This window comes from Pseudochaenichthys georgianus, chromosome 14 (assembly GCF_902827115.2).
Source record: "Pseudochaenichthys georgianus chromosome 14, fPseGeo1.2, whole genome shotgun sequence".
NCBI lineage: Eukaryota > Metazoa > Chordata > Actinopteri > Perciformes > Channichthyidae > Pseudochaenichthys > Pseudochaenichthys georgianus.
The window spans coordinates 27580058-27701953 of record NC_047516.1 but is presented as its reverse complement, the minus strand read 5'-3'; the positions used below and the strand labels follow the sequence as shown (position 1 = coordinate 27701953).

At 39.6% G+C, this 121896-nt stretch overlaps 8 protein-coding genes across 14 annotated transcripts; 3 read left to right on the top strand and 5 right to left on the bottom strand.

Annotated features, from left to right (window-relative positions):
* Positions 1–273: 273 nt before the first annotated feature.
* Positions 274–19756, bottom strand: LOC117459029 (flotillin-2a). 2 transcript variants are annotated; one of them, XM_034099860.2, is made up of 11 exons: positions 19548–19756; positions 15081–15162; positions 12328–12418; positions 7879–8002; positions 6805–6923; positions 6599–6712; positions 6353–6472; positions 6053–6267; positions 4061–4244; positions 2907–3056; positions 274–2059 (listed from the first exon to the last, which is right to left on the bottom strand). In XM_034099860.2, the coding sequence occupies exons 1-11, from the start codon at positions 19594–19596 to the stop codon at positions 2009–2011; spliced, it is 1299 nt and encodes a 432-aa protein (XP_033955751.1). In that variant the 5' UTR covers positions 19597–19756; the 3' UTR covers positions 274–2008. The 2 variants fall into 2 exon arrangements, with proteins under 2 accessions (XP_033955751.1, XP_033955750.1); XM_034099859.2 differs by lacking the exon at positions 12328–12418 and adding an exon at positions 11735–11825 and having other exon boundaries at positions 19548–19755.
* A 3333-nt stretch (positions 19757–23089) lies between these two features.
* LOC117458384 (sodium- and chloride-dependent GABA transporter ine) lies at positions 23090–48921 on the top strand. Of its 4 annotated transcripts, none has more exons than XM_034098821.2 (13): positions 23090–23412; positions 39700–39834; positions 39912–40116; positions 42188–42320; positions 42398–42532; positions 43249–43352; positions 43960–44084; positions 44956–45068; positions 45162–45302; positions 45386–45485; positions 46017–46117; positions 46222–46389; positions 48228–48921. In XM_034098821.2, exons 1-13 carry the CDS (start codon positions 23286–23288, stop codon positions 48378–48380), a joined length of 1740 nt encoding a protein of 579 aa, XP_033954712.1. In that variant the 5' UTR covers positions 23090–23285; the 3' UTR covers positions 48381–48921. The 4 variants fall into 4 exon arrangements, with proteins under 4 accessions (XP_033954712.1, XP_071061448.1, XP_071061447.1 ...); XM_071205347.1 differs by lacking the exon at positions 23090–23412 and adding an exon at positions 31088–31170; XM_071205346.1 differs by lacking the exon at positions 23090–23412 and adding an exon at positions 31088–31174.
* A 44-nt stretch (positions 48922–48965) lies between these two features.
* dhrs11a (dehydrogenase/reductase 11a) lies at positions 48966–66203 on the bottom strand. The gene is made up of 7 exons (XM_034098822.2): positions 65878–66203; positions 53164–53373; positions 51591–51685; positions 51146–51275; positions 50673–50765; positions 50522–50587; positions 48966–50427 (listed from the first exon to the last, which is right to left on the bottom strand). The coding sequence occupies exons 1-7, from the start codon at positions 66007–66009 to the stop codon at positions 50386–50388; spliced, it is 768 nt and encodes a 255-aa protein (XP_033954713.1). The 5' UTR covers positions 66010–66203; the 3' UTR covers positions 48966–50385.
* A 1044-nt stretch (positions 66204–67247) lies between these two features.
* ggnbp2 (gametogenetin binding protein 2) lies at positions 67248–77051 on the bottom strand. The gene is given in 15 exon segments (XM_034099494.2): positions 67248–67981; positions 68782–68903; positions 68906–68990; positions 69075–69223; positions 69337–69462; positions 69701–69833; positions 69947–70135; positions 70223–70397; positions 70945–71154; positions 71267–71380; positions 74616–74714; positions 75176–75429; positions 75523–75603; positions 76058–76182; positions 76953–77051. Coding segments are annotated over 14 exon segments (2034 nt in total). The 5' UTR covers positions 76151–76182; positions 76953–77051; the 3' UTR covers positions 67248–67777.
* Positions 77052–77349: 298 nt separating this feature from the next.
* pigw (phosphatidylinositol glycan anchor biosynthesis, class W) lies at positions 77350–80315 on the bottom strand. Of its 2 annotated transcripts, XM_034098591.2 has the most exons (3): positions 80223–80315; positions 79730–79863; positions 77350–79337 (listed from the first exon to the last, which is right to left on the bottom strand). In XM_034098591.2, the coding sequence occupies exon 3, from the start codon at positions 79332–79334 to the stop codon at positions 77859–77861; it is 1476 nt and encodes a 491-aa protein (XP_033954482.1). In that variant the 5' UTR covers positions 79335–79337; positions 79730–79863; positions 80223–80315; the 3' UTR covers positions 77350–77858. The 2 variants fall into 2 exon arrangements, with proteins under 2 accessions (XP_033954482.1, XP_033954483.1); XM_034098592.2 differs by lacking the exon at positions 80223–80315 and having other exon boundaries at positions 79791–79896.
* A 149-nt stretch (positions 80316–80464) lies between these two features.
* On the top strand, positions 80465–99475 carry LOC117458237 (unconventional myosin-XIX). Of its 2 annotated transcripts, none has more exons than XM_034098589.2 (24): positions 80465–80554; positions 81740–81880; positions 82510–82658; positions 83387–83500; positions 85346–85478; positions 87869–87938; positions 88029–88131; positions 88230–88326; positions 88411–88487; positions 88827–88914; positions 89383–89548; positions 89786–89859; positions 89974–90095; positions 90294–90407; positions 90911–91087; positions 93838–93975; positions 94083–94190; positions 94268–94338; positions 94982–95061; positions 96263–96420; positions 96591–96720; positions 96931–97016; positions 97676–97999; positions 98091–99475. In XM_034098589.2, exons 1-24 carry the CDS (start codon positions 80488–80490, stop codon positions 98202–98204), a joined length of 2901 nt encoding a protein of 966 aa, XP_033954480.1. In that variant the 5' UTR covers positions 80465–80487; the 3' UTR covers positions 98205–99475. The 2 variants fall into 2 exon arrangements, with proteins under 2 accessions (XP_033954480.1, XP_033954481.1); XM_034098590.2 differs by having other exon boundaries at positions 80476–80554; positions 81751–81880.
* A 155-nt stretch (positions 99476–99630) lies between these two features.
* On the bottom strand, positions 99631–102860 carry znhit3 (zinc finger, HIT-type containing 3). Its single transcript, XM_034098594.1, has 5 exons — positions 101746–102860; positions 100851–100882; positions 100673–100729; positions 100015–100089; positions 99631–99879 (listed from the first exon to the last, which is right to left on the bottom strand). The coding sequence occupies exons 1-5, from the start codon at positions 101811–101813 to the stop codon at positions 99701–99703; spliced, it is 411 nt and encodes a 136-aa protein (XP_033954485.1). The 5' UTR covers positions 101814–102860; the 3' UTR covers positions 99631–99700.
* Positions 102861–104249: 1389 nt separating this feature from the next.
* vkorc1l1 (vitamin K epoxide reductase complex, subunit 1-like 1) lies at positions 104250–111038 on the top strand. The gene is made up of 3 exons (XM_034098593.2): positions 104250–104634; positions 108125–108234; positions 110730–111038. The coding sequence occupies exons 1-3, from the start codon at positions 104444–104446 to the stop codon at positions 110954–110956; spliced, it is 528 nt and encodes a 175-aa protein (XP_033954484.1). The 5' UTR covers positions 104250–104443; the 3' UTR covers positions 110957–111038.
* The last annotated feature ends 10858 nt before the right edge of the window (positions 111039–121896 follow it).

The window sequence follows — 121896 nt, the reverse complement described above, 5'->3', positions numbered from 1 at the left end:
TTGAAGCAGGTTGTAAAATGATATTTTGCTGTAAACGTTTGGAAATGGGACAGTATGATCATGTGATCTTGGTCAGGTTTATGGATATTATTAGATGCTGCTTATCACTTGCTAAAAGCTAAATGACGGTACAGAGTTTACACACCGACAGGTTAATACTATAATATCTACGGTAAGCCAGGCAGCGTTTTACCAACATTTACAGCAGGGATAATAGTTGCAGAAACACATGAGAACCAGGCAGAGTAAATATACAATTCAAAAACAGACATGTTCTCAGACCAAACAAGCCACAAGCCTCATGTTTATTCACAGAAAATGAAGAAAATGGCGTGACTATAATAACTTTTAAACAGTCAGTGGCAAAACAAAACATAACAAATTGTCACAGATTCTGTAAAGTGGTTCATCATCATTCACGATGCGATTAATCCGAAGCAAAACACGTACAAAAAATAAAAAGGTTAGCCTTATTTACTTGCAAGCTGATTGAAAGATGTCAAAGAAAATGCAGAGTGTGATATAAAAAAAAGGAGGTTAAAACGTACAGGCAGCAACAACTGGCTCACTAATCCTGAGACTCTCCTGCCATCTAGAGGTGGAAACTGGGTGCACACTGTGCTTCGAGTGATGATGCAACACTGAAACAATTTAGGCATTTCACAACTTAGCATTACAATTATTGTAACAGACTATATGGAGGAATTAGATTAACCTTATTAGAAAGGGAAAAAAGTTTCATTTACAAAAAAAAGGGCCATTACCCTGTCTGCTCGACATTACATTTACCAAACTGAACACCGCCCCATTAGCGTGTTTACTGATCACATGCTCATCTTCCAAATTCATGACACTTTTATCTCCTGCTTTATCATCACATTGTGGGTGTCGGTCAGATAAGCGACACAGTGGCAACAAAGAGGCGAGGAGTCACTGTTTAGAGTTACAAAACGTGACATTCGGGGAAACTACAAAATAAAATGATTTAAAGCTCAGACTCCAGGGTCATGTCTTAAGGCTAGTCTTCTAAGTATGGCTTTGTGTTAAATCTGTATACAAATATGCGAAAGTAGACACAGTAGTTAGTACAAGCAGAAGTTATGAGAACAGGGAGCAATACTAAAACATCATCCATCTATATAACACAGTGATATACTCTGATATAAACCCAACTAAAGCCAAACCACCGTCCTAAGGTTTGGGCACTTGAGTGGTGAACAGGCACTGTACATCGGAAAGAGGAGACGGGCAACATGACGCGAGGTAAGAATTATCATACAAGTGATCCAAATATGACTGCAAAAATATTACAATCACAGTGGGTGGAGATCTAGCGACCATTAAATGTAACAGAGGTTTGGTAATCCATCAATTCTCTCAGAGTAAGAGTTAATTATCTAGAAGAAATACGAGTTTTAAAAGCAAAAGAGGGAATTAAAGCGGCCTATTCCACAGCGGGCTCAGTCTACTACTAGCTAATTCACTGATTGAGGATGAAAACACCCGACTGGGAAGTGGCGCACTCCAAGAAGACAATATTCAGATTTGGTCTTAAAGTTTTGGACTCTTTCCTTCAACTACAACTGAAACTGTGGATTTTCTCCTTCTTAAAATAATGTTTAAATCCACCACATTGAAAGTGGGCCAACTCACATCCATGTCTCCTTTAAAAGCATCCGTTTCGGAGGACTTGTAGGACTGAACAGGATTGCAGCATATAATCCTAGCTATCTAGTGCAGTGTGATAATAATAATCAACATGTCTAAAAACTAAAATCAAAAACAAAAGAAGATACATAGTCTGGTCCTATAGAAGTTAAGGCCCCAGCTTTTTGTTGTATTCTTTAGAAAATGAATAACCTCTTAAAAATATTTTTAAAAAACTCTTGCTTGGCGTCAAGTGTTTCTGGTCAAAAGGCAGTTGCATAAGGGCTCAGAGGCTGACAAAACTCTTTTCATGCTTGAGGCAGATAAATGTCAGAAGGTTGGGAGTCTCTGGCCTGATTCCTCAGATGGCAGTTTGGCTCTGCGGGTTCATCAACTTCTGCAGCATCGGGATCTGTGGGAACAGAGGATGGGGGGGAAAGAGGAGTAAATAAAAGGCCTTATAATGCCTACCAAGACAAAGTGGAACCAGAAACATCCTCCCTGTTGTACTCAACAACCAGCCCGTAGAAGAGCCGGAGCATTTAAAGTGTCTGGGCACGATAATGATCAGACACTGACTTTTACTGAAAACTCAATTTGAAAATGTGAGTGCAAAGAGCAAGAACAAGGTCTAAGGATTGTTAAAGGGGCCATATTACACTCATTTTCAGGTTCATATTTGTATTTGTTATGTCTCTACTGTGACATGTCTCCATGCTTTAATGTCCAAAGGTCTTTATTCAAAGCTCCTCTTTTCACCCTCTGTCTGAAACCAGAGCACAGTCTGCTCTGATTGGTTAGCTGGCTGGCTCGTTTGTGATTGGTACACCGATTAAGAGATGTCCCTCTCCTTAGCCTATCACGTACAATGTGTGGAAGCACTAACCAATTGAAGTGCCTGTTTTACATAGTAATTTAATTGTGTTACGTAAATAAAATAAGGAGTCCAATGGAGGCGTTTCAAGAGGGGGGGGGGAGAAAACTCGCACTGGATGCAACACAGGGATTTTATTACAAAAGCCTTTACAATCACACTACAGGAGAGGAAAAACGCTCATTCCCTCTCAGCTGTTGTAATTATGTTTTATTCTACAATATATTCTCTTAAATATTTAGACTGACAACATTTTCATGGCTGCTTTTTATTCCTTTTTGTTGTTGAAGAAGAATAACCGCTGACATTTTCCAGCATAATCATAAGACAGTCGTAGAGCTGCCACGGGAGATAAAAGGTCTGATGATATGGAGCAGTGCCTCACCTTAGTCAGATCCACCCCGGTGAGGGCGTTGACGGAGACGGGGAGTTCAGCTAACAGCCGGTTCAGCTCTCCGGTCACACGGCTGCCCTCTCCACTCAGGATGACAATCTCGCCGGTCTTAGCAAGCGGCGCAGCCACCGCACTGGCAATCTGGTAAAACACAAGAGCATCCGTTACTTCACTGACAAAACACTCTTCATATTACCATACATGACAGGAATTGACATGAACATATCTATTCTTTATTCACAAAAAAACGTGGGAGTTTTGTCCAGTTTTCTCCTCAATATGTGACACCAAGTCATCAGGCCTTACCAGTGAAATGCTTTTAAAAAACACCATGTTGAGAAAGTGTGGGAGAGTAGCATTACCCTAAATGTGAAAAATAAATACTAGCATCTGTAAGGTGGAAGGGTTACTTGGTTTTTAACAAGCCAGGCATGTTAGGGCAACATGAGAAAATGTAGGTTTTGGAAGTATTAACTATTGGAAGTTTTTCTCTTCACGTGGACTTCAATAATTCTGACTCCTATACCATGTCAATAATACATTTGTAGCCAAAACACAGACAGTCAGACACTTAAGGACAGAAATGTCACCATTAAATACACCATTTTGATCTACCGCCGGGATCATTACATCAGGTGTTTTATTATATAAGGCTTTCGATGTGGATCCCTGGCTTTGGATTTCCCTATGCCTATAGGGCAATTACAAGCTATAACTGTGAAAAGATAACTATAAAAAAAATGGCATTATTTCAACGAATGCGCAATTAAAGGGATAATATTCGGAACATTTCGGAAATAATGATGTGTTTGTCCTTTTGATCACAGTATGGCTGAAGATAGACAGAAAGGGGGAGAACATGCAGTGAAGGAATAAGGATTCAGTCTTAGTGCATAGGGCACTCTAAAAGCTAATGACATCAAGGCAAATGACTATAAAGGGATGCACAATGGTCAATCAACCAACTATGATTATGTCTGAAAGAATGTGTTTCATTGTTATTGTCAGGGAAAAAAGCTTTTTTAAGAACACACTGACGACTTTGGTGCCAAACCTCTGGTGGTGAAGACGTTGGGTAAACAGACCAATAAACCAGACTTCACAGATGTTTTTACACCAGTGGAGTTAAACTGAATATCACCCACCAAGGGCAGAGCCTCCAGCACTAGGGCCGTCTTGGCAGCCTCTCCGTACTGCTGGTAGGCTTCAGCCTTCAGCTTCATCCTCAAAGCCTCCGCCTTTCCAATGACTTCAATGGAGGAGGCCTCTGCTTCACCGATGAGGCGGATCTTTTCGGCCTCTGCCTGCGCCGTCAGCACCGCCTTTATCCTGGGGTTAGGGATGGAGAAGGACTGTTAGTGTTTACTGTCAGCAGTCAGTCGAGTACAGGTCAGGGTTCATACACTTTTTCACCAATGATTTTCAATGACTTTTCCATGACTTCTCAATGACCGTTACCTCATTTTCCATGACCAAAACAAAATTCCCACTGAAAATGGTTTATTTGAACATGGAACAGGAAAGTAATGTCTGCATATGAAACACGTTGTGCCTATCTAAAACAAATCAAATAGTAGGCTTACTAGCTTCTACACGCTAAAGCAACTGTAGTCAGGGAGGCTGGTATGAAAAAGGTGGTAAGGACCCGACCCCTGACCCCCTGAAAGCAGCAGTGTCAATAATAACAGAAACGCCAAAGAGTCACATCTAATAGAAATATATAAAAGCATTTATTTTAATTGTGCAGCAGTCAGTTTATCATTCTGGCAGCACTGTTGAGCATTTTGAAAATGTATTGTCATGCCTCTGTGCAAGGCTTAGTCTTTCTATCTTTATAGCCAGTGGTGTAAAGTAACTAAGTTCATAAACTCAACAAGTACTATACGGGGGTACAATTTTGAGATACTTGTACTTTATTTAAGTATTTCAATGTTTTGCTACTTTGTACTTCTACTCCTCTACAGTTCAGAGGTACATGGTGTACTTCTACTCCTCTACAGTTCAGAGGTACATGGTGTACTTCTACTCCACTACAGTTCAGAGGTACATGGTGTACTTCTACTCCTCTACAGTTCAGAGGTACATGGTGTACTTCTACTCCACTACAGTTCAGAGGTACATGGTGTACTTCTACTCCACTACAGTTCAGAGGTACATGGTGTACTTCTACTCCACTACAGTTCAGAGGTACATGGTGTACTTTTCCTCCACTACATGTATTTAATACCTTTAGTTACTCTACAGATGTGGATGAATGATGGTAAATCTAATCAAGTGTTAAATCAGACTTTAGTTCCACCTGGAGTAAATCCACCAGCTACCCTGCAGTCTACAAAGTACTTCAGACAAGCTGCATTTTGAATTTCCATGACTTTTCCAGGTTTTCAATGACCGTACGAACCCTGACAGGTACAATTACATTTAAAATAGAGTTTGGTCCAGTCATACTGCTTTGCTTATTGTGCTGAAACAGCATCACAAAACCTGAGTAACCTAAACATGTAGTTATTGTGTAGCATTGTTAGAAAGCATTTTTGAATCTTCTGTTCAAAATGTTGGTAGAGGGGCTGTAGCTTTAATGGCCAATATCATTTCCTTTCTATTTGTAACCGTTTTAAACTAATTTGATTGGTTTTCAGGATAAGGGAGATTAAGAAAGCAAAAGAATTTCATGATTCAGTTGCATGATTGTGTGCCATTAAATCCAAATAGGGTCCTCAAATCCAGTAGATCCAGCATGTGTTGTAGCTACATTGTTTCTCTTGTTTTGAGCAACTGTGGTAAAATAAATGCCAACAACTTAACTGCAAAAGTAGTCTGGTGGCTTTGAGAGTATAGATAAGTACTCCAGTTAATAGTGCTTCAGTTCCTACTCAGATATGTCTCTGACTAAAATACATTAAATATAGTGTACTCTTAAGTTTTTTTAAAAGGGGCTAAAATCAATTTTTGCTGCTGCCCCCGTTTACAGCAGTATAGTCACACTGAAGTGTGTGCCATCAGCCATCTACTGTTGCTAATACAATGACTATGGATAACTACCTGATATAACCCAACTTCAATACATTCCAACTATCCCTTTAAAAGGATAAGGAGTGTATGCACTGTGGAAGAGGACCTGTGTGGGAGCCACTCACTTGTGTCCCTCAGCCAGCTGCTGCATCTTGTAAGCCTCGGCCTCTGCGGGTCTCTTCACCGTGGCGGTGAGCTCCTTTTCCGTGCGGGTGATCTCCTTATCCTCGATGACGATCTGCTTCTTCCTCTGCACCACCTCGATTTCAATCTCCTCCAGACGGATCTTCTGCTGCTCCTTGGCCGCCTGCAGCTCGTACGCCAGCTGAGCCTCTGCTTTCTAAAGGGACCGGAGGTTTTACATCAATACTTACATATAACTCACAACATTTGGCAAAACAAATCTAAACCATATAACTCTTTACCTTCGTGTTCACTTCCTGATTGAAGGACGCTTTCTGCATTTCTAGCTCTCGTTTGGAGTCGGCCATCTTTGTGTCGGCTAAGAACTTGACATCCATCATTTCTCTCTTGCACTCGGCTTCCTGTAAGAGACACATAATGAGATGGAGGTGGATTAGGAGGAGTTTGTTGGTTTGATAGCTATTAAGAGAATGGAAGTTTGTTGTAATGGCTTTGTGGCTTTCATTTAATCTGAAAGCTCCTCTTACCCTGATGCCAGCGTCTCTCTCTGCCTCTGCCACTCCGATGTCTGCATCCCTCTGTACTGCGGCTGTCTGCGTTTTGCCCAGTGAACTCAGGTAGTCCACTTTATCATACACATCCTGTGAGGAACATTTATGGAAGTGGTTAAATACTTCTCAAATTACAAGCAGAGACTGAATAGATGAAAGCAAAGTGAATTGATGTGTTTCACCTTGATGGTGAAGCTGAGGATCTCGATTCCCATGCGGCCGACATCCGGTGACGCCACCTCTCGCACCAGAGAAGCAAACTTATCTCTGTCCTGGTAAATCTGCTCAACAGTGAGGGTACCTGAGGGATGGGAACGCCAGTTAGTGCCTTCTCTTTCATAGCTTCACAGCAGAGATGGACGTATATTTACACAAGATCTGTACTTATCTACAATTGTGTGTTACTTTACCTGGGTCTTTTCTTTTGATGCCACTTCTACTTTATTTCTATTCCACTACATTTTAGGGGGGAAATCTTTTTTTTACAACATTTCTCTGCCAGCTTTAGATACTTTACAGATCAAGAATTGTGTACAGAAAGTGTACAGTGTTTTACTATAACAGAAACATTTTGGCCAAATGTCCTTTTTCATTTAGTTTGAAGTCAAGATCAAAATCCAACGACCAAAAATCACTTTTAAATGTGCTTTATAAATAAACTTTGATTTGATTATCCGCTTCCAACAGCGATTTATTTAAATAAACTAAAGCAACAGCCTGCCATTGAGATGATTGTGATGTTTGTCTTCAGTGCTATTCTGTCTCCTTGGGTTCAAGCTGATCAAATTGACCTCACTGCTCAATAATGCCACACCTGCCAACACTCATTGTGAGTTCAAGTCAAGCACATTTAGCATTAGTTAAATAAGCCCAGGGCTAACAGCCAAACCAGGAACTAACGCTATTTAGTGCATTTCCCCCCACAACCAACTTTCTGGTGAAACTGCGTCACACCGTGACCTCAGCCATTTACAATCTTTGCCTTTCGAAATGTGTTAATTATGTCTTTCATTGGTGGTTTACATGTGTTGGCACTCTTGTAGGAGAAATCCTTAAAATGTGGGATTTTAGCCTTCAGTCAATTTACATGCACAAAAGCCTATGTGCCAGTGCCACACTACAGCAACATGAAAACCCCCAAAAAGCATAATAGGGCCTCTTTAAGATGAGACTAAGAAAATCAATATATATTGTCCGCATTTGTTGGAAAAACTAAATATTAAACAGTGAGCAATCACTACGGAGAGACTACCCACCAAGGATGGCACGCAGGTGACCCTCGAGGGTCTGCAGGATCACACTCTTGATTTCCACCACTGACTTCCCCAGGAACTGTTCGCAGGCGTAACCCAGCAGCTCGTTCTCGGTCATCACTTTCACCTGGTGTCAATGAGGACAAAGAGTCAGCTGAACACACATCCACAAACACCAGCACACATACAGACAACGTCATGTGGGTGTGGCACTCGTGAGAACATGACATGTACTAGCTTTGTGGTGTCATCTTATAATCTCTATCTGGCGAATCAATAAACACATATCATTCTTTATAACTCTTATACTGTCAGTAATGTGAGGAAAACAAGTACAAAAATAAAGCATGACGTGACAACAATCTTACACAGCCTGTAATGCATTAGAGCAATGGATGGATGCATAAAGGCCTTTGTGTAAAAGTGCATCAAATTGGGTCATGCATCCCTGCTATTGACTTGGCTGTGTATTGATGAAGCGATGTAATTCTGATATACACACTGACACAGGAAATAGCACTAAATAAACAGCCCTGGGATGGAGGCCTGCATACACTAAGGGGTGATCACATTATTTCTGTTACAACTCCAGTGCAAAGTTTTTTTCAAATTAGGGTTGTAACGGTTTTACAGCAACATCATAAGAGTTGTATTGTAGGCTCAATGTGTGTGTGTGTGTGTGTGTGTGTGTGTGTGTGTGTGTGTGTGTGTGTGTGTGTGTGTGTGTGTGTGTGTGTGTGTGTGTGTGACTTCACTTTAACAGTAGACACATATGGTCTAATGCTCTTGATAAATGATAGATGTATGTGTAACCAATAGCAGAAGATGCAGACAATTTGCCCCTCAATGCCGTTATGACGAGGCTCATGATAACAGGCAAAGGCATGTACTTATAAAATAAATCACTTCTCTAAAAATGGCACGATGCAAGTGGATATATTTCCTGCCACTTTCTGTGACCGGATAATTACCCTGAAACCAACATCTAAATGCCAATCGAGATAATTACTGCATTTCTCTATTACATCTTAATAACAGGATCATTTACAGGAAATGCCATCAGTGGGATCATTTACAACAAATTAAACAAAAGAAAAATCAATTGCATGAACCTGAGGTTTACAATATAAAAACAAGGACATTCAGTGCTGATAACAGAAGTCACGTATACAGGCAGGAAAGGAACAAAATGGTGTAAGACGGGAGGTTTTGGGTCATATTGTACTCCACTGGAACTGGAAGAAAAGAGAGTGAGCTGGGTCCTTAGGCGAGAGGTCTGCACATGGTTTTTGCAACATGCACTCATAACAGGAATGAGGGCAACACAAAGTCAGTGAAGATGGACGTCATTCCAAGGAAACACATGTCTGAAAACAGAAAAGGGCTGCAGGCCAGCCAGCCGCACACAAACTAACACACACACACGCGAGCTCAGACACACAGCAGGGGGAGCCGTGCCGCGGCCGAGACTGGTGTGCAACGGGAATTCCTTCCATTTAACCCCTGACCCTTTCCCCCCTTCCCATTCCCCTCGTGACACCACCCTTCCTCCTGCCTTCTAACGCACAGCTCATTCAAGATACAAAAACTTAGAATAAAAGACAGGAAATGTATACAAATAATGGCGTCTACACTCCTGACAACTACTCCCTCAACGTTTTTTTCCTTTTCCTTTTTGTGTTTAAAAAAAAGTTAATTCTCTTTTTGGGTCATCTACAATCGACAGGATTTTAGAAAGACAGAAATACTAACAAAATTGTGAAGCAAAACAAGATTATAGTGCAAGAGTGTAATTGATATGCACCTAACATAGTTCAAACTAAATTCTTAATTAACTTTCAAGTTTATTCTACTTTGTGTCTCTTAATCAAATACAGCACGTGTCTTTTTAACTTTACAACCACACACACTGCTCCTGTTGCCATGGGAGACACACACCCCCATGTCTTTGGTCTAGGTTGGACCAATCAAACGACGGGCCTCTCTGTGAAGTAAACTGTGTGAGAGTGAAGGGCCGTTCAGCTCCCCACAGTGGGCTCATTGTCAGCAGGCATGCAGGACAACACAGAGGAGAGGAACACTGGCATGAGTGTGGTACAAATACAGAACTGATAACGAGACACCAACAAAAGGAAATACTAGCATGCCAGACAAAAAGAAAGGAAATGAATATGAGCGTAAGATCATTCGCAAACAGAAATGCAGAAAATAGTGTGTACATTATGTTTTTCAGTGGAAAATTCACCATCAAAATCTTTCACTTTTTATGTATGTTAGTAGCTCAAACACTTTAATTGATTTAGGAAATGACTCAAGGGACAACAGTCCCTCTGTAGAAATATTTAAAGTAAAGGTTTTGTCCTTGAACTACTTAAGCATTTAATAATTACTTTCTATATCTTTTTCAAACTGCTTTCTGTTGATATGATGGAAGATTACATAGGGTCAAGATGTGAAGGACAATTCATTAGAGTGCTAATGTTAATATAAGAAATATAATAATTACTGTGATAAATGCAATGATGTACTATTTAATTACATTTCCTCAGTAATAGAAATGGCGATTCTTTAAAATGTTGGTGCCGCAAAGGATTGTGAGATATCTTAATTTCCTTTTCTTCGGTAAAGAACGGTCCTGTGCCAATGGAGGTAGGAATTTCAATTTGGATATCTTTGTAATAATATATGCTTTAAACACAGTATATCATTTGTCACGTATCTAGTGTCCATTACTTTATGCTGCTCACTTTTATTGTGTACTATGTGTGGAGTATATAAAATCAAGTTTTATTTTCCTTTAAGGTGGAATTTTCTCACACATCTCAGGTTGAAAAACAACAAAAAAGGTTTTGGCACTGTACAGGATCAAAGAAACACAGCAGACAATGAAAACAAAAGTTTCAGGTTGATATTAAAATGCACATCAGGCTCTACACAGACCCCTTTCTCCTGCCACACTAGGACCAGGTTCAGACTGAATATATCCCGCTAGGGGGCTGACCAAATGCTAAACCAAAAAGCCTGGTTTGAAGGCTTTTTACTCTGTGCGACGGTCACTCTGAAGGCAGGCTTAGTCAGGTGAGTTAATGCTAGGTGTATTATGCCCATATGAGGGTCAATCATCCAGACAACCATTTCACTCAAACTGTATTTTGCTTAGTGCCATTAGGCCTGTGTCCAAATAGCACTTTTTATTTGTTTTGTTTCTATGAACATGCTATCTCAACAACTCATCACCTCTGCTATATGACAGACTGGCATTGCCCATTTGGATTTTCTCTGTTTTGCAACTAAATATTTGTTTGACGTTGTTTTTTTACTTTGAGGAGCAACAAGAAGATGCTTGTTTTTACGAATGAGTTTCAACGTTCAATCTGACAGCCATAGAGCGAGGAAGTTAACCTGCGTACGGCGATAACAGTACAACACTCATGCGGCAGCAACAGTTGGTGTCTACCTGGCCAATCCGCTCAAAGAAATTATATTTTCAGTCTTTGTTATAGTAGGTTCTGTATGAAACATACTGTCCAACAGTATGTTTCATACTTTAGTTTAAGAGTCCTCCGTTTTCTACAGTGACGACACTGGCACTTTTCTGAAATATTTATAACTTGAAATGCTTGAGGAAAATGGCGTTGCCAAAAAAGAGGGAAAAAACCCTGGGTGCACACTGGCACTCCACATGGACACAGGGCTTTAGTCAAACATAGAAGTGTGCCTCTAAACTTGAGCCCTCTGTATTTATAAAACACCCGTGTTGTGATTATGGGGTGATGCCAGAGAAAGGGAGGTATGGGGTGGGGGATGTGTGGGTTAGTGGAGTCTGAACTGGTATTCCCAGAAAAGTGTAGTGATTTACCTGAGCCACCCCAGTGACAGTAAGAGCTACACCCTCCGCTGTCTCTACATCATCACACTTGGGCTGCAGGGTCATAATCTCAAGCGTTATCCTGTTGAAGAATGTGGAAAAATAAAAAAAATAAAAATTGACATGTTCGGAGGGAAAGCAAAATGAAGGGAAGGGCCAGAACACAAGGAAAAAAACAGGACAAAGTGAAACCATTCACCCAAGGACTCCAGACCACCGACAACGGAGATAAATGAGATGCCATTGTCAATTCAAAATGTGAAGGATTTAGATTATTTAGTCATATTTTTCAGCTTTATTCCAAATTTGGATTTAAGATTGGATTGATCAAATTCTCTTTTTTTTGGCCATTTTTATAGCATTCCTTTATTGACCCCGTTGCCAAATGTGACTCAGAGTTCAGCTTTATTGGCACAGCCCAAATAAGTGACAGCTGACTGTGTCCCCTCCCCTGCAGAAGAAAAAAGCAATGAAGATGAGAGAAGCAAACACATAGTTAGCTTGTTAGTTGAACCTTTTTCCTGAGTCTTCATTTGGCCGCGAGCACCAGCAGCCACTGCTTTTTTTATGTTGAAATGCATTACCTGAGCCACCCCTGTCACATCCAAGGGAACACCCTCCGAGGTTTCGATATTCTCACAGCGACAGAGGATGGTCATAACCTCCAGAGACATTCTATGCAGGCAGGCAGGCGGGCGGGCGGGAATAGCAGAGGCAAAACAGTAAGTTGGACAACAGCTGTTAGGAATGTAAGTAACCAAGGTCAAGAGAAGGGGAGGAGGGAGAGGGTGAAGGACGACCTCCTGTTTTAGCCCTGAAAGTTTTTTTCATGTGTGCCGCTGACACCTCATAGAAAATCTTCAAAGCTACAACATAGCTTCTCTTGTTTCTCTCCGTTAGTAACTGTTCCTATCAACTGGGGCAAAGAGCGAGATCAACTTATAAGAACTTGTGTTTAAAGAATTATTTATTCAAGAGATATTTGTACGAAGATTACACAATCCTTATCGTTTCTTTTATAATTCAGCCCCTAGTTTTGCTGCTATAGGCTTAGACTGTCGGGGGACACCTTACTTCTTCCTTCTCTCTGTCTGTACCTGAGTACTCATGTTCCGAATAACCCAACTTCCCCAAATTTGTTTTTGGTGTCTGTCTACGCTGGAATCCTGAGTCGTGGCTGATCCGGAGTCCTGATCTGAGTCCTGGATTTCGAGTCGTGGCTGAACCGGTCACTGTGGTCCTGCCTGACTCTCATCATACTACTTCCCTGATGGCTCCCACAGGATTGTTGACATCCTCGTGGATTCATCTTCCTATTATTATACACACATGCATTTCCAAACATCTGGACTACCTATGTTGTAAATGTATTATCTTTTCAATTTACACACGGCATCTATTGCACGTCTGTCCGTCCTGGGAGAGGGATCCCTCCTCTGTTGCTCTCCCTGAGGTTTCTCCCATGTTCCCTTTAAACTGGGTTTTCTTCGGAAGTTTTTCCTTGTACGATGTGAGGGTCTAAGGACAGAGGGTGTCGTATTGTCATACTGATATTCTGTACACACTGTGAAGACCACTGAGACAAATGTAACATTTGTGATATTGGGCTATATAAATAAAGATTGATTGATCTTTCACTTCAGTACTTGTGAGTTTAATTGTGTAAGTGATATTATGTTTCACAGCTGTTTAAAAAAATAATAAAAATACTGACTCATTGTCAGAGAAAGACGTTGGAGCTAAGAAGAGGAGAGTCTCTGGTTAACAGCTCCGCATGCGCCTCCCACTTCTTTCCAGGAGAATTGGATCAATGAGTCACAGGCCTGGACATTAAATTGATTACTGCATCATGAGCGGGAAGACACACAGCCTTCCCCCCGGTGTTTTTATGAAGCTTTCCTTGTGCACACACACACACAGGGCTTTTAGCTGAAGTGGCCAGCCCTCTCTGTTTCTAAAATGTGCAATGTTGACTAAATTGCAGAATCGAATAATGCGAGAGAGACAGCCGGTCTCTAAATGGGGATTTTTAAATCCAGCCATGCATCAACTCTATTTGATCGTCTACCATTAAGTTTCCTAGCAACGGAACACAAAGTGAGACACTTAAATGGGAAATGGTTAACCTGAAGGAGACACGCTTGGGTTTAGACGGGGTGAGATCGACACCAGGCAAAGCAAAGCAGGTTAGCAAGAAGAAACAAAGAGACAAGCAGACCCCCAAATAATACATCGATTACAAACAGGAGGTCCAGAGACGAGCAATATTATCAAATTCATCAGGAAAACTGTAGGCTATCTTTTCACAGATGGCACAACTATATCAGGGGCTGTTACGCCACATGAAAGCGCATTATCTGTTGTTTCATTGCAATAAAGCAACTTCACTGGCATTCAATCAGAAACTGTAAACAGTGCCACAGGAATACATGGGGACATTTATAAGTGGTTTTAAACTTTGTCTTAAATATCACAAAAAACTGTCTGCAAGTCTATCTCTTTCTTTGAACTTTTGGTCTCCGTTTGAGTGTGGGAATTAGTTAGTTAGTTCTGTAAACATTATGTTTTTAACTTTCCCTGAACTGGCCATTATGTACCATCTGTTTATCTTTCCAGTGTTTTTCTCACAAGCTGGATTGTTGGAGCTGCTTTTCAAATCAACATACAGCGTTGAGCCCTTTAGTTTGTTTGCACATTTAGTAAACAATGTTTTAATTCTGAGGCCTCAGTTTACCATAAATAATGTGTTTCATCTCCACTGAACTGTGTAAGATCAGGAAAGTCTTAATGAAAAATATATTTTTTCAGGGTATCTGCAGAGACAAACTTAAAATACTGACATTTTAGGATCTATTTTCAAGATTGAAAACACAAAGTAGTAAAAATGTGTTGTTTTCTAAGGATTTTATTGTCAACAAACTGCATACAAATAAATATTTTACACTAATTGTGTTGAACTATGATAATCGCTATGATGAACATGTCATCAAGTGCATCCATGTTAAATGTTATTGCTAGTTGTACTTAATTGATGGACAGAAACCCTTAGAACACTCAAAAGCAGGGTAAGAATATGAAGAAAATATTAATTGGTAAGGGACATACATTGTTATTGTTTTTGATCAAGCATATTAAAAGCAATATTTATGCATGGCAGGAGTTTTAAAATCTGAATAAGAAAGAATATTCTTTCAGACGTGTGAACCTGTTGTGAGGACCTGCAGATACCCTGTTCTAAAGAGCTTTCTGGCTGATCTTGTGAGCACTGCGCCACTTAAGACTGAATTGCTCTCAAAGGACATTTAAGCATTTTGGAGCCAGAGCGGAGAGGCCTTACCTCTGGATGTCAGAGATGAGCCACCAGGCCCAGGCCCAGCCTCCCACCACATATGTCTTCTGGTCTGAGCCACAGCAGCCACCTAGGAACAACAGAGAGAACATGGACATCACATTGTTATAAAATCAACACGGGAAAAGAAGAAAACAGGAGTAGCTTCAATTCATAAATGTCAGAATAAAAGGAAAGATGGAGTGGGCCAGAGTTGATTGATGTTGCTTACTTCAGACTTTAAAGCAACTATTAAGGGATTTATTTGCACTTGTTATGAAAATAACTGTGTGCACACAGCTTGGATAATAGCTGGGTTACAGCAGGCAAAATAGTAGATAACAGACTAGTTGTAACAAATGGATGGCTGGCAGATGTAACAAAGTCACAACACAAACTTATTTCCAAGGCCAAAACAAAGAGTCAAACAAGGTGCCTGGCTATCGGCTAAAACCTTTTTATACAGGTATAATATCATCGGTTAACAGTCAAAATAAAACAACTAGATTGACATTTTTGGACATTCATAATATTCTTTGGGCACTCATGTTAATTTAAATGAAACTAGAAATGATGTCTGCATGTACAAAAAACATTTGTATTCATACAGTTTATTGGAAGGAATAGATGTATATGCAACTGTAGCAGAGCTATTGAGAAATGCGTATCAGACAGTGACCTAGTTAACACATGTTGCAAGTGCTTCTTAGGAAGTTGATCATGTGCAGTTCAGTCATAAAAACAAACCACCCTCACTCTTCCAACCACAGTGATCGTTTCTCCTGCTACACTGAGAGCAGGCCCCTCCTCTCCGATTTCCGGTGCTGTCACTCTTTTGATTCGACACTACTCTCCCACTCAATCACTGGTGTGTTTCTGTTATCTACTGTGTAACGATACCTTTCTCTCCAGCCTGGCAAGAGAGATGTACAACACGTGTGCTGGGGTTGTCCATATCATGGGCCTACAAAAGGGTGTGATCTGAGTTACTGCAGGGAGAACGCCAAGATCATGTTTGATCACAGTAAAATGAAGTCAACATTTTATTATCAATACTAAAATTGCAGCATTTTGTTAAAAAAATTACAACATTTACACAGCACTTGTTATAGTCTAACAAACCCTTTTTTCCATACATTACACCTGTTTTATTAACTACATGCACACCAGTGCAGAAACATCCCTATTCATGCGCTAATACTAGGGTAACAAAGGGTCCGAAAATTGTCCAAGCGAAGTACATTATTGAACAATTTCAATATAATAAAGTGTACTTGTTAATAGTAAACTTATGTGGTAGATAATACACAGAAAAAAGCAGTACTGGGTCTTACTGCATGATTTGGTAAGTATGTGAAATGAATGGATAATGTCCTCTTATGATATGGTAAAATGTTTGTTTTTACCTGCATGTGACATAGTAAATACATGTTATTTGTTTTATTAAATAACCCCTATATTTTTATTTTATTCCAGTTATTTCCAGTCAAATCCAAGATAGTTTGTTACTCTCCAAAGACAGGACTGTAGGAATAAGAGTAACAATATATTGTTGTGACAGTTGGACCATTTACCAGATGGAGATGTAAAGAAAGAGTCTCAGTCAGACTCCGGCCACAGTCTGATAAGTTAATCTGGAGACTTTAGTGTGACATTCCCAGCTGTCACATGTTAACAGACCCATGAGGGGAGGAGCTGGACTATCTTTACTGACACATACGCCCCCGGCAACCAAACATTACAGCAAGACATGTTGACCCACGTCACATTACATTACATTTAGCTGACGCTTTTATCCAAAGTGACTTACAATAAGTGCGTTCGACCAACAAAATACAAACTTGAAGAAAACAGAATCATATAAGTACATCAGGTTTCATAGAGCAAAAACATTTAAAGTGCTACTCAACTGGCTTTAGGTAAGCCAGTCCTTTATTAGTATATAAGTGCTTTGTTAATAGTTCTATCGCTCGAAGTGGAGTCGAAAGAGATGAGTTTTCAGTCTGCGCCGGAAGGTGTGTAAGCTTTCTGCTGTCCTGATGTCAATGGGGAGCTCATTCCACCATTTTGGAGCCAGGATAGCAAACCCACATGTTTTTGCTGATGGGAACTTGGGTCCCCCTCGCAGCGAGGGTGCAGCGAGCCGTTTGGCTGATGCAGAGCGGAGTGCACGTGCTGGGGTGTACGGTTTAACCATGTCCTGGATGTAGGAAGGGCCAGATCCATTCGCAGCATGGTACGCAAGTACCATTGTCTTGAAGTGGATTCTAGCAGTTATCGGAAGCCACACAGTGGCCTCTATCACAGAAAGATATTCTCCTGGTGTGTGACTGAACAATATCGTACAGGAAACGGGAGCATTCCAATCCAACTTTATTTATATAGCACTTTAAAACCTCCAGACCAAAGTGCTGTACAGAGAGATACATAAAATATAAAATCACACAGCTCAGCTCACAAAACATTAAATAAATAGTAATACATTTAAAATAAAAGATACAAACACAAAACAAACCAGAATAAACGTAACAATTACAAAATAAAATGTGCAGAACAGGAAAAGGGACACAGACTACTTGGAATACTAAGCGATATTCTTACGCCTAAGCTCATAATGATGACCTATTGAGCTAGTCTGTCTTTATGTTGCAACATGTCCCTTGGTCTTGCCTGAAACTATTTAATATCAGAGAACAAGAGGTGCTTGAATACATAAGTACTGACTTTTAAAACGAATATGTCATACTTTATTTGTATTTGTACCAGAGCCTCACCACGAGTAGAAAGTCTAGCATGAACATCTATGTTTGGACATGCTCTTTGACAACTTAATCTAACTCGTACAATTTACAAATATTGTTTTAATTAAACCCACCTGACTCCTGCCAAATGCCATGGCCAACTAAAATAGTCACAAGCTGAGGTACTATAGAAAATGCTTGGAGCAACACACCATAATAACCCCTGTATACCAGCGGCATATCTGAGATTCCTGAGTGCATTGGTTGAGGGGGGAAGGCTCTGAATGAATGAGATGTAACCCACCGCTAAAACAAATCCAGTCATCTGGACTCTAGTTTCCATGATGCAGAGTTCTGATGAAGTAATACAAACATTATTCACAACATGCAAATGAGCAGGGTTATTTCTCATCTTTACAGTTGTGCTTTGGCATCTATCCACGTGATTTCCTTTCACATTTGTGGAATTACTGGAATGAGGATGTACAACTCACGCCCACTCGCCTCTGCTCCCAATCTGAGTTCCTCTAGAACTGACATGCTCTTAAAAAGTGTGTTCACAATGGAAAATCCCAATGCTGTTTTTTATTTGTTTGTTAATCACAATTTTAAGACATGAACACTGCCTTAACAGATCAGTTGTGTTATGCAACAGATCAGTTGTGTTATGCAAGACACTGCCAATACTACATTTTGATCCAAGGAAAGATTTTCTAAAAGAGGCAAAGCTCAGTATTTCCTAAAAGTCTTAGGTCCACCAGGGATCTACATCAGATCAATGGAGAATGCAGCAACATGACAAATAGCTTTCATTTCTACGACTTGGGAGCTTAACAATGAATGACACACTTAGTCAAATCAGCGGATAAGAACAATTTGATTATCTGATTATAGTTCCTTCCAACATTGTAGATCATTTTGAATAAAAGAAAATCCAATGACAATCTGGGGTACCAAAACTTGGACACAAAGGGGGGCCCTTGCCTCTGTTTTTCAAAAAAGGGGGGCGGGGGCATGACATTAAGAATGTTCTTATGTAACCTGTTTCAGGTCTGAGAAACATCAGCTGATGGTGTGTTTCCATTTTAATTTAATTATTTTAGCTGTATTCCTTTCTGCGTCACAGAGCAAAAAGTGCCTACCTCACCACTGAAGAAAATCAAGACATTTAAATAACCTCATCTGCATAGCCTTTCCCTTGCCAGCCTTATGATGACAAAATCACAAAAAAAATATCGAAATTAAAGCCGTTTCATGAGCAAATAGTGGGCAAGAAACAAACAAAAAAAAACACTAGGCACTAATTTGCAGAGACAACACTTGAACACGCATTACAGCAAAGGCAGGATAAACAAGATAAATAAAGCATTGTAAACTGGTAGTATTACTATGAGAAAAACGGAATAAAACGGAGAAGAAACTCATAAACGTGTGTACGATATAGCGGATAACACGAAGCCCAAATACGATACATTTGTCCATTTGTTACACAGGGTAAACACTGGGGGAGAAACTAGCATTTCTTATTACGGTGCAGACCTTTAACTGCTAAAGTACGTTATGTGGTCTTTTTTTTCACACGCAATGTTAGCTTCTTACATGCTGTTAAATAAAGGTTGTAAGAAGGTTTTTAAAATTATTTCCAAGGATCTTCATTCGAATAAAGCATTTCATCACGCCTGGCAGGAAGAGCCCATGCTAGGAGCTACACATCGTTAAAAAAATGTAATGTTACCTGAAACCACAAGGGCCTCGTTTGGTCCAACGGTGTGGCAGTTTCCCATTTTATCGACAGAAAAAGACGTGTATCCGAACCTCCTCGAAGCTTACTATACTAATTACACTTATAAACACTGTTTCCCCCGTTTTTTTACACGAACTCCCAATTATCGATGATTTTTTTTTTTCAACTGGCGAGTCGTGCAATGATTGCACCAAGTCGACCGCGATAAGACTTAACGTTTCCGGTTTGGACTTCAAAATAAAAGTACGCTTACTGGACACGTTGTTTACATCTTTTATTTTGAAAGTCACACTGACATACTTTTGTTCTTGTTTAACTGCGTCTTGACACCGCTGATCACACACCCCTCCCCTCTATTCTGCCCCTCCTCCACCGTGAGGGCATACGATACCATAATAATAAAATAGGCGTGGTTGTTTATATATCTTCTCACGAAAGTAACCTATACAAGAGTCATTATTTGGCTCAAATAGACTTGTGCGTTTGGAAATGTAATGACAAAAGGCAAATAGGAGATGAGGGTTATAGGGTGTGCAAAGAAACATATAGGCTACAGTGTCTTGAAATATCAAACTTTAACACTTCCTTCTTTTTCTAAATAATAACAAAAAAATCTGAGAAAAATAATGGATATTCAAAGCAATGGGTATTGATTTTCTCCTTATCAAATGAGAGCATTCACAGTAGTACATCTGTACAATCACAACCTTTGACCTTTGTTACCAAAATGTTTGACAGGCTACACACAAGGCGTGGCACACCCTCCCACCTGAGGGATTCGCTTTTTGTCAACCCTATTATCAGAAAAGACCTGCATGACTACCTTCCAGGGAATTTAAAACTTGAGAGAATGCCACTAATTGCATGTTGTGATGATGACACGCTTTCCATGTGGGTGACTGATGTGTGTGTGAGAGCCTCTGCTGAATTACAAAAGGATAACACGTGCTCCTGTACAGGAAAAGATTGGAACAAGGCCCATGCCATGCTGGACCAACCAGCATGGAAGAATCCCAAAACTGCAGCACAGTTGTCATCAAGGCCGGATTAGTACCTCCAGGGGCCCCTGGGCACTGAGCTGATGGGCCCCCTAACACCGCCCAAAGAAAAAAATGTGTGCGCAAGTAACACCACGTAATAAGTCTGCACTATTGAATAATTGTGTGTGAATCTTACAGTAAGTGCTGCACACAGCTGCTTTATAGTATAAAAAGCTCACTGATCACTTCATTAATTCCCTCCCGCTGAACCGGGGGCGTTGCTTTGATGTAGCAACACCGGGGGCATGGCCCAGCTCGACAATTGTACTTTCGAAATATATATACTGTATATTAGGGATGTAACGATATACCGAATAAATGTTCCAATACTGTCGTGAGACTGACAAAATCTAACTTAACCAGGTGGTTAGGCGCTTTCACACCTGAGTACTTTTCCCCGTACTTTTCCCTTTTAGTTCCGATATTTCCTGGTATTTTGCGTTCATGTGGTGTTATGCATGCCCACCGAGATATGCATGCACCTCGCCGGAGCACGCACAGTGTAAAGCAAAAACTCCCAGACATTTCAATGATCTGTACGGCAAAGTACGGTTTGGAAACTATATCATTTCCCTTTGGAGGGCATGCATAACACGGCAAATACCAGAGCCTCGCTGCTTGGAAACTTTGGCGCTGTTCCGAGTTTGTTCTAATCTGTCAAAATGACAGACTGCTTTCAGATTTTTCCGTCATTGTTAAAAAAAATATTCGGTTAACGCGACCACTGCTGTCCGAGCAACATCAGTACCAAGCGAGAGAGTTTTTTCCACAGCAGGGGATATTGTAAATGCCCAAACATCCCAGCTTCTACCTGGAAATGTGGACATTCTCATATTCCTAAAACCTGTCTGATGATGCTGAGTGAGTGACTAGTGCGTTTGAGTTGAGTTACTTGAAAAACTAAAGTGAAACTTGATTTATTTTATTGCGGGGTCTGATTATTCAATTTCCTTGTTTATTTGTGAGATGCAGTGGCACAAAGAAAATGCCTACTTTGTTTGGTAGTACTTTGGTAGTCGGCTACTAGTATCAACAAATCATTTCTTTATGTTGGACCGAGAATGAAACCAATCAGATTTTTTTTAACTCTATGGGTTGTATTTATTTAATCACAAGGTACATTTACTGGTTTAAAAACTCTCTTTAAGATGTTTGCAAATGATTTAAAGGGCCAGGCCTGCAGCTGTGAATGAATGGCATCTTACTTTAAAGGACTTCATAGAGATGCACAAGCTAATGCATCTCTACTGCTGCTAAAAATATCAGTTTTGAGTTTGTTTGTTCAGTGTGGATATGAGCTTGTTATGTACAGGACGTGGATCAACCATCCCACAGCCCAATGGCTTTACTTTTCATCCAACTCCTCCCCTACAGTTTTCTTGTTGCCTTTGCTTTCTCCTCATGAGAAATCACGAGAGGCTTTATATGATGAAGTGAATGTTGTCGCCCCATTTTAACCACAACATATAATTGTATACAGTATGTCAATGTATTTATTCAATGTACATTGATATTGTAGTCAGAAGAAGGCAAGGCCAATTTATTTGTATTGCACATTTCATACACAGAGGCAGCTCAAGCTTGCTGTATATAAAGACGTTTTAGAAAGACACAAGTAGAAGTAAAAGTGCAAAAAAATGTTTTACATTAAGGATTTCAAAATGAAATAGGTAGGAATAGTAAGAAAGTATAAAAAAACAGCAACAGTTATTAAAAAATTGCACTGTACACGCAGAACACGGTAAATGTCGTATGGATGGATAGATTGTGATATCATTATTTCACCTAATCATTTTTATTTCCCCCAAATGCAAAAAGAGATGTTTAGTTTTCTCTCAAATGTCCACATGCACAATGAATAATTTATCCCTCATTATTAGTGATATGGGATATAGGAAACCAATAAATAGCCAACTGTAATGTGGGCCTCATTGCAGAGCCAATAGGCTGATTTTATGAAAGCTAATTTGAAAGCTGCTGCTTTTTGTGTTTCCTCAGTGGTTACTTATTTAAAGAGCATTCAGCCATATCTCAGCTTATCTTAAAAGTAATAGCTAAAGGAATGTGATTTATTTGACATTGATGACCCCTGCTGAGGTTTGGGTTACAGCACACTTGTTGCGTATACAGTGTGTGTTATATGTAACATAGCTTCTAGTCATACATGTCTTCTTTTGTCTTTATTGGGGAGCTTCAGATTTCCCATTGATGTAAATGCATTGGTGTTCCAGAGGCAGAGCTTGTGGAATCAATACAATGTAATAATATACAGTACATTACAAAATGAAAGGATATATTTTTATGTGATTCAGTAGTTCAGTTTTGTCTAAAAAAGGTTGCCTTTTCCTATCCAGCTTGGAGAGTTCACTCTATTAAAAAATATGTATTTGTTCTTCGAAAGAGTAAATAGTATACAGACATGTCTTGCTACCAAATAGGTGTAAAGAATGTAAACAATCAACTTTCAAAATATAAGTGTCAATAATTATTCCCACACACATCTGATGAGTTTATGACACCTCTTAAGTAAGACCTACACCCTCTCTGAGCTGCTGTATGATTTCTGCCAAGCTAATCATTATGGATAATAAAAAGGAAGGTTATATCACTCTGAGTCACTTAAATCACAGACAACATTTTCATGGAGCTTGGGCCCAGATGATCGACAGAGGTGACACAGGCAGCAGACATGGAGCAGCAGCCCATCAGACCGACATGGAGCAGGCAGATAGAGTTCACCCTGGCCGGCATCGGCTGTGCTGTGGGTCTGGGCAACGTGTGGAGGTTCCCATATCTCTGCTACAGGAGTGGAGGAGGTAAGACACAAGCAGTGGCGTTTTTATATGTACAAAAGTGGTGGGGCACAAAAAACTTAGATGTCTATATATAAGCTTCTGCAGTGAGGTTCATGGCTGGTGAGGCACTGGCACTGACTCTTCAGGTTTACAAATATTATATTTTGACCTAAATCAAAATATAATATTATTTTCAAAAGCTTTTTTTGTCTGATGCTTCAATTAATTTTAAACAGACAGTTCAACAAAAGGATACCCACAAAATGTAATTGTATCATTTAAATATTGAATTGTTCTCTCTTAGTAAGATCCCATTTTCAATAAAATTGCAGTCTTACCTTGACATGAAGATGAAGTCCATTTGCCTATCCTTCTGGACAAAAATCTCTATTACTTTTTTGTAAAAGTCCTCCTTATCTTCTTGTAGTTTCAAAAGTCTATCATAAATCTAATCTAATCAATAGATTTATGATTCGAAAATTATAAAAGTAGGGTAGACATGTGGATATTATCCGGCTGAAAAAACGTACCTTTATCTAACAGGTTTGTTTCCCACAGATCTTATTTCGAGCTATTTTCTAAAATCCTATGGAGAAATATCATTGCTTTTTTGTCGAGGGAAGCCATGCGCAGTTTACTTCCGGGTTTTAGGACGCGTCTGTCACTACCCGGGCTGCAGTCGGATAGTTTAAAAATCAGCTCCTAAATTCTAACCCTATCCTGATCCTATCCTATTCCTTGACCTCTGAGTGAAACGTCACGGGGTTAAGGGATAGTGGATAGGAGAATAGAGAACCGCAGTGACGCGTCCTAAAACCCGGAAGTAAGTTAGCATTTTTAGCACTTCCGGTTCCTTCGTCAAAAAAGCAATGTATTTTCTCCATAGGGTTTTGGAAAATAGCTCGAAATAAGGTCTGTGGTTGACACAAATTTAAGAGATAAATCACGTTTTGTTCTACGACAGTAGATACATCAGCCGTGACCCCACTGGTGATTTTTGAAGAGTTTACGTGTCTGAAAAACGATGGTTGTTACCGAGTGGCTGAATAGGACTACAGAAATGGTCGAGGCCGTTGTACGTCATTACGCCTACACACGTAAACACTCCCGCTAAGTTTGTTTTCCCCTGTGTTCTGCTTGAAAGCAAGTACCTGCCTATCTGTAGTCTCTTTAGTATCTGTATATCTATATCTGACCATTAGAATCTCTATTTTTGAAATGGTCATTTTTAACACCGTAGTTTTATAAATTATAGAACAATTAATTACCAGTGTTTTCCAATTTTACTCGGCAGTTCGTTTCGTTGGCTAACGTTAGCTAAAGCTAGCGCTACTAGTTAGCTACACAATGGTTTGTTGCTTTGCTCCGGGTTGCAGCCACAGGTCTTCGCATGAAACGTGCTCGTTCTATCGTTTCCCGGCCAATGTTTTCCAAAGGAGAGTCTGGATTCGTGCCATGAGGTAAGCTGACGTTACATTGTTGTCCATGTCACGGTGAAATGTAAATGATGGGTAGTGTATCGCCGTTTTAGAGATGGCACTGCTGAAAAGACCGCAACATAAGTAAAGATAATGAATACATCCTATTAAAACCTGTGTGGCTTATATGATAAGTCTAATTAGTACAAGCAGCATAACGTTTCACCGTGTAACTAAAGATTGTAGTCAGGGAAATCAGTTTGACATATTGAACTAATAACAACTCACCTCTGGCTGGCAGAGAACTCTGCTCCATAGCTTCTCTCGGACGTAACATCACATGTACATTTTACATTTATATTCAATTTAATATTCCATCCCTCACATACTTTTGTATATATAATAACTTATATTTTGTTTTTCTTGTTATGCTGCTGCAACACAAACATTTCCCAAATTGGGATCAATACAGTAATATCTTAATTAATTAAGAAATATAACTATTATAATTAGTGTAGCAGCTGACACCTATTTTCAATATGGATTAATCTACCTTTATTTCTTTAGTTCAATTTTGATCTATAAAAATGTCAAAATAGTGAAAATGTTCACGAGACAAAGTGCAAGGTTATATCTTTAGATGTTTTGTTTTAGCCTATGTACTGTATGTCTTAATGCTCTTATTTGTGACGATGTGACTTCCATGAAACTAATATTTTATATCTTCCCAACAGACGAGCTGACAGGAAGCCTAACCCCCTAAACGCACCAGGAGTGTCTGCGCCGCGTTACGGCCGCGCCGCGGCGGTCCTAAGGATCGCGGCCACTCTAGTCAATGAGTGCTGTTCCACCACACGTGCCGCGTTACGGCTCAGACGCGTCCCACAAGCGGCTCGGCGCAGCGCTTCTCTAAAATTAGGATGAATCCTATTTTTGCCGTGGCGCAGCCGTAAGGTAAGGTCGGACAGGCAGCCCCCCCCTCGCAGGAAGTGGAAAGGTGAGCATCCGGGCCAGGCCCATCCCCCACATATAGGCCTACTAATTTAGCAGACCCCCTCCTTCATCACAACACCTCCACTACGATACGCACAATGGACGACGAGGTGTTCATAATGGAAGTGGAGAAACACACCATTGTATACGATGTAACCGATGCTTTTTACAAGGACAACATCAGAAAGGACAAGGCCTGGTTTTTAGTCGCTGCAGTTTGTGGAGTGGAAGGTATCAACTACATATTAATGTTTTAAAGTTAATTAAGAACTGCGAGGCTGCACACACGACGCTCCGCTTCCGCAACGTTTTGAAACGCGCCTGGTGTGTTAGGTCGCAGGAGGAGGTCGCAGCGTGGCGCAGCCGCAACGTAACGCGGCGCAGACGCTCCGGGTGCGTTTAGGGGGTAACACTCTAACAACCACAACATTGCAAAGGCGAGTAAATGTAAATTAAAAACGATTCACAATTTCTTAATTTCTTCTTCTTTCTTGCAGTGAGGTGAAGCTGACCTTGCACTTGGTGCCAGTAAGGATGCTCCTCACGCAGGCTGAATGTTACTCCCTCCTTACTGACACAGAAGCCCTTGATTTGCAATGCTTCACTAATTGTCATTTCCCTGGCTCCGTAGGGACACTGTACCTCCAGCACAGCGGGAGACCCTTCCAGACCATCTGGAGATGCCCCCAACACTCCTGATTGGGAGAGCCACAAACCTGACTCATGGACCTGCATAGGGATGCAGTGGTGAATGCCCTGACGCCCTCACATTCATTCATAGTCCCCCACTGTACAGACAAAACACCATCCAGGGCCTGTTGTTGCCCTAGCACCCTGGCACTAAGGGAAGCAGCCACACGCTTTGACCTCCAAAGTCGCTGGCAGTCAACCTTCCTTTCCTGAACAAATGCCAGTTTGGGTTGGTTCGCTGACCAGTGGTAGCCACCTGAATTGCCCTCTGTTGCTCCTCAGACAATGCCATGCTTGCCACAATTGCCTCAGGTCCCTGATGCCCAACAGATTTGAGAATTTCAGGAACAGTAAGTGTTTCCAAGCTGTAGTGTTCCTCTTCTGGCTCGGGGGAGAGAAGCCAAGACATTCCTGAGAACCTGCCCCCGAGTCTGTCCCTCAGCCAGTCACGATCTTCGGAGGTGGGCTCTCTTGTCAGCGGGTTGAATGACTTATTGGTTGGAGGAAATAGCTCCTCCACTGAATGCGTACGTTTAGTTGCCTTTGGCTTCTTCCACCGACGGGGTGTCAGTGCAGCTGAAAGTGTGGATGGCAAAGATGGCTAATGCAGCCGCATGACTGCATTTCCATTCTCCACGTGGGCATTCACATTCTGTGGAGAGAATTCCCTCTTCTCCTGTAGATACCTGTGGTGGTGGGATTGTTTTATTATTTAAAATATATTTACATTTGTAATGCCTTCCCAATTATCCCTTTAATTGTTTATAGCCTACTGTATGTTTATTTCATGGATATTTATGTGTTTTCTGGTGTGTAAAATTTGTAATCTTGGGGCCTCTTCTCTTTAACGTCTACTGGCTCAGATAATGAAGAACAACAAAATAAGTTACCATAGCTATGCAGATGACACACACATTTACGTAACAATTTCACCAGGAGACTATGCTCCAATTCAAACACTGAGTAAGTGCAGTGAACAAATCAATGACTGGATGTGTCAGAACTTTCTCCAATTAAACAAAGATAAAACTGAGGTAATGGTTTTTGGAGCCAAGGCAGAACGTATAAAAGTTAGCGCTGAGCTTCAGTGTGCAATGTTCAAACCAACAGATAAAGCCATAAATCTAGGTGTAGTCATGGACTCTGACCTGAGCTTCAACAGTCACATTAAAACAGTTACTAATTCAGCCTACTATCACCTAAAGAATATATCTAGGATTAAAAGACTAATGTCACAGCAGGATTTGGAAAAACTTGTCCATGCCTTTATCTTCAGTAGACTCGACTACTGCAATGGTGTCTTCACAGGTCTCACTAAAACATCTATTAGGAAGCTGCAGCTGATTCAGAACGCGCTGCTCGAGTCCTCACTAACACTAAGAAAGTGGATCACTCCTGTTCTGAAGTCTTTACACTGGCTTCCTGTGTGTCAAAGAATAGATTTCAAAATACTGCTGCTGGTTTATAAAGCACTGAATGGTTTAGGTCCAAAATACATTTCTGACCTCCTGCTAAACTATGAACCATTCAGGTCTTCAGGGACTGGTCAGCTTTCTGTCCCCAGAGTCAGAACTAAACATGGAGAAGCAGCGTTCAGTTATTATGCTCCAAGCATCTGGAACAGACTCCCAGAAACCTGCAGGTCCGCTGCAACTCTTACTACTTTTAAATCCAGGCTGAAGACTTTTCTTTTTGTCGCTGCTTTTAATTGAACTATTCATATCTTAAACTGCATTGTAACTTTTATCCATGTACTTTTTATTTTAATGTTTATTTTATTATCTTTTCTTTTTAATGACTGGTTTTAAATGCCATTTCTTAATGTCTTTCATTTTTTGTAAAGCACTTTGAATTGCCTTGTGTTGAAAAGTGCTATATAAATAAACTTGCCTTGCCTAATAAAGATTTCACGTGACACATAAAATGGATTTGTTGATGGGAATTAATGTGAATAAATTAACTCTAGGTTAACGGTACTCTTGCTATAACTACTCACCGACACTCTATAAACCTTGTCCCTCATGCTAGCCCTGACAACACCGGTAAGCACACCTTCATCTAGGCTGCCCGTGTCCTGACTTGTAGTGGTTCTCTCCTCTATCTCCAATCTTCTTGTCATCTTTGTAAAACGATATCAGACTGGTAATTGACACAGCCATGACTTCTAGTTAAATTCAGTGTGGCTCAAATGAAAAGCTTTGTTAAAATATGCAAGCACGCGGAAGTCAAAGTCAGCTTTATTGTAAACAAATTCTACATGCGTTATACATCCAGAAATATCGTTTCCCACAGTGTGACATGTAGCCTATACATAAAACAAAAAGGGCCTAGATAAACGGGGTATACAGTTTAAAATGTTAATATATTTAAAGTGTTCAAAGTGCAGTTTCAGTGCAAGTCAGTTGAAACGATCTTAAGTTGGCGTGACGTTGAAGTCGTGCGACCCTGCTGCTGTACTGGCTTGTAGTTCGTTTATAGCATAACGTTAGCATTTCGCTTTTGGCGACTAGATTTATGATTCAAAAATTATAAAAGTAGGAGAGACATGTGGAGATTATCCGGCTGAACAAAACGTGATCCTTCTCTTAAATGTGTTTCAACCACAGACCTTATTTCGAGCTATTTTCCAAAATCCTATGGAGAAATTGCATTGCGTTTTTGACGAAGGAACCGGAAGAAGTTTACATCCGGGTTTTAGGACGCGTCACTGCGGTTCTCTATTCAAAAGGACTTAGGAGAAGAGACTGCGGTACTTTAGAGTAGTGCTTCTCAAAGTGTGGTCCGCGGACCACTGGTGGTCCGTGAGCGCCCCCTAGTGGTCCTTGAGTATATTGGTAACATTTCACATTTGAAATGTATTTATTTATTTAAGTTTTCCGCATTCTCGCGGGAATATCTCCGCAATGGAGCGAGCTTAAGTTTCACTTTCGATTGCATGATATAGCCCAGATAAATACCTTCATCACACATGTTGCCACTTGTTTGTACCATTTTCAGGCGATTTGTAAAATACGATGTGTTTTTGGATATTTGTGGAGTTAGGTGGTCCGCGAGTGTTTTTTTATTGGTCAAGTGGTCTTTGGTATGAACAAGTTTGAGAAACACTGCTTTAGAGAATCCGAATGCACTTTCACTATCCAACGTGTTTATGATGCGCCAGCGGACGTCATTGTGTGCGTCTGTGGGGAAACTGTGGAAACCACAGTTTTCTATACAGCGGACTACAACATGGATGTTTAATAAGAACGAGGGACTACTGTGAACTCATCTAGAGACTCTGCACCGTGCTCTGATGCTGCTGCTTTATGCTTTATGAACGTGGACAACAGAGAAACATATTCTTCATGACCAAAGTTGGAATTGAAATAAAAAAGGAAAGTGAAACTTATGCTCGTCACCCTCTCCCTCCGGTCCACATTAATACAAATGATCCCAATACGTATGATTGTATGAACTAAAAGATCTTAAAATCAATACAGATGTATTTATTATAAACGTTAGTCCTTAACATCTATCACTGTGTATATCACCATTCAAACATCTTTTAAAAGTTGAACAAGCCCCACACAGTTCAGTAAAGACTGAAATGTTGACTTTATTTGATAATTTCAGTGAAAACTAACGTTCATATTTCTCTTTTTGATTATAATACTGATGAACGTTCAAAACAAAGCACTTTGGCAACTTACCACCTATGTTTTAAAAAGCTTAATAAGCACCGTAACTTTCATGATATCATTTCTCGGTCATAATCGGTTGTTTCCGTGAACGGCCGACTGTTGAGTGACGGCAAATGCTGCGGCTGCAAGGCATTGTGGGGCAGCATTTTCGCTTCTCCTGTCGGTTAGGGAGGTCCAGTGGTTCCTAAGCTAAAGGAGGTTATAAAGGAAGTTTGAAACCTCCTTTCCTATCATTCTCATCATTCTAGAGAATTCGAACGGCACTTATCATGGCTGCCACTGAGGGACTTCCGGGTCATTTCACTCCTTTAGGAAGGTTCCTAAGCTAAATGGACTATTCGACTGCAGCCCCGATCTGTCCCCCTGCCCGATCGGTACTGCGCATGTGCGAGATGGTCCGGAAGTCCGGACGGCAACCCAAGATGGACACTTGACACAGTGGCTTTTAGCAAAGCTCAAAAAGAAAAACCGAGAGAGATGAGTTATTGTTATTACAATGTGACTTCACTATTATTTAACAACTCTTTTTATGGGGTTCTTTTATTTAGGGTTAAGTACATTGTCAGAATAAGTGAGGAATGGATTTAACTTCTGTTGGACAGCCATATGTCATACATTTTTGCATACATTCACAGTAAATATGTATTCAGTATGATAGCTGTCTAACAGAAGTTAAATTCATTTCTCACTTATTCTGACAATGTACTGAACCCCAAATAAAAGAACCCCATAAAAAAGAGTTGTTAAATAATAGTGAAGTCACGTTGTATTAACAATAACTCATCTCTCTCAAGTTTTCTTTTTGAGCTTTGCTAAAAGCCACTGTGTCAAGTGTCCATCTTGGGTTGCCGTCCGGAGTTGTCCAATATGGCGGACCATCTCGCACATGCGCAGTACCGACGGGCAGGGGGACGGATCGGGTAGTGACAGCGTCACTGCAGCTCTCTTGTCTCCTCTTCACACACCACACTTTTCGCGGCACACGTACTTACAGTACAGTAGGTATGCTGAAGTTTTCAGTTTGAGTGTTTATTTTTATTTTTTTAGGATTGGACATGTCTCAGGTTATATTCAAAATGTTGTGAGCTATTGCACTAAATATGTTTGTTAAGGGCTACGTTACTCACTCCTGCGCATCGATATAGCATTCCTTTGCGCATTTTCTTAAGGTTTCTATCTTTGCTCTTTCAATGTTATCGTTCATATCCTTAAATGCTAGGGGGCTAAAAAACAATGTGAAACGTAAGGCAATTTTTCTTTTTTGTAAGGAACAAAAGGCAAATTGTGTTTTTCTGCAAGAAACTCATTCTGCAGAGGCAGATACAAAGTTCTGGAAAGTACAATGGGGAGACAAATTTTTTTTCAGCCATGGAACATCACATTCGGCTGGAGTGATGATTTTATTTAACAGGTTACCTGGAAATATAATTGACCACAGGAGTGATACAAACGGTCATTGGCTAATGGTTGTGACTGATGTTAATGGGACTAATTACATACTGGTGTGTGTTTATGGATATAACAGAAAGATTAAAAACAATAATTTTCTTTCAATCTTGTGCCAAAAATTAGAGGAATGGAAATTACTTTATATGACTGATAAGATTATAATCGGAGGGGATTTCAATGTAGTTCCTGATGAGTGGTTAGATCGTCTTCCTTTAAGGGGACATTGTCATAATTTTAATGATTCTATTATTCACTTGGCCTCTAAACTTAATTTAACTGATGTTTGGAGAATAAATAATCCCTCAAAGTCACAATATACCTGGTTTAACTCTTCTAACAATGGTCAGTGTTCTCGGCTCGATTATTGGTTAATCTCTACTAGTTTAACTAATAATGTCTCAAAGTGTGACATTTCAGCATCACCTCTGACTGATCACTGTGTCATCTCTTTGTCCTTTTTACAATGCAACTTCAGTCCCAATCTTAAACCTATATGGAAATTCAATAATAGTCTTTTGGAGAATGCAGATTTTTGTAAAAAGATCAAACAACTGATAAAAGAAACTCTGGCTTTGGATATGTCATCTCTCAGTAAATGGGAATGGTTTAAATTTAGTGTGAGACAGATTGCGATAAATTCCAGTAAATACTCCTCTAGATTAAAGAAACAACAAGAGATGACAAGTGAAATTAATAATTTATGCCTTAAAGCTGAGTTATCATTGGATGAGCAAATTAAACTGAACAATTTACAAACTCAATTAGACAATATGTATTTGGAAAAAGCTAAGGGCGCTTTTATTCGTTCGAGAGCCCGATGGATTGAGCAAGGAGAGAAAAACACTTCTTATTTCTTCAATCTTGAAAAGCAAAGACAAGTGAAAAAGAAAATCACAACACTGAGTGTTAATGATGTCACTATTGAAAATCAAGACCAGATAAACGAAGAAATTAGACTTTTTTATAGAAATTTATATAACAGAAAACTGTGATAACTTTTTTAGTAAAATTACAGAATTTAAAAAGACAATAGATGATCCTTTTAAACAGTATATGGACGATCGACTAAAAATTGAAGAATTAGATAGTGCATTACTGCAAATGTCTGGTGGCAAATCACCAGGGCTGGACGGTATAACCATAGAGTTCTACAAATATTTTTGGTCAGATGTGCGAAAAATGCTTTATAAGGCTTTCACAGATTGCATTTCAGCAGGAAACCTTTCGCCAACCATGAAACATGGCCTTATTACCTTAATTCCAAAACCAAATAAAAATAATCTTTTGTTGGATAATTGGAGACCTATTACCCTACTATGTAATGATTACAAACTGTTAGCACATGTTTATGCTAACAGGTTAAACTCAGGTCTGAATCAACTAGTAGATGAATGTCAATCAGCCTTTATTAAGGGCAGAAGTATTCATAACCATACCAGACTGATACTGGATATGCTCGATTACCAGGAGTTTATTGATACTGAAGGTCTCGTATTATTTCTGGATTTTTATAAGGCTTTTGATACTGTTGAACATTCCTTTTTAATGGAAACTCTAACATTTCTGGGTTTTGGTGAACATTTCTGCAACATAATTAGGATGCTCTATTCGGACATAGATAGTTCTGTATCTTTGAACCCTGGAATGAGCCCTAGGTTTAAGGTTTTACGTGGTATTCGACAGGGTTGCCCTATTTCCCCAAAATTATTTATTCTGACCACCCAAGTTTTAACGACGCTTATTATAAAGAATCACAAAATATTAGGCATTACCCTCTTTGACAAAGAATTTAAAATTAGTCAATTCGCGGATGACACATCCATTTTCCTAAAGAATAAATCCATGGTAAAGGAAACTCTTAACACAATTTAAAAAAATTCAAAAGCATCAGGGTTATCTCTTAATCTTTCAAAATGTGAATTACTCCCTATCCATTCATGTGATGATTCCGTTATTGACTCTATTAGAGTGGTACCTGAAGTGAAATATTTAGGAATAACATTATCTAAAAATTATATCAGGAGAGAAGATCTTAATATTTGTAACCGTATCACAGATATGAAGAAATCTCTCAGTCGTTGGTTAACTAGAGATCTTACTATTTTTGGCAGAGTTCTTCTTACTAAAGCAGAAGGTATATCTAGACTGATTTATCCATGCCACTCATGTTTTGTCTCTTCGGCCAATATTAAAAAAACCAACTCAATTATTTTCCAATTCTTGTGGAGAAATAAAACTCACTACATTAAAAAGTCACAGCTTGTTAAAGAATATGATAAAGGCGGAATTAAAGCTTTAGACTTTGAATCAATGATTGGAACAATTAAAATAAAATGGTTGAAAGCTTTTTTGTCCCAGCCAGAATCCATGTGGTTCCATATTCCAAAGGCCATATTTAAACGTCTAGAAGGGTTTAATTTTCTTTTAAAATGTGATTTTGAGGTTAATAAGATTCCGACCAAATTGTCAAATTTTCATAAGCAGATACTTCATTATTGGAAAATGATATTTACCCACAATTTTTCTCCTCATGGATCCACTTTATGGAACAATAGAGTGATTATTATAAACAGAAAATCCTTGTTTAGGAGTGATTGGTATGAGAGGGGTATTTTGTTTGTTAGTGATTTACTAGATTGCAATGGTAAACTGCTAGATGTTTTGGCTTTTTCAACGAAATACAATATAACGTGTACTGCTAAAGATTATAACAAAATCTGTAAAGCAATTCCTCTACCACTTATTGAAATGATTCATAATACTTTACTGTACTCAAATGTTGTATCAGTTTTACCTCATTTGGAATTTATTGGCGATACTCTTAAGAATAACAAATCTATGAATGCTTCTTTGAAATCCCACTTTTTTCACAATTTGAACAGAGGCTTATTTCCACAAGGGACCGATTTAGACACTTTATCTGTAATGGAAAAAGCTCTCACTTATTTTATAAAATGGCCTATTTCTCCTAAAGCAAAAGAAACTCATTTTAAAATTGTTCATAAAATCTACCCGGTTTCTACTTTTTTAAATTCAAGATTTAAATTTGAAGTGGAACCATGTTCCTTTTGTAATCTATCTGATGAATCGTTGGAACATTTATTTTTCTCATGCTCTTTTTCCAAATTGTTTTGGTCGAATGTGAGAGATTGGTTGTTACTTAAATTAACAAACATTCCGGCCTTCAAAATATATCACATTTTATATTATATGGATAATTTGGATTCTCCCATATCTGATTTGGTAAATATAATTATTATTTTGGGTAAATATCATTTACATTGTAGTAAATGGAGAGGAGGCAAGCCCTCCTTTCACTGTTTCATAAATGAGTTCAAGTACTTTTTTCTGTCCCTTAGGAAAATACAATCTTGTAACATGTCTATAAAGATTTGCAATGACATTTCCAAATGGTTATTATTTTAAGTAAACTTAATGCCTCTCAAATGTTTTTGTGCCTTTATGCTTTTTTCTCTCCCCCTGGCTCTTATTGGATGTATTTTTTTTGTCTTATTGTGAATGGATGTCTTGCACTTATGTTGATAAGTTGATGATATCCTCACCGAGCTTTTGTATGTTTTAAAAATGTTCAATAAAATAAAACAAAAAAAAACACGTACTTACAGCCAGAGCCATATAATAGAAGAGTTACGACAACGGAAGTCCAAAAACGGTTATCGTCACGTGGCTCATGTAGACGAGGATCGTTCCCCGGAAGTTCATGGCGGGCAATGTGAATGCATTGATAACAGGAGATAGAACTACGATTTTTGGTAATTATTAGTAAATAAAGGTTTTGATTTGCAATATTTATACAACAAATCGATATGTGTATGTATTTACATCAGTATGTTTTAAAAACTAAAATCGAATTTGCTAATATTAAGTGATAATATTAGGATTAATGTGAACAACTAGTTTACATGTTAGGCTAACAGTGCCTTGGTTAAAGAGCCTGTTGCTGTTTATTTATAGCTTTGAATTCTTTCAAACCAATATTATCTTCTTAAACTTGTATGGTAGTCAGGAGCATCACTTTCTAATGTTTATTGATACATTTAGAGGGAGGTGATCTAAAGTAATGCTTTAAAATTCAGATTAGATTCATTTCTACCATTTTCTTAAATTCATGGTAGTTTCAGTAATCCCCTGGTAATTGAGGACACAAGCTATCTAAATGACTAATGTCATCTTTATGGCTTTCAGAAAGGACAGGAGACCGACAGGTGACTATCAAAGGACTAGCAGCAGCAGCAGCAGCAGCAGCAGCAGCAGCAGCATATGATGATGTTAAATGTGTTGCTTTAGGAACATCCATTGCAAATACATGGAATTCAATAAATATTGAATAGCATATCATGCAGTTTGTCGGTGCCTTTTCCTCCGTGTTGTCCTGGTTTGCTGTGCCGCCTCCTAGTCGCCACCATGGTTTGCTGTGCTGTCTGGGGATGCTCAAATCGCTCCGAGAAAGGAGTAAGAATGTACGGCTTCCCCACTGACACAGAGCGGAGGAAAAAATGGCTGGCTCAAGTCAGCAGGAGCAATTTCACGACCAACAGCAACAACATATGTGATGTAATTATACAAACACTGCATTTGCACTTTTTCACAAAACGAAAACCACACCATTGGGAGAGCTTAATGTTTTGTTTAATACAAAAAAATAGGGAAAGGCTTGAAAAACACTGAGAGTTGAGACTCAGGGTGCAGGGTGAGGGTCTCAGTGCAGGTATTCAGGCTCCATTGAATCCCCCTCTGGTTCTTGTGCTGAAAGAGGGAGTCACAGACAGGAGAAAGGGTTATACACACAGCACACCTATTGGATGGGAAATGCCTTGGGGAGATAAGGTGTGTACTTATATAAAACAGTAGTATTAAACGTACCTTGTGTTTTCACTCTCACTTAAGTCCCTCTCCCTTTGCCATCAATCCAGAATCAGCTGAGCTGCAACATTATACAGAAAGGTAATAATCAACATAATCACAAGGACACAATATGGCTCTGCTAAAAACACTCACTCTTACACGCACCAAAGTTATATTTATCTAATATTTAACTCCCTCCACCCCCGCATACAATCCCGTTTAGAAGCCCCTCTTCTCTAATTCAACATGTTGGACGAAATGACATTAAGAGAACGGAATTTACAATTAAAAGGCTGTTCAACGTGTGTTGCTAACTTGCTTCGGTATGCTAGCTTAATCTGTTATCTGTAAACGTTCCCTAAATCTACTAATTTAGGGATAATCCACTGACATCCTTTAATACACATGTTAATTTGAATCAGATGTACTGATAATATCCGCAATATAAATCTTTAAACCTCTTCTTACCTTTAAAAGTCTGTCACGAACGGTCTATTATGCTGCAACTCTACAGCTCTGCCAGCCTTGGCGCTAACTTCCGGGGAACGATTGAGAGGCTCCACGATCTGCCATTTCTGTAAAAAAGTGGTCCATTGGAGTGAAAGGAGATGTCGTAACTCTTCTATTATATGGCTCTGCTTACAGCCAATCAGCTCTGAATTATGTGAGATGACGTATGGTGGGGATGGCAGCACTTTGCCCCTATGGTCATTTTTTTGCCACACACATTAAATAGGACAATACTCTGAGCATGCGCAGTGTAGTTTTTACAGTCACCGTTCACTTAGACAGTAAGAGGGAGGGGCAGGATCGGGTTTTGTCCCACATGGCTCTAAACAGCTCAATAGGCACACAGTGTAGACACTAATTAGAAGAACACAGACTAAAACAGCAATGTACAGACGAATCAGATGATTAAACATGATCTTAAAATATATTTTATATATATATTTTTTTAAATTTAGCATTTTTTTGTAATCATTATTTTTAATACTTTCTGCTGACACTAGGTGGGGCTGTGCCGTTTTTTCCTGTTCACACCGCAGAGGCGCCGCCTCTTAGCTCCGGAATCCGGTTCACTTCCAGCTCCAAAAAATTGTCGGTCTAGACTGAGCAAGAGCTTCGGAGCTAAGAGGTGTCGTCGCTTAGGCGTGCAGGAAACTAAACCCACCTCCCCTGAACATGGGTCGACTGTCATGCCTGCCTACAAGCAGTAGTGCTTATAAACACACTTTATAAAGTCAGTCAACACTAACCAGGCTTCGTGTGATTCTGTTTATTTGTACCTTACTTTGACCATCCGTTCACTGTTATCGATCATTGTGGAGAGAGGCAGACGTTTTGTTTTGTATTATAGCAGCTATCGGATGGAATCAATACATGGGCTGCACAGGTTGTCGTGTCCGACTATCACAAGTAGAATCATAATAAAAATACGCCGGTAAAATGTGCCTGTAGAAAACGGTGTATGCCACAATAGGATAGCAATAGCAAGTAGTCAGTTTAGCTTCGGTTGCTATGCTAACATCACCCATTTTATACCAGAGAAACTTTCATAACAGCGTTGTGATGCCAAACAGCATCAATTCAGACTGACACTGCTTGTGTGAGTCGGACAGTGAATACTTTAGAGCGGCCGATGCCGTATGAGCTAACCGGGAGCTAACGGGAGAATAAACTCCCGTGGAAGAGCAGCCAGCACTGCAGCGGTCGGTAAATGCCGCAGAAACACATTAATAAACAATGAACCACGGCACTCTGGAGAAAAGCATAAGGTTGGAGAAGTCGTTATTTAATTTAATCTGGTTTCGTGGGATTAAAAGCAACACGATCATCGACCCGACGCAGTTCCCCGTTGTTGTTGTTGTTGTTGTTGTGAGCGCCGTAACGCCGTTGGGGAGCAAATCAACTATGTAAACGGTGACGTCATGACACAGCAGCGGCAGCACCAGTCGGGCTCTGGGCGGTGTGAACAGAGCGGGAGCAGAAAAGGGAAACCGGAGCTGAACCAGAAAAGCTCTAGCTCGGAGCTAGAAAGGGAAAAGCGCTGCTGTGAAAGACGCAATAGTTAACAAACTGTTTAGTTAGAGCGTTTTTAATCATTTGTCTTGATGCTGATTTTGTTGAATATTGTTAAAATTGTTCTGAACTTATCTCAGTGTGTGTATTTCATGTAGGAATATGGGCTACAAGCCCATACAACAGTCATTATCATATATATTCCTAAGGCAAATTACCACTAATATGCTGATGACACCTTGATATATCTGCATGTTTACAAATCAGGCTCTTTGTGAGCTACACATAGCTTTACTCGTGTGCAATTCACCATATGTGATTTAAGATTAGTTTGAATCGCAGAGGAGATGATTTATAATTAATTATTCTCTTTAATTTAAGCCTTACATTCATAAAATGGTGAAACTGAAGTTGAAACTGGGTTTCTACTTTAGAAACAATTATTGTGTTTTTCTTCATTCAAAAAGGAGACTTCCACCCTTGTACACTGAGATTTACTCTGAGATGTAATACAAATCTCATAGGTCTTCCAATGCTCCGTTTATGATCGGATATGTTCAATTATCTGTGAACCACCCATGGATTGTTGTTGTCCATGGGCTTCACTCTTAATTATGGAACTACATCGTATTAAAGTAAATAGTAAAAAGTATGGGTATGTTCTCTCTGCTCCCAGGACTGATTCCTAGTAACCATCCCAGAAGTCTGTCCTGAACTGGGAAAAAGGTGTTCAAATATGCTGCTCCCTCCACATGGAATCAGTTGCTGTATCTTTTCTCATTGTACTAATTTAAAAGGATTCTGAATTATTTGTAAACCAAGCACACATGACCTATGTTTTGACTGTTGAAACAGGTCTTTTTAAATCTTATAAATCTTTGATTTGTTCTTTGTTTTTTTATTGTGTTATGTTCGTTTTTATGTATTCAACCTTATTGTGCTACTTGACCAATGGCCAACTACAGTATGTACAAATACATCATCTAATCTAGTTGAATACAAAACACCCCACTGTAATCTGAAATTATCCACGTGCAGTCAGTTGGAAGGGACATTGATTTAAAAAAATACTTGACAAGACGAAAGGATTAAAAAACTGCAGTGAATGATGACTTTCATAAAAGTTAAATATTAGTTGCTACCATAAAACTGGGACTGTGCGTGCAAGTGAACTTAACATATCTTCCTGGCAGGTGCCTTTCTGGTGCCATACCTGCTCATGCTGGTGGTTTTGGGGGTCCCTCTGCTCTACATGGAGCTGATTGTGGGTCAGTACACGAGGAGAGGGCCTGTCCATGCTCTGGCTAATGTCTGCCCACTGTTAAAAGGTACTCTGCACCATTAAAGCATGTTTCAAGCCAAATAAAATAAAATAAAATCTGACATTATTTTGTTCTGTCCTTAGGAGTGGGCATAGCATCAGTGGCCATCTCCTTCATCATGTGTACCTACTACAACCTGGTCATCACCTGGGCCCTGTATTATCTCTTCAGCTCCTTCCAATCACCACTGCCCTGGCAGAACTGCAACAACACCTGGAACACACATAACTGCACCAGTCATGTCACCAACAGCAGCTACTCCTCCACAGCCAGTCAGGAGTTCTTCAAGTATGCTTCACTGTGTGGGAAAAACCAGCGCTGGTGCTCAGAATCATTATATCACAGAGATATCACAAGATTACAAAATCCCTGTAGCTTGACACAAGGCTGGGTGATCACACAACACTAACTTTGTTGATTATATCTATCTATATGAAATGCATTTGAGTAATACGAGGAATAACAGTTGAAGTGTGATAAGAGTTTGCCAAAAAGATTACCTTATGTGTGTAATTCTTAACCTTGAACCTCATTAGGCAACCTAAATGTTGATGTTTATGATAGATTATCTTCGTTTAAGATACAATTTTATCCTATATCCTGTTTTTATGTTTTATTTTGACATGCTGTGGATGTATTTGGGATTAGTTTTCCAATATCATTTTATACTTAAGATAAAAAAAAATACACATCCCACACATCACAACACAGCCACCTTTTTCATTTAGGATACGTGGCAGTTTAGACAGTGGGGCTAAACCTCACATATTGGTTAACTTTTGGCAACGGCATGCCAGTTTTGGTTTAAATATTATGAACAACATGTGAGCCAAGAAATGTCACAACTGCACAGTGGTTGCCTGGCAAATTATTATTCCGTCAAAGTTAAGAGAGGTTGGGGCAGCTCTAACCCTTAGATGCGAGTGACTGGACCTGCACTCTTCCAAAAAGGACCCGTATTAGAATAATATTGTTTGTGTTTTTATGCAATTTTTGTCATTTTGGTTAAGAAAAATCACTTGTATAATATGTAGTATTATATTTTGGTTCACACTAGAAATATTTTATATATAATTTTTCACTATTTATAATTTTAGAAAACATTTTTACATTTTGAAAAAAAAACGAAATTCCATAGAAAATGCATGCGGGTCAATTTTGACCCACTTATGGAAGCTTGGGGTAGTAATAATACAAAAACTACAATATCTTAAAATGAATAAAATGTAAATTTAAAATTTGAATGGCATGATATCCAAAACATGTTTTTTGAGGAATAGCTGGAATATGAAATGATAAAACTCTAAGAAAACCACCTCACCGGGTCAAAAAATACCCACTTATGCATCTAAGGGTAAAAGCACATCAGTTACTATTGATCGAAAAACTGAAGTGACATGCCAAATGTCCCAACTGAGAGACCATACCAAATGCTAGCGGCTCCATTTGGCTGTAATGTTCTTTCTAAAGAAAACAAAACTTTGTTGGATATACTGTATAAAGTTTCCAAAATCAGTTTTGGCAACCTTTGATTTAAAAGTTTACCACATTGTGAGTATGAACATGGGATGAGCTATGCATTACATAATTTCTTTGTGAGTTTAAGCATAAAGGTCAACAGATTGAGATGTTATGAGATTTTATAGCCTTCAAATCTGAAATGTTACCTCATAACCATATTTATGGTACCACGTTTTAATCTATGCAAATAACAATTTGACCGACTGATCGACACGTCCGACCCTTAAATAACAAATCATAAACAATCTAATCAAAAAACCATTTGCATCCACCTGCTCTAGAGAAGTTACTGGGCACCAAATATAAGGTTGGATGTTATGGTAGATTCTATGGTAGAATGGGGGCAAAGTATTTGGCTGATAAAATGACCAATGATCAGGTGATTATGAAACAGAAACCAGTCTGGATCAGAAACATGAAAATCCCCAGAATGGAACCCTGTGGGACACCATATCTTCCAACCGAGCTTTGTAAAGCTCGGTCGGATGCTACTCAATCGGAAGCTGTTGGTACCTGCTCATGTGGATAGTTATTGTAAATTGTAATCCCTGTAATGATGCTGTATGATGTCCTTTTTGTTGTTCTGTTTATGTTTTTATGTTTCATGTGGAACCTACTTGAGCAGGTCTCCCTTGAAAAAGAGATCAATGATCTCAATGGGATACACCTGGGTAAATAAAGGTTTGAAATTAAATGAAACCATACGCTAAGGCTTCCCTGCCCATTGTCCATTTGATTGAAATTGCTCCAAAAATGACTTGGTAATGTGAGGAATAACGTAGAATATAATATACAATACTCATTTCTACTTATTTTCTTTTATTTGACTTCTCTGAAGATACAAGATGCTGCAGCAGACTGGTGGAGTAGATGAAGCAGGACTGATTCGGTGGGAGCTTTTCCTCATTCTCCTTCTGGCTTGGATCATCATATACTTCTGCATCTTTAAGGGGGTCAAATCAACAGGCAAAGTGAGATAAAAGAAAGATGGATTTAAGAAGAAACAAACAGACGGTGCAGAACAACCATTGTTTGTCTCTGTTTGCAGGTGGTGTACTTTACGGCTCTGTTCCCGTATATTATCCTGATTGCACTGCTGATAAATAATGTGCAGCTTCCTGGAGCATTGGCTGGAATAACCTTCTTCATTGTGCCGGACTGGAACATGCTCCTGTCAGTAGAGGTAAGAAAGAAGAAACAGAGGAGAAGAGGACATTCAAATAATCACCTATTCTGTCTGAAACACAATCAAGCAAAAGGCCCAATAGGAGCAAGACACAAAGACATTACAATGTTTTACACTATTGTGTTTTTGTGTCTCTGCAATTGTAGTTGACATTTTGTGTTTCAAGGTAATCTACCTTTGTAGTTCTGATGTGTAATTTTCAACTCATTTTGTGAGTGTTTGTAGTTGTTTTGTGTCTCTATGTAATAGTTGTTTTCCTCTTTGTGGTCATGTTGCGATGCTTTGTGGTCGTGATGCCTCTTTTTCTAGTCATTGTGTGTCTCTTTGTGGTCTCTTTGCGCCACTTAGCAGTCTTTTAAATCTCTTAATATTGTTTTGTTCTCTGTAGTCTTTTTGTGTCTCTGTAAAGTCAACTTGTATTTATTTGTGGTGAGTTTGTGTCTCTTTGTGGTTCTTTTTGTGCCTCTTTGTTGACATGTTGTACTGCCCAATTTTATTCAAATTTCAATGTCTTTGTCATTGGTTTATTTCTTTGTTTTTAGTCTCTTACTAGTCGGTAGCTATGTGTCTCTTAGAGTGACATCCTGTAAGTTAATACCAGGAGGGGCCCTGAAAATTCAGGCCTCTGAAATGTCACATAATCCAACTGTGGGTGTGGATCATTTGTACTGGCAGTTATCCGTGGGTTGGATGCTCATCTCTCTGTGTTGCAGGTGTGGGTGAACGCTGCAGCACAGATCTTCAACTCCATCGGGATTGGTTTCGGCTCCCTCTTGGCCATGTCCAGCTACAACTCCTTCAACAACAACGTTCTAAAGTAATAAGCCAACATACAAATTGACCCCTTCCTTCAGCACGGACAATAATGATTGTTAGGGAATAATTCTCCTAGATATCCACCGTTTGCCCTTTGAAGTTTATGACCAACCCTGACGTCTGTTATCTCCCTTAAGGAAGGCTTCAGCCATATGTTGTTGTTACCAGTTTATGACCGGGCAACTCTCAGTCACAAATGGTTTATTGTTTTGGGTACACTGGAACACTTCCTTCTTGGCGTTTGTGGACTCCAAGGTGTGAAATCTTCGAGGCCATAAGCACATTCAGTGTTCCCAGCTGTTTAGTCTATCTCCTCAAATATGTTGATTACCCTCTCAGAACTAGTTAAAAGGTCTATCGAGAGAGAGGCTCTTCAGAATTGACGTGGCAACTCTCCCGTGAAGTCAGAACCTCTGACTCTTTGACTTGTTTTGTGAATTCTCCGGCCGAAGCTCCAAATAAACCATCAGTGTTTGCCATCAAAGCTCCAGCTCTCCTCGTGTCTCCTTTTGAGTCGGTGACTCCTCCTGCATTGCTACACAGACGTTTCCCCACAATGATCACTTGGCAGTCTGAATGTGATATTAAAACATCTTCTCTCCCCACAGGGACACCCTGACTATAGCCATCATCAACTCCCTCACCAGCCTCCTGGCAGGTTTTGTCATTTTCTCTGCTTTTGGATACATGTCTCATCTTCAGGGCATCCCTATCAGCGATCTGGCTGTGGATGGTAAGAAAACCAAAATGTTTAAATAGATGTAACTAATTTTCTTCAGCTCTATGGAGATTGATTTGATTTTCATTTTGGTTCAGAGTGTCATTCTCTTCTTCTATAGTAATATGAGTTTGACAATTAATCGCATACATGATTTTAATCAAAGGAAAGAAAGATAGAAGAAGGTAAATACAAATGTGCATTTGTGAGTGTTTGAAGGGTTATTAATCAGTGTCCTTGCAAAGCAATGCTGGTGTATTGTTTCGTGTCATTTTTTATTAGAAAGTTAATAAGCAGAAATACAATTGGATGACATATGATTCATATAGCCAATCAAAGGCTTGATGAATGGACAAAGAACAACTGAAATAATGATCAGCTTGTCATGCTTTATTGCTGTTTCACAAACAATAAACAAACTGTTAATCACAAAACAAGAAAAGGAAAAGTGATATATAAGGAGAATTTACAGTTTATGCATTGTGGAATAATTGTTCATTTTAAAAAGACAAATAGTGTGTTACATTATAAGCTCGTTTGACTGTATTTTAAAGTGCATGTATTGATGTTGCATAACATTAATGCACAAACTTTAAGTGAATAAGCTGTACTGTAAATTGATGAAAGTATTTATGTTAGCCCGAATAACCTGTCAAGTTTAAGGGTCACAAGTTCAGGCTTTTTTTTTTTTTAGAGATTTAGAGATTAGAGATGAGATGATTAAAATTCCAAATATATGCTTGATTTTAAACCTTTGTATTTGTGGTCAAGTGACACTGAGTTGTGCAAGAATTAATCAGATCATCATAAATGATTCATATGTTGCACTTTTATTGTACATTTCTTTATGATTTAGTGTAATTTCCCCCTGTGTTTGTGTATCCAGGTCCAGGACTGGTTTTTGTTGTTTACCCACAAGCCTTTTCCAACATGCCAGTATCTCAGCTCTGGGCTGTGATGTTCTTCTTCATGCTGCTCTGCCTTGGACTGGACAGTGAGGTAGACGATGGGGAAAACATTACAGTGGGAGATAAACATTGAATTATTTGCAGCAATTCAGAGATATATTGTGATTGATATTTCTCTTGCCAGTTTGCGATGGTTGAAGTGATGGTGACCAGCCTCATGGATGAATTTTATCACAAACTGATAAGGTTTTTCAAGAGGAAGGAGTTGTTTGTTCTTGCTGTCTGTGGCACAGCGGCTATTCTGGGGATTCCTTGTGTCATGCAGGTAAAGGTGAACTTTAACCAAAGTAGTTTTAAGTCACGATTTCAACTTACCTGCAGTTTTAAAGAGTGTGTCTCTCATTTCAGGTGGGCATCTATGTGTTCCAGCTCATGGATCATTACACTGCCATTGTGTCCATCATGTTTCTTGCATTCTTTGAGGTCATAGCCATCTGTTGGTGTTATGGTGAGCTCATATGTTCAGTTGTGTTCAAAGAACAGATAATCTACATCACCTGAGAGTACTATTATAAATATATATTTATGTGACCTATATCAGTAGTGAACGAAGAGGGTACTTTACTTTACTTACCAACTGCATTCAAAGTGTATTAAGATAACACATGTAAGTACTGTCTGCTGAATGTAGTTAAAGTAGTCTGTGTGTTCCATGTTTTAGATTAATAATACTGCTGCATTAACGTTCATTTAGCATTTTGGTTGCTGTAGATGTGCAGGGTGGTGCTAATGTTAACTCTTGTTGGTAGTTCTATGAGATAAGATTCTATAATAATGGAAAAAAGTATCTAAAGCTATCAGACCAATGTAGTAAAGAAAAAAGCACAATCCTGTAAGGTAAAATTATCTTACATACCATACTTGATTTAGTGTACTTCGTTTCTAACACTGCTTATATTTACCTCTATTTCTCATTGCCAAATGCTGTCAAGTCTGTCAACATGCATTGCTGTTTACTGAGTTAGCCTTCCATGCACAGGGGTGACTCGACTTTCAGACAACCTGGAGGAGATGACTGGAAAAAGAGCAAACCTGTTCTTCAGAGTGTGTTGGCTGATAGTTGCTCCCGTGCTAGTTGGTGTAAGTCAACACCATTTTTTGAATTTGTTTTGAATGAATATTACCTTAAAGCAATAATGAGTTCTATGTACAAAGTCTTATAACTAAGCGTTCTTTTCCTGCAGGTTATCCTGGTTTTCTCCATCATCCAGTTCAAACCAGCACGCTATGAGCACTACGTGTTCCCCCCCTGGGCTCAGGGGGTCGGCTGGCTCATCGCCATGGGCTCCATCATCTGGATTCCTCTGGGTGCTGTGCACACACTGTGGGTGCTGCCTGGCTCCTTTATCCAGGTGACATACATTTTAATTTTTTTATACCACAAAACACATCGCAGATATATATGTAGAAGTGGAATATAAATAAGTGCGTTTACGAACCGACCATTTTGAGATACTAGCACTCGTGTATTCCCATATGCAACTTTATAATTCAGGGTTCATACACTTTTTCACCAATGTTTCTCAATGACTTTTCCATGACTTCTCAATGACCTTTACCTCATTTTCCATGACCAAACAAAAATTACCACTGAAAATGGTTTATTTGAACATGGAACAGGAAAGTAATGTCTGCATATGAAACATGTTGTGCCTATCTAAAACAAATCCAATAGTAGGCTTACTAGCTTCTACACGCTGAAGCAACTGTAGTCAGGGAGGCAAACTCATCAGGTATGAAAAGGTGACAAGGACCACGGAATATCGGCTTTAAAATAAGGAATAACAGATGATGTTAGCCGTCAGAACAACTAAAGCAGCAGGTAATAACAGCAACGCCAAAGAGTCACATCTAATAGAAATATATAAAAGCATTTATTTTAATTGTGTAGCCGTCAGTTTATAATTCTGGCAGCACTGTTGAGCATTTTGAAAATGTATTTTCATGCCTCTGTGCAAGGCTTAGTCTTTCTATCTGTATAGCCACAGGTGTAACTAAATTCATAAACTCAACAAGTACTATACGGGGGTACAGTTTTGAGATACTTGTACTTTATTAAGTATTTCAATGTTTTGCTACTTTGTACTTCGACTCCACTACAGTTCAGAGATACATGGTGTACTTCTACTCACTACAGTTCAGAGGTACATGGTGTACTTCGACTCCACTACAGTTCAGAGGTACATGGTGTACTTCTACTCACTACAGTTCAGAGGTACATGGTGTACTTCTACTCACTACAGTTCAGAGATACATGGTGTACTTCGACTCCACTACAGTTCAGAGGTACATGGTGTACTTCTACTCACTACAGTTCAGAGGTACATGGTGTACTTCTACTCCACTACAGTTCAGAGGTACATGGTGTACTTCTACTCACTACAGTTCAGAGGTACATGGTGTACTTCTACTCACTACAGTTCAGAGATACATGGTGTACTTTGACTCCACTACAGTTCAGAGGTACATGGTGTACTTCGACTCCACTACAGTTCAGAGGTACATGGTGTACTGCTACTCACTACAGTTCAGAGGTACATGGTGTACTTCGACTCCACTACAGTTCAGCGGTACATGGTGTACTTCTACGCACTACAGTTCAGAGGTACATGGTGTACTTCTACTCCACTACAGTTCAGAGGTACATGGTGTACTTCGACTCCACTACAGTTCAGAGGTACATGGTGTACTTCTACTCACTACAGTTCAGAGGTACATGGTGTACTTCTACTCCTCTACAGTTCAGAGGTACATGGTGTACTTTTCCTCCACTACATGTATTAATCCCTTTAGTTACTTTACAGATGTGGATGAATGATGTGAAATATAATCAAGTGTTAAATCAGACTTTAGTTCCACCTGGAGTAAATCCACCAGCTACCCTGCAGTCTACAAAGTCATTCAGACTAGCTGCACCTTCACCAGCTTTGAGAAAACTTTCATGATCAATCATTATAAAACATATCATATATGTTATTCTGAAATGGACCAATCTGCACAACGACTACTATATTGATGAGAATACTTTTCTACTTTTACTTGAGGAACATTTTGAATGCAGGACTTTTACTGAAACAGAGTATTCCTACACTCTGGTACTTCTACTTGTAATCAAGTACAAGATCCTCCACTGTTATGTTTATATTAAACCAAGCCATTTGTTAACATTATTTGTCCATATCTTCTACAGAAACTGAAACTGTCTATCACACCAGGCACGCTGGATGGAAAGTCAAAAATGGCTTACTACGAGAGGGGAGGAAGAGATGCAAACACAGGCTTAGCTGTCATCAGCTCCGACATCCATCTAACTGAAAAACCTCCACTGCAGACACACCTGTGATACCTCGCTGCTTTGCACAACGCTCTAAGGAGCTCAAATTAATCACAAATATTTTGTATTAGTGTTAAATCTTCATCAAACTGCTGGTAAATCACAATCACATGATTATGAAATGTTGTTGCTGCACATGCAGATATATTAAAATGAGTATTTTTGGAAACCTGTTGATCAAATGTTTGTTTCAAATTTGGTTGAACAGCGATTAGAATCCGTTTTTGTTGTGTACATGTTTATATCCGGCCAACACCTCAGAGTGGTGATGAGGACATTTCCTTGCCCTCTCTTTACTTTACTAAGGGTGCTATCTTTTGGCCATGTAGGTTCATTCAAGAATGAGTGTTGATATTATGAAATGGTGCACTTTTTATTACATTTTAGCCAAAAGAATGTCAAAGTAATGCCACTTTTTGACCTTCACAGTCCGTACAGCTGAACCTTAACCACTGTGTACCAATTAATTGTGGCTGACTCATTTATCAGGTCAAATGCTACAGGGAACTGCTGATGTCATGTACACGGTGTCATAAAAACTCAAAGTCCACAGCTTGTGTCTTATTTCTAACGAACATATCTCAGACCATCATCTACTTCTGGGCAAATGTTTTTATTCATTCAATTAAGGAGACATTTCCACTGAAAGGTACATTTCTAGGATATACATGTACACAGAGTTAGTTTCTTCCCCTATATAAGTTCCCAGTGTTTCCTTCTTGTAATTCCTGGTAAATGAATCCAAAGTGCAGAACGACTAATTATGCAAAAAGGTGGATAGTAGAAACCCATGTGCTTAAAGGGATAGTTCAGAGTGTTTAAAGTGGCGTTGTGTAAGGTACTATTTTATATTAAGTGTATTAACTACAGTTGATGGAAGTTGGCACGCCCCCCAGTTTGGAAAAGCAGACGGGAGTACCAGCACAGAAGCTAAGCAATGTACTGCTGTGATTGGAGGAATCAGCAACGCGTAATTAGCCACCTATAAAGTCTGCATCAGTTTAAGTGGAACTGAAGTGTGCTTTTTTTAAAAAGCCACCAGACACCATTGACAAAATTGATAATAATAAATGTTAAGTCTTAGAACATAAAAGGTTCCTGTTTCAAGTTTATTTGTTTAATTGTGTGACTTTTCCAAAAATGTTTCCGAACCACCCAAGTTCCTTTTCCAAGAAAATGTACTAATGTAAAGTGATAAATTGTTCTAAATGTAATGCACACTTAAACTCAGATGTTTTATAAGTGTCTCAACAATTCACCTACTATGGATAAGTACATTATACAGCCCAACTTAAAGAAAAATAGAACTTTAACAGACAAGGGCACTTATACTTCCCCCAATACCTTAAAAGTAGTTGAACCCTGGATAGCTCTAAACTGAATGAGGTTGTGAGATCATACTGTCGGTGAAGGTGTCGAGATGGACCTTTTGAGGTTAGTAATAGTGAGTCAGACATAGCATCGTCTACGGTTAGTGAGTATGAGACCACATCTACCTAAGATCAAAAGTTAAAATATTTATAAAAAAAATATTAAACAAAAGAAAATGTCATTCTTATAAACAGCAATTACTCTTTCCATTTTATTTCAAAAAAGATATGTCATATGACCTACAAAATAAACCCAAAAAACATGTGCAATCAATGGCATACTCTTCCCTCTGAAGTGACGGCCGTGCAGATGAGCACAGCAGCAGCGACTCACTCCTTTTTTAATATATTTTGTTCCTATTGTAGTTTGGAGTCGGCTCAGCTCAGGACCGGGCTCAACGATTCACAAATACCAGGTTGCTGCATTCAGTAGTAATTTTGTAGTGGTTTTAACAAAGTCCACGCCCCTTCATTACCTTGCTCAGCCTCCTTAAGGCTCCGGCCCTCACCCACCACATCCCTGCAGATCCAACACAGCTGGAGTAGATTTGTTAATCCCTCCCCCCCCCATCCTACCCACCCTTTCCCAGCAGAGGTCGCTAAGGAGTCACCATGGCTGCCGTCTGTCTGCTCCTGTATCAATGCTATAACACCTGATCCAATGGCCTCATCTGCACATCTCCAATCTGGGGGCACAAATGAAAAGGAGATCAATACAGGAACTAAAAAGCATTCAACGCTGATGCATTTAATGAAAAAAGCTAGAGAAGGAGAGATTACCTGGACGTGAGGAGGGGCACCAAGGACAAATGTGACTGCACTGGCTATGTCTTCTGCTTTCAAACACTGAAAAGTGGAGAAAAAGAAAGGATTATTGAGGAAAATTAACTTTGTTTTTCTCGCTTTGTGAAATGCATCTTGTGACTCTTACTTTCATACTCTCATACACTGCAGCTGCTTTCTCTGGATCGCTGTTGTGATGCCGGAAGGCAAACTCAGTCTCCACTATTCCAGGAGATATACACTGCAGGGGAGGCAAATGCAAGAGGAATTTAGTGCTACACCAGGCGATGAAAGCGTTACAGTAGAGCAGGGTTGATTACAATTCATGTCTTGCTTTTTTAAAACATGGGATGATGTACTCCACCCTGTGGCCACAATTAGTATTTAAAAAAAATAACTGAACAAAGGATGTCCCTGCCAAACCTTTTTTATTTTCCCACAATTCCACGGATAAAACAAAAAGCTGACTGGCAAACTATTTTCCCCTGGCAAAAAAAAACGTTTTCGCTCTCTTGCCTCTCAGGGCTTCCATAGCTCACTGCATGTACACTTATTTATGTGATCGCTTATAGGAGCATTATGCTACAGAAGGAACCTGCACTCTGATAACATGTAACTCACTGTGGCCCTGATGTGGGTGTTTGCTTCTCGGAGCTCTTGCCGTATGCCCTCGGTCAAAGCAGTCACAGCGTATTTAGTGGCACAGTAGAAATGCTCATCGGCACTCGCCACCACCCGATGCCCACCCATACTGTAACAGGGAGGAGAAGGTAGGTTAGTATCATATAAAGTACAGAGTATCAAAGGGCTTTGCAGGCCCATCACAGTTCCTAAATATAGAAAGTTAAATCAATGAATAGATCTAAAGAATTCCACAACAGCATTATAATGAATGATTTGCAAAATTGATTGATTGAATAATGAGTCCAACAGTCCTTCACATTGTTCCACGTCCAGGCTATCAATGGGCTTTACCTGATACCAGCCGTTCACACATTTACTGAGGTTTTTTCAGATTACCTTTAACATTTGTTCTTAGATTTAAAGGTGATTATTTATAGCTTACCTGTTAATATTGATGATGTGGCCATCGTCCACATTCCTCTCCTTCATTGATTTGTAAGCCTCACGGGTGCAGATAGACAGAGCCAAGACATTCACCTGAAGGGGAGGGGAAGACAAAAACATTTCATTAATTTAATGCATGTTCCTTTCACTGCCAAAGACATGCTGTGTAAAAGAGAAAACATTAGTAAGTTGATATCATTTACAGATCTTAAAAGGACACTTCCAAAATCTAAAATGTATATTATAATTACCTATAGAGCTATCAATATAGATTGTTGGTTTTTGTGTAAGCTGTCGGCCCCTAGAGGTTTGGCTTTTCTCTGACATTATAGAAGTAGACACTCTGCTTAAAGCTAAAAAAAATACATCCAAAAAACTTAGCAGCAATGTCTCGTTCCAGAAATGATGACCTGGTTACTCAAGATAATCCACAGATTGCTTTGAGATGCATTCAGGAACTATTTTCTTTCTACCAAACTACTGCCACACCGTATCATGGCACACGAGGAGGAAGCAATCGTCCTCTTGTGGACAAGAGGCTCTCCTGAACTCACCTAAGCTAGCTAGCATTAGCGCTCAGCTGAGGAGGACACCATTACCGTTTACTTCTTAAGTTGTCGCAATCCTATCATACATTAGTTTATACACTCAAGAATTTAAATAGTTTCTGCAAAAAACTGCTCACAACAAAGTCTGTGTATATTGAGTAACATGATCTATGGAAGGACTCCCGATACAAAAGCAAAGTAGCATAGTTGCATTTTAGCAAATCCATTGTCTGGACAGAAAACGTCTCCATGGGGCGATATCATATAACATCTCACACGTTACCAACCAATGCCGATAACAAGCTTTACAGGCAAGTTGTTTATTTTAGGGCGAACTGTCCCCTTAAATGTGATTTTTCAATATAAAAAGTGTTATGTGATGATGACAGTGCATGAGTTGAGCTGGTGCTCTCTGGGTCACTGTGTGAGACTGAAGCTGCTCTTCCTGTCCAGCTTGTGTCCTCTAAGCTGCTCCTGTACTGACGCTGATAGACGGGCAGGTTAAAGCCAACGTGGTGGCAAGATAGGGGGGAAGTGACCAAACAAGGTCAGCGTACAGATTAAACACAGGCTAAAAATACACTGCTGTACACATCCATTCAGGCTGCCATGACAACAGATGGACGAGCGTTACAAATGTGGGACTCTGAAGGCGGGGACTTTGGAGCAGGGGGTCCGCAGTGGTCAAGAGCTCAATGAATCAGAATGTAAAGGTCCAAACAAGAGAAATAGTGCTGGCTTTCATTAGTGGGCCTCTCTACAGAGCCGATGAAGCAGCCTCTGTGAGGGGGGGGGGGGGGTTTGTATTCTTTATACAAGCTATACAAACACTTCCACTCAGACTGAGCAACCATTTCAGCTCTTGCTTCTGCTTTACTGTTTGAGTAGTGCAACCATAAAATCAATACTACAGCAGGGGAAGAGGGTAACTCTAACCATCCCCACTTTAAATGAATATGTTTCTCTCTAGCTTTTTTATTTTCAGCCTACAGCATTCATATTTGTGTTTGTGTCTCAACCCACGTCGATCATGTTCCTCCAGCCCTCCGTCTTCCCGCTGAGAAGCGGCTCGTTGTGGGCCAGTCCGGCATTATTGATGCACACGTCCACGCCCTTGTGTAGCGTCTTGATTGCTGAAAACATGGACAGGATCTCCTCCTCGTTGGACAGGTCACACTTGTAAGGGATCAGCGTGCCACTGTAGCCTGCGCTCTGACATTCTGCTGCCAGCTTCTATAAAAACACAAATCAGACACAATGGAATTTGTTAGAGGATAATAAACAATTGATTATCTGGACTGAACAACTGTTAGGTAAGTTAAATGATTAACCTGCCATTATGAACACCCTACCCACTCTGCATGGAGGACAGGCACTCATCAAACCAACGCCACATCAGTGGAGCGCAAGAAGTAACCTGACGGCATTAGTGTGTTGATTTACCTTCAAGCTATTTAAAAAAGCACTTTAGCTAGCAATATTAAAATATGACCCTGGAGAAGAAGCATGATGGGATGCCTTTTCTTGCTTCGGGATACAGCTGTCCTGTTCCTGCTGCAGCTGAGCAGGCAGCACTCCAACCAAGTCAGCTGGCCGAGCACCACAGTCGGTTTGATACAAACTGACACACACCCCCCTGCCAGGCACAGCTGCACCAGTCACCTGATGTCTCCTTTCGGGTGCCAGTCAGACAGGAGGTGAACAGGGCGGGGCTGCTGGTAGACAGAGAGGATGCACAAGAACTGAAACACTGTGAGCGTCAAACATGGGGCCATACTGAACAATTCCCCCCCCTCTTCATTTTTAACAACCTGCCCAAAGCTTCCGTTCCAGAAAAATATTTTTGAAAGAATCCTGGGGGCCACTGGGGGCCAAATGAAATCATTGGACAGCCTTATTACAGCAACAGATGCCAGAGAGCATTTGACTGATCTTTGGTCTGGATATAAAGACAATTCTAAAATAATTTGCCTTCCCTAGCTTGAAGTTACTGTTGTTATAGTCTTTTGTCCAATCAATAACATTTGAAATGAGCATAAGTACTTATATTGCTCGTGACAGAAGCTGGACATTACAACTTAACTGATAAGCTAACATTTAATCTGTTTATTCTTTACTTTTAGTTTACCATTTCAACTGTTTATCTCTTACTACATTCTTTTAGTTGAGTTGGTGGGTTAAGCTAATTTAATAAAATGTATTATCTTCCCCCTGGTACCACTATAGTTGGGAATTGTTGACAATATCAACAATAATTCACGCAATGATACAAGGGCTTGTCTACAGATTCAACCATCAAAGCACTGGGAAATGATGACGGATCATCAAAGCAGCCATAGGAAATATTGAGCGTGTGACCATGGATATAAACAACGAAATTCCCGAGCTAGCTAAATATAAATGTCATGTTGATAAAGTTCACCCCTAGTATGCTTTGTCAGTAAGGTTGGACATTTCCATCACAAATGTATATTACTTGGCATACATGCATAATCATAATTTTTTTACATGACAATTGAGGATATCCATCTTGACGAGATTATATAAGGCCCAAAACACATCAAACAATGTTTGTGGTGCAACTAATCCAAGAGAAGGCATCTGAAACGTAGGGACATCTAGCTGCCAAATGTTGGAAGCATCATCATCAGCTTTATTTAAAGAGACTCTTGGTCCATCAAAAAGTAGCATGTGACACTACAGGTGATGAAAGGTAATCATGTGGGATTATCTGTTAGATGTCTGGCACATGGACACAATGCATCCTATCTCACATTTAGCAGCGTGCAGATTTCCCAGCTCTCTCTTTAAGCTGTTTAACTGGGATTATCCAGAGAGAAGGCATTACCCGAATAAAGCTGTCAAAATGCTGAAACACTCGTTTCATCTGTAATGAGTACACATCTCCAGCCCGTGTGGTAGAAAGGTGAACCATGCCCTTTAGTCTATTATCTGAAATGTGAAGCTGTGCTCACTCTGGTCTGCTCAGCTGCAGAGATGCCTTTAGAGTTCAGTATGTGAGCTGCCTTTAGACCAAATGTCTGTATTTCACACTCCCCTGAATCCCTGAAGGGAAAGGCTCTGCGGCAGGAAGACAGACAGACTGGTGGAGAGGCTCTTCTTTAATCAGAAAGGAGGTTAACATGAAACGGAAGCCATGCCAGTCGCTAGTTAGGGGGGGGATAGTGTTGTGTTACTGAGGTTTAAGTGGGAGCAGCAGAGCCACCAGGCTGTGATCGTAGTCCAACAACAGGAAGTCTCAGGCTGTGTGTGTGTGTGTGTGTGTGTGTGTGTGTGTGTGTGTGTGTGTGTGTGTGTGTGTGTGTGTGTGTGTGTGTGTGTGTGTGTGTGTGTGTTCTGGCACCAGCTGTACTGCTATGGCCAGTATGAGGGCGGGTCCTGCCCACGCCCACAGTATGCTAGCCCACAGATAAGCAACCAGGCCAGAACATGCCACAGCAACATAGTTGGCACAGACGTTGTACACACCATTCATTCAGCATCATGAAAGTGGATATTTGCAGGTTAGAATAAATACTAAATGAGCATTGACTCGCCCTTTCTTACCTTGAAATTCTGTGTGAATGTGGGATGCCGATAACATCAGCAAAACTATATCAAAACACTCTTTCTCCAATTGTTATTTCTCCAGTTGTATTCTTAATACTTCCTAAACAAATGCATCACTAAAACACTCAGACTTGCACAGGGGCACTACTTGTTCTTGCATGTACTGTACAACCTAAAGCATCATTATGTAACTATTTAACCTTAAAATGTAATGTTGATACCACACTAGCTTGCTATAGGAAGAATGGAGCCTCTGTCAGTCACTTTCTGTTCGCTATTTCACTTTGGTGGGCAGGTTTGACAATATCCTTGGAGAAGAGCGTGAGGAATAACAGCACTAAGTTGATTTCAGGCAACTGGATCATATTTATTAGATTTATTTTCCGTTTCCCCTCTGATGTCTTCCAGCTTCTCTAACCTGGGGGCAGGACACAGACCTAATATCGGGAAGTGCTACAATGCTTACTTATTTACAGGTTTCGGACACATTCCTGCACCACCCTATTAACCACAGCGGTGTATAAGAGGAATGCACTTTGAAACTACAGTTGCGCAAAGTCACAAAAACACTGAATCATTCCTAATGTTGCTTCAAGCGTGTTCAGTGTCATACTTTTTAAAGACGGGGATAAAAAAATCCCTCACAATAGTGCTGCTAAATGAGCCTAAAAAACCCACAAAATAAACCTGAAGATAATTGAGGGCAATGTGTACTAGGTGCACAGGAAAGACACACCCAAATCTATCAAATGCCCCATCAGAATCCAATCAACAAAAATGTAAACAAATCATGACATTATGTAATAAAATTGTCTTAATGAAGAATTCTAATTCTGAGTTACATTGTGTAGCTTCTTTCTTTTTTGCTCTTCTGTGGACGACAATTCAAAAGGTTTTACATGTTGCTTGTTACTCATATAGTTTTGTTCTTGGATGGTTATGAAAGACGGAACACGCTGAGCTCCATTCATCAAATAAAATGTGTTTGCTATAACCCAGACAGTCGTGATAAGAGCAACACGGAAAGATAAAAAAAAATCTTACAAATGATGTTACAACAGGTCATAAAGCTTTCACATGTTACAGTAATGGGTGTACAAACACCCACGCAGCGCTCTCAGACACATGTTTACATGCCTACATGGTCACATTCACGGCCGGAAAACCCTGCAGGGGGCTGTTATATAAGCACTACAATACATGGGGCATCATTGTCCCACACCACGTTTATCAATCATTCACCCACTCACGTGGAACTGGTGTGATTGGACCAGCAAAACAAGTCGCTGGGAGAGGGGAGGAAAGAGATAAAAATAAAGATGGCAAACCGCTAAAGGCAGACAAGCTCTAAGTGGTGAACCAGATCAATAGCACCAGGCAGCAGGCATGAGCAGAGAGAGCTGAGGAATTAGATTTGTCTCAGGTTGACTCAGGAAGACTCACAGATAAAAGATGGATTGTGTTATAGGCCATGTTGCCTTCTCTCATGCAAAAAAACCGCACCCCTCTTAATTCCTTTTTCCATTTTTTAAGTACCTGTGACACACAAAACCATTTGGCCTGTCACAAAGAATTTTCATCCTCATTACTGAGACTGTTGACCAGTGATAACAAAAAGTGTGCAGCAGGAGGGAGGAGCAGAGGGAGGGTTGGCAGCAGAGCGTGAAACTGAAGAAGAGTGAGAAAGCTAAACCTAAAGCTGATCAAAATGCATTCAGATTTCTTTATGTTTTACTCCATAAGAAGGAGCAGAATCGCAGCACATGGTGGGTCCTGCAAGTGAGGAAAAATCCAACAAATACATGAATTCATATAAGACTTATTGGATGATTTTATTCTCATTGAAATGTAAAATGAAGAATGCCATGAACCAGAGAGCCAAACACATTCTTCTTTTATTGATTTCTTTTTGTTCTCTGAGGAGCACACCCAGTACTGACACTTTCTTCCTCTAAACCAGGGGTGTCAAACTCAATTTCAGCACCGGCCACATCAGCATTTTGGTTGAACTCAAAGGGCCGGTTGTAACCCTAAGACTATATGAAAATACATATGTAAATATTTAATATAAACGTATGTATTATAGGACATTATTGCCTCAGCATTGGATCATTATCGGACAGGGTAATAACTTCATAATTTACTACGTCTGAAAGCATAAGTCTATGGCAAATCATTGGAAGTCTCTTCAGTGAGAATGTCACAAAATTATTTTATTTTTTTAAAGCCAAATTCTGGAAAAAAAAAGCGAAAATGTAAAAAAAAAGGGAAATTTTGAAGAAAGAAAAGTCAAATTCTGAAAAAAAAAATCATATTTGAGATGCATTGTGGGACATGTAGTTAATGGGCAACATGCTTCTGTATTTCATCATGCAACCGTATAATAAACGTATTATATTCTTTTAGAGCTCTTGTGGGGCCGCATTAAATGAAGTCGTGGGCCGGATTTGGCCCCCGGGACTTGAGTTTGACAACCCTGCTCTAAACCCTATCATTCATTAGCTGAACTACTATTGTGGAAAACAAAATTAGACTTCACAGAGAGTGTGGGGTCAAAGGTGAAAGTAGGCTGTATAATAGCATTGCGGCAGGGAAGAAGGGATGGATGTGCATTATCTCCTTCTCACAGACTGAAAAAACAAAAAAAGGTCTAAAGGTTGGACAGGGTGTTTTTTTACAACAACTTCAAAACAGTCCGAATAAGACAAAGAGATAATGCTCTTCGTTTGAAACTACACTGATTGACAGATCTCTCTGGAGTTCCAATCAAGCCCCAAGCCATAAACCTAAAAGCCTGTGCCTGTCGATCAGTAATTGAGAAACAATGTTGGGTACGGAGTTCTGCAAATGAAAACGGCTTTCATAACCTCGATAGACTGAAGACACTTGTGTTGTGTTGTGCCTTGTGTTGTGTAACAGACTGGTGGAACCAGTGTGGTGACATTTGATTTCCCAAGTAATACAGAGTGAGGATGGCATAACCAACATTCAATGCTAGATGAACTAGAGAGCAGCCTTTTGTTACTTATCCACATGGGCATCATATGATAGAAAATGACTCCAGTTGTCTTGTTTGTATTTGAAACATGCAAAGGGGTGAACCCTCACTGTTGTGAACCAGCATGCGTCACGGCTTTCTCTCATGTGAGGAGTTATTCCTGCACCTGATGCTAGCCGCTGGAACAACTTTGCTCTGGCCGCAGGTCTGGGGGCGGCCCTGACACTAGCTTTGAGCCACATCATTATGCATGCTACGTTTTTGAGCCCAGTGCAGACAGCAAAAAGAGACAGGAGAGTCTCATGGAGACAGCATTGATCAGAACCTTCAAAAAGAAAACCCTTTCAAACTGGGCCAGTCGGAGCTTTGTCTATTCAGCATTTGAGCTTAGAATAGCCATAACATGTTTCCAAAAACTCCCAGCAACAAATCCCATTTGGACGCTGTTGAAGCAAAAACAATCCAATTTGCATTCTTTCTCATCAACCCCCTAATTTTTGGAAACACTGAACTAAAGTTGTCTCTGTTTTTGTGTTGTAGAATATTAACTGTTTTCAACACAGAGTGCTCTCTTTCGCACTCTGCAACAAATATACTTTCAATAACAAGTGCTGGCCTGCTTCTGCAGTTGCACATGAAGTCCTCCCCCCTTACACATTGGCGAACACACAGACAACCTCGCTATAGACTGTAAACGCAGAGAAGAAGTTTCCAGAAAGTCTTCAACAGGACGGAACAGGAAGCCCACCTATCATAGCAGGAGGCCCGCAGAGGGAACATCACTGCCAGTAAAACCTTACACCTTGAAAGATGATAAGCTCAGAGAGGACGGTGGAAGGGTGGGGGTGCCGGCTGAATGGCTCTGTGGGGTCACTGAGCTGTCCAGACCAATCACGTTTATCTGTAGAAGTAATTTAAAACAATCCTGACATAAGCGATGAGAAGACATTTAAAAAGGGAGGGTTCAGATTGTTTGACAATGAGGTTGTTTGAGGTACTTGTCTATGGTCAGTGTAAAAGCAATGTGCTGCTAGGTAGATGGGGCCAACAGTAAAACTTATTTTAGCCACCTAAAAAAAGACAAATCAATATCAGTTTACAAGTTCGATATTTTTATAATATTCTCACCTCTTAACTGCGTGCTCAAGCAGCCCTTGCCAACAAGGAACTGAATCGCTAACGCTCTTTTTCACGCCACCAGACTCCATTGTTAAAAACTTGGATTTTACGTTGCAGAAAGCACGATTGGCTGGTCACCAAGAAAGTAGAAAGTGGATCAAATTACTCCACTGGCTAACTGTTTTCAAATACTACTGTTTAGAAAGCATTTGGAATACATTTCTGACCTTTTGCTACTTTGTTAACTAATCGGATAATTGAAATTAACATCCATAAAACTGGATGCAAAGTAGGCTGTAGACTTCAGTTTGTGCCGGCTGCCTTTTAATATGCGTTTCTTAGACTGCACGGTCACACTATTATATTTTAATATATTTTACTGTGGTATTCTTTAGGCTCCTTAATGCATTTTAAATGTCCTTTTGTTATGTTCTTTTACTTTGTCTTAATGACGTTGATACTTTTTATTATTTTATTATGTAAAGCACTTTGAATGGCCTTGTTGTTGAAAGGTTGAATCGTACTGAGGTCAGTTTTCTTTGCACACTCAATAAAAAAAAACAGATTCTTCATTAGCATTTAATCAGAAATCTGTTTCAAATATGCGCGAGAAATCCATACCCTGAAAACAATTGAGTCTACTGCTTTGGACTGATCCATACATGCAGTCATGTGTTGCATTGCTGAGAAGGTCTCTTCTCTTGGGGGCAGGATCCTTGGAAACATGATGGATTATTAGTTAGGTATAAGTCTTTGTCAGCTTACAGCTCAGGTGGAAAACGTACAGTCAGGAAAAAGCTTTTCTGCATGGGTAAGACAGAAGCTGAGCAGAAAAAAGCTGCGAGGTAACTTGATGAGCTCAGGAGAAAATTGACAGAGGAAATAAAACCGCAACTGGAGAGGTGAAGACAGCAGTGCTGTCATTTCTCCTTAAGTCGATGGCAAGAAGTACAGCAAGGATCACGATGTTAAAACATAAAGAGAGGACTGTTTGTTCTGTATTTGAGGCTAAATAGGATTTTTAGAACTAGCCAACTCTTTATTTATCTCCAAAATTTCAAAACAGGGTGCAGATTAAAGGAGAGGCAGTGAGACAAACAGAGTAAAGTTGTCTGACCCACTTCAAATCCTTTTTGGAGTGAAATCTATTCACTGTGAAACAGCCCCTTCTGACACAACCGACAGATAAGGGTGAGACAGTGTCAGATTTGCAGACAGAGATAAACTGATTGTCTTTTATTGTGTCACCTCAGCGTTTGACGCATGACTGAGCACCTTTTACCTCCCCCCGAATTGGGCACCAAAAGTCAGCCAAGGTCCTAAATTAACCTCCTGGCTCCCCTGCCGTGCCAAGGGCTTCAAGAAGTTTTCATTTAGAATTCACTCGCTTACATAAAAGATGCTTAGGCAAGCCAAAACTAAAAGTGGAGAGGCTGCAGTAACAGGCAACCACTGTTTGATATAAGCCAGTAAAAAAAAAAAAAGGTACAAAACTGAAACTGAATATAATCAATGTATTCAAATGTTACTGTCTCAAAAAGCTATTTGCATCAACTGTCAAGATTTGGGAAAAAAGGGAAAAAAGAAAACGACAATAATCTGTCTATCACTCCAGGTTTGAGTTTTATTATCCATAATTAATAATCTTCTTTGGACATAATTTAAGCAGAACACTTTGCAAACGTATGCCAACAATACATCTGAAAACCCCACAATTGATGTTTTCTAAATGCATCTCATCTAAAAATGAAGTAGCTAAAGCTTTGAATTGTGATGGATGCCTCTATTGTAAGTTGCCTCAAAAGCATGTCAGTTTCCCTTTAGCAGTTAACAATTGTCTTAAAATACAAATATATGTATTTATTACAAAGGAGCAGATGGTCCTTCTGCATTAAGCCTGAGCTGAAACAAATATGACAACTTGCAGCATGGACAAAAAAGTAATCTGTCCTGTACTGAATAGATTTCAAATGAATGCCTGTTTGATACATTGGATCCTTCAGAAAAAAGCCATGCAGAGACTGGAGGCAACCATTTTATTGATCTCCAGTGAACAATGAGGAATCAGGATTTGTTTCCAGCCTGAATACTGTTGGACTCAAACCGTACATTCCAGGAATCATTGAGTGCATAGGCAACCATGGAATTGGATTGATTATGTGACAAACCCAACCCCATCCCCACCTCGGCCTCTCTCCCCCCTCCCCCTCCCCCCAGAGCAGCACTGACACTAATCTGTACATCAGCCCTGACCTGCATGAAATGGAAAAACATAAAAGAGCAATTTACGGATGTCTTCTAAGGTCTATATACTAAATGAAACGCATTTCAATAACACAACAAGTGTCATTTGTGAACTCAAGTGAAAAGAACACATATTAAATCCCTTGTATCTAAATTCATAACAGCATTATGTCACTTCTCTACCAAATTTGGTAAAAGAAAACAAATGAAGAGAAGTCTTAAATCTTATATGTGTGTTTTAAATGAGGGAACATTTAATAGGTTGTGGCGATCATCAACTGGAGTTATATTCCCATAACAGTGTATTTACTCCTGCATCACCTTGTGCCGGGTAAGCAGATATGAAGCCAACATGTGGGCGAACAAAAAGAAGCATGATCAGCCAGTAACTAGATGTCCTCTTTTACAGAGTCAGATATAGGCTACAGAGAATATAAGATCCAAATGATATGGCAGAATTAATAAAACATGCATCCATATAGTTATATTATTCTCTTCCTCTCTTTGCCGGTGATGGATGATATGTGCCTACACTGTACATAACTTAAGCAATTATTCAACTGTGCAATACTCTGCATTAATTACTTAACTGCATTACTCACAGCACTTTGGAGAGCACCACTTGGCATTGTTACTGTATTACACTGTACTTTTTAATCATCTGCTTTTTGCCAATAGTATTAGCCCCAAAGACTACTGTGTATACTGTAATAGTTATAATATACAACTTCCAACCGTGGAAGAAATTAAGCATTTCGGACTCTGGTTTTACCACTAAATTCTAATTCTGCATTGCCTGTTTCTTGTAAAGAAAATGTGCGCACACACACGGCTCTCAATGGCACAGTTTTAGAAAGCACCGTCCTATGTTCAGAGGCCACTTCTAAACCTTTATATAACCATTGAGAATACATTGTGTGAAGAGAATTTATCTTCCAGCGACATAAAAGCTTCTTCCACTTCCACTCTTTAACGGCTTCACAAGAGTTAATGAGAAGCTGTGCTGCTGCTACTTGGCCGCGTCCCCGTCCTCTCCATTCCTGTACAGAGCCCATGGTGACCACATGTCTCCCTTTAGCCCCACCCCCTTGCCAACTCGATAGTCTCACAGACAACAAAACAATACTGCAGCCAGCCACAACTCTACACTTTCTGCGTGACTCGTTTCAACAGAAAAAAAATCAAATCTATAAATATCTCCATTTCATTATCGAGTCTTCTTTGGGTGTTACAATTGCTGTTGGACAATATTGACAGTGAAAGTTAAGAAATGAACACCAAAGAGAGGTCAAGAACAATCGCTTCGTGATGGACACTTGCATCACCCCACTCGCAGCATGCCAGGTTTGGCACAGCGACAGCAAGAACCCAGTTTACATTGCAGAGTACAATACGAGCTTTGTCCCTCTACTCACACAGACAGCTCTCTGAGGTCTTGTATAAGTGATGAAATGTTTCACAGAATGGGAGATATAGAAACCTGTCACTGATATCATTCCCTAGTGTGGCCAAATATGTATGAATCTAAGCTTTGGTAAGTCTATAATAAGGAATGATTACCAATGCTGCCAGCTGTTTGTATCATGTAAAAAGGTACTATGAAGATTTGAAACGGTGTGACCTTGTTTCAGTCGTGCACAAGTCGCTGACAGGGGCTGAAGCAAGCTGCTGCAGTTAACTATTGACCGGAGAGGCCGTGTGACCTGAGCATGAATGTAGTGAGGCGATCTATTGCACAATTTACAATTACTGTATGGGCATGGGTGTGTGTGTGTCAAGGTACGGTAGTGAACATTCTTGCATGATAAAAAAAACAAGATCTAAATTAATCATGAGAATTTTTTCCTTAAAAACACTAGAAAGAGAAACTTGGAAATGAGTTACTCGCCTGCTTGTAATTTGTGCTTACACCACACCGTTCCTGAAACTGATGTTGCTCCTTTTGCCAACTATGTTACTGCAAACTGTAAACAGAGCAACAGCATAAACGGGTATAACAGCCACACTACTGTATAGCGTCATATTCACATTCGATGTAAGAAAATATTGGAATTTATGACTGCTACCATAAAATATAGCCTGTGGTGTATTATTTAAAGTAGTTAAACATGTTGTGTGAGGTGAAAAAATACAACATTTTAACATTCAACAACCACAGGCCTGCCAAGCTACAGTTTTTATGCTTTAAGGAAATACATTAGCTGTCTAAAAGGTGGCCACCGCAGTGCTGTAGGCTTGGACATGTGTGGACTAAGGCTTAATTATTGGCTGAAAGATAAGCAAGGTGCAGTGCCTTATGGCTTATGGTTAGGCAAGAGTGAGAGGGGTGGGCCCAGACACCTGCCTTTCAGGTGATATTTTTTAATTACAGCTATAAATTAACTGGTTCAATATGCGTTGCACAAGCAGTTGAAAGATATTAAACACTGGCGCCAATTACATTGTTGCAATGAGAGCAGGAATTGTAATGGGTGTTGACTGATCATACTGGGAGAGATTTAAGTTCTGTATTATGCAGCTATTTGCGCATCGACCTAAACATGTAAATGTTCTATGGTTCATATAATAACCTTTGTTTCAAACCACATCAGAAATGAATGTTTCTGTACAAAGCAGGGCTGAATGATTTGGAAAAAAACTAACTAATTTGCAGTTACTTTTACTCTTATTGAAAATGCGAGATGATTCATGCAATTGAAGGAAATTATTTTATAATTTTTGCATGATTATTTTCTGTTGGATCTATAGCATACAATTTGCAGGCCAGGGCGTCTCTGCGTCACCACAATTTATTCTTCAGAATGGTATTTTGACAAATGATAAATACATGGTTTAGCCCTAGAATGGAGTACTATAACACTGATTTATATGGCATGGGTCTTTTTTAACCGAACTTTTTTTTTGTTGGCAGTCAGTTTAGAGTAGACCCTGAAAACTATAATCCGGAAAGACATTCTTAAGTGCACTAGTCAACATTTTAATGACAGTGTCCCACAACACTGGGGACACCCTGAGCCTCCAGAAGGCATCCACTGAAATCTCTTTGGAAACTGCAGTGAGGTCATTTGATTCTTCCTGAACTAACAGTTTGTTGCCGTCACACTAGCAGTGGATGCAGGATGAGCCACCAGCTACTGTCCCACAGAATGGTCAGTGGTTATCAGGTATCTCCCTAGCTGAAGTATCATACTGAATCCCTGCTGACCTCTGACCTTTCTGGAGAAGGTCAACCAAAAGCCAGAGATTCTATTCAGCAAGGGTTAATAATGGACAGTGTTAATGTTGCATTGTAATGTGGTGGGAAATAAGCAAGTTAAGGAGCATCACATTTGCCTTCACAGATTGTTTAGTTAAAATTCGGGGTACATTAATATCTTTGTAATATTCATATGGTAAATCGATAACAAAAAGCTATGGGGATTTAGCTGATTTATACCTATTATGATGGGATCGTTTAAAGAGTCCATAGTTGTTTTGTGATTCATTCAAATATGCTATCCTTGCAATTCTGTTAGGATTAATAGGGTACTTTATCTTGAAAGGAATTTGTTAACGTTACAGGTCTATCATTAACGCAACATAATAACTGACATGCTATTTTTAACGCCTGCCTTGCCTAACGTCAAAAACAGAACACGTCCATAGTGCTTTACCTTTGGGGCTAATGGTTTATTTCTAGCTGAAGTTGTAAGCTAATGTTAGTGAACAGTTCATGTTAGTTAGCTAGTTTGTTGTTGCTAGCTTGTTTCATGAGTAGCATAGACCATTCGCCGGCGGCTTTAAATTATATTAAATTAAATTATTACCTCTATTTTGTCGACATTCCTAGCACAGCCGACCACCCTCATGCCCTGCTGGACCAGTGCCCGGGCCACCGCCGCTCCGATGCCCACCGAGGCTCCGGTCACCAGGGCCACTCTGCCTTTCCACCGCTCCATCTCCTCTGTCTACACCGGTAGTGTACGCGAAACAACAGCTGCTGTGCTGCTCCTCTGGCTGATTGGTTCACAGTGTCAACGTCGCAGATATTACTGTTATGTGCGATATCTTCAAAGTGAGGATGCAGCAGTTCGAGCCTCCTGTCTGTGCAGCATCAGGACAGCGGTGGGCAGTGTGCCTGAGCCCGGATCCATGCGCTTCCTCTGGATATAAAATATGAAGAGCAGTGGCGTGAGTAACTGTTTGGTTCACTTCACCTCCCACTTTATTTTTCAGCCCGGTAGGCTGGGGGGGGGGGGGCTGGGGGTGATCTACCGCCGCCTGTTGGGGAAATACTGAAATAACTCGCATGATACCTTCGAGTGTTTGGTCGGGGAATAATCCAAAACAACAAAAGTAAAATAAGTTGTATTCAGAGGTGGGAGAAGCTTTCCGAACTTGATCTTAACACAAAAAACTAGTACTCTTTTACAAGTAAGTGTACTGCATTCAAATTATACTCAAGTAAATTACAAAAGTACTGGCATCAAAATACACTTAAATTACCAAAAGTACTCATGCAGATTGACCCATTTCAAAATCATATAGGCCTATATTATAAATGATTATAATTATTGATGTTTCAAAAATGATTATCACAGCTGGTAAAGGTGGAACTAATTTGAATTACTTAATGTACAGCTGGGTAGCATGTGAATGTAATGTAATTATTCCATATCAGCAAAGTAACTAAAGTACAAAGTATCATACAATGGAAATACTCAAGTAAAGTACCTCAGAATTGTACTTAAGAACAGTACACCACTGGTTGTATTAATAGCATCATCAAAATAGTAATGTTATCAATATATATTCATATGGAAGTATTTACTTCTATTTACACAGTGGATCATAAAGATATACACATGATCTGAAGCCTCACATATTTTCAATCAGTGAGAGTGACGTTTATATTCTGAGTATTTGATTATTTAGGAATAGCAAAAATGCTACAGACAATTTCTTCATCACTTACTGAAGTTTCCAAGTATCCAGTTTTCCTGCAAGAATTATAACTGGTCCCAGACCATATACAAATTCTATGAGTATATTAAATTATGTTATACACACACTAAGCTCACAGTAAATTCCAGGAAAGCTCACATATGAACCCTTGTATTTGACTATTTCTTAAGATCATAATGTACATGTGTTTGTAAGAAAAAAATACAACGAACAAATGTATAATGCATATTAATAAATATTCTTTATTTTGTAAATTTTTCACATTGCGCTCTTATCACACCCACATCTTCAATACAAATGGATGTTTATTCTCTGTAAAATCATTTATATTCAGAATGTCTGTACACATTTAATGGTACAACCTTTACCACTGCACTGAAGTGTCACCAGAGAGAAACAAAATAGAAAAAAGAAAAGCAAAAGAAAAACATGAAATAATACTCCTAACATGTGTCCCTAATGTCACAGCTTGAACATCCTGATTAATGATTCCACTGTGCACCTACCCAACAACCCTACACAAAACCAACAACAAACAGCTGGGCTTGGTCATAGAAAACAATTACCAGTGACACAATGAGATGGAAAAGTGTATAAGTGCAAAATAGAGAGATGATCAACAGAAAGTAAGAATCAAATTCACTTTAAAGAAGAAATGACCGAACAAGACATCAAATTTACTTCCGAATTGTATCTATTTTTTGAAAGATGTTGCAGCAGTGGTCACAAGTGTTTATCCCAGCGAAGAGGCCATTAGTGCAGTTAGTTGACACTGGTGGTGGTGAACCACTTCCCACAGACTGGCTTGGTCCTCTCAGTGGCGCGGCAGTAGTTGGTGAACTTCTCTTTCAGGAGCTGTCGGTAACGGTCGCGGTTGTTGTAGAAGGACTTGTTTCTTTCAAAAAATGCCTTGATTTCATCCTGTGTCAGACAATTCTCTTCATCTGAAGCCACTTCTGAATTATCCTGTAATAGCAACACAACCGAAAATCAGGAGGTTACATTGAGCCATACAAAAAAAGTGTCTTAAAGGTCCCATGTCATGCTTTTCCGGTTATTATCCGTCCCCTTGTGTGTTATGAAGGTTTTTCTGCATGTAAACGGTCTGCAGTCACAAACCCTCAAAGTACACCCTGTAGCGAGTAAAACTCTAACACAGAAAAGACCTGTCTATGCTGCCCCAGAACGTCTCGTTTGAGATTTTTATTTTTCCATTTTTGTCTTCCTGGTCATAGTGACGTAACGCCGACCGGTCCTGGCTGTGAGTGTGTGTGAGAAAACCAATGTGATTTTGGAACATTGAACAATGTAAATCTATTCTAGTAGACCACAACAATGGAATTATGATCAGTAGAAATGGCCATGACATGGGACCTTAATCAATTCTTATTAAGAAAAAAAACGAGGGGAACAAAAGCAATTATTTTAAAGAATAAACTAGAGCTTTAATGCAGCAGACCGTTTTTATACAGGAGTAGCAGCAACACGGCCTTACCACTGTATAATATTCTGAAATGTTATTGTAATTTTTCATACTAAAATATAGAGGTTTCTTGCTTTTACTGACAAACATGACATTTCAAGACATCAACTTGGACTTATAGAAACTTGGATGTACATTTTACACAAGTTTCTGACATTTTATAAACAAAACAAATCATTCATCGATAATGAAAACAATTGTTTCTATCATTCATAAAAATACACATTGTCTCCTGTAAGGAGGATATTTATTTTAGTATTAAATAAAAAATAAAAATACTGACCAGAAGTTCCATGAGACTTGTGTTTGCCTCTGGATGCCTTGCTTCGTGCCTGAGGTTATTGTGATGTATTGCCCACGGTAACTGTAGTGCAAGGCTGGAAAATGGGCCGCCACATAAGGAGGAAAGATTTCTTTGGTACGGCAAGTGTGTGATGTTGGTTGACTGTGGCCTGTGATCTCTTCTGACAAAGAACCGTCACCTTTTTGTCCCTGCGGAAATGAGCATACTTGTGTTAATTCACAACGGTAAATGTTCAGCACAGAGAATGTGTCTTCTACAGTGTGTTCTCTTACCTGGTCATTGCATAAACCCTTGCCCTTCCTTTTCTTCTTTTTACTCTTGCATTGAGGGTTTTCCACTGAGTGTGGCCAGCAGTCCACACAGCTGTCCATTCCATCCTCCTCCTTTTCTTTAGCACAGTGGTGAGCATTTGATTCATCTCCTGCAGAAGGTAAACAAAGACACCACTGTGAGAAAAAAGACCTGAGACACTCTACTGGTATGTTAGACTCTGTTCAGAGGCCCTCATCATCTTAAAAGCAGCTCAAACCAGACCTGCTTCGTCATGGTTGCATATTCCCTCAGAGCAGGCAATATCAGAACCCACTCGCGATCCTGTCTCACTGCCCTCCATACTGGAGGAGTAGCCGCAGTCACTACCATTGCTGTGAGGAGCCACATCTGAAAAAAACACATGGATACATATTTAATTACAGACTTAATGGCTTTTAGGGATGTTCGTGTCGTGGGTCACTGTCTTTCCTAAATGTGAAAAGTATCATGTGCTCTACGCTGCAAATGGATAAATTAAAAACTAAAATAGGGCTGTTTGTTACGGAGGCATTTGATTTTGAATTCATTCCAACAAATTACTCATTAGTTCCAAGACAGCCCTTGTCCTCCTCCGTGCAATTGTTACACTGTTTTGTGTTGTCTGGGCAAAGACAGGAAGTGCTTCCATTGGCAGCCACACTCTGATCACATCCGGTCTCCTCCTCCTCATTGTGGCTACCACAGACTTTGCAAGCATCCTCAACGGCCTCGAGTGAACCCTGCAACACACCAAGTGGGACAGACAAATAAATACATGCAAATGAATGTTTATCTGCAGGTGAACGCAGATTTCATGAGAATTTCATGTCCCTCACTGTTGGAGGAGGATTACCTCATCCAGAGTTTTCTCCTTGTCCTCTCCCTCCTGCTCAGAGATCTCAAAGCCACACTTATTTTTGCGCCGATTTTTCCGCTTTAGCCTCTTCTTCTCCTGCTTCAGCTCTTTGGCCCTCTCCTCCTCTGACAGCTCCTCCACAAACTGCTCCAGCCGACTGATCCCCTGCATCTTCTCCACAGCCATCTGGTGGCATGGTAATATATAGATTATCTAATGGCCATTATGCGTTTATTCTCTGGCTGAAATATACCATTATTCCAACTGTTGTACCTCAAAATGTTTACGGAGTGCATCAATCCCCAAATGGAACAATATCTGCCAAGTCTGCTCCTCTGCTCTTAGTTTCTGCCAGATCCTGTGCAGCCGCTCATACAGGTGAATACCCAGACAGGTCAGGACTTCTTCTTGTGCAACGTCAATAGTCTTGGCATGTCTTTCTCTGCGTCTTCAAAAACATCAAAAACATTATCATCAAATGAAAAGAAACATGGCATGATATAGGCAAGGCAAGCAAGTTTATTTATATAGCAGCTTTCAACACAAGGCAATTCAAAGTGCTTTACAAAAATTAAAGACATTAAGAGCATTAAGAAACATATTATAACACAATAATTTAAAAGCAAAGATAATAAAACATGAATAACACAAAGGTACATGAATAAAAGTTACAGTGCTGTGTGAGATACACACATCTGAAATGTTTAGGTCTGACTCAATCATTGCTAACTTTTTAGCAGAAATAGCTATGACCTTTCTTTTTTAACTTATCCTTTAGTTATTCCAAGTGTTTCATGCTAAACGAACCCCCCTTTGGCAAATTCTAATCTGACCCCATGGTACCTTTTTAGTTTTCGCCGAAACAATTCCTCTTTTTTAAATGCACATTAGTTAAGTTTACCTTGTCTTTCCAGGACAATATACTCCATTTAAACTGAAGCAATCATTGGTTGAAAGAGAGCTCTGTAGTATTCATGGTGTAAACCGTTACTTACTCGTAGCTTCCCGAGAACTCAGGCTCAGCCCGGCCGAGGAGGTGAGCGATGAAGTCGGTCTCGCAGCACACGTGGATGTGGCGTTCGTGGGGGCAACAGCATAGTCCCTCGTACAAGGCGGCGCAATACCCCTTCTCTTTAGTGCAGTCCAACTCCCCGACCAGGATGTTGTAGGCCCTCAGCACTTTGTTCTTACAGTCAGTGCAGAACCTGTGTACAAGAATGATCCACACGGTTAATTGAAACCTTTTTGTACCACTGACACAGCAATTAAGAGGGAAAGAACATGTTTGAAATAAAGGCTATGATAATAACACTTTACCTGTGTTTACGCAAGTATGTCTCCAGTGTCTCTAAGAGGCAAGCACTATCAATGAGGACCACCTCATCCCTGCACTCCTGAGACATCAGCTCCCACACATCCATCCAGCTTCCCCTGTAAGCAGACATACAAATATTATAGCTGTGCAATCACATTGAACAGTCATCATCACTCAAACCTGTAACTATTGATTGTTTTGCCAACATATGGATACAAAAAAAAACTGTTTACAAAAAATGGCTCTGGCTTAGGGGGAAAATGGGCATCCAAGGGGAGGGTAAGTGGTTAAATCCCCAGCCCCCTGCAGTCAACATGTCAAAGTGTCCTTTGGCAAGACACTCAACCATAAATTGCTTCTGTAGCTATGTAGTCTGAGGCAGTGTTGTAGTCAAGTCACCAATTCACGAGTCCAAGTCACTCTCGAGTCACCACTTTTCGAGTCGGAGTCTGAGTCACCAAGGGAGAGTCGGAGTCGAGTACGGGTCCAAGTCACCCAAGGAGTGTCCGAGTCGAGTCCGAGTCATCATTACCTGTGTTCGAGTCCGAGTCCAAGTCCGAGTCACCCAAGAAGAGTCCAAGTCAAGTCCGAGTCACAAGTCTTCATGTATTAATCTTAGTGGACATATGTGTTGAAATGTAGCTGCTCCTCTATATTGCTTTTATCCTGTCATTTTATACTAAGCTGTCCATTGAACTGCTGTGAAGCGAGTTTGGCTACAATTCTTGTAATAGGTGCTATACAAATATAAAGCTTATTACTAATATTAATATATGACCTTTAATATGTCTAACTATATTTAAAATGAGTTTTAGAGAAGTGATTATATTTGTATGCCAATATTTTTCCTATGGTAAAGTTTTCGTTTTGCACTTTTATTTTGATAGTATTAAGATCGGGACTTTTTAAGGAACTTTTACCGGAACCCAATGGACAACGGAGCAGTGTAAACACACATGTATCTAGAGAGGCGAAGTCGCTCCCTTTCCGGGGGACCTCCATGGGACCTTATTTCAGAAAAATGATGTATTGAAGTCAATGGGGAGAGAAAGATTATCTCTGGATCCCGTTTGAATTGTGCCACGAATTACACATATGATGTTTGTCAATTGAAAAGATAATTTTGCAAGTCAAAAAAATAAAAATATGTCGTAAAACTGTGAAGAAACACTTTGTTTTGTGTGAAACCGCTCAATGAACTACATCTCCCATCTCGCACCACACACCAAGAAGGCCGTCATGTTGGTACATTTCACTTCTTTCTTTCAGAATGAGGCGAAAAGTATTAAAAGAGGTGAAAATCACTCCAAGTATGCGCATGTTGAGAGCTGTACACACACACAAGGGAAGTTAGTCGGTTCCGTAAGAGCCAGCATGCAGGACCGGGATTTGTAGTCTTTCTAGTTGCGTATTGTTCATAGTCTTATATTTCAACAATTTTACAACAAACTGTGACTTTTTTGACATGGAAATTATTTTTTAAGATTAACAAACATCATATGTGTAATTCGTGGCACAATTTAAACGGGATCAAGAGATAATCTTTCTCTCCCCATTGACTTCAATACATAATTGTTCCGAAATAAGGTCCCATGGGTCGGAAGTAGATGGGCGGGACTTCGCCTCTCTATTATGACGGATAGATGACGAATAAATTAACATATACTAAATAGTTGCATTCGGCTTTTAGCATCTGGCTGATAAGGGCACAAGCTCTTACGTTGGTAATGATTGTATAAAAGCAAGGGTGTGCAATAAACAGATACCATCAGTTGGAGAGTCTGACCATCATTCAGCCGGGGATGCTACAATTATTATAGTGAATGTTTAAATTATATCAATAAAGATTAAGCCCCAGAAAGCACATGGCTACTTAGCATGCAAAATGGTTAAGTAGCCATGTGCTTTCGTGTTATCGGCTGAATCTTTATTTATTGATTAGATCACATTACTCTGATGATAGTGTTCAAGACAGCCTACATATTTCTGAACTCGATCCTTAGAGTAATGTGTTGACGGAGCGTCAATGTACAAGTCGAGTCCGAGTCATCGTGGGTGAAAAATTCACGAGTCAGAGTCATCGTGCACGAGAATTCACGAGTCAGAGTCAATCAGTGCGCGAGTCCGAGTCGAGTCACGAGTCCCGAAAATCGGCACTCGAGTCCAAGTCCAGGACTTGAGTGCTCCATCTCTGGTCTAAGGTATTGAATTACCGTACTTTTCGGACTATAAGCCGCGACTTTTTCCCCCATTTTTTTTGTACAGCTAACGGCCACTAGGGAACCTCCTAAATCTATGGATTTTACAGGTCAAATTAACCACCTTTAACACTACGGGCTCTATGACCGGTCCGCGCCCGCCACCTTTAAGCGGCGGGCTCCAGCAGGAAAAGCTGGAGGCCGGAAAAGAGTGAGACAGGTAGCGCGCCAAAGTAAAAGTGGAACCGAGAGACAGAACGAGAGCAAGACAGACGGACAATTTAGCTGCTGCGGCTTATATGCAGGTGCGCTTTATAGTCCGAAAAGTACGGTATATGCAAGTCAGTTTGGATAAAAAAGCTAAATGACATGTAATGTAATACACAACACTTGCAACCCTTTTAGGAAATTCTTAACAAACAATACCTTACAGAATTCACACATCCAGCAGATATTGAGCGACATTAGCGTCCATTAGCGTGCCTCAGGGGCTCTGACAAACTGGCATGTAAAAACAGGTCTAATATTCTATTTATTTAGCTCTAGTTGTATAACTGGCTCATGCTTGGCTTTAATGTCATGTTTCACAAAGTGCTCAAACAGTAACAAATTAAAAACATCAAATGGCACACAATGATGACTGACAGGGGACACAAACTGTCCAAAAGGAAAGGAGACTGTCGTCTTTCAGTGTATCTCTTAAAACGTACAACTCTCTCTTTGATCCCTTCACTACGGTTGGATAGAAGATGACTTAAAATGCAGCCTCACAACACAAACAGCCTTAAGGTCTCTTTAGGCAAGGCAAGTCAAGTTTATTTATATAGCACTTTTCAACACAAGGCAATTCAAAGTGCTTTACAAAAAACGAAAGACATTAAGAAAATGGCATTTAAAATCAGTCATTAAAAATAAAAGCTAATAAAATAAACATAAAAAGAAAAAATACATGGATAAAAGTTAAAGTGCAGTCTAAGATATGAATAGTTCAATTAAAAGCAGCGACAAAAAGAAAAGTCTTCAGCCTGGATTTAAAAGTAGTAAGAGTTGCAGCGGACCTGCAGGTTTCTGGGAGTTTGTTCCAGATATTTGGAGCATAATAACTTTAGAGAAAGAAACCACTGATACAACAGGAAAAAGTCATTTTACTCACCCCAAAGGTTTAGGTTTGTGTGTTTCTAAGGAGTGCAACTGGCAGCGTTTGTTCTTTTTACTTTTTGGAATGGCATCAATCATGTCATTCAACTTTGACCTGAAAAAAAGAAAACAGTGCAAGTTGTTCAAATATGACACTATTCAAGAAGAAAAGGACACCGTGTCAGAACCTATTTTTACTCAGTATGTGCATTGAATTCATGTATCTGATTATAAGGCCTTACATTTATATAATGTATTGACAATAAAAGTAAAACAAAAATGCTTAGACCATCTTTTTACTGGACCAAAAAAAAAGGCAAAGTTCTACTTAACCCTAAATGGTTGATGTTGTGGTTTTTTCTTACATTTTGCTAATTGTAAAGTTGGTAATACATTTAATTTTGAGTGCCATTAATAAAGTAATACATCTCAATTGCCTTAAGCTGTAGGAACACTGTACTAAAGAGCATTATTTCAGCTTGTATACTGTAGCAGTATGCTTTCATAATCTTCCAAAAAACATAGAGCATTTCTTATTGATGTCACATATTAGGAACACACTTGTTTGTATCTTACCCGTGGACGTAGAAGAGGGTGTACAGCTTCTTTACGTCTGCTAAACATGCTTTGGTGACAGAGAGCATGCCTGTGGGTTTCACTGTGAGGGGCTCCAGGGCTGGGTTCCCAGATTCCACTAAATGTGAGAAAAGGTGCTCCACACTTCGTCTGCAGCCCACACATGGCACCAGCTGAGATAATGCACTGTACACCTCTCTGGAATTCACCATCAAGGCACTATTCAAGTCCTCTTGCTTCAACTTGGAGTGATCCTGAAGGAATCATACATTTGTTACCACTTTGTTGACAAGTCACATGAGGCTTCTGTCAGCCTCTGTACACGGAAGATTACAACTAGCGCTTACCTGAGAAAATTGTTTCCAATGAGACGTGTTTATTTCTTGGCTGTCAACATCCATGACACTATCAGAAAATTCCATCACCATCTGACAAAGAGAGAAAACATATTACAGTTAAAGTACAATATTTGTAGAAATGTTTTATTTGCAGCCATGCTGATAAGTTTCACATGGCAAGATTGCAGTCTTTGTTGTTATAGTTTATACTATATTGACACTGATTGGCTTGCAGGTGTCTTTGTACAGAGCAGTTAGCAGAACATTTTAGGTGTACATTAAGGTGTAGAAATATCAAGTAATAACAAAAAAATCTATCGTTGTCTAATGCATAGTATAACAATGTTAGCAAAACTGTGTGTCCCTCCCTGGATTTAAATGTTTAGATAATAATCAGTGCTTGGTAAATAGCCTTTATTTGTGGAAATCAGTCAGAGAACTGATGGAGTGCTAACACCTGACCCAAAGAGGATTATGATTAGCCACTTTACACATGTAATCTCCATTATTTTTTGTGATCACCAATATGGGAAAGCTGACTAACCGTAAGAGAATCATCGATATACAGAGGAATCTGTCTGGCGAGAAATGGGTAGTCCTCCTCTCCTTCCCTGCAAACTGCTACCAAACGGGCCATGACTTCTTCCAGTGGGCTGTGGTGCTGCTCGCCTGCAGGTGACACACAATAAATCACATTTGCACAAGCTATACCAAGCTAATGCTAATGTATTACAGGTCATTACAAGCTAACTGTAATATCACCTTGTCACCAAAAGCTATGTTTCCGACAAACAGGCAATACAACACGGCACACAACACCCACTATTTCCTGACGTTGATAACATCTGATTTAACGTTACTCACACAGTTGTAGTACAGACAGGTTTGTCTTGACCCAGATTAGTTAGTTAGTAAAACAACCTGATAAACGACAGATTGGATGGATGAAGGTCTATGACGCTTCAGTTAGTTGTGTGTTTGAAGCAGTTTGAGCAAGACATATGAATTATGACTATGTTTTACACCTTGCTATTTGCTAGGTAGGCTAAAGCAGAAACGTACGGTAACCGGCGGCTAGTCAGTTAGCCTCCTAGCTAGTTTGATTTGCCAGAACGATTTTAGAAATGTAGGAAGCCGGCCATATTCTTCGCACAACATGTTCATGCGATGAATGTAAACTGAAGTTTATATCACCTTAACCAATAATACATATACTGCAGTGGTGATATCGTATGTCTACGCCCTGTCGATGCCAGCAAACTTGGCTAACTCCTACAAGGCTAATGCTTGAATACGGCTAATACAAAGTTGACTGGGTGACTGGCTACTTAGCAACTGTCACTCTCATGGGCTTCTCCTATTTACATTTAAAATATTGAAAATAACATGTCACCTCGACAGATGACACCTGACTTAGACTAATTATTGGGTTCACTTACCCGCTACTGAAAGTTCTCCTTAAATAATAAACAAGTGCGACAGTGAGAGAGCTGCTCCGGTGGCGAAATCTTCCTGACTGATTTCACCTTTGCCCTCTTCACGTCATAGCTGGCGTTATAGTGGGTGTGGCCTCCAGGGGGCGCTTTATTTATATATTTGAGAGAAAATGTGTTACTAGCATAGACTGTATATAAAGGTTAATATTAAGCATATTAAACCTACGAATAAAGTTGATTAAATCAAGTATGTTTCAAATGTTTAACAAAACCCTTGGTATTTCCACTTTCTAATTAATATTAATATATATGTGTTCATAATTATGTTTCTGTATTAGATTTTAACCCTAGCCGATTTTTGGATAAAAAAAAAATAAGCAGGGAAGTAACAAACAAGAAATAAGAATATTATAACTTTATTTGTGTACCTTTCATTCATTAAAATGCAGCTCAACAAAATAAAAAAACACAATAGAAATAAAATACAAAAAAAGTTAATAAAAAAGCACAAGATCCAAGAGGGTGAATTAACTAGTAGAAACAGTAGCAACAAAAGATAGATTCTTCATTACCTAAATGCCAGCCTTAATAGGAAGAGAAATTGAGGTGATAAGGTGAATAAGAAGAAAGCATGATTTAGCAATGACTCAACTGAGAATTTAAGAAAACTTTTGGATTTTTATATTTTGTTTTCCAAGGCCTCACTTATTTTGAGACAACATTTTATCAAGACATGCATTTACTTCCATAAACAAACAAATAATGTACAGTCGTATGTTCAATATCACAGAAAATGTCTTTTCGTAACATAACATTTATGTCTTCAGCGTTTTTAAATGTCCAAGTCTGCCACTCAACCCCCAGAAAACAAAACCTTACACAAATGAACCATGTTTGATGAATGCAATTTTACCAGAATTTTAAAGTTATTCCAAAGAAATGTAAAACCTGTATTACAGAGCAATTAACGAACATGTAAGAAAGCAAAACACACACTGAAAATGAGCTACTGCAACTGAGTGTGTCCACTATGTAGTTGGTTAAGCCTGTCATGACATTTGCGAGCAAGAAAAATAACAGCTGATTCCTGCTGACGGCTTGAACAATACAGTGTCTTTCTATCTCGTCTGTCTTTTTATCAGAGTCTGATTGTTTTTTATACAAATTCCATGATGTGGGCATCAAGTGACAGCCTGATGATCTTTTGGAAAGCAGTAAAACCATATCAGCTGTACCAAGACAGGACATAAAAAACAAAGACTGAGCCACACTCCACAGGAAGAAAGGTAGATTAGCTAGGCGGCGAGACACTGGCTCAACGAATGTCAGACATGCGTACAAAGCAGTGTACAGGACCACACTTCCCAAGAACAGGTTAAAAATGGTTTGGAGCCACTGTCTAACATTGGATCTGGGTTGCATTACATAGAGTCCAACCTGAACCCCTGCCATATAGATGGCTACGTAACCCAGGACAGAGAATATGCCCTCCTTGTTAGCATGGAGAAAGTCCTTTTCTCTGTCATTGTTGTGGATAATGAAAGCCTTTAGGCTAGATGTCTCCAGAGTGAATTGATAACATCCGATGATCAGAAGGGCAACGAGCCATGATTTATTGACTGGTAAAATGGCCAAAAGCACAGAAGCCACAACTCTGACAATAGCTAGTGTGAAGAAAAAGTTCCAGTGAACGCCATATTCTGTCACATGCTCCTGGTAGCCGGACATCTTGAGGCTCAGAAGCCTTCCCATGCCAAGGACAACCAGGGGCCACACAGACATGAGCTGCTTAGCGATGTGATTCATCTTGGATCCTGAGATGTTCTTCCCCCGTGCCTCTGGACACACAAGGGCATTTGCAAAGACATACGCTCCAACACCAAAGTCCATAACACCTGTCCCATAGGTTTCAGCTTTAGCATATCGCCTTGGAAAGACACTGAAGTCTACGGCAAGAATGCTGATGGCTGTTTTCACATTCACAAACACTCGAAAGATGGTCACAAAGGGAACCTGTTTGAATTGAACGTGGCTCTTGAGGAAGGTACTGACAGTTCTCTGAGCAGATTGAATACTGACATGGTGGATGTACCATAATACAAAGGCTGAAACAACGGTAAGGCCCAAGATGACCTGGTGGAGAACGCTGCTCAGCACGGTGCACGACAGGACGAGGGGAAGGATAAGCAAACAGAAGTCTAGAATCAGGTGAGAAATCAATGGAAGTGGCAGAGGAAGAGTCTTATTGGCCTGATAGTAGATAGTCAAAATCAGTCCTCTGTTAATGAGACATAGTGGGGCCAGAAAAGAGCCCAGGGCCACCTCCTGCAGACTGGTCCCATTGAGGTTACTGATAAACGCTTCCTTCAGGTCCTTCTGAGACATGGCCTGAAAACAATAAAATGATTTATTTTAACTTAAATCAGAGAAACACATTTGGAGACATATAAAAACATTTAATAAGACACTTTTAACAACATTTAGGACTCTGTGACAGCATACAGGGTCCGTGTTTAGACCTTTCTGATTCAGAGGTTAAAAAGTCTCCCCTCATTGCATTATACACTTGATTTCATATTTTCAGCTCAAGCAGCCTTTGTTTGTTGGCGTAACCATACACATTTGACTTTCAACTGCACTAGTTTTCACATTTTAATATGGTATTTTACTAGTATCACTCACTACGACTCATTATTACATTCTCATTCGGTTATCTGATATAGCTATAGCCAACTACGACGCAATACAAGGTCGTTTTCTGTCTAGTGATCAGTACTTACCACGGATTTTACTGTCAGGCTTCGGAAATTCAGCTTCACAAAAACCTGTTTCACAGCATACCTGTTTGCAGTAGCTTGAGGTCCCGAGCCTAAGTGCCTGTAGTGAAGACGGGCCGTAACCCACCAGGATGCCGCTGCAGTGATACAAATTCAAAGCATGATTCAGAGCCACTATGCTTCCGGATTCAACCCCGTGACGCATTCAGGACAACTCGGATTTATGGAAACTTCCAACCTCAACAGGTCCTGTGTGTCTAAATATTCTAAATAGTAGGCTATTTGACTTATCTTACTAAAACTATATCGTGAATACGAAGGTCAAATAGCTCTGTTTCAGTGTCTACATCAGGCAACCGATAAATGAAGACTAGACTTTTGGATAAGTAAAAATAGAAATAGAAAAACAAAACCTCCTGATTTTAAGTCTGCATTCAATCTATGTCTCAGACATAAAATATATAAATTATAAGTAAGTGTAATTATAGAAAAATACCGGTGTAATGTTCAGCTGGGTCCCTGAAGCATCATGGGAGGGCGGGAATAAGTGTGGGCTTCAGGAGTTAAGAAAGCAGTCGGACAGGCAGCAGACACGGGAAGTGCTCCTGTAGGAATTTCTGACAGTAATGGAAAAAATTAAGCCTCGAGACTGTAGTGTAGAATAACCACACCTTGGCTTGTTTAAAATATAGGCAAAGTCCCTATCAAGGTATTAGGCTGACTCTTAAGACGAACACGAAGGTTACGGTACCGTCAATTAAATGACTTCTGCGGACAAACGAAGTAACGTTAGAGAAGGAGGACACACCAATGGAGGGGGGAAAGAAGGTAAGTCAGGGAAAGACCCGGCTAACATGTCTACTACACTTGCTGTGTTGCTGTTTTCCCTTATTAAAAGTGTTGAAGTTAACATGGTACATTGACCTTGAGTTGCTTACCTGTATCAATGTGTACCTGGTTCTCACCTTTGATTGGCTGTTTCGTATTCAAACGATAAGTATACATTTTCGTCAACGCGAGACTATAAACTGTATATGAGAGTGAGACCAAATAACAACTCTGTAAAATAACGTTTAATGCGCCGGATGAAAATAGTTCCCAATGCACCAAATCCAGTGTCATAATTTGCCAACGTATTTCTACATTGCTTGATTAAAGGTTACCATATACATTAACACTCACAAATACAGACTGTTTGATTGTTGTGGGAAACTTTTGAAAGTACAATGAGTTGCCGTAACGTTTGGTGGCTTACATTTAAATAATGTCTGAACATTGAAGAAGGAGCCTGCTTGCAAGAAGCTTTAATTATGAATACAACAACATTCACTATATTGCCAGAATTGTGACTGGAGTTGGTATGAGAACAGCAGCTATGAAAGCAGTTTACTCAATTTACTGCAATAATGTTATAAATCATAACATTAAGATCATTACCATTACACATGGTTTAAAATGGCCTTATAGGGTGAAGGGATATAGGTGAACTTTTATTGGATTAAATGTGTCGGCACAAAGCACCTGTCAAAACTGGCTGTTGGGCTGCAGGTCTAGGCCATGTGACCTCGGCAGGATAAAGCAGACTACCATTTGTCAGTCTGAAGTGATTGTGACTGAGAGAATTACACATGACGCATGGACCAAAATGGACCTGAACAAATGCATGTGAGCAATTACCTGACTAAGACCATGGGCTGTTGTAGGCCTCTAAAGTCAACCATGGTGCCGATGGATATAGCATGTGATGTAAGAATTACATGACAATTGTAATCTGTATGATTGTTGACGTTGAGAGCTCTCTCAAACACAAACATAAAAACTTGAACACATAATTGTTGAGTTGGAATATTTGTAAGCATCAGGAGCGTTTCACTGATTTTTAGATTAACAGAATATTGACATTTTGTTGAGCCATAAAATAAGATTGTTTTTGGTAACTTTGACAATACTACCCTTGCGTGTTTTTCATTTTTAACACAATGTCCCATTTTTCCTCCTTCACATGGGTGAAAGGATTTGTCCAGAAAGTCCATTCTCCACACCCATCCCTAAATGATTCACTGGAGGGAGAAATTCAAGCCTTCCTCATTGATGAAGACCAACTCCACACTTATGACGACCTCACCAAAGTCAACCCAGTGACCCCTACAACAGGTAGTTCTGAGGCTATAATGTCTGTTTGACCTTGTGTCCTTAAATGACTGTCATGATGTATTATTGGGCTTGTTGCTTGATGTATTTGTACCTGTTATAGATTTATAGTTATGTTTGTTCATAAAGGTGCCACTTCCATTTATTTTGAAGGCATACATCTTGACATCCCTACCATAGCATGTCAGTGAGTCGTGGATATGTTGCCTCACCCTTTGTTCTTTATTTACAAAGTGTAACCAGTACGACCCAATGTTTTCCAGCCCATGTCACCTTGGATTGCATTTGCTGCATATTGTTTAACCAGGTGAAGATGAAATCTGCAGCGATGATAAAAAAGTAAAATAAAAATGAATGCATGAATGACTGATGGCTATGCCACCAAACTGCTGCAGTGTAGACAATGAGAGGGCACCTTTAAACCACTTAGACTTATTATGCTGCATCTGTTATATGGATCTGGTTCTTTTATATTTTTAAAGACATTTAATAAAAGACTAACATGTGTTTGCTATTTTAATGCTGATTTCTTCTCTGGTATTGTTTTTTTCCTGTATAGTATCATTTGTAAAATATTTGCTTGTCTTTTCTCCCTGTTAATGCCTAATGATATTTACTATTTTCACTGGTAGTGCTGAAATGCCTCCAGGCCAGGTACAGGGTGCAAGTGTTCTACACCCATGCTGGCTGCACCTTAGTGGCCCTGAACCCCTTCCAGCCAATCCCAGACCTGTACACCCTGGATGTGATGAAGGAGTATCACTGTGCTCCTCAGCCACAGGTATTAACAGCTGTCCCTTCAGACCCCACATACATGACGTCTTATCCATCGCCAATCACATAGTGGAATTTGTGCATTCATACAAACATCTCAGGACAATTATTGACAGAAAATGGAGCTCTGAAGCAAATTGTGAAGATGTGTGCAAAAGGGGTCACCAGCGTTTGTATTGTCTTAGGAAACTGTCCTACAAAACCATGAGGATCGTGTTTTATTGTGCATTTATTGAGTCAATTCTGTCCTTCTCTTCAATGTCATGGTTTGGTAACCTGCCTTTTTAAAAGAGCAGAGACTCTCTAACTCGGATCATAAAGTGGCCTAGCAGAAATAACATGAGATGGCTATTTCTTCCTTATGGTAAGGAGGACCACCAACCATTTAAAAAATATTCTGTTGGTCAATTGATGATCTTGAATCTTGAATGACTGCAGAAGTGTTCTCTCAAGCCTAATCAAGCTGTTGTTAATGTGTGCTGTTTTCTTATATATGTTTAGATGGTAGTACAAGCAATCGTGTGGATAGTGAGGGTGGGGCCATAGGTGCGTTGTAAGAGTTTTTTTTTCTCCCAAAGGCCGTTTCCTGGACTTTCAGGATTAAATCGTCCCAAACGTGTCAGCAATAAGCAATAACTCATCCTTGTGTCTGATGTCTACCAACTTGGTCGAGTTTCACCATGTGATAACATAATGAACATCGCTTTAATATTTAGAAATGTTTTATGCCAACAGGAGTTCAAACCACATATCTTTATAGTGGCAGAAGAAGCCTACAGGAACGTGCAGAACCAGCTGGAGCCGGTGAACCAGTCCTTGGTGGTCAGCGGAGAGAGCGGTGCAGGAAAGGTAAACCAACTCAGTTTGTTAAGCTTCAAGAATCAACACAACCTATAGCAGGGGTCACCAACCTTTTTTAGGATGAGGGCTACTTTCAAAAAATAAAACAAGTCGGGGGCTACTTTTACTCCTCTTTTTTTGTTTTTTGCAGTGTATATATTTCGCACATTTTAACATTATTATATGCTTACCTTTAACCTTTGTGTGCTGTTTGGGTCTGTGGGACCCGTTTTCAGTGTTTACTCAAAGAAAATGTGTTCAATTTAATAATAATGGCGGAGGGGTGTTAGATAGATGTAGAGTTGTAGTAAGTAGATGATTTAGGTTTTGTTTATGCATAGGGTAGATTCTTTTAATTACATTTCCTTTTTTGTTTTGTGTATTTTATACATTTTGTATTTGCTTGGCGAGCTATTTTTAGAACATGCCCGACGGGCGACTCACGTTGCCCCTGAGGGCGACGAAGTGCCCGCGGGCACCGTGTTGGCTACCCCTGACCTATAACATCAATCAGGGGATCAAACTTTCAGAGTTTCTTTTACTTACAGTTCCACAGATTGGTTATTGGCCAGTTCAAAGATTGTAGACTAAGCTGGTTTCAATAATTCTTTGATTTAGTCATGCTTTGAAAATAATCACAGTATATCTATCTGCAAAGAAAAATGCATTCTTCATTTTGGATGTGTTCATCTGATCTAATTGAAATATATCAAAGTAAATGAGTGTCAAACCAGTTACTGCTCTGAATTCACACAATGCTCCACAGGAGTGATGTGTTACCTTTACAACACCCCTAGTGATTGGTTGTTTTCAATAAACAGAAGTGTTGCTGGCTAAAGCGTCTGAAATGTGAGAATCTCTTTTCTCTCACAGTTTCCTGTTTAAAAAAAAAAAACACCTTTCTGCTCAAGGTTTTGGATACATTTATAACAATAATTCCAAAGAATGAACAAATATGTAACATCTAATGACAATTTTTCATTATTCTTCCCATTTACTGATTAAATATTAGTTGGGACATTGGAAACAAATCTTTTAGAACGCCGCTGCTCGAGTCCTCACTAACACTAAGAAAGTGGATCACATCACTCCTGTTCTGAAGTCTTTACACTGGCTTCCTGTGTGTCAAAGAATAGATTTAAAAATACTGCTGCTTGTTTATAAAGCACTGAATGGTTTAGGCCCAAAATACATTTCTGACCTCCTGCTAAATGATGAACCATCCAGATCTCTCAGGTCTTCAGGGACTGGTCAGCTTTCTGTCCCCAGAGTCAGAACTAAACATGGAGAAGCAGCGTTCAGTTATTATGCTCCAAATATCTGGAACAAACTCCCAGAAACCTGCAGGTCCGCTGCAACTCTGACTACTTTTAAATCCAGGCTGAAGACTTTTCTTTTTGTCGCGCTGCTTTTAATTGAACTATTCATATCTTAAACTGCACTGTAACTTTTATCCATGTATTTTTTCTTTTAATGTTTATTTTATTAGCTTTTCTTTTTAATGACTGATTTTAAATGCCATTTTCTTAATGTCTTTCATTTTTTGTAAAGCACTTTGAATTGCCTTGTGTTGAAAAGTGCTATATAAATAAACTTGCCTTGCCTTACAAATCTAAAATGTAGATATATGTCCTTGAACAGCAATCAGCTAAATGAAGGCTATGTTTGTCAACAAACAATTTGAAGATGACACAGTGGTCCATTGGAACAAGCGATGGACATTTTAACTAGTCTAGTGATTAATTGAAGGAAAATAATTACTAGCAGAAGCCTTCATCCGAAGTGATGGCAGTAAGTTGAATCAAAGTATCAGTAGAAACAATCTAAGTCAATCTGTGATTTGTTTCTTTATAGACATGGACGTCTCGTTGCCTGATGAAATATTACGCCACTGTGGCTGCCGCCTCCTCTGTGGTGAACAGTCAGGACACCGTGGAGAGGATAGAGAGGAGGGTGCTGGACTCCAACCCCATCATGGAGGCTTTTGGTGAGTGATCTCTGAGGCCTGTACTACGAAGCTGGTTCAACCTAACCTGGATATGTTTGAGTTAGCCGGTTGGCCTAATCCAAAACATACGCGCTCTCGCTAAACTGTACTACGACGCTGGTTATCAAGTGGATCGCTCAAGCCAGCCGTGTCCTATCTAGTTAGGTGCGCGTTCACATGAAAGGGGTGGTATCTGGAGCATTCGACCAATCACAAACATGGAGAAGCGTACTGACAGCGCAGCGTCATACTTCCTGAATGAAAAGTGAACTTTAATACTAGTCAAAAATGAAGAAGTTAAACTTTAAACATCCATGACTTAAACACTTTATCCAGGATCAAAGCCACAGAGCTGCACCTGCAAGGTGAATACAGCTGGAAAAAGAAAAAGTGTTTGAATGCGTACATTAACAGGTTTATGATCACTGCCCCGTCTAAAACACGGGTGGATCTGACTTTAATTACATTTGACTCGAGTGTTTCGTCAACTTAATGTGTTGCTTAAAATAATCCTTCTGCATACAGTATGTGACACTGTGAGTGTTGCACGGCCAGATACGGCTCAGCTGACTCAGATAAGGAGATATATGATACATTATGAAGTGATATGCCGCGGACTGTACTTAATGTACTCTGATCCGGTTACTTATGTTGTGGCAGATATTTAAGTAAGCTTTCTTAACGCTAATGTTATAATAGTCAGATTGCTCTGAAGATGGAGGTGATATTCTATTAATGTTCACGTTCACACAGTCGGTGATTTTTGCCGGCCGTCTTTCCTGCGACGGCAGCTTTTCTGTATTTCCTTTCTCCTGTAATATGACTTGATCGCTTTAAACTCCGCACACTGAGCTCTGATTGGTCAGCAGGCGGTGCTTTCACTGAGTTGAGCTCTTAGCCTGCAACCTAACCTGGTCACGACCAGGGGGGTATACTACTAATCTAGTTCAACCTATCCTGGATATGTTTTGAGTTATCCGGTTGACTTAATCCAAAACAAAGCCGCTCTCGCTAAACTGTCCTACAACGCTGGCTATCAACTCGTTCGCTCAAGCCAGCCGTGTCCTATCTAGTTAGGTGCGCGTTCACATGAAAGGGGTGGTATTTGGAGCATTCGACCAATCACAAACATGGAGAAGCGTACTGACAGCGCAGCGTCATACTTCCTGAATGAAAAGTCAACTATAATATTAGTCAAATATGAAGAAGTTAAACTTTAAACATCCATGACTTAAACACTTTATCCAGGATCAAAGCCACAGAGCTGCACCTGTAAGGTGAATACAGCTGGAAAAAGAAAAAGTGTTTGAATGCGTACATTAACAGGTTTATAATATCACTGCCCCGTCTAAGACACGAGTAGATCTGACTTTAATTACATTTGACTCGAGTGTTTCGTCAACTTAATGTGTTGCTTAAAATAATACTTCTGCATACAGTAGCCTATGTGACACTGTAAGTGTTGCGGATACGGCTCAGCTGACTCGGATAAGGAAATATATGATACATTATGAAGTGATATGCCGCGGACTGTAGGCTACTTAATGTTACTCTGATCCGTTGTGTTGTGGCAGATATTTAAGTAAGCTTTCGTAACGCTAATGTTATAATAGTCAGAGTGCTCTGAAGATGGGAGGTGATGTTCTATTCATTTTCACGTTCACATAGTCAGTGATTTTGGCCGGCCGTCTTTCCTGCAACGGCAGTTTAAACTGTATTTCCTCCGCACACTGAGCTCTGATTGGTCAGCAGGCGGTGCTTTCGCTGAGTTGATCTCTTATCCTGGAACCTATCCTGCATCGCAGCACAGACTAGGTTCCAGGATAAGTCACCATGGAGTTCTAGCCCGCTAAAAAGTGAACCAGCTTCGTAGTACCAGAAATCCCAGAAGTTATCTTGCTAAACGAAAATCCTGCTTCGTAGTATACCCCCCCAGGTTTGCCGCTAAGCATAAGTTACCATAGAGATCTAGCCTGCTAAAAAGAGAACCAGCTCGCTAAGAGAAAATCCTGCTTCGTAGTATACCCCCTGGTGTCACATTAAAGGAAAAGATATATTCGTTTAACTTGAACCCTTTTTACCCATGTTTTTGTGTCCAAGTGAGTAATGGGACACAACAGTTTTTTAAATTGGACCAGTTTTGAGCTTGAGCACTTCGGCCTGGTGCCACTATTTCTCTGTTGTCAGATACTTATAATAACAATCTGAGTCAGTAGCAAAAACAAACACTTCAGTTGACTTACAATGGAATTGCAGCCCACTTCTGGACCAATTTCAAAAATTGTTGTTCCCATTCGTCACTTTTAGACAAAAAAACAGGGGATAAAATGGTGAGGGGTCAGAAATGTAACCCTTAATGTGAAAATAACCACACTTTTCCCTTGCTGTAGGCAATGCCTGTACTCTGAGGAACAACAACAGCAGTCGCTTTGGAAAGTACATCCAGCTCCAGTTAGACAGGTGCTCACAACTGACCATGCTGCACTTTCTTTTTCATCATCATTGGTTCAGTTGGTTTAATCTCTCCAACTTTTTATTTTGTATATGAAGGCGTCAGCTGTTAGTGGGAGCGTCTGTACAAACGTACTTGCTGGAGAAGACCAGGGTGGCCTGCCAACCGGCTAATGAGAGGAACTTCCACATCTTCTATCAGGTGAGTTAACAGGGCTGCTTGATTATTACTTGATTATTTAATGTTAACACAATCATATGTATCATAGAATTAAATGCGAAGAGCTTATTGTTTTCCAGATGCTGAAGGGGGCCACAGATGAGCAGAGGAAGGAGTGGAAGATGCCATGTGGCAAACATTTTGTGTGGCTGCCAAATTCAGAAAAAACAGTCGAGGGTTGGTCTTTGCATATGTTTTTATTATATTTTTTTATGTTTAGTGATTCTTACAACAAACTTTTCTTCATGTTATCTTTTCTAGAGGATTCCTTTCAGGAGACTGTCGAGGCAATGGTTCATCTGGGCATCAAAGCAGAGAGGCAGAGGCAGTTATTCAGGGTAAGGGACTCCTCAAAGGAAACACTTATTGGCTAGTTAATAATACACTTTAATGTATATCTAAGTAGATAAAGGACATTTTCAATGTTAAATGAATGTGCGGTATTTGTTAACAATTATAACCATCAAATGAACACACATTTATATTATTATTTCTGCAAACAACTACATTGTGGTGTGGTTGAATACACACAATGTATTCATTGTTTATAAACTGCTTATGCATGCTAAATGTGGGGCTAAAGTACAGTGTTACATTATCATCTTTTTCAGTTACATTTTTTTAAATGTTCTTTATTTCTTTGTAATATAGTTTAATTTCTCTTTAATGCATTACAGATACTATCAGGGATTCTGCAGTTGGGGAATCTGAATTTCTCTTCAATGGATGAATCACAGCCTTGTGACCTAGATGAGCAATCTAAAGGTATTGAAAATGATTTAGTTTGAGGTATCTTATTGTTCTTTTCCAGTTATTATGTGCTTAAAATGTCCATTGTCTAAAAATCTTAGGCTGACATAAATATAGTATGATGCTCAAGGGATTTCTTTTTGAAGGAAAGGTCTGGGACTAAAAACAGGTGAAAAGTTTTGCCAGGAAATTCTTTCAAATGTCCTAAAATGAGTATTACAACAACAATCACCAAAAAATAGTTCCTGGCAAAACTATTACTGTTTTACAGATGTGGAAATGAGAACGATTGAACTGGAAAGCCCCGTTTACCTGTTCTTAAGTCATAAACACATTTTAGATCGGACTTAGTAAATGAAACAATATAGTTTATATTCTTCTCTAGCCTCTCATTGCCTCTGTAGACTATAACTCTGAACAAACCAGAACCGATATACAAAATACGAAGTAACCAGTCTGCCTTCCACTCCTGCTCTTTTTCAGACTTCTTGCAGAGGGCTGCTGATCTGCTGTGTGTCCCCGCTGAGGAGCTTCTCATGAGTCTGAGAGTGAGGACGCTGAAGGCGGGGAAGCAGAGCGTCCTCAAGCCCTGCTGCCGGGCCGAGTGCAGCATGAGGAGAGACTGCCTGGCCAAGGTCATCTACGCACAGTAAGAATGACTCTGACATCAGATAACACAGCAATGTTTCAAAGGACTGGTCATGCAGGAACTTGTTTTTGTCCTGGAGCACTCCTCGTTTCCACCAAACACTCGAATGTGAAACCATCATGCCCTGTTGTTTACAATAAACAGTGAGGAAGATGCATCTGTTAATCACTCTTTATATTGATAGGGATTTCTATGCTTTGGAGAAAGAGTATGAGATTGTCTCTTTTTTACCAACAGGTTATTTGAATGGCTGGTTACATTCATCAACAACAGCATATGTGCAGACAAATCCACATGGTGCAACTTTATAGGTAAAAGCCTTATCGTCTTGTACTTTATTGAATATAAATACATTTATTTGTAAATGTTAATACCCAGTTTCTATTCATAAACTCACAAATTCCTCCCCTCTCTGTGATCTCCAGGAGTTCTAGATGTCTACGGGTTTGAGTGTTTCCAGATCAATAACCTGGAGCAGCTGTGCATCAACTACGCCAATGAGAAGCTGCAGCAGCACTTTGTGGCTCATTATCTCAGAGCTCAGCAGGTACAGATTTCAGTTTTCCTGATCTCAGGAGGTCCGTAGTTTCACTGCCCTTTAGGTGCAGGCCTCAGACATTCAGGAGGCTTCTCCAGTCATTATGAAGTCTCTGTAAATAGAAACACTTGTTTTACCTTGCATCATGTGAAAACATCTTTGTGTATTTTGTGCTTGAATAATAATATGAATCTCTTCTTCTTCCAGGAGGAATACGTGTCTGAGGGGTTGGAGTGGTCCTTTGTCAAATATCAAGACAACCAGAGCTGTCTGGATCTCCTGGAGGGAAGTCCTGTCAGTGTGTTTTCTCTTCTGAACGAGGTGAGCTGTTTCTAAACTATCAGAGTTTTCAACAGAACAGCTTGCGTAAAAAGACACAGTTCAGAGTGAATAAAACAACAGTCATTACGTCTGCTTCTTAAATCACCAAGTTTTTTTTGTTTTTTTAATTGTCAGCATGTTTTGTACACATTACAGAATTTCATTTAAATCATTATCTAGAAAGAAGGATGGTTGAAAATTATCTTACTAGTTTTTATGGATTTACTCTTTCACATTAAAGCCAATGTCATTTGTTTTTAATAGAATGAAATAGAAGTAACATCCTTTAGCTCTTTAAACCTTTGTTTCAGTGCAGTCATTTTCTGGACTGCACTTTCTCTTTGTCTCATTAAATATATGTATCTAAGTTCGTAACGTTAGTAAGATTTGATTTATATATAATATTTCTAAAACAAAGTGTAAAAACAGAGGCAGTGGGTAGTGTGGAATAGTAAGTAAGTAGGTTGACTATGTAATATGTAACTTTTTACATTCTGCTACAGGAGAGTCGTCTTAATCGTGCCTCAGACGCAAAGACAATGAAGGTGCGTCTGGAGAAGGAACTCGGCAATAATGCCAACATCAGCTGGGACAAGTTCAGCAAACAGCCGCACTTCACTGTGGCCCATTACGCTGGCCAAGTCGCCTACCAGATACAGGGGATGGTGGAGAAAAACAAGGTGTGTACAAAAACAAACATTTAAATAGGGTTTGGAAAGTTGACCACAGATCCCATCCATATGCCTGTCACGATAATGAATTTTGTTGGACGATACATTTTCCCGGAAATTATTGCGATAAACGATAATATTGTCCTAATAATAAGACCTTTCAAGTACATCCTTTCAAACATAACTTTTTATTGAACAAGCAACATTGCAAATGAAATGTGAAATAATATTAAAATTAGGGCTGTCAAGTTAATGCGTTAATGCAAAAAAAAAAATAACGCCACTAATTATTTTAACGCGATTAACGCATGTGTATTTTTTGTCCTCGGCCGCCCCGTAGTTTCAGAGCGCATCGAGTTTAAAATACCATCTAAAAGCTGATGCTGACAGCCCCGCTCCTGCCGTCCGCTTGTGGCAGACCACACTTCCACGCTCACCGGCAGGCACCGACTGGGCATCGGGAGGACCGGGAGGGTGTGTGTATGTGTGGCGCGAGAGAGACCTTACGTGTATTATTACAACTTATTGTTGTTGTTAGCATCTGGTGCTAGCTAGCTGCGCTAACGGATATAAGGAGCCGTTTATATGAAAACAGAGGAGCGACATTTCGCCGAGCACTTGACTTTATGCAGGCAGCCAGACAGTGGGACATTCATTGTACGAAAAGTCAGCACACTCAGCATGGATAGTGCGCGCAACATGATAGAGGTTGTTGTGTTTAATATTCATGAGAATATTTGTCATTGTTCAAATGATAATAAACATTTGCTTAAAGCATATTTGTCCACTCATATGTTGATAAGAGTATTAAAAACTTGAAAAATATTCCTCTAAGGTACATTTAGAACAGATCAAAAATGTGCGATTAATTTGCGATTAACTATTTTAATCGACTGACAGCCCTAATTAAAATATATAAATGATATATAATAAATAAAACAAATAAATACAATTATAAAAAATGTATTAAATCACACACAACCAAAATAATAAATTAAATAGACTCAGGCTGGAAAACAGAGCGCTCTCTAACTATATATATATATATATATATATATATATATATATATATATAGATATTATTATTTATATATTAGGGCTGTCAAGTTAACGCGTTAATAACGCAAACATTTTTTAACGCCACTAATTATTTTAACGTACGATTAACGCATGTGTATTTGTCCTCGGCCCGCCCTATAGTTTCAGAGCCCAAAGGCTTGATGTTGTTGTTGTTGTTACTTGGATGGTGGGAGATTCTAGGGAGAGATATGGATACAAAAAAAGGTGTTTTAAACAGCAAGCCAAGCACACAGCTGATGCTGAGAGCCCAGCTCCTGCCGCCCGCTTGCAGCAGACCACGCTTGAAAGTTTGCCGGGGAGACGCCTGGACACGGCGTCTACGAGCAGCAAGCTTTCAACAGCGATAGCTAAATGGGTGACGGTGGCTATATATATTTTATATATATATATATTTTATATATAAAATATATACGGAACGTATATAAAATATATATATATATTTTATATACGTTCCGGAAAACGGAATGGGGTGGTTGTGTTTCAGGTACAGTTTAAGGTTGGTCGTATTGCTAGCTTTTGTTGCTACCTTTTTAAAACAAATGCGACATAACGGCTCATTCAAGTCCGTAGGTTCGCCTCGTTGATTTGGCTTAAAGGTCCCATGTCATGCTTTTCCGGTTATTACCCGTCCCCTTGTGTGTTATGAAGGTTTTTCTGCATGTAAACGGTCTGCAAAGTCACAAACCCTCAAAGTACACCCTGTAGTGAGTAAAACTCTAACACAGAAAAGACCTGTCTATGCTGCCCCAGAACGCCGCGTTGGAGATTTCTCCTTTTCCATTGTTTACTTCCTGGTCATAGTGACATGTGAACACTTGGCCCAAATGGTGCACTTCACACACCAGGATCCCTTGGCTAACTAACAGGGGATTGACTTGCATAGAGCTCCCTGAACGCTGGTAATAGACGAGTTGGGATCGCGGAGAAATGCTCTCCGCAGACCCATTCTCACAGCGTTGTAAACCTTTTTCTTACTCTATATCAAGCAACACTTATTGTTTTTACTTCGGCTTTGAGTGTTTGTGTGTGCTCAGGATGACTTTTGCTTGTTCTCGCTGTATCGCCGACCCGGAAACCTGTCCGCTCCTCGCAACGAGCCTCGCAACGTCCCGACCAATCAGAGCACACTGGGCTCACAGGCAGGAGCTCCAACAAGCCGTTTAGGACGGAGTGAATAACTGGTGAATACACATACTATACAGAGATGCTGGATGAGAAACCAATGTGAGTTTAGAAAATTGCACAATTTAAATCTATTCTAGTAGACCTCAACAATGGAAATATGATCAGTAGAAATGGCCATGACATGGGACCTTTAAATCCAAAATATTCCCACACCGGAGATGTGGTATTAGGTTTTGCAACCACTTCCATTTAACTTCAAATTCCCCTCGAGTAAGTCACACGTTGTCTCCTGCTTGTCTCTATATTATTCATTTGGCTGAACTGCTGCACGCGGAGTGTCCTGACCTGGCTGTTTGTGAGCCCCGCCCCTCACAGCGCGCCTGGCTAAAATGCTGGTCACATCCGTATGTAAACAAACACGCATGTGAACGGCAATTTATCGAGGTCAGAAAAGTTATCGAGCTCATTTTTATTTATCGTACGATAAGTCAATGAATTGCTTATCGCGACAGGCCTACCCATCCATTCATCTTCTGCTGGATTCTGTGTTTTAGGACCCGGTGCCACCAGAGCTCATCAAACTGTTGCAGGAGTCTGAAAACTCTCTGCTTCACCACATCTTCACCGACAAGGAAACTGAGATTCCTACCAGCAAGGGGCTCAGTAAAGTCACTGTGGTCTCCAAGTTCAAGGTGGGAGCCAATTAAAGCTTTTAATACAAGGGTTGTTTAGCTTGTCTGTAGAGCTCTCTCTGGGAGGGCGTTGTCATGGCACTGATGCCTTTAATGTCTCATGGTAGAACTCTCTGGAAAGCCTGATGAGGATCCTCCACACCACAACTCCTCACTACACTCGCTGCATCAAACCCAACCCTGACTGCAAGCCGCTGACCTTCAAAAAGGAGGAGGTACACCATGGCAACAATCCGAGGCAATGCTTTGCACTTTCACAGGATGGAAATGGATATTCTCTGTCTGCTTTCAGGTCATCATGCAGCTGGAAGCCTGTGGGATTGTGGAGACTATTCATATAAGTGCTGCTGGCTTTCCAATAAGGTGACCTTTGTTCATTTTGTAACTAAAAGGCACAGTTTACCCCTAATCAATAATACATCTTTTTATCTTAGCTACTTATAAATCTAGTGTGTTTTTGATTGGAGTTGCTGAGTGTTGGAGATATCGACCGTACTGCACCTGAGTGAGCGTACTCCCCTCGTCCATGAGGAGATGCCGGTTTCCTTCTGTACGGTGATAAGGTAGTTAGTTTTTCTGGGACAGACGACTGAATTGGCAGCGCCACAACAATGGCCAACATTTTAAAATTGGGAAACATTTTTCCAGGGAAAGTGTACATAAAAGTTAAAGTAGATCGCCTTCAGTCAGTTTTCTAATCTGTGGAAATGATGTACAACCTTCTGATTTCTCCATCATTATTTAATCAAATTGGTCAATGACACATTTTTCCTTCTCTGCGGTGTCATTTGGTATAAAGAAAATAGTCCCCACATAAAACTGCCCACAACAAGGTCTCCTTCTGGAAAAAGACATTGCTGTTGATATTTCCAACACTCGTCAACTCTCATTAAAACAAACTATACTCATAAATAGCTCTACAGGTAAGAGGACAAATATTTGTGTTTGATAATGTCTTGCTTCGTTTCTCTTAGATTTTTGTTGACATGTGATTTCTGTTCTACAGAATTCCTTTCAAAGGTTTCATGCAACGTTATGGACTGATTGCGAAATATTCACATGTCAAGTCAGGCATCCATTCTATTGGTAAGTACAGTTCGTTGTGGGATCAATTCCAGCTCAATGTCTGCATGTTAACTGTGGACAAAGAGTGCATGTATTTCCTCTCCTTAGGTCTACTGATTTATTCTCCTTTTCCTTCGTTAGACCTCTTAGTAAATGAGACCCTCAGTTCTCTACTCTCCTGGGGACTTTCCTATTTGGTGTATAACAAGGGAACTGTCTAACAAAATAAGCAACTTCTTCTGAACCCTCCAGGTAAATGCTTGCCCCTCTGAATGCCAGAGCTCGCTTTGCATGTTGCTTCTTGTTTCTGTACGGATTCCTGATCAGTGGCTGCTTGGACTTGTACTTGTACTCTTCTTTTCATCAGCTGCTTTTTGCAGGGATTACAATGTTTTTCTGTCCGGCTCTTTGTTCCAAACTGGAATATTTCAACAACTATTGGATGGATTGCTTTCATGATCCTCAAAGGATTTATTGGACTGACATTGGTTATACCATTTTCTTTGTTTTTGCGCCACCATGATGTGGACACCTGAGAATTTTAGTCAAATGTTTAAACGCTTTTGGATAGCCATACAATTTGGTGCAAAATTCATGTTCTCCTCAGGATCATTTACAAAACCTCTGGTGATCCCCTGGTTTTACCTACCTAAATTGTAATTAATCCAATAGTCTGATTTGTGACCAAATGCATGCAGCCTTAGCTGTAGCAATGTTGGTAAGGGAGCCTGCTAATTCTTATTGAATGCTGATTGGACATTTTCATTATTATGGTCCTTTAAGGTTCATATTTGTATTTTGTGCCTTTGCTGTGTCATGTCTTCATGCTTTAATGTTCAAAAAGCTCTTTATTTTTCTCATACTGCCTGTGCAGCTGCACCTCTTTTCACCCTCTGTCTGAAACCAGAGCCCAGTCTGCTCTGATTGGTTAGCTATTATGTAATTGGTCAAAGGCTTAGACATGTCCCGACCCTTACCCTATCACAAACCATGTGACAGAAGTAAACAAAGAGTCGAACTGAAGCGGTTCAGGCAGGGGGGAGAACAACTCTATGGCCCTTTTTTAAAATTCAGAGTAATCCTTTAAGTGCTGCTGTTGATTCTGATGACTCACTGACAAACACAATGTGTTGAAAATAAATCCAAAGGCGGGTAGTGCTGCTCTGCTCCAACTGTAAGTCTGTCTTGTGTTGTTCACTGTGTTCTGACTCCTCTGTCTTAGATGCGGGGGCTGACTACATTCTTCAGCGCGGGGTGGAGAATCTCCTCAGCGTCGTGTCACAGCACGAGGCGTTCGACCCCCTGTGCGAAGATAACAGTGGAAAACACAATTCATGGGTTCACTGCGGGAGGACTAAAGTTTTCCTCACTCAGTTGATGGTCAGTGTTTAGATGTCTTCCTCACACATCATTTAGTGAGTGTGTATAACATGAAGAAGTAATTTGCTTATTTGGTCAAAAGTGTCATGCATTTTTATCAATGTGGTCATACATTGGGGATTTCTCTGGTGTATTTGGAGTACTGACCTGCCCTGGTTTTTGTCTCACAGCTAGATTTTCTGGAGTACCAGAGGAAGAAGGTCCTGTGTCAGTGTGCCTTCTCCATTCAGTGCTGCTGGCTGCGGTACCAGCGCCGCAGACGCTGCGCCCGCCGGCTGTCTGCCACTCGGATCCAAGCAGGTGAACTATTTGAATGCTCCTGAGTGGAATCAGTTGATCTCTGTGGCCTCACCCTAATGAGTCTGCTGGCTTTGACCTGAATGTCTGGCCAACAGGATCTCATCTGATGAACTGTTCATGACAGATGTTCTCTTGTGCCCACAATGCACGGATTAAACATGCAGAATGAATGGCTTGGTCAGATGTGTGTGTGTTTTATGTCTCCTGCAGTGGTGCGGTCCTGGCTGGTGAGGAGGCAGCTCCAGAGGTGGAACAGAGCAGCTGCAGTCATCCAGAACACCTGGAGGATGTGGAGGGTGAGATTTAAAAAGAATATATATCACATCTTGTGTTTTCTTGTTCCAAGTTGTATGAATTAAGGCTGTCAACGTTACCTAATAACGCTCCTGATTAATCTGGAAACCGTAACGCAGAGGGTGACCACAGTGGCTCTTCGTAACAGCTGCCTTGTCGAATCCTTTCGCTTAGTGTCAGAAAATGTTCCGACTTCATGCCAATAATTCAGAAATCATGTTTTAATAAATAAAATAAAACCTTAGATTATTTATTTCCAGTTTGTCATGCATTTCTTTATTTCAACACCACCCATGTATTTTATTTATCTCCCCTCAAAATACAAATGCCTATTAGTATTTTTCACACTAACAGGCAACCACTAAGACTTTTGATCGCTGATGACATATACCATGTGAAACCCACGTTGTTATATTATTGGCTTACAAGCCTTCTTAGCAGCGTGATGACATCTAACATGTGTGAACATTCTGTTACATCATGAAAATGTAGATCTGACTTTTTTCCTCTCAAGGCTTCCGAAGTCTGCGGCTGTTATAGAAGTGCATGACTAAATCTAAACAGGAACCTCAAAAAGCCTATTAGATTACATTCACAATGATTATTGATGTAAATTGTCACCAATAAGTAAACAAATGTGTATTTATGTTTTTTGTGGCAGGCACTACTAAAAGCCTTGGCTGAGACAGAACTGGACGATGCAAAGGACCTACTGGAGGCGGACGTGCCACAATTGAACGCCATCATCAGGGAGCGGGGCTCCGTGCAGCTCTCCTTCATCCAGAAGCCCGTCTCAGTGCGAGGCTGGCCCCTGGGCCTGGCTCTGGCCTCGGCCCCATCCATCACCATGTCTCTTACAGCCACGGGCTTCCAGAAGATGGTGTCTGTGATGGCCTCCCTCAACCTGCCCTCCAGGAGAGGGGAGTACAAGTTGGAGCCCAACCAGTACTCGCAGGAGCTCGCCTCCATACGGGCGCAACCCAAGGTGAGGGCACACCCACACCAATTCTTCCAAATCTCAAGTTCTTTTTATATATTGGTGGATTCTTACGATTTAAGTCTTCTTTCCTACTTAGGGATCTGTAAAGCTGCACTACCGGCGGTCTCCACTCCTCTACGCTGACAGGAAGCCCGACATGAAGAGTGACATGAGCGGGTTCAACGCCATCCTGCTCGAGAAAACATTGTAAGAGCTCTTCCTTTCGCTGAACACTAATGTCTGATTACTTGCACACAGATTAAGGATAATCTGGCACAGAGGTGCTTTTGCAGTGAAGCATCTGCTCTTCCATAATGTGACACAGAGGGAACAAACCTGACATTGTGTTAAAATGTGTTTTTAAAGGGACCATTTTCAGCTTCATCTTTTTTTAAATGATGCCAAAGTTGATCTCTCTCTGTGTTATACACAGCTGCCAATACCTGCAACACATGCCCCGGGGAATAGTAATATTTTGAACTACCAGGAGGTAAGGTAATGTAGTGTGCTGTGAACCGGGCCTTATTAAGGTCTGTAGTACAATCAGAACATTGAACAGCCAGATTTGAAATCAGACCAATGATTATGATAATGTCACTGCAGGACAAGACAGAATCTGTTTTATTATTATTCGTAGTCCTTGCCTGGAGAACTGTAAATACATAGCACAAACTTAAAACCTTTCAAAAAACCAGACTTCAGGTTTTTTTGTCTCCTTGATGCCTCTTCAGAACATCTGATCGAAGTATTTGGCCTTTGACAAGTGCCTTTCTTATAATCTACACTCAAATCATAAATGTGCTTATTTATTTAAGGTTGATTTTTATAGATTTATTTTGGGTCGGATGCACAGATTATCCGGTTATTAGAACCAGCATTTATTTTGAAAGTAAATGATGCTTTAAAAAAGTAAAGTATTGCACACGTAAAGCACATATTGCACATTAAAACTACACATCTGCTAATATGCAGCTATAGACACACAATTAATGACCAACCAGACACGTCACTTATGTGATACAGGGAAAGAATAAACCCAGGTTTATTCAAAATGCTGCTTTTTGTTCGACAAGGGTCTTTCTTATTCGCACATCTGCCAAATGTCTGGCCAAAACACTGTGGATTTGCTGCAGAAAGTCCTGCAGAACAATACCAAAGTCTTTGTACTCTAATGTTTTGTGTCGGAGAATAAACATAAGTGCCATCAAGTTTTGCTATATTCTTTCAAAATATATTTTATAATAACGTGACAAAATTGTATTCATGTAACTGACATTGATGTTTAATATCCTTTAAGCTTTTGGCTAAAAGGATATCTCTTGTTATATTTCATATCTTAATTTGATTACTAAATAATGTATTAACCTGTTTCCAGCTGTTGATGTACTTATATATGTATACTGCTTGTCAGTGGTACCAAGGGATCAATGTGTAAAATATGAATATTTAAATGACTTATTGAAATAAACGTTATGCATTTTGCTTTTTTCTGAATGTGTGCTTACTTGTGATCAGCAATTCAACAACAAACTACATTATGAAGCCTTTTTTGTAGACTCAGGAATTGAAATTGTTTTAAAACATTTTAGCATTTATTTACTTCATTAAAAAAAAGAAAATAAGAGTTGATTCACGTGCTTATTCCAAGACTTTATACAAAAATATAATGAAATATGATCTGAGAGACAAACTAAAGCAGGGGTGATTTTATGAATCATCGCGTCCTTTGGCTGTTAGCTTCATACACTGATCAGAAAACTCCACAAACAGAGGCTCCTGCATGGCCGCCTTCATCGCCTCGGCTTTAACGTCTGCGCTGTCGATGGAGCGCAGCAGCTGTCTCAGGTGGGGGTTGCAAAGAAGATCTCTCATCTCGTTGGACTGACCTGTAGAGACATAAGAAAACACGATTTACCTAAGGCTTTTTTGGAAATGTAATGTGGCCGTGAGCAAGTGTTAGATGGAGAAACGTTCGACATGGGACACCGCAGAGAAGACGAGAGGTTCTGTTGGATTAGTACCTAACAGCTGGAGGTTCTCTCGAGGCACTTTGTCGATGATGTCCTCTTCATGCAGAAGATCCTCCTCAGTCCTCTCTGCAAAGACAGGGAAGCAATTGTGAAGTTAAATGCGTATTTCAATCTCACAGCCTTTCTTTGCTGTGACTTCAAATGAGAAAAACGTTTGACTACTAACACGAAGAGAGTCAAATGCTCAGGTTTTCTTTATTTGTTAAATACAGTAACTGTTCCCAATTCTATTGATTAAATAAGTTGAACAATTTAAAATGGCTTGAGACCATATGCACTCTGTCTAAATGGCACACCACCACCTATTTTATATTTGATTTGTGCTGGGAGAGTAAAGCATCATTTGACAACTTAAAAAAAAGACAAACAGTGGGATGCACAGCCTGGTGACAATAGATTATCACACTTATGTGTTTATCAGATAAGGACTATGGATGTAGTTTGTCATTTTACCTAATTCTGGAATTGTTACACATGTTTTTATCAAATAAATAAAGATGAAATAAGAAACTATTTAACACTGCATAAGACGATAAGCACTGTAATAACAGAATTTAGAGTTTTACTAAATTGCCCACCCCCACCTCTTTATGATATATTTGATTTGTGCGGATATGGACACACTTTCACAGGAATGATAAGGCCATACCTGTGTAGAAAGAATCCTTATCTTCAGTAACTTCAGAAACGACAGGAAGGCAAGAGTCTGCAGACACAAAGTTAGAAGGTTGATCAGTGAATGATGAGCATTTGAATACGTCCTATGAGAATGAACACAGCTTGTCTGAACAGCACTTCACTAACATACTGAAATCCAGCTCCTATACCTTTATGGTTCTTGTAGCAGCCAAGTGAACAACTGAAACAGAAAGAAAACAAGAATTAAAAACACAAGTATGATCATACTATTTACCTATGTGCAAAACTGAATCAAGGTAACAAGTACATTCTGTACGCAGTTTTATAGTATATTATAAACAAATTGTATATGTTCCATTGTGTTTATTCTTTCCTGAATCTGCAGCACTTCATTTTTCTACATCAATCTGAATGTCTTAAAAGTTTGAAACATTGCAAAAGTATGAAATAAATAAAATTATATTTTAAGTGATTCATAATTGCATTAATATATATTAATGTAGTTTTTTGCATTTTATAAATATCTTTAAAATGATAGGACTATTTTTTTATATTGGATGATAATGCATTTTAACACGTATACTTTTATAGAGTTAATGAACGTAAAACAGCGGAAAAGCAGCCAGTGACTTCAAAACGCGAACTGTTTTTGACTTACGCGGGTTGCCGTCCCTCCCATGTGTTGTTGAAAATGGGTTTCACTTGTAACTTTAAGGGACAATACTTTGCATCAGTGGCATATTCTCTACATTTGCGCATGTTTTTCTTTATACATTGTCTTATTTTGTTAACAGGTGTTACCACGTTTTAAAGTGAATACGAGCCATGCTTAAAGGCCATTATGTTTCAGCACTGTAACTGAATCCTAATTTAGCTTAAATGTCAACACTAGCACGTGGTGGATACGGCTGCTATTTGTATACTCTTTTTTAATTTAGGTCCGACCTACATACTCAGTTTTGTGCCTTAACAATATAAAATATTGGCTACTGTTTCCCCTATAACTGTCTTCTCACTTTAACCAAACAAGCTAATTGAAGGCTAGCTAGCTAACAGATGGTTATTTAAGTTAACGTTACTTACTATCTTATTTTGCAGGCTGGACATCTGTATTTCGGCGTATGTTCGCTGCACACACTGCATATCTGCATCCTGGCGAATTGATGAACAAATACGAAGAAATGTGTCAAAATCGGTAAAAATGCTAGAAGATCGTATGTGTGTTGACCAGGAAGTTAAATAAATAAGTTCCGGTTGGGAGATATTCCTTTAAAATAAAAGCATGTGACTTCGCCTGGGGTTTCAGCCAAGAGTCAACATAGATTAAACCCAAACAATGATATTTATTAATGCTCATCATCCCTTTAAATTCATAATTTATTATATTTAACAATTGATTTGTCCATTCTTAATCTTCATTTGTAAAACATTTATTTCCAAGGCTTGTTGGATAGGGCCAACATTGTTTTCATACATTTCTCAAATTAAACTGAGAGACACCCCAAATATTTAATATTATTAATAACTATCATGATATTTTGAATGCAAAAATACATCTCTTTCTAGGCTGCAGGCTTAAGTATTTAAACAAAAAAAAGACCTGTCCCTTGACCTAATGACCTCGGTATCTGGATGTGCATGACACTCATCTGGGAAACAACATGCAAACAGAGCAGGGCCTCATTCCCCCTGAAAAAGACACTGGACATGGACAGGAGGGAGAAATTATAAATGAAAAATTCAGATTGTAGAGAAACTATAGAAAACACAGACGCAAGCATGTAATCCACATTACTTAACATGACTAAAATAGTTTTAATTAAAATACAAATAATGTCTATTTGGATTCAGTTATGAGCAAAAGAAAAGACACAATCCAAGCTGGTTGAATCATCACCCATTTGTATTGAGTCCAAATACTGTATCATATCTCCTGCACCCACAGAAATGACTACACATATCTATATATTTATCAAGCACACACACCACTGACCTATATTGCTCAACACAAACTATTTTTGCAACAGCGGCAGCGAGAGACAAGCAGGTTCTTGCTACAGAGTATGGAGAGCTGTCTCGTGTGACTGATTACTGGGCATGTTCCCGAAGTCACAGCGCTCCATTCACTGGGTCAGGAACAGGGAAGGCAGAGAACCATGGCCATCGTCAACATCAGGAATCCAACTTCGTGTCCGGATCTGGAAGAAATGGTCATCACAAATAATATCCTGCAACAACATTGTCTTTTCATCTGCAGATTATTTTGTCAATTTATAATTTGGTCCATAAAATGTCATATAAATAATGTCCAATACTGTTACCCAAAACCCGTGTTTACATTTTCAACTTGAAAGAAATTCTCACATATGATGAAAAAAAACAGCAAATGTTTATTTGTGGTGTAGAAAGTGACTGAAATTAGAAATATTTGTTACCATCCTGGCCTGATTTGTATTGACCCATTTTCCAATGTTAAGGTTTCAAAAACACCATAGCAGTTATCTAGCCTTTGCACATTCACAAACCTACAGAAAGGACATTTTTTTTATCTGTTTTTGGCTCTACCTATCGGATTGACCTAATAGGTGGAACAAAGCAAACTTGAATTCCGAAGCATAGATTAGAACGGCCCTGACACAAAAGCAGTTTGTTCAGCTCACATTCATGACAGTAATCTGCAGGATCTTGTTTGTTATGTAAACATCTTGGTAGCCTATAAAGTCATTTTTTTCATGACAAGGAAATTGCTGAATAAATAAGTGTTTTTCATCAAGATAAACACTTTTTCAGACTACAAAGGCACATTGTTACCTGTAAACGTCGAGGAAATCCATCAAGAAGAGGAGCACTTGGTTCTCTTGCGTTTCAGCTCGGTGTTATGAAATTTTTCTGCAATCTTCCTCTCGTGTCCAGCGGGGCAATGGCGGTTTGTGTTCAGCTCGATTTCTCTCTTGGTTCTCCCTTTGCCACACGCATGGCACGAGAACTCGAGCAGATTGTAATAGTCATACTGGTCGTAAAATGTTTCTTCGAAAAAAACAAATCTTTCCATGTCTGTCGCCATTTGGAGATGGGATGCAGCAGATTTTACCAGACGAGTTCAACAGCGAGTAAACAGCTGTAGCCAGCCAGTGTTTATATACAGAGGGTCACGTGATCGTGGCTGTGACTAAGGAACTACATGGACTATGCTGTAATAAGCACAGTATACTGTTTTTGTCGGGAAATATTGATATGTATTGTTAGTTTGTTCGTTGTTATTTCACTAGTATGCATGTATTTCCTCACATATTACTGTAACATATAGTATTGGTTATTTTGTTAAGTAGTAGGCCTATGTGTGTTTTTTTTCTGTGTCGTGAGTATTTCAACAAGGGTGCTGTGTGCATGTTTGGCAAACTAAATAACATCCTATTGCTGTTATAAGAATGTATCTAACGTGCAATACTTTTAGCACTTTATTAACTGACATAACTGTTACTGTTACATAAAGGACTTAACACTGAGCGTTTTTGGTTTATAAATGTATTTTATTTTTAATTGATCAATGAATGTGCGTATTTTCCCATTGTATACAGTCTATATGTGTATGAGCCTACTTTGTGCTTGCATATAAGATGGCTCTAATGTGTCCGCATAGAAAGCCTTGCTCAGTGTTTATGTTCTGTTTTGTTCCAGCGCACGGCCCGCCCCTCACGGTGTGGCACGTCCTTACGCTTTTCCACGTCGCAGTCCTGTCTCGGGCGAACTCTCTGCGTGTCTCCAGCTAGGCCAGAGAGTGATGGCGGCGCCCGTCCTGAGAGTGTCCACCCCTCGGTGGGAAAGAATAGCTAGGCTTCTCGTTTGCCTATTGGGCATACTGCTGTCTATATATGCCTTTCACGTCGAGACAGAAAAGGTTCGGGATCCGAGTTATAGGGCGATGTGCGACGTCAGCATCTCCATCAGCTGTTCGAAAGTGTTCAGCTCAAGGTAATTTGAATCCAGCAAAGAGCGCTCAATGAAGCTGCTGCTATTGTGGCAGCCTGGGAAGGGCTGGTGGTTCAAACTGTCAGAGGCTCCCAGCTAGCATCTGCCGGCTGCCCGCTAACGTGCTGCTAATGCTAACTGAAAACTATTAGTGCCGGTGTGCTGCGGGCTGGCTGTTAGTTAAATAACCTTTCTGGAATAAGTTAACTTTGTGCTTATCATTCAATAAGCATATCATTAGCTTTCTAGCTCAATGAAGCTAACTTTGCTAACCGTCAGCTAACGCAACACATTTGTTAACCTTACACTTTAGCCAGTTAGCTATCAACAGTGAGTCGTCAGCATTGTACAACTGAATCAATGGGCAAGTTGCTGATGGCTTATTTTAACCGGTCCTACTGGATGCTGTCTGTGTATGAATGGGTAGCACATCTGTAAACGCAACTTTAGCACACAAGTTGACCACAGCTTGCTCAGACTAACGTTATTGGTGCATGGATGTTGCTGCTGAATGAGTCCATTCATTCCGCAGAACTTTGCTATGATGTTTGCTGGTTAGCTAGCTTAACGTTGTTCATATGGGGCAACTTTAGACATACTAGCTAGCTGTCGCGTTAGCTGTCACGCTGCTGTCATTAGCTGCCATGCTAATGTCACCGGGCAGCTATCATTCAGTCCGAGGGGTTAAACCCTATACACCGGCTAACTAAAGGGACAGTGCATATAAATGCCCCAGAGGTCAGTGGAGGACTGCAAAGGTGGATACCTTAAAGTTCCAGTGCTGCTAACCACCACACCGTTTTACAGATCGCTAAATGTTCATAGCTACATTAGTAAAGCGGCTGCAGGAGTTCTATTTAAGCTATGTGTGCGTTGAAAATAAATCAGATTCGTCAGTCACAAAGATGAGCTTGCAAGCATGTAGAATAACCTCCCTTTAAAGTTAAGATCACAGTTGTTTCATTCAAACAATTATCTGAAGTTACCATACTAGCTTGATTGTGGGCAACTGTAAATGACTCGAGAACCCCACCTATTTAAACAATTTTGAAAGTCTTTGCAGGCCTTGAACTCAAAGACTGGCTGGAATGTAACCTGTTTAAGACCCATTACATACTTGTGGGATAAGTGACTCAATTCACTGTCTGAGTACTAGAGATGCTATAGTTTTTGTAACCTAAAATAAGATGTCAACCATCAGCTCTGACTGAACGTTAACAAATATTGAAGAAATGACTGAATGAAGAAATCAAATCTTCCTTGAAGAATCGTAGTTCTAAAGGCGAATAAAGCTCAATATCCAGCAGTCTAATGCCATTAAGGGTTGGAAAGTTAATACCATATTCCTGGAGATGGAGATAATGTGTATTTGTTATATATGTAGAATGGCCTGTTTTGTGCATGCCTCTTAAAGACAAAGCTTTGAAACGCTGACCAGAATCAATCAATAAATTAATCAATACATTGTATTGGTCAGATGTAATCAGATAGGGAAGGTTCTATCCTTCAATCATGCCAGGTCCAAGAAACAAAACAATGCCTATAGTGATACATTTAAGAGAAACATATTGTAGAACATCTTAGATTTAAATATTACATTTACAAAAAAAATAACACATTTAAGAATTAGCTTGAAATAATTACATTTCTTTGCAAATAAAACCAGAAAAGCCAGATCCTTCAATTTGTGTATTGTCAATTCTGTAGTGAATATAATGGAATGCATGACTATCTGCATTGTAGCAAACCACAATTAACTATATACAAAGATAATAGACTTCTACAATGTAATACATCAAATGAAATTGCTAATGCACACCAAAAGATGCATACAATTCTTTAAAAACAAACACAATAACATGGGCATGTGGTTCTGGTGAATACAAATGAATAAAACAAAGGTCTGTTATTGATCCAGTCTCTTATCTCCATGCTCCTGCAGCACATCCTAAAAATGAGAAATAAAAACCTTTCATTCTGAGTGAATTCTAATGTTCACTAAAACATGATATAGTAAGACAAAAATGAAAATGAAAAGACATTCATGTGTGTTGTATTTAAATAAGTCATTGTTTGTTCATGCTTTTACAAATTATCTACTGATCTTCTATGCTGGAACTGACTTATTGATTAATTTGACATATCTTTCTTAAAGTCATATGGCAGAAAACACTAAGTAAGCAAGATTCCAATTCATTCTTTGCCTGACTGCAGTAGGAGTTGTTTTAAGAATTTTGCACAAAATCAAATACACTCTCAAAAAGTGTGTAGCACTACACAGATGAAAGACTGTTTCCTATGCATTATGACCGCACATTCCCATCTTCTCTTTGGATAAGAATGTTGTATTTTCTTTGGATGAAATCCACCTTCTCTTTGTTGCTGTTGCAAATAGAAATGTTGTTATGCAAGACAACATTAAGACCTGATCTGATGGTAGTATTTGAATGTCACCCTTTTAAAACATTACTAATAGAGTTGTTGAAATCAGAGAAAGTCATTAAAGTGGCTGCCTCTATGGACTGACAGCCATCACGTGCACCACATCCTCTGGTGAAACAACCAAGCCTTGATTTTGGTAATCAAGCAGCGTCTGACTTTAGTTTTTTTTCCTCACCTTCAACTGTGGCAGGTCCAGATTAGATTTGAAGTACTTTATTGATCCCACATTGGGCAATTGTTTTTGTTGCAGCCACATATTTACAATACATTGCACATAAAAAATAACAAACATAAACCATAAGTAGATATTTTAATATCTATGAAGTATCTTTAGAAAACGCATTATAAAATACACAGGATAAGTTAAAATACACTGTAATAGACCAACTGACTACTGAACCAAAAAAGGCACTGAGGTCTTTGAGTTTGGGAACATAATGTACAAATGAGTGACTCTGGGAAACTGCTTCAGACTATTTTTTTACTGTTTTGTAGTAGAGCTGAAATGATACGTTGACATATTATTGACTGTTTTAAAACTCACAAATATGAAGTTTCCTGTTTTTATTTTCTTATATCTGATTAAAATTTGGACTGACATGTAAAGACATCACTGTGGGCTCAAATAAACTAGGTTGGACATTTCTTTAACCTTTTTATGACAGTATCTACACCAACATAGGGATGGTGAAATACCAGTGTTGATTAATTGATTGATAACTGTAATATTTATAAATAAATATGGATCCAAAAAGAACAGAGCAGATTAATCGATCATGAAAATAAATGTTGTTTACAGCTGATTTTCCCTGAACACTTTTATGTACATTTGTATTTGCCTTACATAAGAACTGTTTCTAATGTTTCTAACTGTTTCTAAAAAGCAAACTTCACCCAGCCAATTTACATTTTAATTTATTTACATATACAGTACAGTACATATTTGGGGTTTGATTGTTCTCGGGTGTGATTCCGTCTCCTTAGTTGGTTGCTTTTTGTCATCCCGAGAAAAGTTGTAACTGCCTTCTCTGCTGATGTTCTTCTGGTTCAGGTGGGGTCGAGGATTTGGACTCCTGGGTTCAATCTTTGGAAATGACAGTGCACTGAACCAGCCCAACAGTGTCTACGGGATCGCTTTTTATGCCTTTCAGCTTCTACTAGGTAAGATGTCATTTTATTTAGAGCCCTTTTTTGGTATTGAAAATGTAGGTGACTCAACAATTTGCTTCCCTCTTTTATCGCTGCATTTGCCAAAAATGTCTCGCATGGCACTGACATCATTTTTAGTAGCCATGTATGAATACAAATATGTAGTTAAAGACTAAGACTGCAGAGATAACTGCAATGGTGGATTAGAGCCATTAGTAGTTTAGAGGGGGAGAGGGGGGTTTATCCAAAAAGAAAACTCTTGAAAATAATCAAATCTATGATTAAAGTGGTACATTTAGAGGAAAAACCTGAATATTCTCTGATATTAAAAAAAAGTAATATCACACAAAAGCACAAATTTAAAGAACAAAAAAAGAGATTAATAACACATACATTTGAGTGAGATTTAAGTCGGAAGCATAATAGAAAAAAAACTTGAGGAGCTACATGACTTTGTTTCTCAATGTTTGATCAGTGGGGCACATGGTGATAACCTTTATCTGTCCATTGCGTTGGAGTTTCTGATGCTCATAAGCGATCACATCATCCTTATCAGCATGTAGTTTTCTTCTGAATGGTGGCCTGCAGATCCGCCTGGCCACCTGGCGCCGGCTCAGAACAAGAGGGCCTTTTAGCTGCAGCAGTTAGCACTCACACAATGGCTGCCCAGTTAAGCCAAACTGTTACACAGGGTCAAGATTTCCATTTTAAAGTCAAGATCAGAAGTCTTATTATTCTTACGGCCATGGAACACCCAATATTTGTCAGTAGAAACAACTCCAGAATCTGCATACTCAAGGTTTAACCTTTGATTAATGCCATTGTACAGCAATACAACATTAACAGTTACTGTACACTCAATGTATAAAGACATAGAATAATGCAATAGCTGTGGCTTTTCCAATACATTTTCCTTTCACTGTAAATACATGTTATGTAGAGAAGAGGGGTTGGCAATATGGACAAAATCCCCTCTCACGCTATATGTTTTTTCGTATCACATTATGAAACAATTTCTGGCAAATCAATTGAGAAACTAAACATTTAAATAAAAATAAAAATATTGTCTATTTTCTCTGGTACTTAATTAGCTAGTTTCCCCCCCCAAACAAATTAATGTGTCTTTATTATATTATTATATATTATATTGTCCAGCCCTAGAAGAGAAGATGGAGATAAACTCAGAAAGTGCTTATGTTCCATGCTCAAAGTACTCTGCACTACGACAGCTTTATAAATGTCTGCTTGTGATGGATGTTAGCACTTGTATGACCCGCTGTAGTAGAAAGGGTACTCAGATATTTAACTTAAGTTAAAGTAGCAATTCCCCCGTGTAGAACGTTTTATAATCATATATATTGGATTATAGTTATTGATGCATAAATGTATGGGTTATATTTATTGTTACAGCATTTACACATATATACACTGCTGGCTAATTTACTATGAGATAGTTCACCATCATTTATTTTTGTAAATTATAATTGTTTTGATTATTTTAATCTGCAAAGTAACTGTAGTGAAGCAGAATATACAGAATTTACTCTAGACTGTAGTGAAGTTATAATGCATCATATAACTGAATACTCAATTAAGCCATATATAATCTTTTAAGTACCTCAACATTATACTTGAGTACAGTAATTGAGTAAATGTTCTTATTATCTTAACACCACTGGGTCTCATTTAATCAGATTCTATCACTAATAATAGGTAAACAATGTGTAAAGCACTAATAATGCCTCTAATTTAGTAACGCCTAATTTCACAATGAGTCATTACAGCGCTCAGTTTAAAGCTGTCGACCTGTGTGACTCACGCATGTTCATACACTCCAACTACAGACAAACTAGATATTCTGCCAGTAAGAAAAAACAAGAACTACAGTTGATATTATAATTTCCTGTTAAAAATATCTAGCCCAATAGTTTCAATTTATGATATTATCCTAATTATCATCTGCTTAAAACTTTTATCTGGAATCTCTTTGTTACCTTTTGTACATACAAATACAATTATTTCTATTATTATTGTATATTTAGTGAACATCAAATCTTAAGTAATGTAGTTATTAAGTAGCAACATTGTGCCAGTTCCTGTATTTAAAAAAAAAAAAAAAAAAAAAAAAAGTCACTGTTTGGGTATTGATGGTTATCCCGTTTATAAAGATTCACCATTATTAACTTATTTGAAGTGTTTTTTTAACGCAATGAAGGAAAAACACCTATATCGTTCCATCCCAACCAGGAACCTACTATGTCAGCTTAGGTATGGACCAGCCAAATTGTTACTAATGAAACATCACAAGCTTGGCCTCATGTGACAACAGAATAATATGACCTGTGTTTAAGCTGAATGTCATCACGAGGTAGCTGGGTACAGAAATAGAAAACTTTCCGAGGCTGTAAGCTCAGTCATCAGGTTACTTGTGTGTTCTAAGGGTATGTCTTTTTTCCCTTTTGTTTCAGTTATTTTGTCTAAGCCTTAGTTTGTGTTTCTTGCCATAGGAATGACTGTGAGTGCAATGGCCGCCCTTATTCTCATGACGACATCCATCTTGTCGGTGGTGGGTTCGCTCTACCTGGGCTACATCCTCTACTTTGTCCTGAAGGACTTCTGCATCATCTGCATCACTACATATGCGCTGAACTTCATTCTCTTTACTCTCAACTACAAGCGACTGGTTTACTTGAACGAAGCCTGGAAGCAGCAGCTGCAGGCCAAGGAGGACTAAAGCTGTGGAGAACGGCAAGACAAGTACGACAAACAAACAAAGAAAAAGTAAAAAAAGAAACGTGACCTCTGAACATTTGACTTGCCACCAGGAGACCTTGCTTCCAAACGATGTTTATTCTGCTGTGTGTTTTAAAAAAAATGAAGAAATTTAACTTAAATGTTGGGCCTGTTGCAAACACGGAAGGATTTGTAAGTGAAAGGTGTTTTTGTTTTTTTCTTCTTCCTTGTTTAACATATTAAGGGGGCTGGCTGTGTGTGTGTGTGTGTGTGTGTGTGTGTGCGTGTGTGTGTGTGGGTAAGTGTGTGTGTGTGTGTGTGTGCGTGTGCAAGTGTGTGTGTGAGAGATAATGTCAACCCGAGCAAGCAGAAGCAGGAGGCCACAAAACAGATCGATGGAGGACAGCTCTCTTTTGAACAAAAAGGACCACGGCATGGAGGAAAGCGTGACATTAAAGGGGTTTACTTGAAACGGTGAGAAAGGTCCTGTTACTGCACAGCGGATCTGCTCTAAAACTCGGAACCGAGTAAAGGGTCCCAACATTAGAAAAACACTCATTAGGTCATCGTACAGTTTGCAGATAAGGTTCAATGGCATGGTGGTGTTGGGGAGGGTGGGGGCAAAAGGATTAACATTTATACAGACTAGTTTCTTTTCATGTTTACACTTTGTAGTATGTTTCTTTTATGAAGAGGACCACTAAAAATAAAACACGGGATAATGTGAGATATTGTGTGTTAGACCAGTCAGATCGTTTTTTTTTGTTGCAATTCTGTAAATAGCTGCTGAGCAATATTCCAGTCTAGATTGTGATTTAGTGTTGACACAAACTTTTTTTTTTAATGGAAATCCTACCAACAAAACAGGGGAAAACATGAGTCAATCTGGAACAAAAAAGCGATAAAGGTCACAGCGAGGTGGATGTGTTCTCCTGGTCAGGCATGCAGTTCAGAGTTATGTGTATTTCTTTGTTGTACGTGGTCATTATGTCATCTGAAGCCACAAACACACGTCTTTGAAACAGAACTATGGGTTCTTTTCACCAAGTTTGCAAAAAGGCACCCTCACCCCCTTTTATTTGTGTTGGTTAATGTGTGATAAGCATTCCTGACACCCACAGAAGTGGGATCCATAAAGACTTATGTGCCTAAGAGTGTTATGGTGAATTACCGTTTTCTTTTTCAGTGTGGGTGGGGCGGGTTAATGTCATGTTAACACACGTTCTGCTTGTTATTTTACTGTCACAGGTCCAAGGCTTTATTTTTATGATCAGTTTTGTAAATGAAGATACCAGTGAAGTGTTTCTCCCTCCCTATTAGAGTCTCACGAGGTAGCGAAGGCTGCTACACTGTGATTGTCTCCTGAAGTGTAGAGAGGCCTGGTGGCGGAGGCGTCTCTTATCTTTGTTGTTTTAAAAAGGCTCATCTGGCTTTTTGTTCACTGTCCAGCCTGTATACATTTGATGTCAAATTGAACAGTAACGGTGATCTTGCAAAGTTGAGCGAAAAGGAGTACGATTCTGAAAGAATTCAACACAGTATGTTAAGCCATATGTTGAGCTTGTGGGATTTCTCTGCACTTGTAGGAATCCAGAGTTTTCAAAAGACACAGAAGTGGTTGATCTAACATAACAAGGCTTCTACATAGAATTGGGAAAAGAGCAGCCACAGCTGGCAGTGGCTCTGAAAGAAATCCACAGTTTCGTCAGTTCAGTTAAGTGACAGAATAGGACAATTGTCTCTGTATCATCTAAAACCCACTGATCAAAAGTCTCCAGACGCATGGTACACTATCTCTGGGCTTTAAGCAAATGTTGGCCATCTGACAATCTTACACGCGCTGTCGATAGATCCAGAGCAGTCGTAATAATTGTGATAATGTGATTCATCTGTGGTGTTAAACCAGCTTGTTCACTCTTTCCATCACTGCTACTTTCCATACACCCTTCCCTTTAACAGAACTCCCCCCGACACTTTATTTTTGGGTCGCTTATTGATGATAGCAACTTACAGGAAGGTAGTGTCAGTGACGTGCTTCCTGTAATACCATGAGGTCATAGCTTGTCTTTAAAAGTGGAAACAGAGGTGATACTTCCCTCCCCTGCCAGGGTATTGGCAAAGTTAAATTGTTGTCTGTTCATGCATGTTGGAACGTGATTACTACTTATCATAAATAAGTTGTATAATGTTATTTTAGGCCATCTTCCAAAGCGTAGTATCATATTTCTTCAGGCTGCAGATAAAAGTTTCCTATTTTAATGGATGCTTCCGGCACTTAATCCTTCACAGTGAAGATGATGTATACTGCTCACTATGTCCATGTTTGTCTGTTTCAGTATAACTGATACATTTGATGCAGTTTGGCAGCCTACTAGCTTAGTAACATAAAGGAATACTCCCACCAATTTAGCACATTTCAATAACATTTATTTAAAATCGATGCAATTTGTTTTATTCCATGTATTCTTCTTCCTTTTCCTTTGCCCAAACAACCCACAATACAACTCGACCGCCAACTGTTTTAGCCGGAGATTTTGGTTTGGCCCAATATGACATCCTCAAATGTCTTCTAAAATATAGGAATTGCTGCCAGAAAGAAACTCTAATGGTTTGCTTTGGAAAATGGGAGGCACTTGCGCTACGTGACATGATTGGTAGTAAACTGGCAAAAACATGCAAGCACTACAGTCCTCTTTAAAAGAAAAAAAGTATAGTCCTCCATAAAATGATTTGAAATGTTGGCCCGTCACTTAAGTCATCTTTAAGATCTCCCTACCACATTATTGCCTGGTCGGGCTAACATTGGGTTCCGTTTCATGTCAACTCAGAATAAGATGTTGGTCTTTAGTCTGGGAAAGCCTGTGCATTCATGTAGAAAGACAAATCTTGTAAGGATCCTCTTGTACAAGTCAAACTGACATTACATGCTTTTTCTGTGGCTACAACTATGTGTGTCGACCGTAGAACAGGAGGCGGCCGACCATTAGCTTCATGATTCTTGTCATACGCAAGCCTATTACACTAGTGTGTGTGCAGTTACTTAAAAGAAATGGGTCAGGAATTTGGATGAGTCAAACGTTTGAAATCTTTGGCTGGTAACACATGTTGTGTGATGATTTTAAGGTAAAAAAGAAAAGGTAAAAAATGATCGATTAGTGCGTTTCATGAATATTAGGGCCCTGAGGTATAACTGCCATGTTAGCTGCATCACCAATGCCAACAAAAGTGCCTTCCGTTTGATCGCTAGGCCTTGAGCCAAAGACGAGCAACAGTAATAGCCTTGTAAAATGAAGAATGGTAACTGTAAAAAGCATGTATGCTTGCCTACCTTAAGATTTAATCTGATCAATTGGTAATTCCCAAAGATGTGATTTAAAGTGCAAAAAACGATTCCAAATTTGGCAGACAAAATGCCCCGTCAAATCAATGGTCATTCCCCTTTTTCCTTATCTCCACTTAATTCTCATCTTTATTTTGTCTAGCTAGGACATGTCTATTTAAACTACATGATTGTAATGTACTTTTTTCATCATTAATAATGCCCTTTAGCTGTCTAGACTGTTAACATTCTGGGTTACTTTAGTAAAAAAAAGTTGAGGGGGTTGGAGGGCTCGGAATCCATGTGTCAGCATAAAATGTTCATTGAATTTATTTGTGGAGGAAAACTTAATGGGTTTGCTTCTGTATTGCCAAATATGTTTTGAAATGCTGTATTTTCTTACATGGAAAAGTGTTACATGAATGGTAGGAGGGTGTGAAAAAAATAATCTGTTTAAATCCATTTGACCTTAAGGGAAAACTGTGGAAAAGGTTGACATGCGAACATTTTTAATTGTCATTGTCATGTGGAAATGATCTACCATTAAAACATTCCCTCTGAAACTACCTGTCATTTTAAGTTATTTGAATAAATACAATTCTGTTAAACAAATTAAGATAAGATTTGCCAACAGAAAACATAAAACGGAACTTCTGAAACAGGGAAGACGGCTTAAGGGCTCGGATGTATATATGAATGAACACCTCACTAAAAGAAATGCTGAGATCGCCAGAAAGGCCCGATTCCTGAGGAAACTACCAAAAATACAATCAACATGGACTGCAAACTGCAAAATCTTCATCTAGCTTAACGGATCCCCAGAACAAGCCAACGTGTTAATCATCAGGGAACAGAGGCCTGTACTACGAAGCCGGTTCAACATAACCTGGATATGTTTGAGTTACCCGGTTTACCTAATACAAAACAAACGCGCTCTCGCTAAGCTGTCCGACGACGCTGGTTATCAACTCGTTAACTCAAGCCAGGGTTTCTCTGGCCCTTTCTCATTTCTCTAATTTCCCCTCCTCGAATCCTCGGTCCTCCGGTAGTGACCCGGAAATGGATTTCAGTGCGCCATGTTGAAGGACATCTAATTTCTCTAAATGCACTTCGAGGATCGAGCATCGAGGAGGCTCTCTGGTGGAGCTATAATCGAGGATACACTGATGGGTTCTCCGCGCCAGTCCGCGGATCCTCCGTGAATGTATTTCCAGCAACAGTGATGTTTAAAAGAGTCGTGAGGCACGGCCGGACTTATCTCAGCCAATGAAAGCTCTGCATGCATCCCCTGGATATTATTTTATTAACTGCTTGAATCAGACGCGATGTTTACAGGGAGAACAGTCCGTGCAGAAATCAGAGCAGTGTGTATAATATCTATCACTCAGTATAACAGGCCTACATTACTCTTTTTATTTGTATGCTTTAGTTTAGTAGATATCTACAAAGAAAGAGTCAATATTTTTCTAAAATCATTTAGTGCTTCACATAATAAAATACAGCTGTATCCTGATGTATATTATATGCTTTAGGAGCTGTAGGTGCGTGTTGTACAGTGTGTAGGTGCGTGTGTGTATGTGTGATAGTGTTACGTTATTATGAGAGTGCTCTCATACTTGTTTAAATCTGAAATTGTATATATTTATTTATATATATATAAATAATATATGTGTGTGTGTCCGCATCTGTAGCCTGTTATTGTCTCATTATACCGCACTGTGAATGAATTAAAAGTAAATATATAAGTCATCATGAACACAGCTGTCCATCAGACAGTTTACAAAATAAGGATGTGCAGAAACATTTTTTTGGAAAACTATGAGAATGAAGAAAGGTAATTGAAGATGAGAAATTATTGTAAATGTATGTATAAATGTAAATGTAACTTGCAGTTGCAGTTGCAAATTAATAATATTTTTCTCAAAGTAATGATAAACCTGTGAGTTGGATGTAGAAAAGTCAGAATCTATATAGATGTTTTTTATTTTAAAGAAAATTCAGATTGAACATGGTAAAAAACTGTAAATTATAGTGTCCGTCCCAAATATATGTTGTACTTATAGTGAAAACTAACCTTGGATGATGGGTTAGTAGACAAAAAGCGTTAGTAATCCAAAGTACAACATATAATAAGTACCCTGTATCAAGATTGATGCAAAACAAGTGATATTTGACCTTTTTAGACAGATTTAGCAGAAAAAACCTCTTCTGGGGCCATTTGGGTGGATTTTCCATATCTCTGGCCCCCCTTGTTCGATTTTGACATGTGATATCTCTTCCTGACCGTGAGAGCCAATAGAATCGAAGGGAAATTGTCCCGCACACACTCATGTTAAAAAAAGGTGGTGTCTCTGCGCATGCAATCTTGCTTCAGAGCGTAGGAATATCCCTGCTCTGATATTTGAAAACGGAATTGCAGTTTTATTGCTTATAGATTATCAGAACATTTCAAAGGGGACACAGTCACATTGGATATTAACCTATGGATTGACTACAGCGTCGTTTTTATCGTTTTAATGCCATTGAAGACCAGTTTTGACCAGACAAAGACCTAGGTAAGCCATGTTAGCGTTTTAGGCTACCTAGCGCCACATGTTTTGATGTACGTTTTTGTTGATAACATCGCGAGTTTGTATCTTTCAGTGTTTAGGTGGGCACCGTTAGATTCTGTGTCTTTATGATCATAAACGATGTGTTGGATGTGCAGCTAGGATAAGTAATAAGGGAGCTAGGAGTGATTTTCGGTGCAGTAATAGGTTAGCATTTTTCGCTCGGGGCTAATTCAGAGGGTCACTGTTAACATTGTGTGTTTTTTTTGGAGAAAAAAAATGAAAAAGATCAGTTAAATGAGTTTTTTCCCGTTATATGGATATAAAATATTCATAGTATATTAAATATTAAGGTTCCTTAGACGTTGTTTCCTGCAAATGACGCGATTTCGGCCCCAGAACCGGGTCCGTGGGGCTTAAGAGGATAATCATTGATCAAAAGTAAGTAAGGGGTGAGAATTATAAGCATTTGCTTCCTCCTGCTCCCTTACACAAATTATTTATTATTATTATTATTATTATGAATATATATATATATATATATGAATATATATACATATTAATATGAACATTTTTGTTGAATATATATTATTATGAATATTTATGTTGAATATATAAATATTATTATGAATATTGATAACATTGTGTATTCTAACAATACGGTATTCTGTTTTTCACATTTTTTTTGTGATCAACAGAAAGATCTCTTCTTAATGCACTTCCAATTATAGTTGCTGGGACAAAATTCACAGCCCTTCCTGTTTTAACTATTTTAAACTATATTCAAACAATTAAATAAGGCTTAAGCAGTTACACAAAGCAAGTCAATATGTTCCATTTCGTTTTTAGTGTCCTCTTGTTACCGTCCCTCAATCACAGTTTGGCAAGGGAACACTCTCCAGGGAACAAAGCGGAAGTTCACTTTTGAACATATTTGTACACTTTAATTGGGAGAACATTAGGAAATGAATTAATAATAGTTTTATTAACCACCAAAACACAAAACCATACTATTTCCTTAATAATAATAATAATAATAATAATATATTTATTTTGTTAGTGCTTTTACAGCTGCTCAAAGACGCTTTACAGATAGTGAAAAGAAAAGAACAACAAATAAATATATAGTTAAAGTAAAATAATACAAAAACAATCACACATTAAAAGCCAGATTGAAGAGGTGAGTTTTTGAAAGTTTTTTGATGGGTCTCGGATGGGTTATGAGAGTGAGTTCCAGAGGGAGGGGGCAGCGACGGAGAAGGCTCTGTCCCCCCAGGTCCGGTGATTGATGCCGGTGGGGGATGGATAGGAGGTTGGCTTCTGATGAGCGGAGGCAGCGGGAAGGGGTGTGGTGGTGCAGCAGGTCTGTGAGGTCAGGGGGGGGGGCTGATTGTTGAGGGCTTTGTGATTAATCAGGAGGACTTTTAAGCCAGTGGAGGTTCTGGAGGATGGGAGTGATGTGGTCTCGGGAGCGGGTGAGGAGGCAGGCAGCAGAGTTCTGGATATGTTGGAGTTTATTGAGGAGGTTGGATGGTATGCCGTAGAGCAGGGGTGCCCACACTTTTTCAGCTTGGGAGCTACTTTTAAAATGACCAAGCCCAAAAGATCTACCTACAGGGCCGCCCCTGCCCAATCTGTGTCGTGAGCGCGGGGTGCTAGTGGACTAAACGGCAGATAAACTGTGTCCGCATAAGCGCATAATAGTTTTTTTTCTTCTTTCTTTTCAATGCCATGCTATCTACCCACACTACCTTTGCGATCGACCGGCGATGCAGTAGTCGTGATGTGATGAATGCATGAATCAGGGTTTCAGCAGCGGAGGAGGAGAGTGATGGGCGGAGACGGGCAATGTTTTTGAGGTGGAAAAAGGCAATCCTGGTGATGTGATTGATGTGGTGATTGAATTTGAGCTGACTGTCGAAGATGACTCCGAGGTTACGGATGTGAGGGGGGGGGGGGGGGGTAGAGTGTTGCTGTCAATGGTGAAGTTGAAATTCTGAATGATTTTGCCAAGGGGGGAGCATGTAGAGGGTGAAGAGGAGGGGGCCAAGCACCGGACCCTGGGGGACGCCTTGGGACAGAGGAGCAGTGCAGGAGGTGCAGTTGTTGATGTTGATAAACCGATGTCTGTCGGTGAGGTAGGATTTCAGCCAGGAGAGTGCAGTGGAGGTGATGTTGAGTGATGATTCGAGGTTGGACAGCAGGATGGTGTGGTTGATGGTGTCGAATGTTGCGGTGAGGTTGAGGAGGATGTTCAGGTTGCCGGAGTCAGAGGAGAGGAGGAGGTCGTTTGTGATTTTCAGAAGAGCTGTTTCGGTGTTGTATTTTGATCGGAAACCGGATTGAAATGGCTCAAAGAGTTCATTGGAGCTGAGGTGGGATTTAAATTGTGAGGCAATGACATGTTCAAGTGTTTTTTACAGAAAGGGGAGATTTGAGATGGGCCGGAAGTTGGACATGATGTCAGGTGTGAGTCCAGGGGCCTCATTTATAACGCCGTGCGTAGGATTCACGTGGGAAGGTTGCTTACGTAGTAGAAATCCAAAAAATAGGTACAGACATTTTCCGACATACCAAACATTGCGTACCGGCGAGGAAAGTGCGTACAGCACTTCCTACACCGGTTTCCCTTTATAAATCACAACCGACTCGAAATGCGGTGCAGCTTTTGCGGGCTTCACGTAACGCCCATATTTGCCTATAAATAGTCAAAGAAACGCCCATTCATTCATTTTGACTGACTTTATGAAGAAGATCGCAGGAAATGACGACAGAACAGCTAAAAAAGACATCTCACACCGTGTCAGATTTTGGTTATTTTGGGGAGGTGGAGATAAATCATATTGTTTGGTGGATGCTGTTTGAACCAGAGTAGCAGCATGGAGGTCGGATCGTCACCAAAATAAATAAATAAGTGGTCCGAAAAAGGTTCATGACAAAATAAATACACATAGTCTTACTCAGGCAGTGTGTTTGTACCGGGGACAGGAGACACCCCCTTGATGAGAGACTGTAAGAAATGATCGGGGAATCCCTCCGGAGTGGAGTCATGACGACTGGATCTGAATTATGTTTTCATATTTGGTGGTTTGTGTTCCAGCTGTCGATCAGCTGTGCGCAGCGTCTCCACTGCAGCCTGTGCATCTCAACCCCCCCCTCATTTCATTTCAAACCTTTATTTATACAGATAAAATCCCATTGAGATCATTGATCTCTTTTCCAAGGGAGACCTGTTCAAGTAGTTACACATGAAACATAAAAGCATAAACAGAACAACAAAAGGACATCATCCAGCATCATTTACATAATTATCCACATAAACAGGTACCAATAGCTTCTGATTGACTAGCATCCAACCGAGCTTTAAAAACATTTAGTGGCACCAGATTGTTCAGTTTCCATTTAATTTGCAGACTGTTCCAAGACAGAGGAGCTGCGCATCTAAAAGCTGTCTTCCCTAAGACAGTCCTAGCAGTTGGCACATTTAATAAAACCACAGCATTCGATCTCAGGCAGTAGCCACTTACAATTTTCCGTGAGATCAGGGAGCAGATATAAGATGGAAGTTTCCCTAACATGGCTTTGTATATAAAAATGTACCAGTGACTGAGCCTCCGTATAGTTAGTGAAAGCAAACCAGCCCTTGCATACAGGGTACAGTGATGGGTTAATGCTTTACAGTTTGTCACAAATCTCAGTGCACTGTGATACGCAGCATCTAACTTGACCAGGCAATTGGCAGGTGCATTCATATAGACCAGATCCCCATAGTCCAGCACAGGTAAAAAGGTCACAGTGACTAGCCTTTTCCTGGCCTCAAGCGAGAAACAGGACTTATTTCTGAAAAAGAAACCTAGCCTAACCCTCAGTTTTTTTAGCAGGTTATTGACATGAAGTTTAAAAGAGAGACAATCATCAAGCCAGATACCAAGGTATTTGTAACAGGCAACAACTTCAAGTTTTGTTCCTTGCGTAGTTACAATATCTAAAACAGGCTCTGGTGTCTTTTTTGCTTTTGAAAAGAGCATTACCTTGGTTTTATCCACATTTAAAAGAAGCTTTAATTCAGAGAACTGAGTCTGAATAGTGTTAAAAACAGCCTGTAATTTAACAACAGCCTCCTTAATGGTGGGACCTGCACAATACATCACAGTATCATCCGCATAAAAATGTAAAGTAGCTTCATCCACATTATCACCTACGCTGTTAATATATATGGAGAATAAAAGTGGTCCTAAAACAGAACCTTGTGGTACACCATTAGAAATGTTTAACCACTCAGAAGACAGTCCATCAAAATGAACACATTGGGACCTTTCAGAGAGGTCGTTCACAAACCACCCCACTGCAAGGCTGGATATGCCAATACTGAGTAGCCTCTGCTTTAAAATGCGATGATCAACGGTGTCAAACGCTTTGGAAAGGTCAATAAACAGAGCTGCACAACTCTGCTTATTATCTAAAATACTAGTAATGTCATTCACCACTTTCATTGTGGCAGTGATGGTGCTGTGTTTCTTTCTGAATCCTGACTGATGTTTACACAGGATGTCATTTGTACATAAAAACTCCTTTACCTGTTCACTCACTAGGCGTTCAAGAACCTTAGCCAGAACTGACAATTTAGAGATTGGCCTATAGTTATTTAAAATAGTTGCCTCCCCTCCTTTCAGTAAAGGCAAGACATAAGCAGACTTCCATACTTTTGGAATTGTATTTGTGCTGAGGGAGAGGTTAAAAAGAGAAGTAAGAGGTGGAGCAATAAAGTCTGCAGCTATCTTTAAAAAGAAAGGTTCTAAGTTGTCCGGGCCAGCCGGTTTCCTAGGATCTAGCTTAGATAAGGCTTCATGAACAACATCAACAGTAAAAGGGGTAAAACTGAAAGGGTTTTCCAGACCACGTTGTTCAGAGTCACAGACTGTGGTGTTTACAGAAGCAGAGTTAGTGACAGAATCAAATAGAGAACCACAGGACACAAAATGCTCATTAAAGCAATTTAGCATAGTAGCCCTGTCCGATATAGGGCCAGATGCTGTGGTAAGGCACGGAGGTAGCTCATTACGGATCTCACCG

Coding starts and splice junctions, on each gene's coding strand:
- dhrs11a (XM_034098822.2), bottom strand. CDS start 66,009: ATGGAGCGGTGGAAAGGCAGAGTGGCCCTGGTGACCGGAGCCTCGGTG. Junction 51,276..51,590: donor CACATCATCAATATTAACAG/GTAAGCTATAAA, acceptor TCCCTGTTACAG/TATGGGTGGGCATCGGGTGG. Junction 50,588..50,672: donor CAGTGTATGAGAGTATGAAA/GTAAGAGTCACA, acceptor TCCACTTTTCAG/TGTTTGAAAGCAGAAGACAT.
- pigw (XM_034098591.2), bottom strand. CDS start 79,334: ATGTCTCAGAAGGACCTGAAGGAAGCGTTTATCAGTAACCTCAATGGG.
- LOC117459029 (XM_034099860.2), bottom strand. CDS start 19,596: ATGGGAAACTGCCACACCGTTGGACCAAACGAGGCCCTTGTGGTTTCA. Junction 12,419..15,080: donor CTCATCTCTGACATCCAGAG/GTAAGGCCTCTC, acceptor CTGCCTGCATAG/AATGTCTCTGGAGGTTATGA. Junction 6,268..6,352: donor ATCAGGAAGTGAACACGAAG/GTAAAGAGTTAT, acceptor CGGTCCCTTTAG/AAAGCAGAGGCTCAGCTGGC.
- LOC117458384 (XM_034098821.2), top strand. CDS start 23,286: ATGGAGCAGCAGCCCATCAGACCGACATGGAGCAGGCAGATAGAGTTC. Junction 39,835..39,911: donor TGTCTGCCCACTGTTAAAAG/GTACTCTGCACC, acceptor TTCTGTCCTTAG/GAGTGGGCATAGCATCAGTG. Junction 42,321..42,397: donor GGGTCAAATCAACAGGCAAA/GTGAGATAAAAG, acceptor CTCTGTTTGCAG/GTGGTGTACTTTACGGCTCT.
- znhit3 (XM_034098594.1), bottom strand. CDS start 101,813: ATGCAGATATGCAGTGTGTGCAGCGAACATACGCCGAAATACAGATGT. Junction 100,090..100,672: donor TAAGGATTCTTTCTACACAG/GTATGGCCTTAT, acceptor CTGTCTTTGCAG/AGAGGACTGAGGAGGATCTT. Junction 99,880..100,014: donor AGAGAACCTCCAGCTGTTAG/GTACTAATCCAA, acceptor ATGTCTCTACAG/GTCAGTCCAACGAGATGAGA.
- vkorc1l1 (XM_034098593.2), top strand. CDS start 104,444: ATGGCGGCGCCCGTCCTGAGAGTGTCCACCCCTCGGTGGGAAAGAATA. Junction 104,635..108,124: donor TCGAAAGTGTTCAGCTCAAG/GTAATTTGAATC, acceptor CTTCTGGTTCAG/GTGGGGTCGAGGATTTGGAC. Junction 108,235..110,729: donor TGCCTTTCAGCTTCTACTAG/GTAAGATGTCAT, acceptor TTCTTGCCATAG/GAATGACTGTGAGTGCAATG.
- LOC117458237 (XM_034098589.2), top strand. CDS start 80,488: ATGACTTCTGCGGACAAACGAAGTAACGTTAGAGAAGGAGGACACACC. Junction 80,555..81,739: donor CAATGGAGGGGGGAAAGAAG/GTAAGTCAGGGA, acceptor CATGGGTGAAAG/GATTTGTCCAGAAAGTCCAT. Junction 94,191..94,267: donor TGACCTTCAAAAAGGAGGAG/GTACACCATGGC, acceptor GTCTGCTTTCAG/GTCATCATGCAGCTGGAAGC.